This window comes from Hypanus sabinus, chromosome 1, assembly GCF_030144855.1.
Source record: "Hypanus sabinus isolate sHypSab1 chromosome 1, sHypSab1.hap1, whole genome shotgun sequence".
NCBI lineage: Eukaryota > Metazoa > Chordata > Chondrichthyes > Myliobatiformes > Dasyatidae > Hypanus > Hypanus sabinus.
Genome location: NC_082706.1, coordinates 42506907 through 42651085, shown reverse-complemented (window position 1 = coordinate 42651085; position 144179 = coordinate 42506907). Strand labels below are relative to the sequence as shown.

General features: G+C 45.5%; 4 protein-coding genes across 4 annotated transcripts; all 4 read right to left on the bottom strand.

Annotated features, from left to right (window-relative positions):
* Positions 1 to 42542: 42542 nt before the first annotated feature.
* On the bottom strand, positions 42543 to 79569 carry LOC132398528 (alpha-tectorin-like). The gene is made up of 21 exons (XM_059978174.1): positions 79543 to 79569; positions 78432 to 78812; positions 77326 to 77567; positions 75277 to 75545; positions 73362 to 73492; positions 71587 to 71868; positions 70876 to 71013; positions 70533 to 70692; positions 67752 to 68161; positions 66874 to 67444; positions 62611 to 62810; positions 61382 to 61762; positions 60432 to 60673; positions 58651 to 58919; positions 55186 to 55305; positions 50230 to 50414; positions 48213 to 48370; positions 46694 to 46942; positions 45415 to 45574; positions 43197 to 43290; positions 42543 to 42709 (listed from the first exon to the last, which is right to left on the bottom strand). Exons 1-21 carry the CDS (start codon positions 79567 to 79569, stop codon positions 42609 to 42611), a joined length of 4770 nt encoding a protein of 1589 aa, XP_059834157.1. The 3' UTR covers positions 42543 to 42608.
* On the bottom strand, positions 79566 to 91841 carry LOC132398483 (alpha-tectorin-like). The gene is made up of 8 exons (XM_059978044.1): positions 91826 to 91841; positions 87899 to 88029; positions 86125 to 86406; positions 85414 to 85551; positions 85071 to 85230; positions 82290 to 82699; positions 81412 to 81982; positions 79566 to 79828 (listed from the first exon to the last, which is right to left on the bottom strand). Exons 1-8 carry the CDS (start codon positions 91839 to 91841, stop codon positions 79566 to 79568), a joined length of 1971 nt encoding a protein of 656 aa, XP_059834027.1.
* Positions 91842 to 91869: 28 nt separating this feature from the next.
* Positions 91870 to 96581, bottom strand: LOC132398439 (zonadhesin-like). The gene is made up of 5 exons (XM_059977918.1): positions 96576 to 96581; positions 95242 to 95622; positions 94138 to 94379; positions 92375 to 92643; positions 91870 to 91946 (listed from the first exon to the last, which is right to left on the bottom strand). Exons 1-5 carry the CDS (start codon positions 96579 to 96581, stop codon positions 91870 to 91872), a joined length of 975 nt encoding a protein of 324 aa, XP_059833901.1.
* LOC132398390 (alpha-tectorin-like) lies at positions 96578 to 143226 on the bottom strand. The gene is made up of 19 exons (XM_059977785.1): positions 143172 to 143226; positions 133844 to 133890; positions 133135 to 133173; positions 125874 to 126004; positions 122955 to 123236; positions 122247 to 122384; positions 121904 to 122063; positions 119122 to 119531; positions 118244 to 118814; positions 114986 to 115185; positions 113652 to 114032; positions 112548 to 112789; positions 110791 to 111059; positions 106310 to 106440; positions 104536 to 104817; positions 103825 to 103962; positions 103482 to 103641; positions 100701 to 101110; positions 96578 to 96775 (listed from the first exon to the last, which is right to left on the bottom strand). Exons 2-19 carry the CDS (start codon positions 133881 to 133883, stop codon positions 96578 to 96580), a joined length of 4182 nt encoding a protein of 1393 aa, XP_059833768.1. The 5' UTR covers positions 133884 to 133890; positions 143172 to 143226.
* Positions 143227 to 144179: the final 953 nt, after the last annotated feature.

Genomic DNA, 144179 nt, shown 5'->3' with positions numbered 1-144179 from the left:
CTGAGCTAACTTCTGTAGGTATTCCAAACCTTGGGATCACTTCATTTGTCAGAAATTTTACCATTGTCTTTGCCCCTTGATCTCTTGAAGGTACCGCCTCCACCCATCTGCTGAATCGATCAATTACTACCAGCATGTATCTTTTCCCTCTCACTGTCTTTATCATGTCTACGTAATTGATCACTAGATGTTTAAATGGTCCTTCAGGTACAGGAATGTGGCCTATTGGGGTTGTAATTCCCTTTTGAACATTATTCTGTGCGCATACCTCGCACTGTGACAAGAAAAAGTCTACTGAAACCTGTAAATAAGGTGACCAAAAACCATCCTTCTTTATTTTCTTTATCACTTCCCCACTTGCACAATGGTCCATCCCATGCACTTCTGAAATCAGAATCGTCAGGAGAGGGGTGGGTGCTACCAACAAACCGTCTTCTGTGCTCCACAAGCCTTCCGAGTTCTGCTTGGCCCCCCTTTGTCTCCACATTGTCTGTTCTGCCAAAGTTGCCTTACCTTGTATTTCAATTAGGTCCTTTACGTCAGGTTCTGGAGTTAGACTTACCTGGGGGGTAATGACAGCTGATGTACACCCAGACACTTTTCTGGCTGCCTCGTCCGCAGCTTGATTTCCCTTTGTTATTACATCGTTTCCTTTTTTATGTGCCTGGCATTTTACTATAGCCAATGCTTTAGGTTTCATTATGGCTTTTATTAAGTCTAGAATTTGCTGACAAAGTTTTATGGGATCTCCGCTACTTTTTTTAAAACCTCTCTGCTTCCACCCTGCCCCGAACAAATGGCTCACTCCATGAGCATATGCCGAATCAGTATAGATGTCTACTGTCTCACCTTCCATCATTTGACATGCAGCTGTCAGGGCTTTGATTTCCACTAGTTGGGCGGAACACGGTTGGGGTCAGGACTCCTTCCTAACAATCTTATAGCTCGACTGATCCTGCTGCACAACTGAGAACCCTGCATGATTTCCATCATAGTCCCTATAACAAGAGCCATCTACGAACAGAACCTTTTTATCTGCATCCTCTAGTGGTTCTGACCGTAAATCTAATCTTAATTTGGCAAATGCCATCGTCTTCCCTACACAATCATGGGGTTCTCCTTCATAGTCTAAAGGGACACAATCGGCTATATTACTGGTAGTGCATCTCTGTATAGTTATATCTGGAAATATCAATAGCATCTGATGCGCTGCTATCCTGGCTGGCGTTAGCACAGATTTCCCTCTTTCCAACAATTCTGCTACTTTATGGTGTGTGTACAGAGTCACAGGATAGCCCAGGGTTAGAGATGACGCCTTTTCATATGCATAGTACAGCGCCGCCAATCCCTGATAACAGGGTGGGTACCCCTGAGCCACCTCATCTAGTCTCGTACTGTAGTATGCTATCGGCTGCTTTGCTTTTCCTGTGCCTGTCTCTTGTGTTAGAACTGCTGCAACATAACCCTCCTGTCGATTGGATACATACAAATAAAAAAACTTCTCGTAGTCAGGCAAAGCTAATGCTGGTGCTGACTGCAATTCCTGCTTAATAATATTGAAAGCTGTCTCCGCCTCTCCATTCCACTGTAAGCCGTTTTTTCAAATTTGTATGTCCTGCTTCTTTCATTATCTTTCTTAAAGGTGCCACAATCTCAGCATATTCTCCTATCCAATCTGAGCTGTACCCTGCCATTCCCAAAAACGTCATCATCTGCCCTACAGTCTCGGGTTTGGGGGCCTTAGTTATTGCCTCAATCTGATCTGGTGTTTCTTTCCGCGGGTAAAAATATTATGGAGTATAAAACTTGTATCATTTGCTGTGTAACTAGTCAGTTTGCTATGCATGTACTGAATTTAGTAGAATGAAATCTTAGGAATGTAGAAGACAATGGTGTGTTAATGAGAGGTAACAAAAGAAATGTAGATTAGAACATTGCTCAATTCTGAGTTTATTATTTGCTATGCATGTACCCAATTTGGTAGGAGACTGAAGTCTTAGGAATGTAGAAGACAATGGTATGACAATGAGAGGTAGCTAAGAGTTATATATTAGAACATGATTAAGCCAATTGATAGGAACAATAGGGACATGATGTACCTGTAGTACGTGTAATACGCAACAATAGATCGATTACATATGCTAATACAACTGGACAAATACTATAAAAAATGCTGTGTCCAGAAATCGGTGGGCAATCAGCGACTAGCTCAATGACTGTCTCTGCTTTGATTTGCAAATTAAAGTTTAACCCTTCTTGAAGAATCTTCTGCGTCTCCTAGTCACTTGTGAGGCACGAAAAGCCACAACATAATTGGCGACCGCGGCAGGACCGGATAGAGACCCAAGGAAAGGAAACGGCAGATTGGGAACGCTTCCCAGTCCTCCAGGGACCCCCACAAGGCTAACAGAATTAAGGGTGCACCCAAACAAAAAGTAAGTGCTTTTTGCAACAATTTGGACTAAGAATTCTGTTGGCTTTGGGGTGGTCTTGGAGTCTCAGAAGTGTGGAACCACTGCCGAAGGGTCTCTCCGGTCCAAAGAATCTGGCGGAATTGGGGGTTAACAGAGGAGGCTCAGAGGATTGATCAAGAACACTGCAGTGAAGGTAAGTACAAGTAAGTTAAGAAGTTAAGTTAAGAAACAGTCCACGTGGTGTTGGTAAATCCTCGCAAATACCGCCTTAAAAGATAAGGGTCTGAACGGGCGATGTGTTTATAGTAGAAAATCCTCGTGGATACTGCCTTAAGAGATAAGGGTCTGAACGGGCGAGGTGCAAAGAGCAAGTTCTGTGGGTACCGCTCTGAAAAGAGGTCTGCACGGGCAAAACAGAATAGACTAGGCATGGAATTAGAGTAAGTTTAGTTAAGAAAAAGTCCATGTGGTGTTATAGGAAGAAAAAGTCCACATGTTGTTAGACTAGGAAGAAAAAGTTCATGTGGTGTTAACCTAGGAAGAAAAAGTCCATGTGGTGTGTAGAATTAGAGTGAATTTAGTGTAGAAAAAGTCCACGTGGTGTTAGACTAGGCGTAGAATTAGATTAAGTAATATTATCCAGTAAACGAACTGTGAATCTCTGAAATACCTTAAAAAGAGAGAATAACATGACAGGTAAAGGAACGGCAGTAGAGATTCTGAGCAAAAAATTCCCATTAATTAATAATATCACAAAAACTGCAGAAAAATGGGAAAAAAGAACCAATAACCTGGTCACAAAGTGCCCAAGAGAAGGATTGTTTGATGTAAGTTTGTACGAAGAAACGGAGGGACTAATTAAAAATTACAAACCAAAAGATAAATCTAAGAAAAGAGAGCAAAAAAGAGAACGAGAAATGGAAGTGCTAAAACTCTTCAGAACGGAGGGAGAAAGGCTGAGGAGGACAGGTAGAATATTGATTACAAGCGAGGAAGACACTAAGGTGCTGGAGAAACAGCCTGTTAAAGAGAGAAAAGGGTACGGTGAGAAGCTGGCTTCGGCTCCGTACCCGGATGCAACAGAAACAGAAAAACCCCCTCCCTATAATGAGGAAGGAACCCCTAAGCAGTGCCCCCTGCTGACGGGAACAGTAAACATGCAGGGAGAAGTCCGAGTTTGGGATAATGAGGAGGAAAAAAAAAACAATACCAGAAGGAAAAAGCGGCGATATGGAAGGAGATACAGGCAGAAAAGATGAAAATAGAACAGGTACAGAGAGAAATGGGAGAAGGGATTGAACGGATGAAATACTTAAGAGAGGAAAAGGAGTATGAGGAGTATCGGTTATACTATAGAAATAAACAGACTAGAAAAGAAAGTGGCTCATCAGGGCAGGAAGAGATGAGGCATTCAAGAGGAAGTGGAAAAAAGACAGATGAGAGTCTTGGAAAAACACAAGAGAGAAGGGAATCAAGCACAAGTAAGGATCAGGAGTCCCTGCCACAGGTGTACAGACACGGACAGAAAGAAAGAGAAGGTGACTCATTGGAGGAGCAAGAGTTAAGTGGAGAGAGAGAAAGGATGTGAGAATTTGTAAGGAAGAGGTAGGAGGCAGAAGCCCAGAAGAGCAGAAGGAGGCAGTAGGGGAGCGACTTGCGGAAGTAGAGAGAGAGCTAGATAAGTTACTGAGAGGGGGTTGCCAGAAGAGATGCGAAAAATACTCCAGGGGCCAACCAAGTATTAAATCAAGACAAAGGAAGGACTCCACAGGGAGACCGAGGGAAGAGCAGGACCCCGGAGACATTTGTGTGGGAGGCAGTAAAGACATAACCTGAGACAGATGGGGAGTCAGGTGAGGAGGAAAGCCAGGGCAGGTGGGAGGAAGGAGGAAGAATGATGCCATTGTTAGTAAAAGGATCAGGACAAATGCAGTATATCCCTTGGGGATCCCAGGACCTAGAAGGGTTGAAAAACACTCTGCCCAATCTACATGAAGGAGCAGGGAAATGGATTAGAGCCTTTGAAGAAGAAACAGCAGGACGATTATTGGCTATGGGAGATTTGAAGGCACTGTTGATAACATTGATGGGAACCTCCAAATTTAATGAACTAATGGAAATGGCTGGCATAGTAAACTCAAAAGACCCAAGAACTGATGGAGATGGGTTTGACAGAGTGAGGCAGAGGGTATGGCAGGCCCTCAGAAAGCTTTATCCACCCAAAGTGGACCCCAAAGCCTTAAAAGGGGATCCACTGGGAGACACTGAAAACCCAGCAGCCTACATAGAAAACCAGTTAAAAAGGTGGAGACTGGAGACTGAGCAAGAGGTGGAGAATAGCTTATTTAAGACCTCACTGTTCCGACATAGTATTTTGGATGCAATGCCTCCACAAGTAAAATCCAAACTGGAGGAAGTGGTTGGGCTAACGTCAAAGACCCCACAAGAATTTAGAGACCACGTAGTCCATGCGGTTGAGAAATACCGGAAAGACAAACGAAGGTTGGCTGAGCAGCAGGAAGAGGTACAAAGAAAGTTAATACAAATGCAGCTCAAAGAACTTAAAAAGAAGGAAAAAGAGAAAAGCAAAAAGATGCAGCCAGCAACCACCAGTCCGAGTACAGCCATTGAACTGGACAAAGCACTGCTATATGGAGGGACCGATCATACTGTAAGACCAGGTCTGGAAAACCCCATGCCAATAAATGTCTTTGGGGGAGCATTCCCACAAATGCCCTATCAGGAACAGACTAAATTCAAACAGCCCAGACAGGACTGGAAGTCCCAAGGAGGGGGACAAAGGAGCTATGGGCAGAGAGGACCAGTGAGGAAACAGGAGGAAAGAGGTAGAGAGATTGTGCTGGGAATGTAATCAGCCAGGTCACATGAAAAGAGATTGTCCGTTTACACTATGGCCTGTCACAAACCAGCAGGAACCGATAAGAAGGGAACTAAAGTTTAGCCAAGGACCAGCCCCCACAGGCCCAAGTGGACCTGTGAACCCCTATGCGAGGTATTAGGGGTGCCTTGAGAACTTGAGTGGGAAGGGACATTACTCAATGATAACAAGGGAGGCAGATGAGGAACCCATTGTTCAGGTTATGTTAGAAGGACAACTGACACCAATGATGATAGATACTGGAGCCACGTACACTTGCGTACAGCCACAGTATGCCCTTCACCTTCTCATGTCAGGAAAGTTTATTAAGACGGTCGGGTTCTTGGGGAAAACACAGTTGACACAGTGCACGGCTCCGGTGTGGTTGAGAATGGGAAATAAAGGAATTGTTTTGCCGGTGCTAGTATTTAAAGGAACTCCAATTAATTTGTTAAACAGAGATGCCTTATTGAAACTGGAATTAAAATTAGGATGCACCAGAAATGGGCTGAGTGTGGAAAGAGCAGGGGCTCAATTGATAGTGCAAGAAGACAAGAAGGCTAATGTCTTTTGGATAGGAGACATCACAGATCAGATTCAGGAGAAATGGAAAATGGGCGTGCAGGCTATATTACCCAGGGCTGTAATGCCCAAATCTGGGCTACATTGTACAGTGATTTTTGACGAGACTCAGAACAGGGAGTTAGAGGAGCAATGGCACCTAGAGGCGTGTACCCAGCAGCGCCTGGAAGGCGAGGCTGTGATAATTGGAAAGCAAGGGGCAGATTTACAAGTTAAATGGAACACCTTTTTAGAAAAATGGTACAGGATACTGGAGGCTGCGCCCCACGTAACGTTATTGGTAAACATGGGATATCAATCTAAAGACTTAGGACCCTTAGTTAAGAGTGCTGAAACCATAACAGTGTGGAGGAAAATCACGCCAGAGGTGTGGATATCAGAAGACAACAATTGTATTAAAATAATGGTAAGTGTAGATATGGTAGGGACAGTGAGAGAGGTCGAAATAACTCCCCATCCACACATGCCCTTGCTGGGAAAGGAAAGAGGCCAGCAGAAAGATAAAAGGTTAGATGAGTTGCCGTCTATCTGTGGTCACACCATGACATGGACGTAGGGGAAATAAAAACAGCGAGTCCGGTGGAAATAAGGCTGCAAAGGGGAGCAATTCCACCCAGGAGACCACAATACCCTCTAAGACCAGAAGCGGAAGAGGGAATAGCATCGACAGTGCAGGGGTTGCTTGAAATAGGAGTGCTTAAAAGAACAAACAGTCCATGCAATACCCCGTTGCTGCCGGTTTTAAAAGCAGATAAATTTAAGTGGAGATTGGTGCATGATTTGTGAGCGGTAAATGATGTGGTAGAGGACTGGCCAGCGGTAGTCCCCAACCCACACACGCCTTTGACTAATGTTCCACCAGAAGCAAGTTACTTTTCAGTGATTGATTTGTGTTCGGCTTTCTTCAGCATTCCTCTAGCTAGACGATCAGTGTCAGTATTTGTTTGCATTTACTTACAGAGGTGCTCAGTATACCTATACCAGAATGCCGCAAGGATTTAAACATTCACCACACGTTTTTAATCAGGTATTGAAGGCAGACCTGGAGGGTATGCCATTGGAAAGTACATTGTTACAGTATGTGGATGACCTGTTGATTTGCTCCCACAGCAAGGAACAGTGTGAGCAGGACACTGTAACTCTGTTAGAGAAGCTGGCGCACGGAGGACATAAAGTATCCAAAAAGAAACTGCAATTTTGCACGCAGCAAGTGGAATACTTAGGCAGGGTAATATCCAAGGGAGTGAAGGCGATAGCACCAGATCAGATTGAGGCAATAACTAAGGCCCCCAAACCCCAGACTGTAGGGCAGATGATGACGTTTTTGGGAATGGCAGGGTACAGCTCAGATTGGATAGGAGAATATGCTGAGATTGTGGCACCTCTAAGAAAGATAATGAAAGAAGCAGGACATACAAATTTGAAAAAACGGCTTACAGTGGAATGGAGAGGCGGAGACAGCTTTCAATATTATTAAGCAGGAATTGCAGTCAGCACCAGCATCAGCTTTGCCTGACTACAAGAAGTTTTTTTATTTGTATGTATCCAATCGACAGGAGGGTTATGTTGCAGCAGTTCGAACACAAGAGACAGGCACAGGAAAAGCAAAGCAGCCGATAGCATACTACAGTACGAGACTAGATGAGGTGGCTCAGGGGTACCCACCCTGTTATCAGGGATTGGCGGCGCTGTACAATGCATATGAAAAGGCGTCATCTCTAACCCTGGGCTAACCTGTGACTCTGTACACACACCATAAAGTAGCAGAATTGTTGGAAAGAGGGAAATCTGTGCTAACGCCAACCAGGATAGCAGCGCATCAGATGCTATTGATATTTCCAGATATAACTATACAGAGATGCACTACCAGTAATATAGCCGATTGTGTCCCTTTAGACTATGAAGGAGAACCCCATGATTGTGTAGGGAAGACGATGGCATTTGCCAAATTAAGATTAGATTTACGGTCAGAACCACTAGAGGATGCAGATAAAAAGGTTCTGTTCATAGATGGCTCTTGTTATAGGGACTATTGTAGCGGTGTGCTACACGCAGCGCTAAAATTATGACACGGAGTCGGTAACTGCAGTTGAAGGAAAAAAACTTTATTCGAAAACTTCAGCCTCACTTTTAAGCCTCTGTCAACCGGCCCCCCATGGCGCAGAGGCGCCAAAGCTCTGTGCTCGCAAACCCCCGTAGGCTATCTAATTGTGAGTCGGTTAGGATACGCTAGGAAATGGGTCGCCACACTATGATGGAAATCATGCAGGGTTCTCAGTTGTGCAGCAGGATCAGTCGAGCTATAAGATTGTTAGGAAGGAGTCCTGTCCCCAACCGTGTTCTGCCCAACTAGTGGAAATCAAAGCCCTGACAGCTGCGTGTCAAATGATGGAAGGTGAGACAGTAGACATCTATACTGATTCGGCATATGCTCATGGAGTGAGCCATTTGTTCGGGGCAGGGTGGAAGCAGAGAGGTTTTAAAAAAAGTAGCGGAGATCCCATAAAACGTTGTCAGCAAATTCTAGACAATAAAAGCCATAATGAAACCTAAAGCATTGGCTATAGTAAAATGCCAGGCACATAAAAAAGGAAACGATGTAATAACAAAGGGAAATCAAGCTGCGGACGAGGCAGCCAGAAAAGTGACTGGGTGTACATCAGCTGTCATTGCCCCCCAGGTAAGTCCAACTCCAGAACCTGATGTATAGGACCTAATTGAAATACAAGGTAAGGCAACTTTGACAGAACAGACAATGTGGAGAAAAAGGGGGCCAAGCAGAACTTGGAAGGCTTGAGGAGCACGGAAGACGGTTTGTTGGTAGCGCTGACCCCTCTCCTGACAATTCTGATTTCAGAAGTGCATGGGATGGACCATTGTGCAAGGGGGGAAGTGATAAAGGAAATAAAGAAGGATGGCTTTTGGTCACCTTATTTCCAGGCTTCAGTGGACTTTTTCTTGTCACAGTGCGAGGTATGCGCACAGAATAATGTTCAAAAGGGAATTACAACCCCAATAGGCCACATTCCTGTACCTGAAGGACCATTTAAACATCTAGTGATCGATTACGTAGACATGATAAAGACAGTGAGAGGGAAAAGATACATGCTGGTAGTAATTGATCGATTCAGCAGATGGGTGGAGGCGGTACCTTCAAAAGATCAAGGGGCAAAGACAGTTGCAAAATTTCTGACAAATGAAGTGATCCCAAGGTTTGGAATACCTACAGAAGTTAGCTCAGGCAATTGTTCAGCTTTTATCCAGAAAGTGGTCAACCTGGTACTACAGGCGCTGAGGATAAAGCAAAGATTTGGATGTGTATACCACCCTCAGTCGCAGGGCATGGTAGAGAGAATTAATGGAACCCTGAAAGCCAAACTAAACAAAATTTGTGCAGACACTAAACTTAATTGAGTCGATGCTTTACCGTTAGCATTGATGAGTTACTGCATGCAAACTAATCGAATAACATGCCTGACACCGAATGAGATTGCTGCAGGCTGGGAAGCTACCTGTGATAGGGGTAAGCAAAAATGTTGAATGGATAAACTATATATACTATAATCAGCAGAGATTCATCAACTACACCGATGATGCACTGGAGGCCTTAGGGCAACAGCTAGATGCAACTAGCAGGATGGTGTGGCAAAACAGACACGTACTGGATTGATTGGCTTTTGGCAGAAAAAGGGTGTATGTGTGTGTAATGTTTGGAGAACAACGCTGCACTTTAATACTGAACAATACTAGCCCAGAAGGATCATTTACTAAAGCAATGAATAAATTAAAGAATCAGCGGACGGAGGTCAAACAGAATGCAGGATTTGAACATCAGTTTTTTGATTGGTTAGAAAGTAGACTCGGAGGGTGGGGAGCATGGCTGACTAAAATAGCAATAACTGTCAGTATTGTATTGTTGAGCTGTGCGCTTGTGCTGTGCTGTTTTCTTCCTTGTCACAAATCTCTTGTAGTGCGTGCCGCAATCAAACAATTTCTGATGCTTGTGGCAATTACTGAAGCAAGCTTAGTGGAGAAAGAAACACCGAAAATGTATCGTTACAACCCAGCTCAGTGGCCCAAGGTAGCAGGGAGGGAATACTTTGAGGTCTTGGCGCAGAAAATTATAGTTTACCCGAGATTTGGGAATAAATGCTTGAGTTTATTGAGGCTTTTGTGCGTGGACTCTTAGTCTTCTTTCTCTGTGTAAGTCCCTCTGGGTCTCAAAGGGGGTATATTGAAGTATTGGAATATAAAAATATTATGGAGTATAAAACTTGTATCATTTGCTGTGTAACTAGTCAGTTTGCTATGCATGTACTCATTTTAGTAGAATGAAATCTTAGGAATGTAGAAGACAATGGTATGTTAATGAGAGGTAGCTAAGAGATGTAGATTAGAACATGATTAAGCCAATTGATAGGAACAATAGGGTCATGATATACGTGTAGTACGTGTAATACGCAACTATAGATTGATTACATATGCTAATACAACTGGACAAATACTATAAAAATGCTGTGTCCAGAGATCGGTGGGCAATCAGCGACTAGCTCAATGACTGTCTCAACTTTGATTTGCAAACTAAAGTTTAACCCTTCTTGAAGAATCTTCTGCATCTCCTAGTCATTTGTGAGGCACGAAAAACCACGACAGATACAGTACACAAACCACCACATCTGGCACCAACAATCATTCCACAGTGACAGTCACCCAGAATCGCATTTCTTCCCCATTTTCTTGTTTGGCCTGAAGAAGAAGTGTACCTCTTGATGATGTCTTCATGTTTTCACACACTGAGTTGCTTCCTAATGATTGGCTGATTATATATTTGCATTAATGAGCAAGTGTACTTGTGTAGCTGATAAAGTCGGCATTGAGTGATGTGAACTTAACAAGAGGATCAAATTGATTATTGATTGTTTTGGGTCCTGTAATCTTCAAGGTAAGTGTAACGTTCTCCTTCGGGTGTAACGAACGCCGAATTTAACGTCCGGATAAACCACAGCCAATGAAAACCAGATCGCAGTAAGATTAACCATTTACTGTTCACTCTTCACATTAACATATGGTGAAAACTGTTGATAAAACAATACAAGATTGATACAGTATTTGTTCCTTCCTTAATATCACATTTCAAGTGTAAATACTTGCAAAGGTGACTATAACTACATTACACTAAGGTGCAGTATACAGGGAGAGTTTACCTGCTCCATTGACAACTTTAAATACACTTCCATGCAAACTATCCGCGACTCTTTAACTAACGAAAGCATAAACATTATCTACCGTCGTTACTTCTAACAGGATCGGCATTTACATCTTAGTTCAATATATCGATTATCTATTAACTTACAGCGTTGCTCTCACTGTGATTTCTCATGCCTGCAAACAACTTCTGCTCCGGTGAGCCTCGTGGAAAGCCCCCACTCTCGCGCTAATTTCAAACCGGTATTTTCCCACAAGACGCGGCGAAACCGGATGTGACGTCATGCCGATATATTTTACATGCAATGAATACACTTTAAACACTTCTAATTCTAACTAGAAAATACTATTGAATGAATTACTAAGCGAAAATATTATAAACTAAATAACTGTCGTAAAGACAGCACAGTAAGATATATTGAAAACAACTTGTCTCCATATTGGAAAAGGTTTTTTATTGTCACATGCGCAGAGCGCACTGTTTATACCATTCAAATCATTCCACAGTGCTTTGGGGTAGAGCAAGTTAAAACAATAACAATGCAGTATAAAGTGTAACAGCGACAGTGAATGTGGCCTCTTGACCCAACAGCTCTGAAGTACTATCCATAAATTATCAAAGGCCAACCAACAACCAGCGTGCAAAAAAACTATGCAGATATAAATAATACTGATTGCATGAGTTGTAAAGAGTCCTTGAAAGTGAGTTCATCGGTTGTGGGATCAGTACAGAAAAGTGGTGAGTGAAGTTATCCGGGGCTGGTTCAGGAGCCTGATTGTTGGAGGGCAACAACTGTTCCACAACAGGAAGTGTGGGATCTAAGGCTTCTGTACCTCTTGTCGGACGATAGTAGTGAGAAGGTGCCATAGTCTGAATAGTGTGACTCTTTGATGGTGAATGCAGCTTTCTTGTAGCGACTCTCCTTATTGATGTGTTCAATGGTGGGGAGGACTTTGCCTATAATGGACTTGACCGTATTGCCCTGTTCTATAGACATTTCCATTTTTGGCGGCTTCCATACCAGGTCATGATGCAAGCAGTTAAGATACTCTGCAGTCTGTATGTAAAGATTGTCTAAGTTATTGGTGACATGTTGAAAATACAAACGCTTCTCAGAAAATAGAGGTAATTTTGTGTCTTCTTTGTGCTGACATTTACTAGTCCCAGCACAGATCCTCTGATATGCTAATTGCAAGGGATTTAAAAGTATTCCCCTATTAAGTTGGGCTAACGGATTCCCTGCTTTTTTCTCCTGTAGTTGGTATTGCCTCTTTGATTTTGCAGCTATTGAGTGAGAGATAGTTGTAGACTTTTTAGAAGGGGATTGAGTCTCTTCCACACCACGACCATTTCCCAATTCCCAAAATGCGAGGTGTTACTTTATGGACATTTATAAAATCATAAGGGATGTAGATGAGAGGTGGATGCTCACAGTCCCATGGAAAGGAAGTCAAAAACCAAAGGGCATAATTTTAAGGTGAAATCAGAGAAAAAGGAGGGGCAATGTTTTTTTTTACCAAAAGAGCTGCCAGAGAAAGTAGTTTAAGCTGATAGAATGATTTGGACAGGTACATAAATAGGAAATATTTAGAGGGATATAAGACAAACACAGGTAAATGGGATTAGTTTGGATCGGAATCTTGGTCAGCATAGACCAGTTGTGCCAGAGGGCCTTTTTCTGTACTTTGTGACTCTGCCATTGTTGGGGAGTGATGTGGCTCCACATTGCCCTCTGGTGGCGGTGTGGATTGCGGCTCCTGGTTCCAATTCACCACTCCCTGGCTGAATTAGTATAACCTTGCTTTTCAGAATCAAAATCAGGCTTATTAGCACTGACATTTGTATGAGATTTGTTTTGTGGCAGCAGTACGCTGCAAGACATAAAAGTGCGCAAGTTACAAAATAATTAAGTAATACAAAATATGAATAATTCTGGGCTCTTGGGTTCATGGTCCATTCAAATGTCTGATGGCAGAAGGGAAGAGGCTGTTCCTGAATTATTGAGTGTGGGTCTACAGGCTTTTATATTTCCTTGCTGAAGATAGTAAAGAGAAGGGTGCATGTCCGGGATGGAGAGAGTCCACAGTGATGGATGTTGACTTCGGGAGTCACCATATCTTGAAGATATCCTCGATAGTGAGGAGGGCTCTGCTACTTCTGCACTCTCTCCAAAGCCTTCCTGTAATGGCATGACTGGAACTAAATGCAATACTCCAGATGTGGCTTGACCAGAGTCTTATAAAGTGGTGATGTAACTTCTCGAATCTCTTGATATCATTCTGTGAGATGCCGGCTGAACTGCCCATTGCTTCAACTCCTATTCCATTTCTCCTGCTCCCTCTGCTGGTCATCTGGCCTACAGCACATGCCAGGGCAAAGAATTGCTGAGATTCCCCAGCATCTGTCTAAAGATCTGATGTGTCCCAATTATAAATAACCATTCCCTGATCTTGTAACTGTCCACCTGACTGAGACTCTCCCACTGGGGAAAACAGCTCTTCATCTCCCCTATCCTGACCCGTTTAGGGACTGAGATCTTTCAGTAAGGTCACCAATCAGTTTCCGAAACCCCAGCCAATGTAGAATTGGAGAATTATACAGCACAGGAACAGGCCCTTCAGCCCATATCCTCCATGCTGACCAAGTTGACTTCTTGAGCTTTTCCCATTTTCTCAGTTTGCCCCATACCGTTCTAAACTTTTGCCATACATAAATCAGATCAGCTATATCTTAAACATGTAATTGTACCCTCATCTACCACTTCCTTTGACAGCTTATTCCATACACCCAATGTCCTCTGGGTGAAATTTCTGCCCCTTTAATTCTTACCTCTCCCACCTTAAATCTGTGCCCTCATGTTTTAGGGTCCACTACCCTGGGGAAAGGTCTGTGATGGTCCACCTTATGAACACCCCTCATGGCTTTCAAAACCTCTAAAGTCACCCCTCAGCCTCCTTCACTCTAAGGAAAACAGTCCCAGCTTATCCAGTCTCTCCTTATAACTCAAGCCCCCTCCCCCATTCTCAGTAACATCCTCGTGAGTCTTTCCTGCACTCTTTCCAGTTTAATAACAAACAGAATTAGCAACAGAATTAGGCCATTTGGCCAGTGGCGTCCCCTGTGCCATTCCATGTCTGATGATAGCTTCGAGCTGAAAGGTCTGAAGAATATAAGTCACCTGGACCAGTGTTCTGGAAGAGCTGGATGAAGTAGGCATTAGTGACGATCTTTCAAGAAACACTATATTCTGGAATGGTTCCGGAAAATTGGAAAATTACAAATGCCAATCCACCAATCAGCAGATGCCTGGCATAATTACCAAAGGTAGGTAATGTAGATGGTTTGGATATGGTTCAACGCAGGATAACGTAAAACCGATTAATAGACCAATGGTAGGAACATTCTTGCTGCCATAACATTACATTTGGACTGAACAAAACACTTCAGTGTTTATTGTCCAAATTCCGGAAGAGTATTCCTGTGTAACAGAAGCAGCTTCACACCTTCCAGGATCCCTAGAATTCGATTCCAATCTGGGAATGTTTGCCAGCATCCAAAGCTCCGTACATAAGCCCCTCAAAACTGGGCTGTTCCATTTCTCAATATAAACCCACAAGTCCCTCAATAAGATCCCAGCCTGTAACCCACTACCATTGATCTGTTACTATCTACATAAGCACTCACCCCACGCCTCCCCCCGAACCCACGGATTAGATCTGAACCTGTAACCAAATCCTGTGGGCTATGTTATTCTATATATAACCTCCTCACCAAAGGGGGAAATAGACTGGGAAAGTGGGTGTGAGAGCTGGGAATAAAAAGAGGGGAACAGGAGAGAGGAAGGGGAAGGAAAAGGAGAAAGTGGAAAAGGGAGGGAAAGAAAGGGGGAGCGGGGGAAGGCAAATGTGGCTTGGGAAAATATCCAGTGGATCTTGCTAGACTCAGGTTTGAGGAAAGTGTGAAACCGATTCTTGGCAAGTACCCGCGCTGGAACAGACAGAAGGGATGTTGCTCGTGACAGAAAGAGCAGGTGTGGATGGGATCCTGCTGTATATAAAAACGCTGGAGTCGAACGGAGCTGCCTGAACCTTTAAATTGGGTTGATCCGCTTGATCTCACCCATCCGCTTGATAAACCACCAAACTCTCCCGGCTGACTGCGTCATTCTGTAAACAAGCGAGGAGGATCGTTAAGTGTGACAGGTAACAAATAAACTCCCCAACGCCTCGCTCACTATCAACTCTCGACTTTCCTCCCTCCTGTAGAGAGAGGTGACTAGCTATTTGACCTGAATCCCTGCTGTCCCTCACATTCGGATCGACACTTCCTGTTTCATTCATCCTTGCATTCCCGTCAACTTCCCCCCTCACCGCCAGGGTCTACTCCTCACCTGCACACACTGGCGGTGGGGGAGGGTGTTTGATCTTACAGAGGGTGATTCCACCAGTCTTTTTTGGGGGACACAGGAGGAAACTACAGGACCCAGGAGAAACCCACTGGGTCGCATGGAGAAGATGCAATTCCCACACACATATTCAATGCCAGAGGTTGGGATCAATCCCCATCTTTCGAGGTGAGAAACAATGTCTGGCCTGAGAAAATGTGCCACTGTTCCAAACCACGATATGAGCTATTCTCCAGCGTTAATTCTATCAGTAATGTTGACCCCCTACAGTGTCCCTAATTCCAACTCCATTTTCAAAGCCACAATCTCCTTTCTACTCCCATCTCTCACTTCCTAATCCCACTACCTTCAGCCACATACTTAATTTCTAAAACCCAATGCTATACCTTCCTCAACCCAACTCCATTTCCATTACTTTTGCCAGTACCAATCCCAACATTACCCTATTCCCAACTCCAATGTCTAAACACAACTACCAATGGTCTACCCCATTCCTAACATAGAACCCATTTCATTTCCCAAACCAACAGATCTGCAAAACACAACCCATTACATTTCTGAAACCCCAACTACCAACACTATCCAATTCTTAACCTAACAGGCAGTTCCTACAGACTCTCAAAGCTACCTGGACGATTCCTCTTCCCACCCTGTCTCTTGCAAAAATGCTATCCCCTTCTCACAATTCCTCCATCTCCTCCGCATCTGCTCTCAGGATGAGGCTTTTCATTCCAGGACGAAGGAGATGTCATCCTTTTTTTAAACAAAGGGGCTTCACTTCGTCCACCATCAACTCTGCTCTCAAACGCATCTCTCCCATTTCCCGCACATCTGCCTTCACCCTATCCACTCGCCAACCCACTCGGGATAGGGTTCCCCTTGACCTCACCTACCACCCCAACAGCCTCCAGGTCCAACGTATAATTCTTCGTAACCTCGCCACCTCCAACGGGATCCCACTACAAAGCACATCTTTCCCTCACACCCTTCCTGCTTTTAACAGGTACCGTTTCCTATGCGACTCCCTTGTCCACTCGTACCCCATCCCTACCCACCGATCTCCCTCCTGGCACATATCCTTGAAAACGGAACAAGTGCTACTCCTGCCCTTACACTTCCTCCCTCACCACCATTCAGGGCCCCAGACTGTCCTTCCAGGTGAGGGGACACTTCACCTGTGAGTCGGCTAGTGTGGTGTACTGTGTCCGGTCGTCCTTTGTGGCCTTTTATATATTCGTGAGACCCGACGCAGACTGGGAGACCGTTTCGCTGAACACCTATGCTCAGTCCGCCAGAAAAAGCAGGATCTCCCAGTGGCCACACAGTTTAATTTCACGTCCCATTTCCATTCTGATATGTCTCTCCACGGCCTCCTCTACTACCAAAATGAATCCAAACTCAAGTTGGAGGAACAACATCTTATATACCGGCTGGGTAGCCTGCAACCGGATGGCATGAACATTGACTTCTCTAACTTCCGTTAATGCCCCTCCTCCCCTTCTTACCGCATCTCTGACATATTCAGTTGTTTACCTGTTCTCCATCTCCTTCTGGTGCTTCCCCCCTTCCTTTCTTTCTCCCGAGGCCTCCCGTCCCATGACCTTTTCCCTTCTCCAGCTCTGTATCACTTTCACTTTCACCAATCACCTTAGCTTCATCCCACCCCCTCTGGCCTTCTCCTATCATTTCTCATTTCCCCTCCCCCCACTGCCTTCAAATCTCTTACTATCTTTCCTTTCAGTTAGTCCTGATAAAGGGTCTCGGTGGAAACATCGACAGTGCTTCTCCTATAGATGCTGCCTGGCCTGCTGTGTCCCAACAGCATTTTGTGTGTGTTGTCGTTCCAACCCAATTCCATTTCTCAAGACCAACCCCAACCCCAACCCCAGCCAATTCACAAACCTTACCAGCACCTTGCCAGCTCCAACCCAAAGCTAAATCCCAATCCAACACCCACCATATTCCCTCCATCCAGCCCGACGGGAGGTCCTTATCTTTCTCAGTCTCCTCTCATTCCTTCCTCTGGCCGTCGACGTAACCGACTCCGTCTCGGTGTAGGGTCGGGACAGTGGCAGCCCCTCCTCCTCCTCCTCCTCTTCCTCCTCCTCTCCCCTAGGCCTCGTCGAGATCCCCAAGCGGGTGATGGGTGTGCTGCCGTCATTTAAGCCCCTTCGCCCTCCTCCTCCTCTCCCGGCCTTCTGGCGCATCACGTCATCCAAGAAGGCTTCGCCATGGCGGGAATGCGGGGAAGGGATGCGGCCGCGATACCATTCCCTCTCCAGCTCGATCAGGTCGTCTCGACGTCTGCTCCTCCTGGCATAGGGTCCTCGACATTCCGGGGAGCGGTCCCGTGGATAGCCGCGGTAACCACTGCCTGTCTCGCCGTCCGTCTCAAGTCCTCCCCGGCCTCTCTCCCTCTCCCTGTGGTAGACTCGGTCCCGGTCCCGGTAGCCACGATCTCGCCAGCCGACGTCGTCCAGGCTCTTCATGGAGCGAGCACGTTGGCGGTACCCATTTCCACTGCCCGCACTTCGCTCCACCACCGCTCACGATCCCGGCGGGGCGTCCAGCCGATTGACTGGCTTTCCTCTTCCACGTCACGGAGTGGGGGCAGCGCCCTTTGTCTCACTCGGCCCAGCTGTTCACGCAGATTGTCCCGGCCTGGGGTGGAGTCCTGGAGGGTGGAGATCTCACTCATGGCAAAGCCTGGTGGGGAAAGGGGAGGGGAGGGAGTCATGATCAGTGGTTGTATCAGGATGGTGTTGACAGAGTTTCACTCTGTGTCTGACCCCAGGATTATGTTTTGCGACAGTGTGTAGGGAATTTCACTCTGTGTCTGATCCTGGGAGTGTGTAATGAGACAGTATAGACAGAGCTTCACTCTGAGTTTGACCCCGGGGGTGTGTGATGGGACAGTGTGGTACATGGTCTCCTCCAGCTCGCGGAAGTGACAGGAGGCTGGGAGATCCGTGTGCAGACTGAAGAATTTATTACAAGGCACCACTCTATGCAGCAGCCTCCACCACGGATCGCCAAGGTGCATGGGAAGAACTCCCTCGTAAAGGGACTTCCATTGGGAACGTCCTCAACTCCAGGTGGAAAGACCGGCCGTCATGGCGTGTCAGGACGGTGGACAAGGGCTAGGAAGTGGACGGTGTGGAGCTGCAGCCCATACAGATACCTCCTACTTCCATTCCTGAATGGGATTGTGGGTGTCGATGAGAGACGACTCAAGTTGTGTGGACTCTGCTCTCGGATAAGATCGCGGGGACTGGCCCCAACAAACAGCTAAGTCTGAGTCGTTCCACACCCCTGAGCCGCACCGACATCCACTGAGGTAGGGCGAAGCCAGAGAAGGGGATTCCCGGCCTGAGGAATCCATGTACCAGACTCTCAGTTGTTCCTAATAGAAGCCTGGCAGACTCCACAAAGCAGCACGGCTGACGCCCACCGGTGCCAACCGCATCTCATCATGAAGTCACCAGCCCTTCCGGAGGAAGAATGTCGCCGACACGTGCCACCTGGGAGAGTGCTCGGCGTACAGGAATCTCTGCAGGTTCCTGAGGTGGAGAGCCGCCAGTCACGGACGTACACGTTAGCGACTGGACGCCCTCTCCCACTGGGAGATTCAAGACCGCTGCGGAAACCCAGTGTTTCCTGTTACCCCAGAAGAAGTCCACTAACTTAGTCTGCATTCTCGTGACAAATGGGGCAGGAGGGGCTAAGTTGTCCATCCGGTACCACAACATGGAGGCCACCAGCTGTTTTTGACCACCACCATACCTCGATATGAAAGCATCCTGAGAAGGTCCTGACCAGTTCGCTGGCTTGGTCTTCCCACAAAGATTGATCCTGGGAGTGTGTGATGGGACGGTGTGGATGGAGCCTCACTCTGTGTCTGACCCCGGGAGTGTGTGATGGGACAGTGTGGAGGGAGCCTCACTCTGTGTCTGACCCTGGGAGTGTGTGATTGGACAGTGTGGAGGGAGCCTCACTCTGTGTCTGACCCTGGGAGTGTGTGATTGGACAGTGTGGAGGGAGCCTCACTCTGTGTCTGACCCTGGGAGTGTGTGATTGGACAGTGTGGAGGGAGCCTCACTCTGTGTCTGACCCTGGGAGTGTGTGATTGGACAGTGTGGAGGGAGCCTCACTCTGTGTCTGACCCTGGGAGTGTGTGATTGGACAGTGTGGAGGGAGCCTCACTCTGTGTCTGACCCTGGGAGTGTGTGATGGGACGGTGTGGGGGGAGCCTCACTCTGTGTCTGACCCCGGGAGTGTGTGATGAGACGGTGTGGAGGGGGGAGCTTCACTCTGTGTCTGACCCCGGGAGTGTGTGATGGGACGGTGTGGAGGGAGATTCACTCTGTGTCTGACCCCGGGAGTGTGTGATGGGACGGTGTGGAGGGAGATTCACCCTGTGTCTGACCCCCGGAGTTTGTGATGGGACGGTGTGGAGGGAGATTCACTCTGTGTCTGACCCCGGGAGTGTGTGATGGGACGGTGTGGAGGGAGCCTCACTCTGTCTGACCCCGGGAGTGTGTGATGGGACGGTGTGGAGGGAGCTTCACTCTGTCTGACCCCGGGAGTGTGTGATGGGACAGTGTGGAGGGAGATTCACTCTGTCTGACCCCGGGAGTGTGTGATGGGACGGTGTGGTGGGAGCCTCACTCTGTCTGACCCCGGGAGTGTGTGATGGGACGGTGTGGAGGGAGATTCACTCTGTGTCTGACCCCGGGAGTGTGTGATGGGACGGTGTGGAGGGAGATTCACTCTGTGTCTGACCCCGGGAGTGTGTGATGGGACGGTGTGGAGGGAGATTCACTCTGTGTCTGACCCCGGGAGTGTGTGATAGGGCGGTGTGGAGGGAGCTTCACTCTGTCTGACCACGGGAGTGTGTGATGGGACGGTGTGGAGGGAGCCTCACTCTGTCTGACCCCGGGAGTGTGTGATAGGACGGTGTGGAGGGAGCTTCACTCTGTGTCTGACCTCGGGAGTGTGTGATGGGACAGTGTGGTGGGAGCCTCACTTTGTCTGACCCCGGGAGTGTGTGATGGGACAGTGTGGAGGGAGCCTCACTCTGTGTCCGACCTCGGGAGTGTGTGATGGGACAGTGTGGTGGGAGCCTCACTTTGTCTGACCCCGGGAGTGTGTGATGGGACGGTGTGGAGGGAGCTTCACTCTGTGTCTGACCCCGGGAGTGTGTGATGGGACGGTGTGGAGGGAGCTTCACTCTGTGTCTGACCCCGGGAGTGTGTGATGGGACGGTGTGGAGGGAGCTTCACTCTGTGTCTGACCCCGGGAGTGTGTGATGGGACGGTGTGGAGGGAACCTCACTCTGTCTGACCTCGGGAGTGTGTGATGGGACGGTGTGGAGGGAGCCTTTCTCTGTCTGACCTCGGGCGTGTGTGATGAGACGGTGTGGAGGGAGCTCACTCTTTATTTGTTCATCTCCGCTGCTCTTCCTCTGTAACTGTGGCACTATATTCTGCATTCTGTTTTCCTCAATGTAATTCCCTATGTCATGATCTGTATGAACGGAATGCAAATGAAAAACTTTTCACTACAGCTCAGCACAATAAAACAGATCATGTGAAGAATGTTGTCCGAGGTCAGACAGGATGTACATCAACAGGGGGATTGGGCCAGGAAATGGCAGATAGAAATTCACTCAGACAAGTGTGTGGTGTTGTAACGTGAGAAGTTAAATCAGAGCAGAATGTACACAGTGAACGGCAGGCCCTGGAGACTGGTGTAGAATGGAGACGTCGTGGTGCAGGTACAGAGTTTCCTGAGAGTGGTACCACCGGTCGACAGGGTGGTGAAGAATCTGTCTGGGATATTAGTCCTCGCTGGTCAGGGCAATGAGTAGAAGAGCTGGGATGTCACGTTAGTGCTGCACCAGATATTGGTGAGACCGCACTTGCGGTATTGTGTGCAGTTCTGGTCACCCAGCTACAGGAAGGATGTCGTTAAGCTGGAGAGGGTGCAGGAAAGATTCACCAGGATGTTACCAGGACTGGAGGGCTTGAAATATCAGGAGAGGCTGGACAGGCTGGGACAGTTATCCCTAGAGTGAAGGAGGCTGGGGACTGACCTCATAGGAGTTAATAAAACCATTGGGGCATAAGTAAGGCAGATGGTCACAGCCTTTATCCCTCAAGGTAGGGGAGTGTAAAACTAGTGGGCACCGGATTAAGGTGAGAGGGGGGACATTTAATAGGGACCTGACGGGCAAAATTTTCTACAAATAGGGTGCAGGGTGTTTGCAGACATATAAAATAAAGGGGTCCTGGGGTTCCCTATGAGATGTTGCATGGGTACAGAGGGAGTGTGAGACAGAGAGATTTGCTCCACTCCGTGGGGTATATGGCCTCTTTCTGCGTCTGTATAAGGTAACAAGTCCCACAACCAGTATTCCATTCCACAAGGTCCAACAAGCAGGACTGGAGAAATTGAGTCAGGACTCGAGACTCTGATTGCAGGGAGAAACTGGGGCTTTGTTCCCTGGAGTACAGGCGATGGAGGGGCGTTCTAACAGAAGAGTATCAAACCATGAAAGTCACAGTTAAGGTAGAAGTACAGACTTCTCCCCAGGGTTAGGGTGTCTAAAGCTACAGGGCTCAGAGAGAAAATGAGTGGGGAAAGATTTAAACTGAGTGTGATGAGTGCCTATAATAAGCTCACAAAGATGTGGGTAGAGTTGGAGTCAGAATCAGGCTGATATCACTGGCAAGCGTCATAAAATTTGTCATTTTCTGGCAACAAAGAGATAAAGAGAACTACAAGGTACAAAACCACATCTAAATACTGCGCAAGAGGAACAGCGAGGCAGTGTTCGTGGGTTCAAAGGACACATTACATAGAGGGCAAAACGTGACGGGAAGATAGAAGGAGGGTGCGGCTGTTGGAGACATCAGCCCACATCCAGCTCCCAGACAAACACTCACTGTTCTCATACTTGCTGCTGGGATCTCCGGGGGAGCGAGGATCGATGTGTGCCAGCTCCTTCTCCACCTAGTAGAGCAGCCGCATGTCGTCACTCTGTTGTTTGGCCTGGATCCTATAACCACTGCGGACTGGGGGTTGGGGGGAGGGAGGCAGATGTCAGGATGATTCCATGGGAGGAGGGTGGCGAAACAGCGGAAGGAGAGACGGACGAAGGTTGGGAGAGAGAACAAGCAAGGGACACGAATGGGAGGTGCAGTGGGTTAGGAAGGAGGGACATGGGATGTGGACAAGTGACGGTGAAGGATGGGAGAAGGTGGAGCGAGGATTTAAGAATGGAGAGTGGAGGGAGGAAAGCGGGGATGGAGGGGAGAGAGAAGTGGGGTGGTTAGTGAGAGCAGGGAGGGTGTTAGAGAGGAGGGAGGGGTTAGCGTGGAGGGTGGGGGCAGAGACCCAGATCTCAACACCTGGCTGGTGTTGTTTTGTATCTGTTCTCACTACTTCCGTGATCAGACTCTCTCTCTCTCTCACATACACTCTCTTGGGGAGCAAGTTCAGAAGGGAATAGGTGCATCATGCAGCTGTGATGGAGGGGGGAGACTATGGAATCTTCCTGTGCAGTAGCCAACTCTTCCGATGAATCTATGCCGGGGTTTTGGGAATGCCCTGCTGCCCCTCCCTTGAGCTGGGTCAGACAGAGGAATCTCTCTCGCTTGGGGAAGTATCTCACAGCTGTGCTTGTGTTGTGTTCAGCTCAGAACTGAGAAACAGGGAAATGGCCACGGTGGTTTCAGTGAGGCGATCAGCCGTGGGGTACAGACTTCATTGTGCTTTGGGGAAGTTTGCGTACGTGCTGAACAGGACGGGTGATCAGAATGGGAGCACAGCAGTAGGACCAGAGTGAAGATATTCGTCCCATTGATCTTGCTCTACCATTTGATCATAGCTGATTTATCATCCCTCTCAGCCCTGTTCTCCTGCCTCCTCCCCACACCCCCTCTAATCTTGGACGCCTTGACCTCCCATGTTGACTAACCATGTCGGCGCAGGTTTCTACTTTGTGGGAAAGAAAGACGGTTCACTGCTCCCCTGCATTGACTACCGAGGCCTAAATAGCATAACCATTAAGAACAAGTATCCACTGCACCTTATCAACTCTGCTTTCGATCCACTTCACGGAGCCACCACCTTCTCCAAGTTGAACCAACGAAGTGCCTACCACCTGGTCAGAATAAGGAAGGGAGATGACTGGAAAACAGCGTTTAACACCCCTCTTGGTCAGTTCGAATACCTGGTCATGCCATTCGGTCTCACCAATGCCACCGCCATCTTCCAAGCCCCGAGAAACGATGTCCGTAGAAACTTTATTAACCGTTTTGTGTTTGTTTATCTGGATGACATCTTAATCTTCTCCAGCAGTCTTCAGGAAAACCCACCATGTCCGTCAGGTTCTGCAGAGGCTTTAGGAGAACAAACTTCGTTCAAGCTGAGAAGTGCGAGTTTCATGTCCCCTCAGTCGGCTTCTTCGGGTACATCATCGAGAGTGGGCGAGTGAGAGCGGATCCCCAGGAGATCTGGGCCGTAGCGGAGTGGCCAACATCCACGACAGACAAGCGACTCCAGCGATTTCTGGGGTTTGCAAATTTTTATCGTCGTGTCATACGGGTTACAGTCGGATGGCAGCGCCCCTTAATCTTCTCCCCTCACCTACGATCGCTTTTCACTGGGACCCCGAGGCGAACTCTCCATTCCCGGAGCTGAAGAGGCATTTCACTTTCGCTCCCATCCTGGTCCAGCCAGACCTCTCTCGTCAATTCATTGTGGAGGTCGAGGCCTCCGACTCCGCGGTGAGAGCGGTCCTCTTCCAACGTTCCGGCCCTGACCGAAAACTTCGTCCCGGTGCCTTTTTTACTCTCCGGCTGTCCCCCGCCAAACGAAATTATGACGTAGGGAACCGGGAGTTACTGGCGGTCAAACTTGCGTTGGAGGAGTGGTGGCACTGGCTGGAGGGAGCAGAACATCCTTTAATCGTCTGGACCGATCACAAGAAACGCGCATACATCAAAACAGCCAAACACCCGAATTCCCGACAAGCCCATTGGGCATTATGTTTTGGCCTGTTCAGTTTCACACTCACCTGTCGTCCGGGATCCAAGAACGGGAAGCCCGATGCTCTCTCCCGTCAAAACGTTTCCGTGGAGGATCTTTCCAACCCCGAGACCATCCTTCCACCATCTTGTGTCGTGGCTGCCTTCACCTGGGAGATCGAGTCCACGGTAAAAGAGGCCAGCGGACTCAACCAGACCCAGGCATCCCACCCTCCAATCGCCTGTTTGTGCTCGATTCTTTTCAGTCTCGGGTTCTGCAGTGGGGCAACCTTCTCGTTTCGCCATCCATCCCGGAATCGATCGGACTCTGTCCCTTCTGAACAGACATTTCCGGTGGCCCTACATGAACGCTTACTCCCGTTCCTTCGTCTCTACCTATTCTGTTTGTGCTGACGGAAAAGCCTCCCACCGACCAACTGCTGAATTGCTTCGTCCCCTATCTGTCCCCAGCCGCCCTTGGTCACACACTGCGCTGGACTTCGTCACGGGACTACCCCCTTCACAAGGGAAAACCGCCGTATTCCCCGTGGTGGACCGCTTCTCCAAAGCCATGCACTCCGTAACATTTCCCAAACTCCTTACATCACGTGGAACAGCCGAACTTCTGGTCCATCACGTCTTCCACCTTCACGAGATTCCCTCGGACATTATTTCTGACCGGGGTCCCCAATTCGTTTCTCAAGTCTGGAGATCCATTTGTCAAGCCCTTGTAGCCTCAGTAACTCTGTCGTCCCTCTTTAATGTGCAGACAAACGGTCAAACGGAACGAAGAAACCAGGATTGGGAAGCAGTACTGCGTTGTATAACCGCCAACATCCCGTCTTCCTGGAGCATCCATCTCGCTTGGGTCGACAACGCCCACAACTCCCTGGTCAGCACCATCACTGGAATGTCTCCCTTCAAAGGTTCTCTCGGAGACCAATCCCCTCTGTTCTCCGCTCTTGAAGATGACATTGCTGCGCCTTCTGTTCAGGTCCATCTCCGCATCTCCGGTCCATTGCCGGTTTCGCAAGATCTGGAAAGACACACGCGCGGCCCTGCTCTGCTCAACCGACGGCAACCAGAGGACGCCGATCACCATCGGATTCTGTCACCTGATTATTGGCCTAGGCCGAAGGTTTGGCTCTCTTCTAAAGACATCCCCCTCAAGAATGAACCCAAAAATCTCGCCCCTCGCTACCTGTGACCATTCGAGATTGACAGTGTCATCAACCCCTCGGTGTTCAGACTCAAACTGCCCGGATCCATGCACATTCATCCTACATTCCACGTCTGCAAATTGAAACCGGTATCTGTCAGCCCTTTGTGCCCTCCTGCCGATCCCCCTCCACCTGCCGGGATCATTGACAACCACCCAGCATACACTGTCCGGCGAATGCTGGATATGCGCCGCCGAGGCAGCGGCCTCCAAAACTTGATCGATTGGGAGGGATAAAAGTCTGGACAAGCCTGGAGGCTCCGGTTGAGGGGAGATATTGTCACTGTCCTGGTTGTTTATTCACTTGTTCTCTCTAATTTCCTTTGATTGTGCCACGGTTCCGACCGTTGATTTCCCAATTACCTCGAATTTCCTTTGATGACCGCACCTGCAGTCAGGACCTGCAGTATTCGAACCCCGGCGTTACAAACCTTAGTTGTCTGATCATTGTTTTTGCCTTTGTGGTGATTAACGTTTCTCGACCGCTTCGGACCGTGTGTTCTAAGTTCTGTTCTAGTTTCAAGGATTACCTATGAACGCTCCGTGTCAGGATCCCTCCTGCTTGTTGTTCAACGCTCACGTCCGCGTAAGAATTATAACTCAATCTCCCGGACTGCGTCCTGCACTTCGGTTCGCTTCAGTCGCTCATTGCAACACAAGTACATCTATTCCTAGTTTAAGCCCCCAGTTCCTTCCCAATGCCCTCACAATTCCCATCCCTCAATTAAATACCTTCACATACCGTTTGCTCCTATCTTTGTCTAAGGGTATGTATGGGAAGGGTTGCGATCACCATCCTCAAAATGCTCACCGACTGAGTAATCTGATACGTGACCTGGTAAATTGACTAGCACCAGATCCAGTATGGTCTCTCCTCACTAGTTAGCCTGTCCACATTTTGATTCCAGAATCATTCCTGGACACACCTAACAGATTCTGTCCATCTAAACCTTTTGCAAAAGGAGTGCAAGTCGGTATTCAGGAAGCTGAAATCACGCATGACAACAACTCTATTATTTTCCCACCTTCCCATAATCTGCCTCCCAATGTTCCTCAGTGTCTCTGTTGCTATTGACTTAAATAGGAACCTGAGGCGCAACATTTTCACCAAGAGGTAGGTCTATGGGATGCGCTGCCAGAGAAAAGAGGTTGAGACAGATACATTAACACCATGTAAAGGACAGTGTGCCAGGGACATGGATTGTGAACCTGTAGCTGAATGTAAGTCAGGAACGGCAAATGGGACGAAATTAGATGAGGATCTACGCTCAGTGACCACTTTATTAGATACATCTACTCGTTCATGCAAATACCTAATCTTCTAACGGTGTGACAGCAACTCAATGCATAAAAGCGTGCAGACAAGACCAAGAGGTTCAGTTGTTGTTCAGACCAAACCTCAGAATGGGGAAGAAATGTGATCTAAGTGACTTTGACTATGGAACAATTGTTGGTGCCAGACAGGGTGATTTGATCATCTCAGAAACTGCTGACCTCCCAGGATTTTCACGCACAACAGTCTCCAGAGTTTACGGTGTATTTTGTAAAACGAAATATCCAATGAGCGCAACTTCTGTGGGTGTAAATGCCATGTAAGTGGGAGAATTCATTGGAGAATGTCCAGACTGGTTTAGAGTGACAGTAAGTTTTTTAGAAATCACATATGTGCAGAAGAGCATCTCTGAATGCACACCTTATCGAACCTGAAACGGGTGGGCTACAGTAGGAGAAGATCACACGATGTTCCACTCTTAAATTGGCCATTAATATTTCTTGGTGGTTGCTGATGGAGTAACAGGAATCTGCCGTTGCTCCAACTCTAATTACTTTACTAATTCCAACCTGTCTTTAAACTTCTTTTTTAAGTGTGATATCTTTTCCATTACGGGTACAAGGTGTGGCAGAGGTTCTAAAAAGGATGATCCCTCGGCTTCTTTGGATTCTATTATGGATTTGCTGCAAAGTCATGCATAAGAAGCCTCTGTGAAGTTTCAACAATTTAGCTCTGAATTTAAACCAATAGACGGTAAAATCGATTCTATTCAACAAGCTCTTAATGAACACGATAAATTTATAAAACATTATGAAGCAATTTTGTCGTCTCTGGAAACGGAAGTGGATAAATTGCGAAAGCTTTGTGAAAAGCAATCGAAGTCCAACGAAAAGTTAAGACAGAAGATTATCAACATTGAAAATAGAAGTGGAAGGGACAGCCTACGGGTTCTGGGTCTCGAAGAATTCACCGCAAGTAATCATCCTATGGAATTCTTTGCAAACTTGCTGCAAGAATTATTTCCGGAAGTTTTGGCGTCTTTGCCTATGATTGATCGAGTCCACAGGTCTCCCGTCTTTAGACGTACTAACAGGGATAGACCAAGATCAGTAATATTCTGTTTTCATGAATTTTAAACAAAGGAACTGTTAATACACGAATCTCGTCGAAGAGACATGATTTACTATAATGGTTGCAAGATTAGAATTGCTGAAGATTACTCGCCTAAAGTTATAAAGGAGCGTGCTAAGTTATGTCCAAGTTTCTTGTCAAGAGTTTCAAGTGACATACGCAAACGTGATAATCTACGGGTTTTTTTTTTTTGCCGTTGGGACGGACTTTCTTTTCATTCTTCTTTTCAAGCCAAAACTAGAGGAGTTTCGATTCTTATAGATAATACACTTTCGGAATCTCCACCTTGTAGCACATGGAGTAGGTCGCATTCCTAGCGGTTCTCTCTCTTATAATATATTTTATATCCCACTAACAGAGCCCTTTTAGTTTTGATGATTTACTACTTCTACTGAAGGAATTATTATTTCCACTGAAGGATTTACGACTTAATTACAATGGCCGAAAAAAGACGTTCTGGTATTGAACTGAGAAGCGGAAAGACTTTCCCTGAAAAGGAGCAATGGGAACAAACCAAGAAAACGGAGGAACCTGGTACACTAACGGGAATATTTTCTTCAATACAAGACATGAAGTCGGAATTCGGATTGCTTAATATTAAAATTGATAAGCTGGCCGGTTCAAACGGGAAGCTCGAAAAGGCTATTTCTACGATTCAAGACTGTCTGAAAAACTTGGACTCTCAACTTCATACACTTCAGCAGACTACAAGCCGAATCGAGAGTGAACATGATCTATTCAAACAAACTATTAAAGATCAAGGAATGAAGATATCTTCAATGGAAAAGAAAATCAATGAAATTACCCCGGAACTATCTAAAACGAAGAAAAGAATGGTTGATTTAGATAGTAGAGGGCGTCGGACGAATCTGCGTATCCTGGGATTGCCTGAAAATATTGAAGCTAGCGATCTGTTAAAATTCTTTTCAGATATGCTGTACTCACTTTTCAATGAGACCCTCGAAACTAGCCCCTTAATTGACAGAGCTCACAGAATTCCATTTTCTCGGCGTTCAGCCGAATGACGTCCTCGAGCAGTCGTACTTTCTTTGCATTATTATACGTCTAAAGAAGCTATTATTCGAGAAGCCAGAAAGAAACGGAAATTATTCTTCAATTCAACACAAGTTCGTATAGTCGAAGATTATCCAACCGAGATCTTTGCCGAAAGGAAGAAATATCGAGAAATCATGAGTGAAATGTATAAATTAGATTTAAATCCCTCCCTTCCCTTTCCAGCAAAGCTGATAAATTTTCCTGAAAAATCTCAATCATTGAGAATCTACTCTCCTCAGGAGGGATGGGAGTATATTAAAAACCTTAAAGTTAAGCCTACTGAATAAAATATTAAAGTTACTCCGATTGCTTAATAGGCAATTTTGAAGTATCTGCTGTATGAGTTGTTTATGGAGCTTTTGAGATAAGTACACGTTATACCTTTTCATTCTCTGGTATGGGACGTGGTCGATTTATTTTTTTTTAATCTTATTAACAATTAGTACATATATAACTGTCTTGTAAGGAACCTTTACAATATTGTACTTTAGTGGTCCGTGTAGGACCTGTTGTGTATTGATCTTTTATTTCTTTAATTTGCTTCAATACTTATAGTTTTATGTCTGTTATATATACACTTACTCATTTACTTTTCTTTTTCTAGAGAAAGAATATTGTTCGTAACATCATTTGCTCGGATTTATTTCCTCTTTTGAATATATGTTTAAGCTACTTTGGCTGATTCTAAGATGGCCGTTGTTGATTATGTTTTTATTAATGTTAGACATAACATTAGGTTATTAGGCAGCATGCGACCTTCATTGGTTCCTTCATTTCTATCTATTGGGTGGGGGCAGGGGGAGGGGGTCTATTAGAGTAGGTTCTTTTCTTGATTGGGCCGTCCTTTTGATGGTTTTCTCTTTCGTAAATATCACTCCTTCTGATTGTACCCGCGCCTTTTGGTTTACTCTGCACTCGTAACATTTCTTTTCTATATTAAACTCAATTTTAAACATGGGTGTTAATAAAATCAATATAATATCTTGGAATTGGAACGGTATCAATCATCCAATTAAGTGTAAAAAGATTTTTAAGAAATTAAAAACACTTAATGATGATATTATTTTTGCGCAAAAAAATCATATATGAAAACAGGATGAGGACAGTTTTTTCCGCTTCTGGAAAGGTTCTTTATCTCACTCGCTGTTGGATAGTAAAACAAGAGGCGTTTCTATATTTCTTAGTCCCAAAATCCCTTTTGTACACCTTAATACTACTACTGCTTCGATTAGAAGATATTTAATTGTTACAGGTTTATTATGCGAGCAAAATAACAAAAAGATTGATTAAGAAGGGGAAGATAGATTATGAAAGTAAATTGGCGAAAAACATAAAAGCAGATAGTAACAGTTTTTACAGTTACATGAAAAGAAAAAGGGTGGCTAAAGTAAATGTTGGTCCCCTGGAAGATGAGACCGGGAAATTATTGGTAGGGGACATGGAGATGGCGGAAACGCTGAACAAATATTTTGTATCAGTTTTTGCAGTAGAGGACACTCAAAATATCCCAACACTGGATAAACAGGGGGCTCTAGGGGGAGAGAAGCTAACTACGATTCAAATCACCAAGGAAATGTTACTTGATAAATTAATGGGACTGAAGGTGGATAAATCCCCGGGACTGGACGGCTGGCATCCTAGGGTCTTAAGGGAAGTGGTGGTCGGGATCGTGGATGCATTAGTGATAATTTTTCAAAACTCGCTGGACTCAGCAATGGTTCTGGCAGATTGGAAAAATGCTAATGTAACTCCTTTATTTAAAAAAAGGGCAATAGACAGAAGGCTGGGAATTATAGGCCAGTTAGCCTAACATCTGTGGTTGGCAAAATGTTGGAATCGATAATTAAGGAAACAGTAACAGGGCATTTGGATGAACATAGCTTAAAAGGACAAAGTCAGCATGGCTTTACAAAAGGGAAGTCATGTTTGACAAATTTGTTGGAGTTCTTTGAGGACATAACATATAGGGTAGATAAAGGGGAACCAGTGGATGTGGTGTATTTGGACTTCCAAAAGGCATTTGACAAGGTTCCACACCAAAGATTATTACTTAAAGTAAAAAATCATGGGATTGGGGCTAATATTCTAGCGTGGGTGGAGGATTGGCTTTCTAACAGAAGACAGAGAGTTGGGATAAATGGTTTACTCTCAGACTGGCAGTTGGTGACTAGTGGTGTTCCGCAGGGGTCGGTGTTGGGACCCCAACTCTTTACAATTTATATTCATGAACTAGAGAAAGGGACTAAGTGCAACGTATCGAAGTTTGCTGATGACACAAAGATGGGAGGGAGTGTAATGAGTGCGGAGGGCATTGAAACCCTGCAGGGGGACATAGATAGGCTGAGTGATTGGGCAGACATTTGGCAGATGAAATATAATACTGACAAGCGTGAGGTCTTGCACTTTGGCAGGAAAAATAATGGAGCAAGTTATTATCTAAATGGAGAGAAACTGGAAAGTGCTTCTGTGCAAAGGGATCTGGGGGTCCTGGTGCAGGAAACACAAAAAGTTAGTATGCAAGTGCAGCAGGTGGTCAAGAAGGCCAATGGAATGCTGGCTTTTATTGCTGGGGGGGGGGTAGAGTATAAGAACAGGGAGGTCTTACTGCAGTTATACCGGGTATTGGGGAGACCACACCTGGAGTACTGCGTACATTTCTGGTGTCCATATTTAAGAAAGGACATATTGGCTCTCGAGGCAGTGCAGAGAAGGTTCACTAGGTTAATTCCGGGGATGGGTGGGTTGATGTATGATGAGAGGTTGAGTACATTGGGACTCTACTCATTGGAGTTCCGAAGAATGAGAGGCGATCTTATTGAAACATATAAGATTGTGAAGGGGCTTGATCGGGCGGATGCGGGGAGAATGTTCCCAATGATGGGTGAAACTAGGACTAGGGAGCATAATCTTAAAATAAGGGGATGCCGTTCCAGGACTGAGATGAGGAGAAATTTCTTCTCTCAGAGGGTAGTGGGGCTGTGGAATTTACTGCCCCAGAGAGCTGTGGAAGCTACCACACTCAATAACTTCAAAACGGAAATAGACATTTTCCTGGATAAAAATGGCATTAGGGGATACGGTGAGAGAGCAGGTAAGTGGACATGAGGTTAGGTTTAGATCCGCCATGTGATCTCCTGGACCAGTTTTCGATAGCTTGGATGGGTCGGAGAGGAATTTTCCAGATTTTTTCTCCTCAATTGGCAAATCTGTTTTTTTCCCCCGGGTGATCACATGCGTTTGGGCGGGATGAATAATAAAATAAAATGGGGGGCATGGTGCCTGTTGGTTGGCACTGTTGCCTTGTGGGATTCGGTGATAACGAGAGTTAAGATTGGATCAGCCATGATCTTGTTGAAAGGCGGAGCAGGCTTGAGGGGCCGATTGGCCTACTCCTGCTCCTATCTCTTATGTTCTTATGTAAAAGGTAGCTCTGGTGTGTGTATACGCACAAAATGTAGATAATTCTGATTTTTTTAAAAAACCTCTTTTCAGAGTTACCGAATCTCAATGAATATAAGCTGATACGAGTGAATCTGCAGATGCTGGAAATAAATAAAAACACAAAATGCTGGCAGATCTCAGCAGGCCAGACGGCATCTATGGGAGGAGGTAATAACGACGTTTCTGGCCGAAACCCTTCATCAAGATAACCTGATCATGGGTGGTTACTTTAATTGCTGTTTAAATCCTGCGATTGACAGCTCATCAACCAATCCGTCGCTTCCAAATAAAGCGGCAGCTTGTATTAACTCTTTTTTATTAGAATATGGCCTTGTCGATATTTGGAGATATAAACACCCCAGTGATAAAGACTTCTCTTGTTTCTCACACGTCCATTATAAATACTCTCGAATTGATTACCTTTTGATAGATACACGTCTGTTAAAATCCGTTGTTGAATTTGCGTATGACATCATTGCGCTTTCCGATCACGTGCCTTTAAAGTTAACCTTTAAGCTTTCGGATAGATTTTTGAAAATCTCACAGTGGAGATTGAACCCCGTGTGGTTTCAGGATCCAAATTTTGTTAATTTTGTTAAGGAGCAAATTTCTATTTTTTATGAATTTAATACAACTGAAGCAATGTCAAATCTAGTTATATGGGAAACCTTGAAATCTTTTCTTAGGGGACAGATAATCTCATATTCAGCAGCCTTGAGAAAGAAAACTAAAGCGGAATTGTCAGTGCTTATTAATAAAATTAAACAGATAGATAAAGCATATTCAGTTAAACCTACTGAAGACCTATATAAATAAAGGGTCGAACTTCAATCACAGTATGTTTTACTTCCGACCTTTCCCATTGAACAGTAGATTTTTAAATCTAAAAGTTTTGTTTATATACTTGGGGAAAAATCTGCTAAACTTTTAAGTTAAAGGCTGGGATGATCCGAAGATAGATTTTAAAAATTCTCTGGCCAGATAGAACAGAGACTTTAGATCTTTATGACATTAATAAGATATTTATGGACTTTTATTCTAATCTTTATGAATCTGAATTCTCTGATAGTACTATGACTATGAATAAATTCTGCCAAAGGTTAAACATACCCCAAATTTCGATTCAAGATGCTGATATGTTATATGCACCTATTAAACAAGAGGAGATAGCCAAGCTATATCCTCTATGCAATTAGGTAAAGCTCCGGGACCTGATGGTTATATGGTAGAATTTTACAACACCTTTCATGAAATGCATATACCATATCTTCATCAAAAGTTTACCGACTCTACATCCTCTGGGAACTTTCCTAAAACTTTTTATGAAGCACTAATTTCATTGATTCGAAAAAAGGAAAAGACCCACTGGAATGTGTATCCTACAGACCTATTTCTTTACTGAATGTAGATTTTAAAATTTTCTCTAAGATTCTAGCAAGTAGGCTTGAGACTATCTTGCCTAATGTTATCTCAAACGATCAAACAGGATTTATTAAAAGTAGTTACTCACATTTTAATATTCGAAGATGATCAAATATCATTTATTCCCCCTCAGCCACAGAATCGGAATGTATTGTATCTTTGGATGCAGAGAAAGCTTTTGATAGGGTAGAGTGGCCTTATCTATTTCAGGTTTTGAAGAGGTTCCATTTTGGTCCAGGATTTATTTCCTGGATTAAATTGATTTATCATGCCCTGGTAGCTGCGGTTTTAACTAATAAACAAAAGTCTCCTTACTTTAGATTATATAGAGGTACCCGTCAGGGTTGTCCCTTAGTCCTTTATTATTTAATTTGGCTTGAGAACCACTTGCTATTGCTGTTAGGGATTCTAATTCTGTGCAGGGCATTAGGAGATGGGATAAATTACATAAGGTTTCGTTATATGCGGATGATTTATTAGTTTACAGTTCAAATCCTAAGAAATCTATTCCTACTATGTTATCTATGTTTATGGAATTTGGTACTTTTTCTGGATTTAAACTTAATTTACATAAAAGTGAATAATTTCTTATTAATAATTATTTTGATGATTATTATTATCAAATACTTTTTAATATTGTCAAAAACCATTTTACTTACCTTGGTATCAAAATTACAAAAAAAATTTAAAAACCTATATAGGTATAATTTCTTCCCTTTAGTTGAATATACTCAACAGGCTCTTTCCAAATGGTCACCTATGTCGATGTCATTGATAGGTCGAATAAATGCTATAAAAATAGTTATTCTACCGAAATTTATATATATATTTCAAGCAGTTCCCTCTTTTTTTCCAAAAAAACATTTCTTTTGATAGAATAGATTCTTTGATTTTATCTTATGCTTGGAATAATAAAAGCTCTGGAGTGAATAAAATTTAATTGCAATAATCAAAGAAAGATGGAGGACTGGCTTTGCCAAACTTTACATGTTATTATTGGGCAATTAATATTCGTTATATTACATTTTGGATTTATGATATAGATGACCAAGATCGCCCTTCATGTTTACAGTTGGAGGAAAATTCAGTGATGGGGTTTTCGTTAGCTTCTTTATTCGGAGCTCCTCTTCTGTTTTCGCTCTCCAGAATACGTAGACAAGCTCTTAACCCCATTGTTAAACATACTTTAAAAATTTGGTTTCAATTTCGTAGATTTTTTGAATTAAATGGTCTTTTACTTTCTAGTAATATTTATCTAATTTCTTTTTTAAATCATCAACTTTGGATAAGGCCTTTTTAACATGGAAAATTAAGAGAATAAAAACTTCTGTAGATTTGTTTTTACAAGACTGTTTAAAGTCTTTTTCACATTTCATAGACAAATATGATATCTCTAATACACATTTTTTCAGGTATTTACAGGTTGGGAATTTTTTTACGTGATTTTTTTACCGAATTACCCGTTGGCATACTCTTTAAATTTGGCTTATGTTATTTTTCAGTTTGAACATTTTCAGAAACGATTAATAGCTATCATTTATAAACAGCTAATGAATGCTCGCATGTCGCCTAATGATAGGGTTCAACGTACCTGGGAAGTAGAACTTCAATATTCACTTTCAGATAATCAATGGAGTAAAATTTATTATTTAGTCAGTAATTCATCGATCTGCGCACTCCATATCTTAATTCAGTTTAAGATAGTACATAGAGCCCATATGTCCAAAGATAAATTGGCGCATATTTTTCTGTGACACATGTAACGCAGAAATGGCTACTCTAACTCATATGTTTTGGTCATGTGTAAGCTTAAATAATTTTTGGAGGGATGTTTTTGGAATATTATGTAAAGTTATCGATATGGATGTTCAACTTAATCCACTTACAGCAATTCTTGGGATTATTCCAGAGGAAGTATGCAAAGCGTCTGCTTCCGCCCAACATGGGATAGCTTTATCAACTTTACTGGCTGGGAGAGCTATTTTGTTACATTGGAAAGAATCTTATCTGACTAATGTTTTTTATTGGCTCTCCTCCATTATGTCATGTCTAAACTTGGAGAAAATTAGAAGCTGGATGTTTGATGCATCCTTTAATTTTGAACAAGTCTGGCGACCCTTTATTCAAAATTTTCACATGATTTAATTTATTTACATTTATTTATTTTTCTTTATTCTCTTTGGGGAAAATCCTTATCCATGAAGGTTCGGAGACTGGAAGGATGTGTTTTTTTTCCCTCTCTTTGTTTTCTAATTCTATCCTCAATTGGACTTCACAATCTTTCGTTTTCTTTTCTTTTTTTTCTCTTTCTCTTTTTTTTTGTTTCAGTTTAGTTCGTGGGGGTTTTTTTCCGTATCAATAAAATTTCCAACTTTTATTATGACTGTTATGAGGAGTTGTAGTTTTTGGACCATTGTATATGTAACAGCATAATATTTTACTTATTTGATTTTGATATTATATACTTTTTAGTTTTACTATTGCTGTTTATATGTCTTTTATATTATCTACTTGTTAAACTCCTCTTCCGATTTGTATATTCTTTATTTGGAAATCAATAAAAAAATTGAAAATGAAAAAATACACTTTCCTTTGTTCAACATAAAGTAGTGTCTGATATTAATGGACGTTTTGTTATTGTTACAGGAAAACTAGGTATTAAATTAATAGTGCTTTCCAATGTGTATGCCTGAAATGTAGATGATCCAGGATTCTTTGAGCGCTTTTTTCAGTTTTTACCAGATATGAATCTTTATTCTCTAGTGATGGGAGGAGATTTTAACTGTTGGCTAGATCCAATTTTGGACCGATCATCTTCTAAAACAGCGGCTCTTAAAAAATCAGCTTTGTTTATTCAATCCTTTTTCTTGAAATGTGGCATTGTTGATATTTGGCGTTTCTTACATCCTTTAGATAGGGAGTACTCGTTTTTCCCCATGTTCATCATATATATTCCAGGTCTGATTATTTTAATATTGACAGTCAAATGATTTTATCAGTTCGTTCCTGTGAATATAAAGAGATTGCTGTTTCAGATCATGCTCCTGCATTTCTATCTTTAAATCTCCATGTTCTTCCTCAAGCAAACAAATTTTGGCGTTTAATTAAACTTTGTTATCTGAATAGGTGTTTCTAAAATTTCTAGAGAGGCATATTATTTTGTTTCTTGAAGAGAATAAAAAGGAAGAGACTACTAATCTTATTGTATGGGATACTTTCAAGGCCTATATTAGAGGACAACTTATTTCTTCTACTGCTAGTGTTAAGAATAAAGCTAATGAAGTTAATAAAGAAAGATTTGCATTAGCCTATCAATTGAAACAATTAGATCAAAAATATACTATAGCTCCAGATCCTGTTTTATATAAAAGACGTGTTAAAGTTAAAACTAAATATGACCTTCTGTTGACATACTCGATTAAAAATCAACTTCTTAAAGATAAAACTCAATTTTTTCAGGCAAAGCATTGGCCAACCAATTAAAAACCTCTGTAGTTAAACGACAAATTAAAGAAATTTGCAGAACTAATGGTGATAGGACAATCGATCACTTTAAAGTAAATGATAGCTTCAGCGTTCTATTCTAAACTTCATAGTTCTGATTCCCCTAAAGATAATACTGTATTGAGTATTTTTCAAGATCAATTAGATATCCCTGAACTTTCTGCAGATAATTGTAAACAGATGGATCAACCCATTTCATATGAGGAAATTGCCTAGGCTATAAGTTCATTCGGAGAAGGCTCCGGGTCCAGATGGATTTTCTGGAGAATTTTATAAGGTTTTTTCTCATTAATTATACTGCAGTTACACTTAGTCTTTTTGGATTCTTTCAAATTGGGTAGCTTGCTTCAACCTTTCTATGATGCCCCATTTCGCTTATCCTAAAGAAGAACAAGGACCCAACTGAATTCTCTTCATATAGGCCAATTTCATTACTCAGTGTTGATACTAAAATCCTTTCTAAAGTTCTGCCTCGTAGGACTGAAAATATTTTACCTTCTGTTAGTTCCGATGAGCAGACTGGATTTTAAAAAACGGACATTCCCATTTTAATATACGCCATGTATTAAATGTTATTTACTCTCCCTCCCAGGAGATATCGGAATGTGTGATATCTTTAGATGCTGAGAAGGCCTTCAATTGGGTTGAATGGAATTATTTATTTAAAACCTTAGAAAAAATTAATTTTGGACCAGATTTTATTCAATGGATTAAATTACTTTATCTATTTCCTTTGGCACAGGTTCTTGCTAATTTTCAAAATTCCAAACCATTTAAATTTCATCGCTGAACTAGACAAGGCTGTCCACTGAGCTCTTTGCGGTTTGGTTCAGCTTTAGGACCCCTTGCCATTGCTTTTCGAAAATCTAATGATATCTCTGGTATTTTAATGAGAGGTAATACTCACCAAATCTCGCTTTATGCTGATGCTATATTGCTTTTCATCTTTAATTTGAGACCTCGTTACCTTGCATACTTTCTTTACTCTCTCGTTTTAGCCAGTTTTCAGGATATAAATTGAACCTGCATAATAGTGAATTATTTCCTTTAACTGATTTGCTATCAGTTAATACTAATCTTCCTTTTAAAGTTGTAAGGAATCAATTTACTTATCTCGGTGTAACCCTCACTAAGAATTAGAAACACCTATTTAAAGAACACTTCCTTACTTTATTGAATCATGTTAAAATGATATATTAAATTGGTCACCTCTATCAATATCGTTGATTGGACGAAAGAATTCTATTAAAATGAATATTCCACCTAAATTTGTATATCTTTTCAGGCCTTACACGTTTTTATTCCTAAATACTTTTTTGACTATCTTGATCCTATTTTATCCTCCTATATATGGAAAAATTAACTTCCTATTTTAAATAAAGTTCATCTTCCAAAATCTAAAAAGTCTGGAGGTTTAGCCTTACCCAATTTTAGATTTTATTACTGGACAGTTAATTTACGATATCTTACGTTTTGGCTATATTATATCAATTGTGTAGACTGTCTAGTATGGGTCTCTTCAGAACAGTGGTCCCCAACCACTGGGCCGCGGACTGGTGCCAGGCCGCTACTGGGCCACGAGGAAATGATGTGATTTCACGATATGAAACGATATGCGTCAGCTGCACCTTTTCTTGTTCCCTGTCACACCCATTGTTGAACTTGAACGCCTGCGAGCTCATTACGCACGCAAGATCATCAGTCGGTCATTAACCTTCAACTATTCAATGGGTAAAAAACAAACGTCGCTTAAGAGCTTCTTTGGAAGAGGTGGTAGGGACACAAAAGACCTAACCATGATGATAAGGCAGAGACAGCTGAGGCCGCGACTGAGAAGAAAGTTTCCTTCAACAGAAGGTACGATGATTCATACATAAAATCTGGGTTTAATGCGACCGGGGACTCGCACACTCCAAGACCCCTGTGTGTGATCTATGGAGGCAAGCTATCTGATGAGGCAATAAAGCCTTCAAAACTGCTTCGGATTCTTGTGTCCAAGCACCCTGCACTTAAAGACAAACCCGTTGAGTATTTTGAGTGGAAAAACGTGAGCAAGCGGGACAGAAGCCAGTGCTGAGAGCCACCACCACAAATACTGCTGCTCTGAGAGCATCCTACTTAGTGGCTAGACGAATTGCTAAGCTAATAAGCCTTTCACTGTTGGTGAAGAATTGATTCTGCCTGCTGCCAGGGACATGTGCTGTAAACTGTTGGGAGAAGCTTCAGCTAACAAGATGGCACAGGTTTCTCTTTCAGCTCCCACAGTTTCAAGGAGAATCGATGACATAGCGGAGGACATCGAAGCACAGCTGCTGGGACGGCTTAACGAGTCACAATGTGACGAGGAGTGGATAGCAAAACTCGCTGATCTGTGTGACATCTTCAACCTGCTTAATGAACTCAATTTGTCAGTTTAGGGGAGAATGACAATTGTCTTCAAGTTGACAGATAAAGTGTCTGCCTTCAAACCCAAACCGGATCTGTGGGGACGGGGCGAGTGGACCGGGGTATATTTCATATGTTCCCAACATTAGCCGGGATTTTGGGAGAGAGTAAGGCTGTACCGTCCTTCTCACTGCTGGTGCGCGATCACCTTATCTTCGCTGTCGACAGAATTTAAGCATTACTTCCATCCATACCGCAAATGACCCAAGACGTGCAAAGGAATGGCTCCGTGGTCTATTTGTGAATGTCCCTGGTGAATCATCCATGTCAGCGCGGGAAGAAGGTCAACTCTTCGAGCTTTCAAATGACGGTGAGCTGAAAATTATGTTTGACATAACATCTCTGCCGGCATTCTGGATCAAAGTCAGGGCTGAATATCCTGAAATAGCCAGGAAAGCACTGAAACCGTTGCTTCCATTTCCAACATCACATCCCTGCGAAGCGGGGTTTTCTGCACTGAATGCAATGAAAACTAAATTGCAGAATAGACTGGACATAAGGAACCCCCTTTGAGGATCGCTGTCTCCCATCACCCCTCGATGGGACCGTCTTGTTGCAGGGAAACAAGCCCAGGGCTCCCACTGATTCCGCGATGATGGCGTGTTGCCAGGAATTTTTATGTTCATACGACGAAAATATGCGCTGTGTATTTAATGTCCAAACTTTAATTAAAATGCTATGATGCTGTTGAATTATAAGTGACGTATAATTGACTTATAACTACATTCATCAGAGGAAAACATGCGCTGTGTGTTTAATATTAAATTCGATGGATAATCCCCTTTAGGAACGAAATTGAGTGTATTAGCCACTTGTAAGTGACTTATCACCAATATCCCGGTTGTGATTATCATCGCCCACCTCCCCCCAATCCCATGTCGGCCGGTTCGCAAGAATATTGTCAATATTAAACTGGACCGTGGTGCAAAAAAGTTTGGGGACTCCTGCTTTAGTAGTTAACTCTGTTAATAATTTTTCTATTATTTCTCTTCTTGGATTATCACTTCCTTTATTTGTAAGTAAACTAACTGATAATTTAATAGTTAAACATACTTTGAGTATCTGGATACAATTTAGAAAATTCTTTGGTTTGCTGATATTTTCCCTTTCAACTCCCATTTATTCTCATTTTTTTAAACCCTCCATGACTGATTTAGTTTTTAAAGAATGGGACAGCTTGGGCATTAAATCTTTTTGGGATCTGTTTGTTGGAAGAAACCTTTTCTCACTTGAGCAATTGTCAGTTAAAATAAATCTTACCCAAAACTTACTTTTTTAGATATTTACAAATCAGAGACTTTTAAGGATCTCAATCATGCACATTTCCTATAAGCTCAGATAAGAACTTACTTGACGTAACTTTTTTAGTTTGACAGCTTTTCATAATGGTTCAATAGCTAATATTTATGGTACGTTACTGGAGTCGAGAATGTTCCTTTAGACAAAATTAAGAATCTCTGGGAACGAGATTTACAGACATCAATACCTGGGGAAACTTGGAACGAAATTCTTAAACTGATGAATACTTCATCGCTATGTGCTCGTCATTCCCTCAGACAATTTAAGGTGTACATAGAGCTCATATGATTAAGGACAAGCTATCTCGTTTTTATTCAGATATATCTCCCTACTGAGACAGATGTAATAATGGAGAAGTTTCATCAGTTCATATGTTTTGGACTTCTCCGAAACTTGTAAAGTATCAGAACGAAGTTTTTCAAAATTTTCCTTACGTCTTGAAGTCAATTTTAAGCCTAACCCTCTGACGGCCCGATTCGGTATTGTTGCAAGACAAGATATTAAGCTGAAGGCATTGAATTTACATATTTTGGCCTTTAACTCTCTTACAGCTGGGAGGGTGCTTTTGTTTAAATGGAAAGATGTTTTTCCTCCTACTCAGGGTCAATGGTTATGCGACATTATGTCATGTTTCGATTTAGAGAAGATTTGTTGTTCAATTTCTGAATCTCGTCAGGTCTTTCAAACTTTGTGGGAAACTTCTGAATTATTTTCAAAACCTTTAGATGTTGGCTATTATTAATTGTTATATTATGAGAAGGGATTTTCTTTTCGCCTTAATAAACAGCTTCGGTCTTGGTAGGGGTTAGATTCTTGTTTTTTTTTGGGGGGGGTAATGTATTAGTTTCAATATAACTATTGATTAACTTACATGCATACGGGGTAATGAGATTGTTATTATGAACAGATATAATGTAATTGGTAGTTTTCTTGTCTTTTTTGACCTTTTGTATATACTTGCTTGTATTCTGTATTCTTCTATGTAGAAACTAATAAAAAATATTAGAAAGAAAGTGGCCACTGAGTCAAAGTCACCATAGACCAGCAATTCACAGTGGCCTGTTTCCATGCTGTATGAGTCTTTGACACTGAAATATCCATACATGGAAAATTAACATTCAACAAAATAATTTGCTTTGATGAGTATAGTTTATTCAGAAAGGAGCATCAGGGACGGAAAAGCTCACGACACCGAAACCACACACAAGACCCTATCAATAGGGGAGAGAATGCAAAAGGAACTGATTGTTTTATTGATCGAGGTTGACTTAACATTGGATTGCAAAACTGAAAATGGGCGCTCAAATTCGTAGAACATGTTGAAGGAACAGGCAGGCGAGGAAAAGGAAGCCAGACTTCAGTGGAGAGCCTGAGTTTGCATCATTGTTATCGACCATTAAATCTGTCAAAGAAAAGTGACAGTGTTAGGGTCTTCATACAGGGAAAGGAACCCTCTCATAGAATGGGGTACAGTGCTAGAGACACTGTCTCACAGACTCCAGAGTCCTAGGTTCAATCCTTACCTTTGCGTGTGTGCGTGTGCATGTTGGTAAGTATATGTGTGCGGGAGCCACACCCATCCCCAGTGAGAATCAGTGTGTGTGTGTGTGTGTGTGTGTGTGTGTGTGTGTGTGTGTGTGTGTGTGTGTGTGAGAGACAAAGAGCAAGACGAGGGGGGAAGGGAGTGGCAGGAAGGGAAGGGGAGAATGGGAGGGCGAGGAGGGGATGGGGTGAATTGAAGCTATTGGTGATGTTCACCCTTAGGACTTCAAATAAGACACCCATCGATGTACCTTTCAACAAAGTGCTTAAGGTAGAACAAGAGTTGCACATACAATGAATACAGCGGATTCAAAAGTCCCGATGGCTTTGTTCTGTTTTTGATGTACCTGTATTACTTATCCTTGTGAGTGGGCCAATGGTGAAAATTTCTGCTTGGTTCGTCCCTCCACTATTCCTAGTGGCTCTCCGGCGTGGACAATTCTGAAATATACACAAGAGGTTTTGCTGTTTGTAATCATGCAGACCAGAGGGACCTAGAGGAACAAATGCAGTCCTTCCTAAAAGTGTGACACAGATGGAAAGGTTGATGACGATGGCAGGATATCGTATTATTGGTGTACAAGACATTAGCGAGACTGCACAGAATATTTTGTCACACTGTAAAAGGAAGGGTGTCATTAAGCTGAAGAGGATGTAGCAAGGATTCAGCAGGATGTGACAAGAGCAGAAGGGCTTGAGTTATGAGAGGCTGGGCAGGCTGGGACTGTTTTCTCTGGAGCGAAAGAAGCTAAGGAGTGTCATTACAAAGATTCATAGAATTAAAGAGGACGTACAGGAGCCAGAAAACCCACACTCAGTATTTCAGAGCAGCTTTACGCTCTCTGCCATCAGATTACTGACTGCCCCAGTCACATTATTTATTTTTTTAATTGTGACTCATAGACATATTTTATGCCATGCACTGTACTGCTGCCACAGAAGAACAAATTTCACATCAAACGCAAAGGGGCATTTTTAATAATGTGGATCCATGTTCACAGATCCCTCACAGAGACCACACAACTTGATATGGTGGTTAAAGAGACGTATGGTGCCTTTTGCCTTTATTAGGCAGGGGATTGAGTTCAAGATCAATAAAGAAATTTTGCAGCTCTTTAAACTCTGGTTAGACAACACTTGTGGTATTATGTTGAAGTTTGCTGGCTTCATTATAGAAAGAATGTGGACGCATTAGAGAGGGTGCAGAGGAGATTTACCAGGATGGTACCTGGATTAGAGATCTTGCCGAATGAGGAAAGATTAAGTAAGTTGGGGATTTTCTCTTTAGAGTGAAGGGGGATAAGAGGTGAGTTGATGGAGGTGTACAAGATGACGAGAGGCATAGATGGAGTGGAATGGCAACACTTTTTTCCTGGAGCAGCCATGGCTAATTCGTTACGGCATAGTTTAAAAGCATCTGGAAGGAAGTATAGAGTAGAGTAGTAATGGAATGAGTGTGGCACGCTCAGCCAGATGTGATGGTAGAGGCACCGCATAATAATGACGTGAGGTACATGGATGGAAGAGAAATAGGTGGCTATGTGGGACTGAATGATTAGATTGATCTTGGAGAATGTCGGCACAACATTGTGAGCTGAAGGGTCTTAATGTACGAAGAAAGTTTAATGTCTTTGCTCCTGTTCTTGGTGGAGATCAGCGGGATGTTGGGAGTGGAGTGGAACCTCACTGAAGCACACAGGATACTGAATGGCATGGGTAGAATGGTCATGGGGAGAATGTTTCCCTCAATAGGAGAGTCTTGCGTCTGAAGGAACCGACTCAGAATAAAGTGATCTCCCTTCAGAACAGAGACAAATCCAATTTCTTTAGCTAGTGAGTATCGAATCTATGGAATTCATAGCCACAGACAGCTAGGGAGGCTAATTCACTGGGTATATTTAAGGTGGGGGTTGATAGGCTCATAATCAGTAAGGGCATCAAGGGGAGAAGGCAGAAGAATGGGTTTGAGAAAATCTAGCCATGATTGAATGAGGAGGAAAATCTGATGCTGCCTGATCGGCTGAGTTTCTCCAGCGTTCTGTGTGTGTTACCCTGCATTTCCAGCATTTACAGTCAATAACCTTGACGATGGGTTTGGAGGCTAGTGCGACTCTTTGATCTGGAGAGGTCTGCTGGCTGGAGCCAGGTTATTATGCTTTGGCTATTCGTACCGTCATGCATCCCAAACAGGTCAAAGTATAGAGGTCAGACTGTGTGGTCTACCAGTCCTCCAGCTTCAGCAGTTCAGATCAGGGCTAACAACCTTGACTGGTCAAACAATATTGTTGCCGAAACAGCAACGAAGAATCCTACATCTGAGTGTGATGAGAACCCTGAGAAATAGCTACTGGCATGATAAAGGAAGCCTTGAACACCACTAAGACCAAGAATAAAAAATGGTCAAGGGTAAACAGAGATGAAAGACTTCGTTGCACCTGTAAGCATCAATTGCATAGCAGACAGTACGTAAACAGATTTGATGGGTATAACAGCCTACTTCTGCTCCTGTATCTGATGGTTTTATTAATATGTCTGCGTAGTGACAAGGATGGGATGTGAGCTTACCAGGGAGCACTGGGTCGTTTGGAAATTGCACAGCTGAATTTGACAATGCACGTAGACATCATTCACATCGCCCTGAAACTTAAAAGCTGAGAATTTGAATCGGCAGATGTGGGAGACGCCGCTTTCTTCGATCACCACCTCACTGACAGAATTCGGGCACCTGCGTAAAAATAAATAATAAAATATAGGACACTGGGAATGCTGCACCCACTCAGATTGGCAAAGCTAACTCCTTTTCTCATACAAAATGTGCAGGAACTCAGCATCCATGGAAAGCAGTAGACAGTCGACGTTTCAGGCCAAGGCCCTTCATCAGTACAGGGAAGGAAGAGGGTAGAAACCAGAAGAAGGCGGGGGAACAGAAGGAGTACAAACTAGAAGGTGGTAAGTGCTCCTCCCCTGGGCAGCGATTTAGTGTTACAGAGGTTGGTCTGGAAGTGTGGTCTGTATCGCAGCTTTATTCGGCATTCTGTTATTTTCACCCTCTACTCTGATGCACTGATGTGAAATGGTCTGTATGGATGGCGTGCAAAACAAAATTTTCACAGTAGCACAGCCAATGTGACAACAATAAACTAATTTTCCAATTAAACTTGAAAGTTAAACTTAAAGGAAAGCTGATCTCGAACTCCCAACTCTCGAACTGCACTCTGATTTCTGAATGATCTCTGGAGTCATAGAGCGCTACGGCACAAAGGCCCTTTGACCCAGCTAGCCGTGGCGACCATCTTCTGCCTTGTCCATTGATTCTGTACACAGACGATTTCGCTCTCTACCACGTACCTATCGAAATTTATCTTAGAACCCACATCCACCACTTCTGTTGGTAGCTCAATGCACATTTTCACCACCCTCTGAGTGAAGATAGTCCACACCTTATTCTTGGTACCAAAGTGCATCACAACACCACCATGGGTGGCCTTAAGCCCAGCTGCGAAAGGAGGAGGGTTGGAATCCCACACTGTAAAAACCCTGAGCCCCAGAAACGCCAACAGAAGCTCCAAAGCCCTCACTCCTGTGAGAGGAAAGATCTTTGCCCGTCAGATGTATGAAATCAGGTTGTGAAAGTGGAAGCCATAGGGCCGATCAAACTTCTAACGGCCCAGGACAGAGGAACCTGGTGAGCTGTTGCTGCCATCCTATGCCCCAGTGGTGATGACGGGCTTAAGAAGAAAAAATAGTGCAAAAGACCACATTTCCCTCCACTGTATTCCATCTGTCAATACCTTCCCCATTCTCCCAACCAATACAACACTCCCTTCCTCCGTGACGTACTTACTGATTGGTTACAAGTCCCCATTTAACCTGTGATGACGGGTCACTTATGGGAGTGGACCAACAGTTCTCCAGTGTCGCTACAAACTGGTCAGCGTCAAGGTCCTGGACGTGAATCCCGATGTAAACCATACTCCCGACTTCGAGGAAGATGGGTGTCTCGGTGTAGGCCTGGCTGTACTGGGCATCGCGGTACATGATCATTGTCGCTTCCAAGCGCTCGATGCCAGTAGGCAATGCGATGTTTACAACGCTGCTTAATGAAAGGAAGACTTGCTTGAAATCACAGAACATACGGCAGTACAACAATGATGTAACTGCAACAAAGAACCACTGTAACATTTGAGAAGTCGGTTATCTGGAACATCTATCTTGCCTCACCCTTCATATGGCATTGAACATAGAACAGTACAGCGCAGGAAATGGTCCTTTGGCCCACAATGTTAAGCCAAACCAATTAAAATAATAAATAAATGTCCAACTAAACTCATCTCTTCTTCCTACGTCATGTCCATATTCTTCCAACCCATGAATTTTCGTGTATCTATCTAAGGGCTTCTTAAATGCCTCTCGCCTATCTGCCTGCACCACCAACCCTGGCAGCACATTCCAGGCATGCACCACTCTCTGCGTAAAAAGATTGCTCTCACATCTCCTTTCTCTGGTATCACACATTTTGACCCTGGAGAGAAAGATACACCGGAACTTTAATCATCTTAAGGACTTCTGTCAAACAGTTCTAGACTCAGCCAGCTCCTCTCCCCACCACATTTCTCGTCTATTTTTACACAATTTGTTTTGTTCGTATAATTTATGTTTTTTCTCACTGCACTGTTTCCACAAAACAACAGATTGAGTCAGCTGAGTCAGTGTGATAATAAATCTGACTCTCGTTCTGGAGAAATACCGCACAACAGTTTTAATGGCATACTTCGTTATTCCGGGGCTGGTAAAAAAAAACTGAGCCCATATATTGTTGGGACGTGGGAGCTAATGGGGTCAAGAGATGCTTTCTGATGTTAATTAAGACCGGCGCCCGTTCCATTGGCACCCTAGTCACCAGCCCCCTGAACAATCCTTCCCTCCACCTCTGGCACTGGGCGTATTCGACAGAATGCACCATGGTTACTCACCCTTGGCTACTCTAACAGCCCTTTCTGAAAACTCCTCCCAGCTCTCCCTGCTCAGTAAGGAAGAGCAGTGGGGATGGGGGTGGCAGGGGAACAGCACCTCCCACAGGATTCCACATACCCCTTCCCTTTCTGACTCGGATATCTATCAGCCATTCATTCAGTTCTGTTGGATCAGGACCTCGGGGTCCCTTCTTACCACAAACACCACCATGGGACTATATTCCCCACACAGACTGAACCAAACAGGTGGTTCACTCACACCTTGTCAAGGGAGGTAGTCAGGGATGATGTAAAAAAAAATGGCCCTGTCAATGAAACCCAACATCTGTTGAAAATTAATAAAAATGTAAGTTATTGACAATGATACACCAGATGATATATAGTCCTTACCTCATCACAACTTTCCCCAAAGGCATGGACACATTAATTGTCAACGGGGCTGTGCAGGAGAATTCTATCGATAGTGTCCGGTTCCTTATAATAATTCCATTTTCTGCACCATTATATCCATGGACGGTGTTGGAATGTATAAAGTGTGTTCTATTTGCCTAGTTGTTAGAAAACATCATATTATTGAGTCACAGAGCATGGAAGTGAGCCCTTCGGCCCAACTCATCCATGCTTGAGTGCCCATATTAACTTTGTCCCTTTCCTCACAGATGCTGCCTGACCTGCTGAGTGTTTCAAGATTCAAGATTGTTTATTGTCATTCTGCAGTACATAGGCGTAAAGGAGAGTGAAATGACTGTTACTCTCGATTCAATGCAGCTAACTGACATGCACACACAGAATAAGCTTGAAGACACAAAAATATAAGTATAAATCACTCTCATAAAACACAATGTACTCATCTGCTTGTGCGTCCGATAAGATAAGGATTTCTCTTTAGAACAGAGATGAGGAGGAATTCATTTTGCCAAAGGGTGGTGAATCCATGAAACTTATTGTCAGTGATAGCTGTGGGACCAAGTTATGTAGTGTATTTTAAGTGGACGTTGATAGATTCCTGATTAGAAAGGGCATGGGTTATGGTGAGAAAGCAAGAGAATGGGGTTGAGAGGGATAATAAATCAGCTATGATGGAATGGCGGAGCAGACTCGATGGTTCGAGTGTCCTGACCATCCTCCTATATCCTGTGGTCTTATATACTGTACATAGACCGATTGTACGTACATAAAGTGGATGTAGTGGTGGGGTAGGTTAATCAGTGTTGATCAGCCTGACTTCTGGGGAAGGCAGGTCACTTTGTTCTCAGTCTAGCGGTCCTGAAGTGGACGCTACGGCACCTCCTCCTTAATAGGAGTGGGATAAGCAGTTCCTAAACATCTCTGGAACTGCACACTGCAGCATACTCTGAAATCATTGTCATTGAATTGCACAGCACAGATTCAACCCACTGCGTCTATGTCAACCGTGATTCCTCACTATACCAATCATGCTTTAATCTCATACCTCTCAATGTCCGGCTGATGAAAATACGTCCCCATATGACACATAAATACTTGTACTGCTCCTGCCTCCACCGCCTCCTCTAGCAGCTCATTCCACAGTCATGAAGGCGGCACACCCGCCCTTCCACTCCATTAGGAGTTTTGCATACTGTTCTTACGGGTAAGATCATTACAAGGTAAAACAATAAATAAGGCTTTGGACTAGCGATGCGAAGTTCGACCCATAGCCTAGGCAGCACATGTGTCCTTGAGCAAGGCACTTAACCCCATACTGCTCCGGCACGTTTATAGCCCAGTGGCGGCGGTTTGTGCAGTATCAATAACATACTGCTGAATTGTAAGGCTGAGAGTCCGCTAAGAGTCCAATTCGTTGTATCCTATAACAGCAGGATGGAAGCTGTGCACTCAGGGTGCCCAATGGGACAGTGGAGGAGAGGGAATGGGAGGGAATGTCCGTGACCGGGGGGGGGGGGCGGCGGAGTTTGTTGTGAAGTGGTCTTTGGTTATGCTGGGTGCTTTGCCAAGGCAGTGGGAATCCTGGACAGAGTGAAGCTGATTTTTGTGAGTTGTGTCCATGATTCTTTGAAAGTTTCTTGCGGTTATGGTCAGTGCAATTGCCTTCGCCAGCCATAATGCATTCAGATACGATGCTTGCATGGGGCGTCGATAAATGTGGATGTAAGTTATCGCGGACATGCCAGATTTATTTTTGTGAAGTCAAACTGCGGAAGGACTAGCATATACAAGCAAAGGATGTACGGCTTAGACTTTATAAGGTGCCGGTCAGACTGCATTTGGAAGTTAGTGCATTGATAAAAAATGCCAGATCTCTCCAGCCTGGTTCTGGCATCATTTGGCAGTAGCGGATGCTATGGACGGGCATGCTGGTGTGGGAGTGGCAAGTGGAATTGAAACGATGGCCACCAGGATCAATATATAATTGATACACAATTACCTTGAGCTTCGAGCCGCAGGATCTTTGATGGCTGTTGAAAGTGAACATAGTCCTCCCGTGGCTGAGCTGGGCCTTGCAGCTGGGATCATTCAGGTGAAAAGATTGAGCCGCCCATCCATCGCTGAATAAAAGGCAGCGTGCGAATGAGATGCTGCTGTTGTAACCACTGCATGTCAGCTTGTAGTCTGCAAAGGAAAACCATCTGCGTCAGTAACTGAGGATTGACCTGGTCAGTTTGTTGGGTAGTGAACATCACCAATAGCCTGTCCAGGTACAACCAGTCATACACCATGGACAATAAAGCTCACCAACCTTCCCGTCCTTGAAAGGTGTAAAGAAATTTGACATGCCCCATTAAACCTCTCACATGTTTACCGATGCGGGTTCTTAATAATGGATATCACCTTCCTGAGGCATCACCTCTCAAAGATGTTCTTGATGTTATCACTGCAACATGAATGGATGCATCACGGCTTGTACCACAATTGCTCTTCCCATAACCACAAGATTCCTCCATGCAGGACTCTGTCTACAGTTTTCGCTGCCTCGGTAAAGCAACTAGCATAATCCAAGACTTCCCCCCCACCACCACCCTGGAAATTCTCTCTTCTTCCTCCTCCCTTCAGCCAGAAGACACAAAAACCTGAAAGTACAAACCATCAACTCAAGGACACCTTCTGCCCCGCTGTTACTAGACCATTGAATTGTTCACTAGTTGCACTCTTGATTTTGCAGCCTACCTTATTGTGACCTTGCACATTACTGTTTACCTGAACTGCACGTTTTCTGTAGCTGTTACAACTTATTCTGCATTTTTATTGTTTGACTTTCCCACTGTGTAATGAATCGATCGGTATCAATGTCTCTTGGGCATGGCATTGATGAGAACAAGGTTGGTGTTATACTGAGTGGTGAAGAGACTGGTCCAGATGGGGTAATCGATCTTATATATAGTTAGAATATAGAATAAAGACCATAAGACACAGAGCCTAGAACTAGAATATAGAACATTAACCTTGAAACAGAACAGCATAGAAACAGGGCCTTCAAGCCTCATGTCTGTATCCAACATAAATCCGTTCTGCCTGCAGCACATTCCAGGCTCCCACCATGCTCTGTGTGGAAAGCTTACCCCGCACATCAACTCTGAACTTAAATGTATTCCCTCTAGTGTTGGACATTTCAACCCTGGTATTAAGATTGCAGCTGACTTCTCAATATATGCCTCTCATAATTTTATAAAACACTATCAGGTCTCCCCTCAGCCTCCACTGCTCCTGTTCACTCTTGCTTTATATATAGTGCAAACCCTCTAATCCAGCCAGCATCCCCTCCAAAGCCTCCACATTCTCCCTCCAGTGGGGCGAGCAGAACCGCACACGACACTTCAAGTGTGGCTGAACCTAAGTTTTATACAGCTGCAATGTGCCAGGTTCTCACTCGTGTGTTCTTCCCCAACCGATGAAGGCAAGCATGCCATTTGCTTTCTTCACCGACTGATCTTCTTATGTTGCCACTTACAAGGACTTGAATCCCACCGTCCTTTGTGTATATGGGCCGTCCTAAGAAACAGGACGTCCGAAGGGCCCTGCCAGTAACTGTCTGCATTTCCCTTACACGTGCAATACCTCACACTTGCCTGGATTAATCTCAGCCCAGATCTGTGACTAATCTATATCCTGCCACATCTTTTGGAAAACCTCTTCACTGTTCACAACAGGACAATTGTAATGTCACCCGTAAATAAACTAACCAACCCACCTACAGAGAAAAACTTTATTTTACATGCCACCCATAAAGGACATTTCATTGGAGCATCTGCATCCACATATCATCTTCCGCAATGTCCCCCATTTCCAAAGGGATCCTATCACTAACCACCTCGCCATCTCTCCCACTTCCCACAGGAATTGCTCCCTCTGCGATTCTCATGTCCATTCAGCCCCGCCCACCAATCTCCCTCTGGGCACTTATCTCTGCAAGCAGCCCAAGTGCTACACCTGCCCATTCACCTCCTCCCTCACCTACGTTCAGGGCCCCAAACAGTCCATCCAGCTGAGGCGACACTTCACCCGGGAGTCTGCTGGGGTCGTCTATTGTGTCCGGTGTTCTGATGTGATTCTACATTGGTGTCACCTGTTGGAAACCGGGGGACCACTTCGTTGAACACCAACTCCAAAAGTCAAAAGCGGAACATCCCAGTGGCCGATCATTTTAATTCTGATTCCCATTCTCAATCCGACATGGACTCCACGGCCTCTTCTTTAGCCAAGATGAGGTCACCCTCAGGATGGAGGGGCTACAGCCTCCAACCTGATCTCATTAATATCGAATTTTTGCTCGTCTTCTATTCCCCACTCTAGCCTTTTACCTCTTTGTATCTCTATCACATTTCCCTGGGTCCCATCCTCCTTCCCTTTCTCCTACGGTCCATTCTCCTTGCCTATCAGATTCCTTCCTCTCCAGCTCTTTGTCTTTCCTACCCGTCTGGCTTCATTCACCTATCAGCTTTTGTGTCCTCCTTCCACTCCCCCCACCTTGTGTCTTCCCCCTTCCTTTTCAGATCTGAAGAAGGGCCTCGGCCCAAAACATTAACTGTTGATACAATTCCACAGCTGCTGCCTGGCCTGCTGAGTTCCTCCAGCATTTTGTGCGTGTTGCTTTGGATTTCCAGTGCCTTCAGACTTTCTTGAGTTCATTATTTCATTGCAATGCTGCGTTGAGGAGTACAAAGGAAAAGCATAGGAAACTGTGACAATTACAGAGAAAGTGTAATGCACGCAGACAATAAGGTGTAAAGTTATGATGAAGCTGGATGCAAGGTTAACAGGCCATCTTGTCAAACTGGAATACTATTAAATAGACTTTTAATAGCAGGGTAGAAGCTGCATTGAGCCTTCCCAATGGGGGTGGGGGGGGGTAAAGAAAGAGTGTCCATGGTAGGTGAGGTATTTAATTATGTTGGCTGACTTACTGAACAGGTGAGAAGTGCAGGGTCCATGGAGGGGAGACCGGTTTCTGTGATGTACTGAGCTGTGTCCGAAGCTCTGTGCAGTTTCTTGCCGTCTCGGGCAGGGCAGTTACTGTCAAGCCGTGATGCATCCAGATAGGATCTTTCTCAATGGTTCATCGATAAGAATCATTGATAGCCAATGGGGACATGCTGGATTTCTTGTGTGGAAGTCTGAGCTATTGATGTGTAAGGGATAGTATATTGACAGGCTGCATCACGGCCTGGTATGGAAACAACAATGCCCTTGAGCGTCTCAATCATTAGGCTCTTGAAGCCAAGAGGATAACTTCACTCATCTTCACTTGCCTCATCATTGAAACATACCAACAACCAATGGACCCACTAACCAGGATTCTGCATCTCATGTTCTTGGTACGGATGTATTTATTTATCTACTCATTTATCTATCTATCAATTAATCTATTTGTTTGCTTATTCACTCATTCATCCATCAATTAATCTATTTATTGAATGATTGATTGATTGATAAGTGTTGTCTTTTGCACAATGATTGAATGCCCAAATTGGTGGGATCTTTCAATTATTCTGTTATATCTGACATTCTATTATGGATTTATTGAGTCCACAAAAATGAATCTCGAGCTTATATATGTTGACATATATGTACTTTGATAATAATTTTACTTTGATCTTTGAAACCAGAGTATGACTAGAGTACAAAATCAAAGATGTACTGCTGAGAATTTACAAGGCACGGGCTTGACCATATTTGGAATATTTTGAGCAATTCTGGGCACAAATCTAAGGAAGAATGCACCGACATTGGAGAGGGTCTAGAAGAGGCCCACAAGGAGGATCACCGAAAGAAAAGCTTAATGTATGAGGAGCGTTTGATGTCTTCGGGCGTGTACTTGTTGGAGTGCAGAAGGATGGGGGAAGGGGGTGTATCTTATTGAGAATGCCTGATAGTGGAAGTCCTGGATAGCATGGATGGTGAGGTGATTTTTCCATCTCTGTGAGGATGGACATCAGAGTCTTTAGAACTAAGATGAGGTGAAATTTCTTCAGCCAGAAGGTGGTGAATTGGCCCAATTTGTTTCAAATTTGGGTGCAATTAAGGTACATATTTTTTAGATTCTTAATCGGTAGGGGGTCTTGAGAGTTATATAGGGAAGGAGGGAGAGTGAAGTTGATAGTCAGACTCGATGAGCTAAATGGTTTAATTCTTCTCCTCTACCTCATGTTGGACCTGTGCATGCACTTTGCTCTTTACACTAAAATGGGCTTTATTTCTTGTTCTAATGGTGTCCTTTCTTCTAAAAATATAGTTTAATTTATGCTGAGCTTGTATTTTTGTCTGAACGCCGCTTTGAATGTCTTTAATTTCAATCTAGCTTGTGGTTATACGATGCTAATTGTCTATGATGATGTTACAAGCCTTTCAATGCACACGTGCATGACAATACACTGCACTTTGACAGCCTGATATCGCAGAGAGTTACAGGTTCAGCAACCTCCGTCACTATTGAGGACATCTTCAAGAGGCTGTGTTTCAAGAAGGTGGCACCCATCATCGAGCACCCTCACCCTCTGGAACATGCTGTCTTGTTATTATCATCAGGGAGGAAGCACAAGATCCTAAAGACTCACTCTCAATAATTCAGGTGCAGCTTTTTCCCCTCCGCCATTAGATTCCCGAACAGTCCGTGAATACTACGGTATCTTGTTATTTCTTTTTTGCTACTTGCAACAATGTTATGCTTTGCACGGTACTATTGCTGCAAAACAACAAATTTCACGGGATAGGAATGTCAATGATAACGCGATTCTGATTCTCGCTACTCCTACAGTAACGTTTCCCCTATCGGCCCCCGTTATCCCTGCAGTGTTTGCTGTAATAAATAAATATAATTGTAAGTTTATCAGCCGTTCAAAAGCAAACAAAACTACCGTAATTCAGAAAGAAGAGCTTGCTCTATTACCATAAGCGTGGTGACTGGCGAGATTAGTTGTCGTATTACAGAAGCAGCCGTAATTGCCTCCTCGCTCTCCACACCACTCTTCCGCTGTGCATTCCTGATCTCCGCATGGATTGGTTATCGCTGAGGAAAACACCAGGGCGTTAGTTCACCGAGAGAATCAAACCTCGATGTATACACACACACACACACACACACACACACACACACACACACACACACACACACACACACACACACACACACACACACACACTCACACACACACACACACACACACACACACACACACACTCTCTCACACACACACACACACTCTCTCACACACACACACACACACACACACACACACACACACACACACACACACACACACACACACACACACTCACTCACTCAATGTTGACAGAAACCAGGTTAAATTTTCTACCCCCGCCGTGGACCATGGAATGATACACAAAGTTATATAGAACTTTAAATAATGTTGCGTAGAGTCAGAGAGACCGCGGAGTACATTACCCCAAGAGCGGCTTCACAGGTATTCAAGGTTAGACCACACTTGGAGAACTGCGTTCAGATTAGAGAACATGTCTTATGAGGAAAGGTAAATCAAACTAGCCTTTTCTCTTTGATATAGAGGAGAATGTGAGGTGATGCAATCGGGGTGTCTAAGAGGCATAGATAGAATGGACAGCCAGGGATATTTTCCAGAGTGGAACTGGCTAATACCAAGAGGGCATTTCTTTTAAGGCAAGTGAAGGAAAGTTTAGAGATGGCAGAAGGGTGGGCTTTTACACCAGGAGTGGTAAATGCGTGAAATACACTACTGGAGTGTATTAGAGGCAGATACAGTAAGGACACTTAATGGCCTCTTAGGTAGGAATATGAATGAAAAGAAAAATGGAGGACTATGTGGGAGCGAATGGTTATACCGTCAGTGCGGTACGTTAAAAAGTTGACACATCATTGTCTTATGAGGAAAGATTGAGAGAGCTGGGGCTTTACTTTTTGAAGTGAAGGGGGATGAGAGGCAACTTTATAGAGGTATACAAGATGAGAAGAGGCATCGATAGAGTAGAGAGCCAGAGACTTTTTTTCCAATACGAGGGGGCAAAATTTTAAGGTGTCTGCAGGAACGTATTGGTGGTGCGGGGAAGATGTCAGAGGTAATTCAAACGTAAGTTGTTTTATGCAGAGACTAGTGTGTGTGTGTGGAATACACAGCCAGGATGATGGTAGCAGATGCAAGTACTCTGGAGATATTTAAGAGACTCGTAGATAGGAGATGAATGATAGAAATGGAGGGCTATATCGGAGGGAAGTGTTAGACGATTCTTCGTGTAGCTTAAAAGGCCAGCACGCACGATGGGCCAAAGGGCCTGAACTGCGCTGTTTATTCCGAGGTGTGTAGGGGAATGAAGGGTGGCTTTTTGTGGGTAACAAAACCATGAGGGGGATAGACAGGGTGAGGGCATTGTCTTTTCCCCTCTTCCAGGGAATTCGAGAACTAGAGGGCGGAGGTTCAAGGCGGGATGGGGAAGATTTAATATGACCATTTTACTCAAAGGGTGGTTTATATGAGAAGTGAGCTGCCACTGAAAGTAATGAGGGCAGGTACAATAACAACTTTAAAAAGACTTTTGGAAAGGTGAACGGATCGGAAAAATTTCGAGGGACCAAGTGCAGGAAAATGGAATTAGCTTGGACTGGACACCGTGGTTTGCATGGATAGGTTAGGCTGAAAGGCCTGCTTCCACTAACTCGATGAGAAACTTAATGAGTGGAGCTTGTGTAGCCAACAGAGGCTGGGTCTGTCCTTCCTGGATCAGACCTAGTAACCTTCTCTCCAGAGCAGAGATGTCTAAAGGTTTAGTGAAAGCACAGGTGGGTTCAGAGGAATAGGTTTTTATAATCCCTCCCTTCCCAGAGGGTGTTTGGAATCTGGGAAACCCTGCCCGAGCACCAATGCTTCCCAGGACCCTGTCGTTCACTATTCTGAGTAAACTCTTCACCATCCTCTGACCTGCATGAGAACAGAAGAAAATCTGGCCGAATGGTGCCACGACGACAATCTCTCACTCAATGTCTGCAAAACCAAAGAACTAATTATCGAGAATATGCGGAAGAAGTCAGAGGCCCAGGAAGCAGTCCTTATTAGGGATCAGAGGTGGAGAGGGTCAGTAACTGTTTGGCATTATCATTTCAGGTATCTGTCCTGGAACTACCACATAAATGCCATCAAAAAGACACGACAACGTCTCTGTTATTTTAGATTCAGCTTGTTATCTAAAACTTACACAAACTTCCATAGGTACTCAGTGGACAGTATCCAGACTGGCTGCATCACAGCCTGGTTATGCCCAATATCACACACCAATGCCCAAGATCAGAAAAAATACACTAATTTTGTTCATTTACAAATCAATCAAAAGCACTCATACTCTGGATAAATTCCTCCATTGATAACTATTACGAAGTAGTCCACAACTTTGTAGTGCTGTACTAGAATTGGCAGAGTTATAATTTGCTCCACATTTCACTTAAAAGCATAATATGTTATTCAGTTAAATGGCAGTTTATTTTGGATACCATTTTAATTATTTCCATGAAACTTCAGCTAAGAGGGACAGATGCTTAATTAAGCTAAAATATACTGGTCCTATTGTGTCTCAATTAACTAGAATCCATCGATTTTTAGCATTCGTCATTTATCATTTGATCTTTTTTTGTATTTGCACAGATATGTCATCTTTTGCACGTTGATTCTTTGTCAGCTTTTATCCATGTATAACTTTTCATAAATTCCATTGTATTTCTTTTTATGTAGATGTTTGCAAGAAATTGAATCTCATGTGGTATATACATACTTATATATTATAACTTCTGCTAATTCTTCCAGAGTCCTTAAATGCATCCCACCGGGACCAGTGGGCATGTCTACCAGTTTCTTGATCACTGCACTCTTAAGTGTCAATGACTGCATCGAGGCTCTCCCTTCCCATTTCAGCCATAACATCTGTCTTTGGCATGTTAGACGTGTCTTTGTGAAACCCAACAGAAAATAGTCACTAAAGGCCTCAGATATATCCATATAACCTATTATTAATAACCCTTTATCATCTTACAAGTTCCCACGTTCACTTAAGCCACAGTTACCGTTTTATATCAATACCAAAACTTGTACTGTCCATTCTTTCTATTTTATGTTAGTTTACTTACATAATCATCCTTCCATTTCTTTGTTGATTTCTTTGTGGCTCTTCCCTTCTTTTTGAAGTATTCCTAATAATTCAGTTTCCCACTAACTTGCTCAAGAATTAAAGTCACCCTGACCAAAATAAAATTGAAAAGAATTCCTCCCCAGGCCGCTTGCACCTGGAGTTATGCCCTCTCGTACCACACCCCTCTTTCATGTAGCAAGAGACTTTCTTTTTCTAGAACATAGGAATGAACGAAAATAGTTCTTACGGCAAATTCTAGGATTGCGCCAGGCGGGAACATGCACTCGCTCGAGGATGCATCCTTTCTCGTAAGTGGTGATGGCTCTGCAAAGCCGTTTATCATTTGAGCCATGGAGGCACAGGTCGTACACACAGGACCTGTAATAGTTCTCAGGGTCCAGACGACGGTGACAAACAGCGAAGGGTCCCGCGATGTCGAGGATGATGGAGCACTGGGACTCAAAAGAGGGAGACTGGGGGCACCGAGGTTCCGTCACATTGGTGTTATCTTCACATCTAAAGGAGAACAAACTTCAGTGTATGGCAAGCCAGTTAGGGTAGGGGGCCATTTTGTCTGCGTGATACCCGTTCACCCGTGAAGGAGTATGTGTGAATGAGGGGTACCCCAAGTGCGCGTAAACGATTGACAGAAAGAGAAAGAGAGACTGAAATAAAGAGACCGTGAGAGAGAGGGACAGAGAGAGATAGAGAGATAGAGAAAGAGACAGAAAGGTAGAGAGACAGAGACACAGAGACACAGAGAGAGAGAGAGAGAGAGAGAGAGAGAGAGAGAGAGAGAGAGAGAGAGAGAGAGAGAGAGAGAGAGAGAGAGAGAGAGAGAGTTGTCCTCTCCAGTGGTGGGTGAAAGGAGCTGTTTCTGTGCTGTACAACATGATGCCTCCGACACTCAGTGATCCTAATCCCATTTCCTTCTCCTTCACATTCTCATCCACTCTCTCCCCCCGACTCCACCTTTCGAGATTCTCCCCTTGCCCAGTTACCAGGTGGAAATTTAGAGTCATTGGTTAGCCCACTGACACCGGATCTCCGGTTTGGGGAACAGAACCGCCTTCTCCTTGGAAGCAGTTCAGTAGCTGCACAGGTTGCTAGGGTGGTAAAGAATGCAGACAACAGGCCTGCCTTTATTAGTCATTGTATGTAGGTATAAAACTCTGGTCGAGAGAATCGCATTCAGTTCTAGTCACCAAATTACAGGAAGGATTTTGGGGCGTCGAAGTGGGTGCAGAAGAAGTTCCCCAGGGTGCTATTTGTATCAAAGCGAATGAGCTATAAGGGAAATTTGAACTAACCTTGATTGTTTTCTCTGTAGTGGCCGAGGCTGTGGGAGAGCGGATAGAAGTTTATGAGATTACGGGAGAGATAGAAAGAGTAAACAAGTGAAAGGGTTTCCTACAGTCTAGAAATATCTAATATCAGCAGGCATTTAAGGCGAGAGGAAGAATGTTCAAAGGTGGTGTGCGGGGCAAAGTACACTGCACTCATCCTTCTCCTTACATAATGTCCATATCCTTGTATATTCATGTCTGTCTCTTTCTCAGAGCCTCTTAAATGCACCTATCGCATCAGCCTTCACCAAGGGGACTGAGGAGTGACCTTATAGAGGTTTATAAAACCATGAGAGGTATAGATAACGTGGATGGTCACAATTTCCCGCTGGGTCGGGGATTCTAAAACCAGGGGGCGCGGTTTAAGATGGGAAGGGTTAGATTTAAACGTACAAGTTTTCCACGGAAGATGACTGGAAGGAGCTGGTGCAGGAAGTGGTGGACCCAGGTACAACAAAGACCTTCCAAAGATATTTGGACAAATACTTGGATAGGAAAAGTTCAGAATGATTGATCGCGGTGTAGGTTAATAGGTTGACTCAACGCTATGGGCTGAAAGGCCTATCCTGGTTCTACCGTTCTGTGTTCTAAGATACTTTCCCTAAGCAAATGGGACTGTATAGACAAGTGTTCTGCAGGCCATTCCCACCTCTGAGAGCTGTCGCTGATTCCCTAGGGGTACCTGGGCTCGCTGCCGTTTCTAGAAGGCTCCAGATCGTCATCAGAAGGATCGTCATTCCAGTTGCCACACATCCCACGCAGGAGGCCGGCGTAGGACGGACCAACCCTCACAAAGATGGTCCCCTCCCCGTCGAAACGCACTTCCAGCTGGGACGCTGTGACTGCTATGACATCATCACCCACACTGGATATGCCGGCGACGTCGGGGATGGTGAACGGGAGAGGGATTAGTGTCCCATTTATCTGAGCGGAAAAGCAAGATGACAAGTTAGTTTGGTTGACAACTTGATACCATTCTGCCATCCTCTACACCATCTCAGCACTCACGCCAGAGGTCAGACAAAGAGTGAACTCCCTCCACACCATCCCATCACACAATCCTGGGCTCAGACACAGAATGAAGCATCCTCCAGAAGACACTATCGCACACTCTTGGGAACCGATACAGAGTGAAGCTCCTTCCTCACAATTCCATAACTTTCTAGTTTATTGAAGGATGCTCAAGCCCATGTGTACACAGGTACAAAGACAAACTAGCTGGCTCAGCATCAAAGGTACCGAGCATCGGAGACACAACATTCACAAGCACTGTAGTGTGAAGGTCAGCGCAGCACTTTACACTGCCAGCCTGACTGATCGTGGTACAATTCACGCGCTTGCAGCGCATGGGTTTCCTCGTGATGCTCCGGTTTCCTCCCGCATTAACCGAAGTGTTGGGAAGTAGTTGTCATCCTATGGTGACACCAGAAGTTTGGCAACACTTGCGGGCTGCATTACGCTGCACAATGCTCTACGCAATAACTGCTACAGTCCGTGACACTCAGTATTCTGGTCTATGCTACTGATTCCTCCCCTCTCCACACAATACGTCCTACTGTATGCTACTCACTAAACTCACTACGCCACTCGCCACGCTGCTTGATTCTTCGTGGTTCATCCCTCGCGACTCACCGTCGGCGGCCTTCCCCTCTCAAGTACGAAGTCGGCGCCCACCAGCTGGACCCTGACACGGGTGACCCCCTCTGCCTCCTCGCCCTCCTGCCACTTCTCCGCTGTCACTCGGAACCATGGGGCAGAGGCATTGCAGCACACCTCGGCCAGCGTATGGGTGCAGTGACCCCGGAGGCGGGCCGGTCGGCCGTCGAAGCTGAGGAGGTGGGCCCCTCCACCTGTGACGGTGCAGAGGGCCTGGGCGGTGAAGCAGCCCCTCCTGCCCCCGCGGATGGTGCACACCTCCCCGGCCCCACAGCCCAAGGGGACGCAGTGGACTCTTCTTTTCTGGGAGCACTGGCACACCTCTGCACACTCTGGAGACACCCTTCGCTCTCCCAACTGCAAATACACAGAACAACATTAGTTCCTGGCAGAAGGACAGCCACTGCAGTGAGAGCGTGAGACGCAGAGATAACGCATGTGCTTGTGTATGTTAGAGACAGTGTGTGCGAAACACAATGTGTGCATGTGGGTGTGAGAGAGCAAACTGCATACGTGTACAGCAACTCACACAAAATGCTGGAGAAACTCCGCAGGCCAGACAGCATCCATGGAAAAGAGTAAAAGAGTTGACGTTTTGGGCCGAGACCCCCGCCGGCTGTTTACTCTTTTCCACAGATATTGCTTGGCCTGCTGAGTTCCACCAGCATTTTGTGTGTTGTTTCGGATCTACCGGCAAATTTTCGAGAGTTTGCATACGTGTATGTGTGGATGAAATAGGAAATGTATGTGTACTTTAGCTACAGTGCATGAGATACGGCTACAGGTTCAGTACGCCAGAGAGAGAGTGAGAGAGAGCGCGCGCCCGTGGCACAGAGCGAGCGAGAGAGACACAGAGCGCCACACAGAGCCAGAGAGAAAGAGGAACAGAGCGAGGAAGGATCCCGAGAGTGGAGGAGTGGAGAGCGAGCGCGCCACGCGGAGCGAGCGAGAAGGGGGGAGCGCGCGCCACGCGGAGCGAGCGAGAGGGGGGAGCGCGCGCCTCGCGGAGCGAGCGAGAGGGGGGAGCGCGCGCCACGCGGAGCGAGCGAGAGAGGGAGAGACGCATAGCCAGTGTGAGCGAGAGAGCACGAATGAGTATGTGAATGTGTGCGGAAAAACTCGCAGCCTCGGGCCACCGTGGTTCACGGGCCCAGTTGTGCGTAAGACCGCGACGAGACTGAGCTCTGCTTGACTCCCTCTCTTGCCTTCATGTAGACACCGTGATGTAAACAGCCGCAGCGATCCCGGGGGACGCATTCGCTCCCGTCGCGGAAGTATCCCGGATCACAGAAACACCCTTCCGAGCACGACTCGTTGCAGTGTAAAGTGGAGGAATTGAAGACACAATCCCGGTCGCACACATTCCCACACGCCTCATAGTGACTGTTGGCCGGACACCGGATGCCTGGAAGACAGAATGACAGAATAAACCTCGCCAACGCTCTGAGCGATGCTCTCAAACCCTCTCTACATCGACTCTGTACATTTTGCTGCCTCGGTGAATCCAAGAAAGCTTGCCGTGCCCCTGATTCCCCGGGAAGCTAAACAAATTCAGCGTGTTCCCGGTGCCCCTCACTGAATTATTACCACTGTCCATAGAAAGTTCCCAGCGTGAGGCGGGGTCTATGATAATATTGGCTGCTTTTCCAAGGGGCGAGGTAAACACGTGCACTGAAAAACTGACTTGCAGTAACATCGCAGACTCACATCAGCAACACTTCAACAAAATTCAACAGAAAAACACATATTCGACAAGAAAGAACACGATTAGAAGAACAAAAGTCCATTGTAGTGCAAAGTTGTTATACTGAGGCAGTGATTAGGGGTGTGCCGGTTGGTTCAGGAACCGAATGGTTGAAGGGAAGTAGCTGTTCCTGAATCTGGTGGTGTGGGACTTCAGGCCTCTATACCCACCGCCCATTGGTAGTTGAGAGAAGATGGCGTGGCCCGAATGGTGGGGATCTTTGACGATGGATGTTGCCTTCTTGAGGCAGCAACTCCTGCAGATACTACCAATGGTGTGGAGGGATGCGCCTGTGTTGCATTGAGCTGAATCCACTACTTTACAGCTTCGGACGTTCTTGCGCATTCGATTTGCCGTATCAGACCGTGGTGAAACCAGTCAGGACATCTGCAGAGGTTTTGGAATATCCGCTGACATTCTTAAGCACCGAGATAGTAAAGACGCCTGCGCGCCTTCGTGGTGTTCGGCCCAGGAAAGGTCACCCGATAGCTGAACCGTACAGGTATTCAAAGCTTCTCCAGCACTGAACCCTCAATGCAGACTGACGCATCACAGAAGATAGAAGGAGCGGTAGGCGGTCGCCAGTAAGTTCGTCAAGCGCAGCAGCTGTCGTATAGGGGTGTGGGACGGAAGCGGAGCCTTTGTAAAAATTTAACCGCATTTATCTTCTTTAACCACACTCATGCCGCAGACCGCTGTACCCGACAGCCGTGAAGCCACACAGAAACACGCCCATTTAAACTCGACCAGTTTGCCCGGATTTGGTCCGAATCCCTCCAAACCTCTCCCGGCCGTGTACCTGTCCACTCCGTCAGCTCGTTTCGTCACCTACCGCACTAACACAGCAGAGAAACAGTCTCTTTGGTCCGACAAGGTTGAACTGTAAATCTCAGCAGCCATTGGTCTGGAAGCTAGAAGGCGTTCGGAAAAGTCATTGCTGTGTCGCCAACAAATTTGGAAAATTTCTACATATGTACAGTAAAGGGCATTCTGACAGTTGCATAATGAGCTCGCGTAGTGGCCTAAATGCAAGAGGCTTCAGAGGGTTGTAGATTCAGACAGCTCCATCCCGGGCACAAGCCTCGGCCGCATCAAGGATATCTTCAAGAGGCGGTGCCTCACGGCATCTCTCACTAAGGTCCCTTGCCATCCGGTTTATGTCCTCTTCGCATTACTACTATGAGGGGTGGAGTTAGTGAGCAAGAAGATCCACAGGCAATGTTACAAGAGCAGCTTCTTCCCCTCCGCCATCAGATTTTTGAATGGCCCATGAACACTACTTTGCCATGCTTCCTTTGCATTGTTTATTTATTATTGTAACAGAGTAAATAGTTACTCCTTCAGGAAACTGAGGGGAAATCTTATGGCACTGCACAAGCTCATGAGGGGTTTAGATGAAGAGACTGCTCTGTCTGTTTCTTCCTGGGTAGGGTATCGAAAGCCAGAGAGCACACGATTAAAGTGAGAGGGAAAAGGATTAAGGGTCGGGTTTTTCCCACACAAAGGGAGGTATGTGCATAGAACGCGACGCCAGAGGAAATGGTAGAGGTTTGTACAATTATAATCTTTCCCAGGTTTGTGGATTTAAAAAAAAAAAATGCTTGGCGCTATATGGGTCAAAGGCGGGCAAATGGGAATGGCTCAGATGGATATAGTGTTAAAGAATGTTCTCAATCTTCTAAATTCCAACAGATACAATCCCCCAAAATTCGAACAATGTAATGTAGTGTATAGGGCTTTTAAGCTGGCATTTAATAAGGTACCCCATGCAAGGCTTATTGAGAAAGTAAGGAAGCATGGGATCCATGGTGTACTTGCTTTGTGGATCCAGAACTGACTTACACACAGAAGGCAAATGTGTTTGTAGACGAGTCATATTCTGCATGGAGGTTGGTGATCAGTGGTGTGCCTCCGGGATCTGTTCTGGGACCACTGTTGTTTGTGATTTTTATAAATGAGCTGGATGGGGAAGTGGGGGGGGGGAATAGATGAGTACATTTTCTGATGACACAAAGGTTGGGGGTGTTGTGGATAGTGTGGAGAGCTGTCAGAGGTTACAGCAGGACATTCATAGGATACAAACCTGGGCTGAGAAGTGTCAGTTAGAATTCAACCCAGATACGTGTGAGGTGGTCCATCTTGGTAGGTCAAATATGAATATAGTAGATTATGGCAAGACACTTGACAGTGTGGAGGATCAGAGGGATCTTGGGGTCCGAGTCCATAGGACAATCAAAGCTGTGGCGCATGTTGACTGTGCCGTTAAGAAGGCATACGTTCTATTGGCCTTCAACAACCGTGGGATTGAGTTCAAGTGCTGAGAGGTAATGTTACAGCTATATAGGACCCTGCTCAGAACCCACTTGGACTGCTGTGCTCAGTTCTGGTCACCTCATTGCAGGAAGGATGTGGAAACTATCGTAAGGGTGCAGAGGAGATTTACAAGGCTGTTGCCTGGATGGGAGAGCATGCCTTATGAGAATAGGTTGGGACAACTTGTCCTTTTCTCCTTGCAACGATGGAGGATGAGATGACCTGATAGAGGTTTATAAGATCATGAGAGGCAATGTTCATTTTGATAGTGAGAGGCTGAAGCCCAGGGCTGAAATGGCTAACACGAGAGGATACAGTTTTTAAAAGCTTGGAAGTAGGTACAGATGAGATGTCACGGGAAAGTTGTCGCTTATTTTAAAAAAGCGCAGGGAGTGGTGAGTGCGTGTAACGGGCTGCCCGTGATGGTGGTGGAGGTGGACACAAAGGGTCTTTTAAGAGCCTCCTGAAAAGGTAATGCACGTTAGAAAAATAGAGTGTTATGGGTAACCGGAGATAATTTCTAAAGTAAGTACATGTTCTGCACAGCATTGTGGGCCGAAGAGCCTGTATTGCGCTGTAGGTTTCCCATGCTTCTAACAAACCCTCGCGAGACATCCCACTCATTCCAGTGATTAGTTCGCTGTCACACCAGAGATCTCAGGGGATTCAGGGAGAGCTGGAAAATTAGATGCAGAATTGCTCAGTGGTTTGATGCAGAGGGTGTTGGTTCTTTCTTGGATTGGAAGCCGGGGACTGCTGGTGTTCAGAGCTCTGTGCTGTGACTCTCGACTTCAAAGTTTGTCACTCTGATCTACATCAATGATTTGTAGAAGGCATAGTTCTCATGCGGGGATTTACAAGATTGGAGACGTAGGTGGGCTGAGAAATAGAAAGTGAAGTTTAATACGGATAAGTATGAGGTTCTGTGTTTTGGGAAGACAAAGGAGGTCACTGTTTTCACAGTAAACGTTAAAGTGCTGGAGAGCGTTGTAGAATGCAAGAACCTGCAAGTACAGGTTCCCTAAAAATTGTGAGACGGGCAGACAGAGCAGCGAAGAGGGCGGTTTGCACGCTGTCTTCATCAGCCAGATCACTGAGCAGAGGAGTTGAGATGGGAGATTTTGTTGCGGCCATATTAGAAATGATGTACTCACCCTGCTGTAGGAAAGATGTTATTAATATGCAAAGGGAGCAGATGAGATTTACGAGGATGTTGCCGGGACTCGAAGACCTGAGATATGGGGAGAGGTTGGGCAGGTTGGGACTTTATTCACTGGATCATAGAAAGTGAAGAATACTCATAAATGGGCCATAGATAAAGTATAAGTATTCCCCACCCCCGGTGCTGGGGAATCAAGCTAGAGGGCTTCCGTGCTGTGATACCGTGATATTTCCGACAGGCGGACCCTACCGCAGAACGTCTCGGTCCTCCAGGGCTCTGGCCTCATCCCAGCAGAGCGGCACGCCTCGGCATAGCTGGAGAGAGCCTGGCAGAGGCTGGCCTCCAGGCCGCCGGTGGCGCACAGGTCATAGACGCAGCTCTGCTCGAAATCCTGAGGGTCGATAGCGGCATGGCAATGTCGGAAGGGGCCGTTCTGGGCTCGGAGGAGGCCGCAGGAGGACGGCAACGAGTAGCGCTCCGCCTCGGTGCAGTCTCCGCACCCATCTGTGCAGGTGTCCCCGCATAGGTCACCTCCGCCATCGCCATCCGCCCTCCAACTGGCCCCGAATATCCCCGGCGAGGTCGTAAGGTTCCCGCTGCGCGTGCGCAAGTCGTCGGAGGGGTCCCCGTTCATATTCCCGCACATCCCACAGACGGCTCCGTGATAGGTTCCTGGCAGGGTGATCGAGGCGTGGTGGGAGCCATCGTAGGTCACGGACAGTCCGAAGTCCGCTGTCGCCCTCATAGTGAACCCGGCGGTCCGGACTTGGAGTCGGCCATCCTCGAGGAAGACCGGGACGGAACTCCGGGTCCCGTTCACCTGTAAGACAATCGTCAGGACTGTATCAGTTCCACGACAAATCACACAGCTCCGCATTAGTCCCATAACTCATCCCACTGCCTCATTCCCTCCCACATCACTGTCAGTCCCCAAACTAAACCCATGACCCGCGCTCTCCCAACTGCCTTATCATTCAGCCCTGAAACGAATCGCAGTGCCCCACATCGAACCACAAACATTCAATCCCAATCACTCTCCGCCCAGAGAGCGTCCGGCATCAGGAGGAATTCCAACTATTTCGAGCTAAAATTAATGAACTGAAACAGTTATTCTCCCGCCGATTTACCAGGACGTAGTTGGTAGTCCCCTTGAGCATAATAACTTCAGTTCCGTAGACCAGGAGACGGACAAGTCTCACGAACGATACGGCCACGCTCCCGCGGTTCTCGTTCGCTCCCTCCACCCTGTAGTAGGTCAAGTCAGACAGTCCATCACACAGCTCGGACAGGACATAGGTGCACGTCCCCTGGAAGTGGATGACCCTCTGGTCGAAGGTGTAATAGTGGGGGTCTCCGTAAACGTCGCAGGTCTTCATCGAGACTGGGCGGCAGGCGTGGAACGGTGGAGCAGGAACGCAGATCTCTGCCGCGCCGCACGGTTCAGAAACACACGTTAACAACCCTTCCGAGGAACATTTACATTTGGTTTGGCAGCTTCCATTGACCCACACTGTCTCGTTTTCCCGAACGTACATTCCTGCGGAAATATTTAATGCGTTACACACTTACTCCGGAGCAACCTCTCAGGTTAACAGGAATCAGAATCCGGTTTATTATCATTGACATATGACACGGAATTTGTTTCTTTGATTTCTGAATGCTTCGTGAACCCATGAACACTAGCGCGCTATTTCTCTTTTGCACTATTTAATTTCTCTAATGGTGTCTTTAGCTATCCAGCTATCTATCCATCCATCTATCTAATTTATCTATTTATCTACAGTAAGTACTTTGTCCATATTTATTCATTATCTTACTTAGTTGTTTATTGTAACGTATAGTACTCTTAAGTATTGCGCTGGACGGCTGCAACAGAACAAGAACTTTCACAACGTATGTCAGTGATTAAAAGAACAACCTGATTTTGATTCTAATTATTTTGCAGGAGGGCTACCTTACAATCTCCTCCCTTTCAGAATTGAAGGCAGCAGAGACCGGGGAACAGGAGAGGAGATGAACCTCGGGGCAGATCAACCTTTGTCATATTGAACGGCAGAACAGCGAACCGCTTCTACTGCTGTTGTCTTGCGTTCTGTACTTTACCCTGCAACATTTTGATTCCTGCCACCGATTGATTTTCAGTCCAATTCTACACTTTCCCTTCGTTCTTGTATCTAGAGTTATGGAACTAAGAAAAACACAACACGGAAATAGGCCCTTCCGCTTATCTTAACCATGCCGAACCATTTAACCTGTCCCCTCGCATCAACCCGCACCGGCACCATAGCCCTCCAAACTCCTACATCCAGACTTCGCAAATTCACTTGCACCGTTTGCGCTGGCAGCTCTTTACCTTCTGGCTGAAGAAGTTTCCTCCCATGTTCCCCTTAAACTTTTCACCTTTCTCCCTTAGCCCATGACCTCTGGTTGCAGTCCCACACAAGCTCAGTGGGAAAAAAGCCTGCTTGCATTCACCGTATTTATACCCCGCATATTTTGTATACCTCTATCAAATCTCCCCTCAATCTTCTACGTTCCAAGGTACAGCATAATGTCCAAACCTATACAATCTTTCCTTATAATTCAGGTCCACCAGACCCAGTAACATCCTTGGAAATCTTCCCTCTACTCTTTCATCCTTTCCTGTAGGTAGGTGGCCAAAACTACACACAATACTCCAAAATAGGCATCAGTGTTGTCTTATACAACTTAACCATAATATCCCATCTCCTGTACTCAATGCATTGATTTATGAAGGCAAATGTGCCTCTTAACGATACTATTTGTCTGTGGTGCTACTTTCAACGATCTAAGCTTTCTAAGCTTCTCCTCAATGTTATAAGTGAACGCACACCTACGACTTCCACTGGCAGCTTATTCCACACTCACACCACCCTCTTAGTGAAGAGGTTCTCCTTTAGAATCCCCTTACCCTTAAGTATTTTACTTTAATGGGTAACGTCTAGTTCTACATGCACTCACCCTATCTATAACCCTCAAACTTTACACACATCTATACAAACTCCCCACCTCCCTCCCCAACCCCCTCCCATTCTTCTGCACTGTAGCGAATAAGGTCGGAACCTGCTCAACCTGTCTGAATAACTCCAATCCTCAAGTCTTGGCAATATCCTTGTAAATTTTCTCAGACCTCTTTCAGGTTTATTTCAATTTACTTGCAGAACAAGGTCCCCAGACCCACTTGCCAGCGTTTGACACACATTCTTCAACACCTTTCCGATCCATGTATCTGTCCAAGTGTCTTTTTGCACTGCTGTCAACGTACCTGCCTTATCAAATTCCTCTGGCAGCTAGTTTCACATACGGACAACCCCCTAAGTGAAAGATGCCCTCACTTTCCTGTTATTTTTCTCCCCTCTAACGATAAATCTGTGCTCTCTAGTTCTTGTGTCTCCATTCCTGTTTATTCACCATATTTATAAACTCGTGGTTTATACGCCTCTAAATCACTTCCCAGTGTCCTACATTCCAAGGAATAAAGTCCTAGGTTGTCAAACCTGTTCCGAAATCTCAGTCCCTCAGGTGTTGACAATATCAATCTTTTCTGCGCTCTTCCCAGTTTATTAAGTATTATTACGATCTATGTTCGTCATGAATTTAACATCACTGTAAGATGGCCCCTTAGTCTCAATCGCTATCAGATTAATATCAACTTCAGCGTAATTAAGTAGATATAATCAGTTCAGAGTCTAACTGTGATCACAAGAGCTAGAAGTGGAACTTAAGTGCAGATTATATTCTCCTCAAACCAGAGATCAGGCGCTTGGGGCTCGGGGGTTAGAGGGGAAGACAGAGATAGGACAAATTGGAAGTGTGTGGGAGAGGAAGAGAGCTATCCTATTGAAAAACAGTGGTTTAATTCGCTAATATAATTTAATATTCCTTACCATTATATATACAACCCTCGAGTGCTTTGAATGTATCCGCCCTGAAGACCCATCGACCAGGTTCGTCCACGTTGCTGGTTGTCTCGATATCGATTATCTCTGGCGTGTGGGACCCAGGAATCGAGAAAAAGTTCAGGGAGTCCCCGCTGTTGAAGCCAGCCTATTTGGGGATAAGGTGGGTGGGGTGTAGTGGGAGGTGGGGAAGGGAAAGAAGGGAGGAGAATGAGTTGTGAGGGACAATAGAGCAGCTACGGTGGAATGGCGGAGCTTACTCAATGAGCCTAATGGCCCAATTCTGCTCCAAAGTCTTACTGTCCCGCTTTCCTATTCTGAACACGTATACCTGTGCTGGGGTCCCGCCAAGTCTGGTCGACGCGTTGCCGCCGCTCGCTGCTCCGGTGGTCCATTCAATATTCCCGTAGTTAAAGATGATAAATGATTGTAAGCCATCGGTAATCAGGACCGCCTGGAAACTGTTCACCTACAATGTAAAAACAGTCACTGTGACGCAAAGTGTGAAAGGGTGCCGAGGATTCGATATTACATACAAGAGAAAATCTGCAGATGCTGGAAATCCAAACAGCGCACACAAAATGCTGGAGGAATTCAGCAAGCCAGGCAGGATCTATGGAAAAGAGTAACAAGTCGACGTTTGCTGATGTCCTGATGAAGGGTCTTGGCAAGAAACGTCCCGAAAATCTTTTCCACCGATGCTGCCCGGCCTGCTGAGTTCCGTCGATAGTATTACATTGACGTATTGTCACTAAGAAACAGTTTTAGTTCACAGCTTTTTAATCTAATGCGGTAGTATAACACCAAGGTTAAGTCAGTGAGGGCGGGAAACGGGGTCGGGTGGGATTCACAGGAACGGGAATTGGAGTCTCCCTGTGTCGAGAAGGAGTGAGAAACAAGGTCTCAGTTGGTTAAAGGGGGCGAGGAACATCAAATAATAAACTGCCTGACGAACAATTGAGTTCTCAAATGGTACGGTACCGGATTATTGGAAATGGATCTCGGAAACCATAATAGATATTCGAATGGATGGAATGAATACCTTGGAGGACTGGGAGCCATAATAAGCAACGTTATCCCAAGTAGCCACAAACACCCAGCGAGCTTGAAATTCGATTCCGGGTGAGTACTTGCGGACGTCCGCCGTGGCCCGTTGCAGTAACGCTTCCTCGGTACTCTCGCGGTAGTAGACGTTGCCACCCAGCCTATTGTCCACATCTGCCCAGAACGGGGCAATGAAGGCGCGCCCGTCCGGTAGTGGGAATGCAGTAGATGTGTACTGGCTCACAGGCACGACAAAGGAGATGACACCGTTGTTGTTGACCTGTGGGGTTCAGCTTTGTTAGCGTTAATCGGTACAGCACACCCCACGCCTTACCAGCGAGGGTAAGAACAGCGCCAGCGTCAACAGTTCCTTCAATTCCACGCAAAAGCAGATATTCCTCGACATACTAAGATCCTCCAGATTGTTTGTTGCTCCAGCTTCTACCCCCATATTCTCTCTCCTGTGTCTTTTCAGAGTCACTACATAACAGAATCGAGCTATTCCATGCATCAACCCTCCTCCGCCATCCCATCGGGGCTGATTTATTATCCCTCTCAACCCCATCCACTGATCAAGAACTTATCAGCTTTCGTTTTAAATACACTCAAATGACTTGGCATGCTCAGCTGCTCTTGGTACGATTTCCATTGATTCACTGAGCTCTAGCTTAAATAAAAAAACCAATCTATGCTTTAAATGGACGTCCCTCAATTCTAATGCAGTGTGCTCTGTTGTTAGGTTCTCCCCATTATAGGAAACAGCCTCTCTACATTCCACTCTATTTAGGCCTTTCACTATTCGATAGGTTTCAATGAGACCCCCTCTCATTTTTCTAAACTTCAGCGAGTACAGGCCCAGAGCCATCACACTTTCCTCATAGTTTAACCCCTTCACACCCAGAATCATTCTCTTGAACCTCCTCGGGCTCTCTCCAATACCAGCATATTTTTTCTTAGATAATGGGCCAAAAGCTGCTCATGATACTCCGTGCAGTCTGAAATATGCCTTTTCAAGCGTCAGAATTAAACACTTGCTCTTATATTCTAGTCCTCTTGAAATGAATGCTAATATTGCATTTGCCTTAATTTATAAGTTAACACTGACTCAATTTATAAGTTAACCTTTAGGGAATCCTGCACATTGACTCCCAGGCGTGTTTGCAGTTCTGATATCTGATTCTTTTTGCCCCAATTAGAAAATAGTCTATGTTTTACTGCTATATTAGTTACAATTATGCAACTACCTTTTCTTTGTCCATTCTCTGATACTATTTAAATCCTTCTGCAGACTCCCTGCTTTCTCAACACGACCTAACCTTATATCCTCATCACTTTTAGCTACAAAGACATCAATTCCATTATCCAAATCATTGACAGGTATCACGAAAAGAAGCAATCCCAACTCCAACCCTGTGGCTGTGTTGAACTAATCAAATAGGTAACAATGCCTAACTGAAGTAATCCTGCCTGCCAAGACAATCCCCATATCTTTCTATTCTCTGCACATTTGTAGACCACCTATCTCGGAGCCGCTTAAATGCCTTGGCATATTTGCCTCCACCACCATTCCTGGCAACACACTCCATCCACCCTCTAAACTGTTTGTAAAAGATTTGCCGCCACATCTGCCATGAAAGTACCCCTTCTCACTTCAGAAAGAAGCCCTCCAGTTTTGAACATGTCTACCCTGGGGAAGAGACACCGGCTGGTCGACTCTATCTATTCCTCACCAGGACGAAGCCACCTCATCCCAAAACCCACCAGTGCACTTACATACAAGGAGTTGTAGGATCTTTCAAAGAATGGGAACCATGTTGAGATGAATATGTTTGGGGAGCTTCCATCATCGCTGACCGGATTGGTGATATCGCCACTACTGGTACCAAATGGGTAGAACAAATCGCCTGTAAAATCACAGCAACTTTGAGTTCACAATTACAGAAATAGGCAGCATTAAAATTATTCTTGAATATGACATAAGAAGCAGCCAGTGCAATCAAAGACCCCAGCCAACCCTCCACCCCCCCCCCCACCCCCCAGATTTCTCTTTTCTCGTCACTCCCATTGGGAAGAAGACACCTGAAATCCTGCAAACATGTACCACAAGCTCAACTACAGCTTCTACTCCGCTGTTATGGAAGTATTACATGGTTCCTCAGTACAATGAAAGGGACCTGAGCACCAATGCTTCCCAGGACCCTGTCGTTCACTGTTCTGAGTAAACTCTTCACCATCCTCTGACCGGCATGAGAACAGAAGAAAATCTGGCCGAATGGTGCCACGACGACAATCTCTCACTCAATGTCTGCAAAACCAAAGAGCTGATTATCGAGAATATGCGGAAGAAGTCTGAGGCCAACGAAACAGTCCTCATTAGGGATCAGAGGCGGAGAGGGTCAGTAACTGTTTGGCATTATCATTTCAGGTATCTGTCCTGGAACCACCATATCAATGACATCAAAAAGACACGACAACGTCTCTGTTGTTTGAGAAGTTTGTGTAGATTCAGCTGGTTATCTAAAACCTTCACAAACTTCCATAGGTATTCAGTGGACAGTATCCAGACTGGCTGCATCACAGCCTGGTACAGAAACACTAATGTCCAAGATCAGAAAAATACACTAATTTTGTTCATTTACAAATCAATCAACAGCACTCATACTCTGGATGAATTCCTCCATTGATAACTATTAGGAAGTAGTACACAATTTCATAGTGCTGTAGAAGTATTGGCCGAGTTCTAATTTGCTCCATATTTCACTGAAATACATAATAGGTTATTCAGTTAAATCGTAGTTTATCTTTTGATACCATTTTAATTATTTCCATGTAACTTCAGCTAAGAGGGACAGGTGTTTAATTAAGCTAAAATGTACTGGTCCTGTTGTGTCTCAATTAAATAGAATCCATCGATTTTTATCATTTGTCAGTTATCTGACTTTTTTTTTGTATTAGCACAGATATGTCATCTTTTGCACGTTGATTCCTTGTCAGACTTTATTTATGTATAACTTTTCATGAATTCCACTGTATTTCTTTTTATGTAAATGCTTGCAAGAAATTGAATCTCATGTGGTATATACATACTTATATATTATAACTTCTGCTAATTCTTCCAGAGTCCTTAAATGCATCCCACCGGGACCAGTGGGCATGTCTACCAGTTTCTTGATCACTGCACTCTTAAGTGTCAATGACTGCATCGAGGTTCTCCCTTCCCATTGCTGCCATAACATCTGTCTTTGGCATGTTAGACGTGTCTTTGTGAAACCCAACAGAAAATAGTCACTAAAGGCCTCAGTGATATCCACATAACCTATTATTAATAACCCCTTCTCATCTTACAAGTTCCCACGTTCACTTAAGCCACAGTTACTATTCTATATCAATACCAAAACTTGTACTGTCCATTCTTTCTATTTTATGTTAGTTTACTTACATAATCATCCTGCCATTTCTTTGTTGATTTCTTTGTGGCTCTTCCCTTCTTTTTGAAGTCTTCCTAATCTTTCAGTTTCCCACTAACGTGCTCTAGAATTAAGGTCACCCTGACCAAAATAAAATTGAAAAGAATTCCTCCCCAGGCCGCTTGCACCTGGAGTTATGCCCTCTCGTACCACACCCCTCTTTCATGTAGCAAGAGACTTTCTTTTTCTAGAACATAGGAATGAACGAAAATAGCTCTTACGGCAAATTCTGGGACTGCGCCAGGCGGGAACATGCACTCCCTCGAGGATGCATCCTTTCTCGTAAGAGGTGATGGCTCTGCAAAGCCGTGCACCACTTGAGCCATGGAGGCACAGGTCGTACACACAGGACCTGTAATAGTTCTCAGGGTCCAGACGACGGTGACAAACAGCGAAGGGTCCCGCGATGTCGAGGATGATGGAGCACTGGGACTCAAAAGAGGGAGACTGGGGGCACCGAGGTTCCGTCACGTTGGTGTTATCTTCACATCTACAGGAGAACAAACTTCAGTGTATGGCAAGCCAGTTATGGTAGGCGGCCATTTTGTCTGTGTGAGACCCGTTCACCCGTGAAGGAGTATAGGTGACGGAGCGGTACCCCTTGCGTGTGAGCGATTGACAGAAAGAGACAGAGAGACAGAAATAAAGAGACAAAGTGAGAGACAGAAATAAAGAGACCGCGAGAGAGAGGGGGACAGAGAGAGAGAGATAGAGACAGAGAGACAGAAAGATACAGACACAGAGAGAGAGAGGGAGAGAGAGAGAGAGAGAGAGAGAGAGAGGGAGAGAGAGAGAGAGAGTGAGGGAGAGAGAGAGGGAGAGAGAGAGAGAGAGAGAGCGAGAGAGGGAGAGTGAGAGAGAGAGAGAGAGGGAGAGAGAGAGAGAGAGAGAGAGGGAGAGAGAGAGAGAGAGAGGGGGAGAGAGAGAGAGAGAGAGAGAGAGAGAGAGAGCGAGAGAGAGAGAGAGAGAGAGAGAGAGAGAGAGAGCGAGAGAGAGAGAGAGAGAGAGAGAGAGAGAGAGAGAGAGAGAGAGAGAGAGAGAGAGAGAGAGAGAGAGAGAGAGAGAGAGAGAGAGAGAGAGAGAGTTGTCCTCTCCAGTGGTGGGTGAAAGGAGCTGTTTCTGTGCTGTACAACATGATGCCTCCGACACTCAGTGATCCTAATCCCATTTCCTACTCTTTCACTTTCTCATCCACTCTCTCCCCCCGATCCCACCTTTCGAGATTCTCCCCTTGCCCAGTCACCAGGTGGAAATTTACAGTCATTGGTTAGCCCACTGACACCGGATCTCTGGTTTGTGGAACAGAACCGCCTTCTCCATGGAAGCAGTTCAGTAGCGGCACAGTTTGATAGGGTGGTAAAGAATGCAGACAACAGGCCTGCCTTTATTAGTCATCGTGTGTAGGTATAAAACTCTGGTCGAGAGAATCGCATTCAGTTCTGGTCACCAAATTACAGGAAGGATTTTGAGGCGTCGAAGAGGGTGCAGAAGAAGTTCCCCAGGATGCTATTTGTATCAAAGGGAATGAACTATAAGGGGAATTTGAACCTTGGTTGTTTTCTCTGTAGTGGCCGAGGCTGGGGGAGAACGGATAGAAGTTTACGAGATTACGGGAGAGATAGAAAGAGTAAACAAGTGGAACGGTTTCCTATAATCTAGAAATATCTAATATCAGAGGGCATGTGCTTAAGGCGAGAGGAAGAATGTTCAAAGGTGGTGTGCGGGGCAAATTAAATTGTACTCAGCCTTCTCCTTACACAGTGTCCATATCCCTGTATATTCTTGTCTGCCTCTTTCTAAGAGACTCTTGAATGCACCTATCGCATCAGCCTTCACCATGGGGGCTGAGGTGTGAACTTATAGAGGTTTATAAAACCATGAGAGGTATAGATAACGTAAATGGTCACAATTTCCCGCTGGGTCAGGGATTCTAAAGCCAGGGGGCGCGGTTTAAGATGGGAAGGGATAGATTTAAATGTACAAGTTTTCCACGGACGATGAATGGAAGGAGTTGGTGCAGGAAGTGGTAGACCCAGGTACAACAAAGACCTTCCAAAGATATTTGGACAAATACATGGATAGGAAAAGTTCAGAAGGAATGTTCGCGGTGTAGGTTAATAGGTTGACTCAACGCTGTGGGCTGAAAGGCCTATCCTGGTTCTACTGCTCCATGTTCTAAGATACTTTCCCTAAGCAAATCGGACTGTATAGACAAGTGTTCTGCAGGCCATTCCCACCTCTGAGAGCTGTCGGTGATTCCCTAGAGGTACCTGGGCTCGCTGCCGTTTCTGGAAGGCTCCAGATCGTCATCAGAAGGATCGTCATTCCAGTTGCCACACATCCCACGCAGGAAGCCGGCGTAGGACGGCCCCACCCTCACAAAGATGTTCCCCTCCCCGTCGAAACGCACTTCCAGCTGGGACGCTGTGACAGCTATGACATCATCACCCACACTGGATAGGTTGGCGACGGAGGGGATGATGAAAGGAGGAGAGATGAGTGTTTCATTCATCTGAGCGGAAAAGCAAGTTGAGAAGTTAGTTTGTTTGTCCACTTGATACCATTCTGTCTTCCTCCACACCATCTCATCACTCACGCCTGAGGTCAGACACAGAGTGAAACTCCCTCCGCACCATCCCATCATACACTCGATGGGGTCAGACCAAGAGAGAAGCTCTCTCCACACCGTCCCATCAGTCATGCCCGAGGTCAGACACAGTAACGTTCCCTCCAAACCGTCCCATCACACAATCCTGGGCTCAGACACAGAGTGAAGCATCCTCCACAAGACACTATCGCTCACGCTCGAGGTCAGACACAGAGTAAAGCTTCCTCTACACTGTCCCATCGCACACTCTTGCGATCAGATACAGAGTGAGGCTCCTTCCTCACAATCCCATAAATTTCGAGTTTATTGTCGGATGCTCAAGCCCATGTGTACACATGTGCAAAAAGAAACTATCTGACTCAGCATCACAGGCACTGAGCATCGGAGGCACAACATTCACAAGCACTGTAGTGTAAAGCTCAGCGCAGCACTTTACACTGCCAGCCTGACTGATCGTGGTTCAATTCACGCGCTTGCAGCGCATGGGCTTCCTCGTGATGCTCCGGTTTCCTCCCGGATTAACCGAAGTGTTGGGAAGTAGTTGCCATCCTATGGTGACACCAGAAGTTTGGCAACACATGCGGGCTGCATTACGCTGCACAATACTCTACGCAATAACTGCTACAGTCCGTGACACTCAGTATTCTGGTCTATGCTACTGATTCCTCCCCTCTCCACACAATACGTCCTACTGTATGCTACTCACTAAACTCACTACGCCACTCGCCACGCTGCTTGATTCTTCGTGGTTCATCCCTCGCGACTCACCGTCGGCTGCCTTCCCCTCTCAAGTACGAAGTCGGCGCCCACCAGCTGGACCCTGACACGGGTGACCCCCTCTGCCTTCTCGCCCTCCTGCCACTTCTCCGCTGTCACTCGGAACCAGGGGGCAGAGGCATTGTAGCAGACCTCGGCCAGCGTGTGGGTGCAGTGCCCGCGGAGGCGGGCCGGTCGGCCGTCGAAGCTGAGGAGGTGGGCCCCTCCGCCTGTGACGGTGCAGAGGGCCTGGGCGGTGAAGCAGCCTCTCCTGCCCCCGCGGATGGTGCACACCTCCCCGGCCTTACAGCCCAAGGGGACGCAGTGGACTCTTCTTTCCTGGGAGCACTGGCACACCTCTGCACACTCTGGAGACACCCTTCGCTCTCCCAACTGCAAATACACAGAACAACATTAGTTCCTGGCAGAAGGACAGCCACTGCAGTGAGAGCGTGAGACGCAGAGATAACGCATGTGCTTGTGTGTGTTAGAGACAGTGTGTGCGAAACACAATGTGTGCATGTGGGTGTGAGAGAGCAAACTGCATACGTGTACAGCAACTCACACAAACTGCTGGAGAAACTCCGCAGGCCAGACAGCATCCATGGAAAAGAGTAAAAGAGTTGACGTTTTGGACCGAGACCCCCGTCGGCTGTTTACTCTTTTCCATGGATATTGCTTGGCCTGCTGAGTTCCACCAGCATTTTGTGTGTTGTTTCGGATTTCCCGGCAAATTTTCGAGAGTTTGCATACGTGTATGTGTGGATGAAATAGGAAATGTATGTGTACTTTAGCTACAGTGCATGAGATACGGCTACAGGTTCAGTACGCCAGAGAGAGAGTGAGAGAGAGCGCGCGCCCGTGGCACAGAGCGAGCGACAGAGACACAGAGCGCCACACGGAGCCAGAGAGAAAGAGGAACAGAGCGAGGAAGGATCCCGAGAGTGGAGGAGTGGAGAGCGAGCGCGCCACACGGAGCGAGCGAGAAAGGGAGGAGTGCGCGCCACGCGGAGCGAGCGAGAGGGGGGAGCGCGCGCCACGCGGAGCGAGCGAGAGAGGGAGAGACGCATAGCCAGTGTGAGCGAGAGAGCACGAAAGAGTATGTAAATGTGTGCGGAAAAACTCGCAGCCTCGGGCCACCGTGGTTCATCGGCCCAGTTGTGCGTAGGACCGCGACGAGACTGAGCTCTGCTTGACTCCCTCTCTTGCCTTCATGTAGACACCGTGATGTAAACAGCCGCAGCGATCCCGGGGGACGCATTCGCTCCCGTCGCGGAAGTATCCCGGATCACAGAAACACCCTTCCGAGCACGACTCGTTGCAGTGTAAAGTGGAGGAATTGAAGACACAATCCCGGTCGCACACATTCCCACACGCCTCATAGTGACTGTTGGCCGGACACCGGATGCCTGGAAGACAGAATGACAGTATAAACCTCGCCAACGATCTGAGCGAAGCTCTCAAACCCTCTCTACATGGACTCTGTACATTTTGCTGCCTCGGTGAATCCAAGAAAGCTTGCCGTGCCCCTGATTCCCCGGGAAGCTAAACAAATTCAGCGTGTTCCCGGTGCCCCTCACTGAATTATTACCACTGTCCATAGAAAGTTCCCAGCGTGAGGCGGGGTCTGATAATATTGGCTGCTTTGCAGGAAGGATGTGGAAACTATCGTAAGGGTGCAGAAGAGATTTACAAGGCTGTTGCCTGGATGGGAGAGCATGCCTTATGAGAATAGGTTGGGACAACTTGTCCTTTTCTCCTTGCAACGATGGAGGATGAGATGACCTGATAGAGGTTTATAAGATCATGAGAGGCAATGTTCATTTTGATAGTGAGAGGCTGAAGCCCAGGGCTGAAATGGCTAACACGAGAGGATACAGTTTTAAAAAGCTTGGAAGTAGGTACAGATGAGATGTCAGGGGAAAGTTGTCGCTTAATTTATAAAAGCGCAAGGGAGTGGTGAGTGCGTGTAACGGGCTGCCCGTGATGGTGTTGGAGGTGGACACAAAGGGTCTTTTAAGAGCCTCCTGAAAAGGTAATGCACGTTAGAGTGTTATGGGTAACCGGAGATAATTTCTAAAATAAGTACATGTTCTGCACAGCATTGTGGGCCGAAGAGCCTGTATTGCGCTGTAGGTTTCCCATGCTTCTAACAAACCCTCGCGAGACATCCCACTCATTCCAGTGATTAGTTCGCTGTCACACCAGAGATCTCAGGGGATTCAGGGAGAGCTGGAAAATTAGATGCAGAATTGCTCAGTGGTTTGATGCAGAGGGTGTTGGTTCTTTCTTGGATTGGAAGCCGGGGACTGGTGGTGTTCAGAGATCTGTGCTGTGACTCTCGACTTCAAAGTTTGTCACTGATCTACATCAATGATTTGTAGAAGGTATAGTTCTAACGCGAGGATTTACAAGATTGGAGACGTAGGTGGGCTGAGAAATAGAAAGTGAAGTTTAATACGGATAAGTATGAGGTCTGCGTTTTGGGAAGACAAAGGAGGTCACTGTTTTCACAGTAAACGTTAAAGTGCTGGAGAGCGTTGTAGAATGCAAGAACCTGCAAGTACAGGTTCCCTAAAAATTGTGAGACGGGCAGACAGAGCAGCGAAGAGGGCGGTTGGCACGCTGCCTTCATCAGCCAGATCACTGAGCAGAGGAGTTGAGATGGGAGATTTTGTTGCGGCCATATTAGAAATGATGTACTCACCCTGCTGTAGGAAAGATGTCATTAATATGCAAAGGGAGCAGATGAGATTTAGGAGGATATTGCCGGGACTCGAATACCTGAGATATGGGGAGAGGTTGGGCAGGTTGGGACTTTATTCACTGGATCATAGAAAGTGAAGAATACTCATAAATGGGCCATAGATAAAGTATAAGCGTGCAGTTCCACCCACACCACCCCCCCCCCCCCCAACCCCCGGTGCTGGGGAATCAAGCTAGAGGGCTTCCGTGCTGTGATACCGTGATATTTCCGACAGGCGGACCCTACCGCAGAACGTCTCGGTCCTCCAGGGCTCTGGCCTCATCCCAGCAGAGCGGCACGCCTCGGCATAGCTGGAGAGAGCCTGGCAGAGGCTGGCCTCCAGGCCGCCGGTGGCGCACAGGTCATAGACGCAGCTCTGCTCGAAATCCTGAGGGTCGATAGCGGCATGGCAATGTCGGAAGTGGCCGTTCTGGGCTCGGAGGAGGCCGCAGGAGGACGGCAAAGAGTAGCGCTCCGCCTCGGTGCAGTCTCCGCACCCATCTGTGCAGGAGTCCCGGCATACGTCCCCTCCGCCATCGCCGTCCGCCCTCCAACTGGCCCCGAATATCCCCGGCGAGGTCGTAAGGTTCCCGCTGCGCGTGCGCAAGTCGTCGGTGGGGTCCCCGTTCATATTCCCGCACATCCCACAGACGGCTCCGTGATAGGTTCCTGGCAGGGTGATCGAGGCGTGGTGGGAGCCATCGTAGGTGACGGTCAGTCCGAAGTCCGCTGTCGCCCTCATAGTGAACCCGGCGGTCCGGACTTGGAGTCGGCCATCCTCGAGGAAGACCGGGACGGAACTCCGGGTCCCGTTCACCTGTAAGACAATCGTCAGGACTGTATCAGTTCCACGACAAATCACACAGCTCCGCATTAGTCCCATAACTCATCCCACTGCCTCATTCCCTCCCACTTCACTGTCAGTCCCCAAACTAAACCCATGACCCGCGCTCTCCCAACTGCCTTATCATTCAGCCCTGAAACGAATCGCACTGCCCCACATCGAACCACAAACATTCAATCCCAATCACTCTCCGCCCAGAGAACGTCCGGCATCAGGAGGAATTCCAACTATTTCGAGCTAAAATTAATGAACTGAAACAGTTATTCTCCCGCCGATTTACCAGGACGTAGTTGGTAGTCCCCTTGAGCATAATAACTTCAGTTCCGTAGACCAGGAGACGGACAAGTCTCACGAACGATACGGCCACGCTCCCGCGGTTCTCGTTCGCTCCCTCCACCCTGTAGTAGGTCAAGTCAGACAGTCCATCACACAGCTCGGACAGGACATAGGTGCACGTCCCCTGGAAGTGGATGACCCTCTGGTCGAAGGTGTAATAGTGGGGGTCTCCGTAAACGTCGCAGGTCTTCATCGAGACTGGGCGGCAGGCGTGGAACGGTGGAGCAGGAACGCAGATCTCTGCCGCGCCGCACGGTTCAGAAACACACGTTAACAACCCTTCCGAGGAACATTTACATTTGGTTTGGCAGCTTCCATTGACCCACACTGTCTCGTTTTCCCGAATGTACATTCCTGCGGAAATATTTAATGCGTTACACACTTACTCCGGAGCAACCTCTCAGGTTAACAGGAATCAGAATCCGGTTTATTATCATTGACATATGACACGGAATTTGTTTCTTTGATTTCTGAATGCTTCGTGAACCCATGAACACTAGCGCGCTATTTCTCTTTTGCACTATTTAATTTCTCTAATGGTGTCTTTAGCTATCCAGCTATCTATCCATCCATCTATCTAATTTATCTATTTATCTACAGTAAGTACTTTGTCCATATTTATTCATTATCTTACTTAGTTGTTTATTGTAACGTATAGTACTCTTAAGTATTGCGCTGGACGGCTGCAACAGAACAAGAACTTTCACAACGTATGTCAGTGATTAAAAGAACAACCTGATTTTGATTCTAATTATTTTGCAGGAGGGCTACCTTACAATCTCCTCCCTTTCAGAATTGAAGGCAGCAGAGACCGGGGAACAGGAGAGGAGATGAACCTCGGGGCAGATCAACCTTTGTCATATTGAACGGCAGAACAGCGAACCGCTTCTACTGCTGTTGTCTTGCGTTCTGTACTTTACCCTGCAACATTTTGATTCCTGCCACCGATTGATTTTCAGTCCAATTCTACACTTTCCCTTCGTTCTTGTATCTAGAGTTATGGAACTAAGAAAAACACAACACGGAAATAGGCCCTTCCGCTTATCTTAACCATGCCGAACCATTTAACCTGTCCCCTCGCATCAACCCGCACCGGCACCATAGCCCTCCAAACTCCTACATCCAGACTTCGCAAATTCACTTGCACCGTTTGCGCTGGCAGCTCTTTACCTTCTGGCTGAAGAAGTTTCCTCCCATGTTCCCCTTAAACTTTTCACCTTTCTCCCTTAGCCCATGACCTCTGGTTGCAGTCCCACACAAGCTCAGTGGGAAAAAAGCCTGCTTGCATTCACCGTATTTATACCCCGCATATTTTGTATACCTCTATCAAATCTCCCCTCAATCTTCTACGTTCCAAGGTACAGCATAATGTCCAAACCTATACAATCTTTCCTTATAATTCAGGTCCACCAGACCCAGTAACATCCTTGGAAATCTTCCCTCTACTCTTTCATCCTTTCCTGTAGGTAGGTGGCCAAAACTACACACAATACTCCAAAATAGGCATCAGTGTTGTCTTATACAACTTAACCATAATATCCCATCTCCTGTACTCAATGCATTGATTTATGAAGGCAAATGTGCCTCTTAACGATACTATTTGTCTGTGGTGCTACTTTCAACGATCTAAGCTTTCTAAGCTTCTCCTCAATGTTATAAGTGAACGCACACCTACGACTTCCACTGGCAGCTTATTCCACACTCACACCACCCTCTTAGTGAAGAGGTTCTCCTTTAGAATCCCCTTACCCTTAAGTATTTTACTTTAATGGGTAACGTCTAGTTCTACATGCACTCACCCTATCTATAACCCTCAAACTTTACACACATCTATACAAACTCCCCACCTCCCTCCCCAACCCCCTCCCATTCTTCTGCACTGTAGCGAATAAGGTCGGAACCTGCTCAACCTGTCTGAATAACTCCAATCCTCAAGTCTTGGCAATATCCTTGTAAATTTTCTCAGACCTCTTTCAGGTTTATTTCAATTTACTTGCAGAACAAGGTCCCCAGACCCACTTGCCAGCGTTTGACACACATTCTTCAACACCTTTCCGATCCATGTATCTGTCCAAGTGTCTTTTTGCACTGCTGTCAACGTACCTGCCTTATCAAATTCCTCTGGCAGCTAGTTTCACATACGGACAACCCCCTAAGTGAAAGATGCCCTCACTTTCCTGTTATTTTTCTCCCCTCTAACGATAAATCTGTGCTCTCTAGTTCTTGTGTCTCCATTCCTGTTTATTCACCATATTTATAAACTCGTGGTTTATACGCCTCTAAATCACTTCCCAGTGTCCTACATTCCAAGGAATAAAGTCCTAGGTTGTCAAACCTGTTCCGAAATCTCAGTCCCTCAGGTGTTGACAATATCAATCTTTTCTGCGCTCTTCCCAGTTTATTAAGTATTATTACGATCTATGTTCGTCATGAATTTAACATCACTGTAAGATGGCCCCTTAGTCTCAATCGCTATCAGATTAATATCAACTTCAGCGTAATTAAGTAGATATAATCAGTTCAGAGTCTAACTGTGATCACAAGAGCTAGAAGTGGAACTTAAGTGCAGATTATATTCTCCTCAAACCAGAGATCAGGCGCTTGGGGCTCGGGGGTTAGAGGGGAAGACAGAGATAGGACAAATTGGAAGTGTGTGGGAGAGGAAGAGAGCTATCCTATTGAAAAACAGTGGTTTAATTCGCTAATATAATTTAATATTCCTTACCATTATATATACAACCCTCGAGTGCTTTGAATGTATCCGCCCTGAAGACCCATCGACCAGGTTCGTCCACGTTGCTGGTTGTCTCGATATCGATTATCTCTGGCGTGTGGGACCCAGGAATCGAGAAAAAGTTCAGGGAGTCCCCGCTGTTGAAGCCAGCCTATTTGGGGATAAGGTGGGTGGGGTGTAGTGGGAGGTGGGGAAGGGAAAGAAGGGAGGAGAATGAGTTGTGAGGGACAATAGAGCAGCTACGGTGGAATGGCGGAGCTTACTCAATGAGCCTAATGGCCCAATTCTGCTCCAAAGTCTTACTGTCCCGCTTTCCTATTCTGAACACGTATACCTGTGCTGGGGTCCCGCCAAGTCTGGTCGACGCGTTGCCGCCGCTCGCTGCTCCGGTGGTCCATTCAATATTCCCGTAGTTAAAGATGATAAATGATTGTAAGCCATCGGTAATCAGGACCGCCTGGAAACTGTTCACCTACAATGTAAAAACAGTCACTGTGACGCAAAGTGTGAAAGGGTGCCGAGGATTCGATATTACATACAAGAGAAAATCTGCAGATGCTGGAAATCCAAACAGCGCACACAAAATGCTGGAGGAATTCAGCAAGCCAGGCAGGATCTATGGAAAAGAGTAACAAGTCGACGTTTGCTGATGTCCTGATGAAGGGTCTTGGCAAGAAACGTCCCGAAAATCTTTTCCACCGATGCTGCCCGGCCTGCTGAGTTCCGTCGATAGTATTACATTGACGTATTGTCACTAAGAAACAGTTTTAGTTCACAGCTTTTTAATCTAATGCGGTAGTATAACACCAAGGTTAAGTCAGTGAGGGCGGGAAACGGGGTCGGGTGGGATTCACAGGAACGGGAATTGGAGTCTCCCTGTGTCGAGAAGGAGTGAGAAACAAGGTCTCAGTTGGTTAAAGGGGGCGAGGAACATCAAATAATAAACTGCCTGACGAACAATTGAGTTCTCAAATGGTACGGTACCGGATTATTGGAAATGGATCTCGGAAACCATAATAGATATTCGAATGGATGGAATGAATACCTTGGAGGACTGGGAGCCATAATAAGCAACGTTATCCCAAGTAGCCACAAACACCCAGCGAGCTTGAAATTCGATTCCGGGTGAGTACTTGCGGACGTCCGCCGTGGCCCGTTGCAGTAACGCTTCCTCGGTACTCTCGCGGTAGTAGACGTTGCCACCCAGCCTATTGTCCACATCTGCCCAGAACGGGGCAATGAAGGCGCGCCCGTCCGGTAGTGGGAATGCAGTAGATGTGTACTGGCTCACAGGCACGACAAAGGAGATGACACCGTTGTTGTTGACCTGTGGGGTTCAGCTTTGTTAGCGTTAATCGGTACAGCACACCCCACGCCTTACCAGCGAGGGTAAGAACAGCGCCAGCGTCAACAGTTCCTTCAATTCCACGCAAAAGCAGATATTCCTCGACATACTAAGATCCTCCAGATTGTTTGTTGCTCCAGCTTCTACCCCCATATTCTCTCTCCTGTGTCTTTTCAGAGTCACTACATAACAGAATCGAGCTATTCCATGCATCAACCCTCCTCCGCCATCCCATCGGGGCTGATTTATTATCCCTCTCAACCCCATCCACTGATCAAGAACTTATCAGCTTTCGTTTTAAATACACTCAAATGACTTGGCATGCTCAGCTGCTCTTGGTACGATTTCCATTGATTCACTGAGCTCTAGCTTAAATAAAAAACCAATCTATGCTTTAAATGGACGTCCCTCAATTCTAATGCAGTGTGCTCTGTTGTTAGGTTCTCCCCATTATAGGAAACAGCCTCTCTACATTCCACTCTATTTAGGCCTTTCACTATTCGATAGGTTTCAATGAGACCCCCTCTCATTTTTCTAAACTTCAGCGAGTACAGGCCCAGAGCCATCACACTTTCCTCATAGTTTAACCCCTTCACACCCAGAATCATTCTCTTGAACCTCCTCGGGCTCTCTCCAATACCAGCATATTTTTTCTTAGATAATGGGCCAAAAGCTGCTCATGATACTCCGTGCAGTCTGAAATATGCCTTTTCAAGCGTCAGAATTAAACACTTGCTCTTATATTTTAGTCCTCTTGAAATGAATGCTAATATTGCATTTGCCTTAATTTATAAGTTAACACTGACTCAATTTATAAGTTAACCTTTAGGGAATCCTGCACATTGACTCCCAGGCGTGTTTGCAGTTCTGATATGTGATTCATTTTGCCCCATTTAGAAAATAGTCTAAGTTTTACTGCTATATTAGTTACAATATTGCAACTACCTTTTCTTTGTCCATTCTCTGATACTATTTAAATCCTTCTGCAGACTCCCTGCTTTCTCAACACGACCTAACCTTATATCCTCATCACTTTTAGCTACAAAGACATCAATTCCATTATCCAAATCATTGACAGGTATCACGAAAAGAAGCAATCCCAACTCCAACCCTGTGGCTGTGTTGAACTAATCAAATAGGTAACAATGCCTAACTGAAGTAATCCTGCCTGCCAAGACAATCCCCATATCTTTCTATTCTCTGCACATTTGTAGACCACCTATCTCGGAGCCGCTTAAATGCCTTGGCATATTTGCCTCCACCACCATTCCTGGCAACACACTCCATCCACCCTCTAAACTGTTTGTAAAAGATTTGCCGCCACATCTGCCATGAAAGTACCCCTTCTCACTTCAGAAAGAAGCCCTCCAGTTTTGAACATGTCTACCCTGGGGAAGAGACACCGGCTGGTCGACTCTATCTATTCCTCACCAGGACGAAGCCACCTCATCCCAAAACCCACCAGTGCACTTACATACAAGGAGTTGTAGGATCTTTCAAAGAATGGGAACCATGTTGAGATGAATATGTTTGGGGAGCTTCCATCATCGCTGACCGGATTGGTGATATCGCCACTACTGGTACCAAATGGGTAGAACAATTCGCCTGTAAAATCACAGCAACTTTGAGTTCACAATTACAGAAATAGGCAGCATTAAAATTATTCTTGAATATGACATAAGAAGCAGCCAGTGCAATCAAAGGCCCCAGCCAACCCCCCCCCCACCCCCCAGATGTTCTCTTTTCTCGTCACTCCCATTGGGAAGAAGACACCTGAAATCCTGCAAACATGTACCACAAGCTCAACTACAGCTTCTACTCCGCTGTTATGGAGGTATTACATGGTTCCTCAGTACAATGAAAGGGACTCTTAGCCTCACAATCTCTTCTCCTCATGGTCCTTGCACCTTATTGTCTGCACTGTGCTTTCTCTGTATCTGTTACACTTTGTTCTGCTTTCAGTAACCACTTTACTTCGTTCTCCCTCAAGGCACTGTTTAATGATCTGATCTGTGTGGACTTTATGCAAGATTCATCTCGAGACATGTGACAAGAATATTCCAATTCAAGTTCGCCTGTTAGCTGATACCATATACTCACACTCTCTCTGAGAAAAACATCCCTTTAAATCTCACCCTCTCTTTTTCAACTTATGCCCTGTAGTTTTCAACTCCTCTACCTTGAGGTAAACAACTGTGAGTCCTATCTATAAACACTGTGAAGTGTATTGGTTAACTAATGTCACATGTAACCTGATATAATGAAAAACTTTATTTTGCATGCCATCCATACAGATCATTTCATTGCAATGATGCATTGAGGAAAGAACGAATTAAGTGTTACATTTACGAAGAAACTGAAGTGCTGGTGGACAATAAGATGCAAGATCATAACCAGATAGATTGTGAGCTTAAGTGTCCATCTTATCATACTCGCGAACCATTTTATAGTCTGATCACCATGGGGTAGAAGCTATCCCTGAGCCTGGTGGTACATGTTTTCAGACTTTTGTGTCTTCGGCCCATTGGGAGAGGGGAGAAGAAGGAATGTCGAGGATGGCTGGTGGCTTTGTGGAACAAGGAACAATGCATCACAACAAAGGGCCTTCAGCCCTTGACGTTGTGTGACCCGCATAAACGCATTTCACAGTCAATCAATCCCTTCCCTCTTATCCAGTCCACAACCCTACAGTTTTCTATCATTCATGTGCCTGTCTAAGATTTAGTTAAATATCCCCAATTACCTGCCTCTATCACCACACCAGGCAGTGCATTCCACACAGCCACTACTTTGTGTAAAATATCTACCACTGATATCCTGCCAAACTTTATTAGACTGACCTTCAACATTTATAAGAAACTTTACCCCGTACATCCTCACTTAGGTATTGACCACTGCTGACCTGCGGGAATTCATGTTGGCTTTTCCTTCTATCTATGCCTCTCATAATTTTATACACCTCTGCCAAGTTGCCCCTTAACCTTTGTCACTCCATAAAGAAAAGTCCCATCTTGTTCAATGCCAGGCACAGAAAATGTGGAGGAACTCAACAGGCCAGACGGCATCTATGGAGAACAGTCACCAGACGACGTTTTGGGCAGAGACCCTTCAACAGGACTGGAAAAAGAGACAGGAAGTCAGAAATAGGAGTTTACGAAGGGGGTGGGGAGTACAAGCTGGTAGGTGACAGTGAAACCAATAGATGGAGAGGGGTGAAGTAACATGGATTGACATGTTGGAATGTGAATGGGAAGAAGAATTGAAATGGTTGGCTGCCAGGCTATCCTGCTTATTCTGATGGATGGAGTGTATGAGTGTGGATGAAGTGATCTCCCAATCTGTGTCAGGTCTTTCCGATATAGAAGAGGCCACACTGGATGCACCAGATAAAGTAGATCACCCTAGCAGACTCACAAGTGAAGTGTCGTCTCACCTGGAAGGACTGTTTCGGGCACTGAATGGTAGTGAGGGAGGTGGTGTAGGACTAGGTGTGGCACTTGTACATTTGCAAGGATAAATTTCAGGAGGGAGATCGATGGGAGGAAATGTGGACAACGGAGTCATGTAGTAACACAGAACGTGCAGGGGGAGGGAAAGTTATGCTGACGGTGGGACCCCGTTGAAGATAGTGGAAGTTACAAAGAATTACGTGACGCATGCGGAGGCTGGTGGGGTGGTAGGTGAGGACAAGATCCCTTTCACTGGTGTGGTGGTGGGAGAATAGGGTGAGGGCAGACATGCGTGAAATGGAAGAGAGGCCGGTGAGGGCAGACATGCACAAAATGGAAGAGAGGCGGGTGAGGACAGCATTGGTGGTGGAGGAAAGAAACTCTTAGATAGGCAGATGAATGATAGAAACTGGAGGGCTATATCGGAGGTGTGTTGGGGAATGATGGGTGGCTTTTTGTGCGTAACAAAACCATGAGGGGGATAGACAGGGTGAGGGCATTGTCTTTTCCCTTCTTTCGGGGAATTCGAGAACTTCAGGGCAGAGGTTCAAGGTGGGATGGGAAAGATTTAATACGACCATTTTACTCAAAGGGTGGTTTATATGAGAAATGAGCTGCCACTGAAAGTGATGAGGGAAGGTACAAAAACAACTTTTAAAAGACATTTGGAAAGGTGAACGGATCGGAAAGGTTTTGGGGAATTTAGACCAAGTGCAGGAAAATGGAACTACCTTGGACTGGACACCGTGGTGTGCATGGATTGGTTGGGCTGAAGGGCCTGCTTCCACTAACTCGATTAGAAACTTAATCAGTGGAGCTTCTTCAGCCAATACAGGCTGGGTCTGTCCTTCCTGGATCAGACGTAGTAACCTTCTCTCCAGAGCAGAGAAATCTAAAATTTTAGGGAAATAATAGGTAGGTTCAGAGGAATGTGTTTTTTTTATAATCCCTCCCTTCCCAGAATGTGTTTGGGATCTGGGAAACCCTGCCTGAGCACCAATGCTTCCCAGGACCCTGTCGTTCACTGTTCTGAGTAAACTCTTCACCATCCTCTGACCGGCATGAGAACAGAAGAAAATCTGGCCGAATGGTGCCACGACGACAATCTCTCACTCAATGTCTGCAAAACCAAAGAGCTGATTATCGAGAATATGCGGAAGAAGTCTGAGGCCAAGGAAGCAGTCCTCATTAGGGATCAGAGGTGGAGAGGGTCAGTAACTGTTTGGCATTATCATTTCAGGTATCTGTCCTGGAACCACCATATCAATGACATCAAAAAGACACGACAACGTCTCTGTTGTTTGAGAAGTTTGTGTAGATTCAGCTGGTTATCTAAAACCTTCACAAACTTCCATAGGTATTCAGTGGACAGTATCCAGACTGGCTGCATCACAGCCTGGTACAGAAACACTAATGTCCAAGATCAGAAAAATACACTAATTTTGTTCATTTACAAATCAATCAACAGCACTCATACTCTGGATGAATTCCTCCATTGAAAACTATTAGGAAGTAGTACACAATTTCATAGTGCTGTAGAAGTATTGGCCGAGTTCTAATTTGCTCCATATTTCACTGAAATACATAATAGGTTATTCAGTTAAATCGTAGATTATCTTTTGACACCATTTTAATTATTTCCATGTAACTTCAGCTAAGAGGGACAGGTGTTTAATTAAGCTAAAATGTACTGGTCCTGTTGTGTCTCAATTAAATAGAATCCATCGATTTTTATCATTTGTCAGTTATCTGACTTTTTTTGTATTAGCACAGATATGTCATCTTTTGCACGTTGATTCCTTGTCAGACTTTATTTATGTATAACTTTTCATGAATTCCACTGTATTTCTTTTTATGTAAATGCTTGCAAGAAATTGAATCTCATGTGGTATATACATACTTATATATTATGACTTCTGCTAATTCTTCCAGAGTCCTTAAATGCATCCCACCGGGACCAGTGGGCATGTCTACCAGTTTCTTGATCACTGCACTCTTAAGTGTCAATGACTGCATCGAGGTTCTCCCTTCCCATTGCTGCCATAACATCTGTCTTTGGCATGTTAGACGTGTCTTTGTGAAACCCAACAGAAAATAGTCACTAAAGGCCTCAGTGATATCCACATAACCTATTATTAATAACCCCTTCTCATCTTACAAGTTCCCACGTTCACTTAAGCCACAGTTACTATTTTATATCAATACCAAAACTTGTACTGTCCATTCTTTCTATTTTATGTTAGTTTACTTACATAATCATCCTGCCATTTCTTTGTTGATTTCTTTGTGGCTCTTCCCTTCTTTTTGAAGTCTTCCTAATCTTTCAGTTTCCCACTAACGTGCTCTAGAATTAAGGTCACCCTGACCAAAATAAAATTGAAAAGAATTCCTCCCCAGGCCGCTTGCACCTGGAGTTATGCCCTCTCGTACCACACCCCTCTTTCATGTAGCAAGAGACTTTCTTTTTCTAGAACATAGGAATGAACGAAAATAGTTCTTACGGCAAATTCTGGGACTGCGCCAGGCGGGAACATGCACTCCCTCGAGGATGCATCCTTTCTCGTAAGAGGTGATGGCTCTGCAAAGCCGTGCACCACTTGAGCCATGGAGGCACAGGTCGTACACACAGGACCTGTAATAGTTCTCAGGGTCCAGACGACGGTGACAAACAGCGAAGGGTCCCGCGATGTCGAGGATGATGGAGCACTGGGACTCAAAAGAGGGAGACTGGGGGCACCGAGGTTCCGTCACGTTGGTGTTATCTTCACATCTACAGGAGAACAAACTTCAGTGTATGGCAAGCCAGTTATGGTAGGCGGCCATTTTGTCTGCGTGAGACCCGTTCACCCGTGAAGGAGTATAGGTGACGGAGCGGTACCCCTTGTGCGTGTGAGCGATTGACAGAAAGAGACAGAGAGACAGAAATAAAGAGACAGAGTGAGAGACAGAAATAAAGGGACCGCGAGAGAGAGAGAGGGACAGAGAGAGACAGAGAGACAGAAAGATACAGAGACAGAGAGAGAGAGGGAGAGAGAGAGAGAGAGAGAGAGAGAGAGAGAGAGAGAGAGAGAGAGAGAGTTGTCCTCTCCAGTGGTGGGTGAAAGGAGCTGTTTCTGTGCTGTACAACATGATGCCTCCGACACTCAGTGATCCTAATCCCATTTCCTTCTCTTTCACTTTCTCATCCACTCTCGCCCCCCCGATCCCACCTTTCGAGATTCTCCCCTTGCCCAGTCACCAGGTGGAAATTTACAGTCATTGGTTAGCCCACTGACACCGGATCTCTGGTTTGTGGAACAGAACCGCCTTCTCCATGGAAGCAGTTCAGTAGCGGCACAGTTTGATAGGGTGGTAAAGAATGCAGACAACAGGCCTGCCTTTATTAGTCATCGTGTGTAGGTATAAAACATGGTCGAGAGAATCGCATTCAGTTCTGGTCACCAAATTACAGGAAGGGTTTTGAGGCGTCGAAGAGGGTGCAGAAGAAGTTCCCCAGGATGCTATTTGTATCAAAGGGAATGAACTATAAGGGGAATTTGAACCTTGGTTGTTTTCTCTGTAGTGGCCGAGGCTGGGGGAGAACGGATAGAAGTTTATGAGATTACGGGAGAGATAGAAAGAGTAAACAAGTGGAATGGTTTCCTACAATCTAGAAATATCTAATATCAGAGGGCATGCGCTTAAGGCGAGAGGAAGAATGTTCAAAGGTGGTGTGCGGGGCAAATTAAATTGTACTCAGCCTTCTCCTTACACAGTGTCCATATCCCTGTATATTCTTGTCTGCCTCTTTCTAAGAGCCTCTTGAATGCACCTATCGCATCAGCCTTCACCATGGGGGCTGAGGGGTGACCTTATAGAGGTTTATAAAACCAAGAGAGGTATAGATAACGTGGATGGTCACAATTTCCCGCTGGGTCAGGGATTCTAAAGCCAGGGGGCGCGGTTTAAGATGGGAAGGGATAGATTTAAACGTACAAGATTTCCACGGACGATGAATGGAAGGAGTTGGTGCAGGAAGTGGTAGACCCAGGTACAACAAAGACCTTCCAAAGATATTTGGACAAATACATGGATAGGAAATGTTCAGAAGGAATGTTCGCGGTGTAGGTTAATAGGTTGACTCAACGCTGTGGGCTGAAAGGCCTATCCTGGTTCTACTGCTCCATGTTCTAAGATACTTTCCCTAAGCAAATCGGACTGTATAGACAAGTGTTCTGCAGGCCATCCCCACCTCTGAGAGCTGTCGGTGATTCCCTAGAGGTACCTGGGCTCGCTGCCGTTTCTGGAAGGCTCCAGATCGTCATCAGAAGGATCGTCATTCCAGTTGCCACACATCCCACGCAGGAAGCCGGCGTAGGACGGCCCCACCCTCACAAAGATGTTCCCCTCCCCGTCGAAACGCACTTCCAGCTGGGACGCTGTGACAGCTATGACATCATCACCCACACTGGATAGGTTGGCGACGGAGGGGATGATGAAAGGAAGAGAGATGAGTGTTTCATTCATCTGAGCGGAAAAGCAAGTTGAGAAGTTAGTTTGTTTGTCCACTTGATACCATTCTGTCTTCCTCCACACCATCTCATCACTCACGCCTGAGGTCAGACACAGAGTGAAACTCCCTCCGCACCATCCCATCATACACTCGATGGGGTCAAACCAAGAGAGAAGCTCTCTCCACACCGTCCCATCAGTCATGCCCGAGGTCAGACACAGTAACGTTCCCTCCAAACCGTCCCATCACACAATCCTGGGCTCAGACACAGAGTGAAGCATCCTCCACAAGACACTATCGCTCACGCTCGAGGTCAGACACAGAGTAAAGCTTCCTCTACACTGTCCCATCGCACACTCTTGCGATCAGATACAGAGTGAGGCTCCTTCCTCACAAACCCATAAATTTCGAGTTTATTGTCGGATGCTCAAGCCCATGTGTACACATGTGCAAAGAGAAACTATCTGGCTCAGCATCACAGGCACTGAGCATCGGAGGCACAACATTCACAAGCACTGTAGTGTAAAGCTCAGCGCAGCACTTTACACTGCCAGCCTGACTGATCGTGGTTCAATTCACGCGCTTGCAGTGCATGGGCTTCCTCGTGATGCTCCGGTTTCCTCCCGCATTAACCAGTGATGCTAAGTAGTTGCCATCCTATGTTGACACCAGAAGTTTGGCAACACATGCGGGCTGCATTACGCTGTACAATATTCTACGCAATAACTGCTACAGTCCGTGACACTCAGTATTCTGGTCTATGCTACTGATTCCTCCCCTCTCCACACAATACGTCCTACTGTATGCTACTCACTAAACTCACTACGCCACTCGCCACGCTGCTTGATTCTTCGTGGTTCATCCCTCGCGACTTACCGTCGGCTGCCTTCCCCTCTCAAGTACGAAGTCGGCGCCCACCAGCTGGACCCTGACACGAGTGATCCCCTCTGCCTTCTCGCCCTCCTGCCACTTCTCCGCGGTCACTCGGAACCAGGGGGCAGAGGCATTGCAGCACACCTCGGCCAGCGTGTGGGTGCAGTGACCCCGGAGGCGGGCCGGTCGGCCGTCGAAGCTGAGGAGGTGGGCCCCTCCGCCTGTGACGGTGCAGAGGGCCTGGGCGGTGAAGCAGCCCCTCCTGCCCCCGCGGATGGTGCACACCTCCCCGGCCCCACAGCCCAAGGGGACGCAGTGGACTCTTCTTTCCTGGGAGCACTGGCACACCTCTGCACACTCTGGAGACACCCTTCGCTCTCCCAACTGCAAGTAGACAGAACAACATTAGTTCCTGGCAGAAGGACAGCCACTGCAGTGAGAGCGTGAGACGCAGAGATAACGCATGTGCTTGTGTATGTTAGAGACAGTGTGTGCGAAACACAATGTGTGCATGTGGGTGTGAGAGAGCAAACTGCATACGTGTACAGCAACTCACACAAACTGCTGGAGAAACTCCGCAGGCCAGACAGCATCCATGGAAAAGAGTAAAAGAGTTGACGTTTTGGGCCGAGACCCCCGCCGGCTGTTTACTCTTTTCCATGGATATTGCTTGGCCTGCTGAGTTCCACCAGCATTTTGTGTGTTGTTTCGGATTTCCCGGCAAATTTTCGAGAGTTTGCATACGTGTATGTGTGGATGAAATAGGAAATGTATGTGTACTTTAGCTACAGTGCATGAGATAGAGCTACAGGTTCAGAACGCCAGAGAGAGAGTGAGAGTGAGCGCGCGCCCGTGACACAGAGCGAGCGAGAGAGACACAGAGCGCCACACAGAGCCAGAGAGAAAGAGGAACAGAGCGAGGAGGGATCCCGAGAGTGGAGGAGTGGAGAGCGGCGCCACGCGTAGCGAGCGAGAAGGGGAGGAGTGCGCGCCACACGGAGCGAGCGAGAAGGGGAGGAGTGCGCGCCACGCGGAGCGAGCGAGAAGGGGAGGAGTGCGCGCCACACGGAGCGAGCGAGAAGGGGAGGAGTGCGCGCCACGCGGAGCGAGCGAGAGAGGGGGGAGCGCGCGCCACGCGGAGCGAGCGAGAGGGGGGAGCGCGCGCCACGCGGAGCGAGCGAGAGAGGGAGAGACGCATAGCCAGTGTGAGCGAGAGAGCACGAATGAATATGTAAATGTGTGCGGAAAAACTCGCAGCCTCGGGCCACCGTGGTTCATGGGCCCAGTTGTGCGTAAGACCGCGACGAGACTGAGCTCTGCTTGACTCCCTCTCTTGCCTTCATGTAGACACCGTGATGTAAACAGCCGCAGCGATCCCGGGGGACGCATTCGCTCCCGTCGCGGAAGTATCCCGGATCACAGAAACACCCTTCCGAGCACGACTCGTTGCAGTGTAAAGTGGAGGAATTGAAGACACAATCCCGGTCGCACACATTCCCACACGCCTCATAGTGACTGTTGGCCGGACACCGGATGCCTGGAAGACAGAATGACAGAATAAACCTCGCCAACGCTCTGAGCGATGCTCTCAAACCCTCTCTACATCGACTCTGTACATTTTGCTGCCTCGGTGAATCCAAGAAAGCTTGCCGTGCCCCTGATTCCCCGGGAAGCTAAACAAATTCAGCGTGTTCCCGGTGCCCCTCACTGAATTATTACCACTGTCCATAGAAAGTTCCCAGCGTGAGGCGGGGTCTATGATAATATTGGCTGCTTTTCCAAGGGGCGAGGTAAACACGTGCACTGAAAAACTGACTTGCAGTAACATCGCAGACTCACATCAGCAACACTTCAACAAAATTGACAGTTGCATAATGAGCTCGCGTAGTGGCCTAAATGCAAGAGGCTTCAGAGGGTTGTAGATTCAGACAGCTCCATCCCGGGCACAAGCCTCGGCCGCATCAAGGATATCTTGCCTCACGGCATCTCTCACTAAGGCCCCTTGCCATCCGGTTTATGTCCTCTTCGCATTACTACTATGAGGGGTGGAGTTAGTGAGCAAGAAGGTCCACAGGCAATGTTACAGGAGCAGCTTCTTCCCCTCCGCCATCAGATTTTTCAATGGCCCATGAACACTACTTTGTCATGCTTCCTTTGCATTGTTTATTTATTATTGTAACAGAGTAAATAGTTACTCCTTCAGGAAACTGAGGGGAAATCTTATGGCGCTGCATAAGATCATGATGGTTTTAGATGAAGAGACTGCTCTGTCTGTTTCTTCCTGGGTAGGGTATCGAAAGCCAGAGAGCACACGATTAAAGTGAGAGGGAAAACGATTAAGGGTCGGGTTTTACCCACACAAAGGGAGGTATGTGCATAGCCAGAGGAAATGGTAGAGGTTTGTACAATTATAATCTTTCCCAGGTTTGTGGATTTAAAAAAAAAATGCTTGGCGCTATATGGGTCAAAGGCGGGCAAATGGGAATGGCTTAGATGGATATAGTGTTGAAGAATGTTCTCAATTTTCTAAATTCCAACTGATACAATCCCACAAAATTCGAACAATGTAATGTAGTGTATAGGGCTTTTAAGCGGGAATTTAATAAGGTACCCCATGCAAGGCTTATTGAGAAAGTAAGGAAGCATGGGATCCATGGTGTATTTGCTTTGTGGATCCAGAACTGACTTACACACAGAAGGCAAAAGGTGTTTGTAGACGAGTCATATTCTGCATGGAGGTTGGTGATCAGTGGTGTGCCTCCGGGATCTGTTCTGGGACCACTGCTGTTTGTGATTTTCATAAATGAGCTGGATGGGGAAGTGGGAGGGGAATAGATGAGTACATTTTCTGATGACACAAAGGTTGGGGGTGTTGTGGATAGTGTGGAGAGCTGTCAGAGGTTACAGCAGGACATTCATAGGATACAAACCTGGGCTGAGAAGTGTCAGTTAGAATTCAACCCAGATACGTGTGAGGTGGTACATTTTGGTAGGTCAAATATGAATATAGTAGATTATGGCAAGACACTTGACAGTGTGGAGGATCAGAGGGATCTTGGGGTCCGAGTCCATAGGACAATCAAAGCTGTGGCGCATGTTGACTGTGCCGTTAAGAAGGCATACGTTCTATTGGCCTTCAACAACCGTGGGATTGAGTTCAAGTGCTGAGAGGTAATGTTACAGCTATATAGGACCCTGCTCAGAACCCACTTGGACTGCTGTGCTCAGTTCTGGTCACCTCACTGCAGGAAGGATGTGGATACTATCGTAAGGGTGCAGAAGAGATTTACAAGGCTGTTGCCTGGATGGGAGAGCATGCCTTATGAGAATAGGTTGGGACAACTTGTCCTTTTCTCCTTGCAACGATGGAGGATGAGATGACCTGATAGAGGTTTATAAGATCATGAGAGGCAATGTTCATTTTGATAGTGAGAGGCTGAAGCCCAGGGCTGAAATGGCTAACACGAGAGGATACAGTTTTAAAAAGCTTGGAAGTAGGTACAGATGAGATGTCAGGGGAAAGTTGTCGCTTAATTTATAAAAGCGCAAGGGAGTGGTGAGTGCGTGTAACGGGCTGCCCGTGATGGTGGTGGAGGTGGACACGAAGGGTCTTTTAAGAGCCTCCTGAAAAGGTAATGCACGTTAGAAAAATAGAGTGTTATGGGTAACCGGAGATAATTTCTAAAGTAAGTACATGTTCTGCACAGCATTGTGGGCCGAAGAGCCTGTATTGCGCTGTAGGTTTCCCATGCTTCTAACAAACCCTCGCGAGACATCCCACTCATTCCAGTGATTAGTTCGCTGTCACACCAGAGATCTCAGGGGATTCAGGGAGAGCTGGAAAATTAGATGCAGAATTGCTCAGTGGTTTGATGCAGAGGGTGTTGGTTCTTTCTTGGATTGGAAGCCGGGGACTGGTGGTGTTCAGAGATCTGTGCTGTGACTCTCGACTTCAAAGTTTGTCACTCTGATCTACATCAATGATTTGTAGAAGGCATAGTTCTAATGCGAGGATTTACAAGATTGGAGACGTAGGTGGGCTGAGAAATAGAAAGTGAAGTTTAATACGGATAAGTATGAGGTCTGCGTTTTGGGAAGACAAAGGAGGTCACTGTTTTCACAGTAAACGTTAAAGTGCTGGAGAGCGTTGTAGAATGCAAGAACCTGCAAGTACAGGTTCCCTAAAAATTGTGAGACGGGCAGACAGAGCAGCGAAGAGGGCGGTTGGCACGCTGCCTTCATCAGCCAGATCACTGAGCAGAGGAGTTGAGATGGGAGATTTTGTTGCGGCCATATTAGAAATGATGTACTCACCCTGCTGTAGGAAAGATGTCATTAATATGCAAAGGGAGCAGATGAGATTTACGAGGATGTTGCCGGGACTCGAAGACCTGAGATATGGGGAGAGGTTGGGCAGGTTGGGACTTTATTCACTGGATCATAGAAACTGAGGAATACTCATAAATGGGGCATAGATAAAGTATAAGCGTGCGGTTCCACCCACACCACCCCACCCCCCACCCCCGGTGCTGGGGAATCAAGCTAGAGGGCTTCCGTGCTGTGATACCGTGATATTTCCGACAGGCGGACCCTACCGCAGAATGTCTCGGTCCTCCAGGGCTCTGGCCTCATCCCAGCAGAGCGGCACGCCTCGGCATAGCTGGAGAGAGCCTGGCAGAGGCTGGCCTCCAGGCCGCCGGTGGCGCACAGGTCATAGACGCAGCTCTGCTCGAAATCCTGAGGGTCGATAGCGGCATGGCAATGTCGGAAGGGGCCGTTCTGGGCTCGGAGGAGGCCGCAGGAGGACGGCAACGAGTAGCGTTCCGCCTCGGTGCAGACTCCGCACCCATCTGTGCAGGAGTCCCGGCATACGTCCCCTCCGCCATCGCCGTCCACCCTCCAACTGGCCCCGAATATCCCCGGCGAGGTCGTAAGGTTCCCGCTGCGCGTGCGCAAGTCGTCGGTGGGGTCCCCGTTCATATTCCCGCACATCCCACAGACGGCTCCGTGATAGGTTCCTGGCAGGGTGATCGAGGCGTGGTGGGAGCCATCGTAGGTGACGGTCAGTCCGAAGTCCGCTGTCGCCCTCATAGTGAACCCGGCGGTCCGGACTTGGAGTCGGCCATCCTCGAGGAAGACCGGGACGGAACTCCGGGTCCCGTTCACCTGTCAGGACTGTATCAGTTCCACGACAAATCACACAGCTCCGCATTAGTCCCATAACTCATCCCACTGCCTCATTCCCTCCCACTTCACTGTCAGTCCCCAAACTAAACCCATGACCCGCGCTCTCCCAACTGCCTTATCATTCAGCCCTGAAACGAATCGCACTGCCCCACATCGAACCACAAACATTCAATCCCAATCACTCTCCGCCCAGAGAACGTCCGGCATCAGGAGGAATTCCAACTATTTCGAGCTAAAATTAATGAACTGAAACAGTTATTCTCCCGCCGATTTACCAGGACGTAGTTGGTAGTCCCCTTGAGCATAATAACTTCAGTTCCGTAGACCAGGAGACGGACAAGTCTCACGAACGATACGGCCACGCTCCCGCGGTTCTCGTTCGCTCCCTCCACCCTGTAGTAGGTCAAGTCAGACAGTCCATCACACAGCTCGGACAGGACATAGGTGCACGTCCCCTGGAAGTGGATGACCCTCTGGTCGAAGGTGTAATAGTGGGGGTCTCCGTAAACGTCGCAGGTCTTCATCGAGACTGGGCGGCAGGCGTGGAACGGTGGAGCAGGAACGCAGATCTCTGCCGCGCCGCACGGTTCAGAAACACACGTTAACAACCCTTCCGAGGAACATTTACATTTGGTTTGGCAGCTTCCATTGACCCACACTGTCTCGTTTTCCCGAACGTACATTCCTGCGGAAATATTTAATGCGTTACACACTTACTCCGGAGCAACCTCTCAGGTTAACAGGAATCAGAATCCGGTTTATTATCATTGACATATGACACGGAATTTGTTTCTTTGATTTCTGAATGCTTCGTGAACCCATGAACACTAGCGCGCTATTTCTCTTTTGCACTATTTAATTTCTCTAATGGTGTCTTTAGCTATCCAGCTATCTATCCATCCATCTATCTAATTTATCTATTTATCTACAGTAAGTACTTTGTCCATATTTATTCATTATCTTACTTAGTTGTTTATTGTAACGTATAGTACTCTTAAGTATTGCGCTGGACGGCTGCAACAGAACAAGAACTTTCACAACGTATGTCAGTGATTAAAAGAACAACCTGATTTTGATTCTAATTATTTTGCAGGAGGGCTACCTTACAATCTCCTCCCTTTCAGAATTGAAGGCAGCAGAGACCGGGGAACAGGAGAGGAGATGAACCTCGGGGCAGATCAACCTTTGTCATATTGAACGGCAGAACAGCGAACCGCTTCTACTGCTGTTGTCTTGCGTTCTGTACTTTACCCTGCAACATTTTGATTCCTGCCACCGATTGATTTTCAGTCCAATTCTACACTTTCCCTTCGTTCTTGTATCTAGAGTTATGGAACTAAGAAAAACACAACACGGAAATAGGCCCTTCCGCTTATCTTAACCATGCCGAACCATTTAACCTGTCCCCTCGCATCAACCCGCACCGGCACCATAGCCCTCCAAACTCCTACATCCAGACTTCGCAAATTCACTTGCACCGTTTGCGCTGGCAGCTCTTTACCTTCTGGCTGAAGAAGTTTCCTCCCATGTTCCCCTTAAACTTTTCACCTTTCTCCCTTAGCCCATGACCTCTGGTTGCAGTCCCACACAAGCTCAGTGGGAAAAAAGCCTGCTTGCATTCACCGTATTTATACCCCGCATATTTTGTATACCTCTATCAAATCTCCCCTCAATCTTCTACGTTCCAAGGTACAGCATAATGTCCAAACCTATACAATCTTTCCTTATAATTCAGGTCCACCAGACCCAGTAACATCCTTGGAAATCTTCCCTCTACTCTTTCATCCTTTCCTGTAGGTAGGTGGCCAAAACTACACACAATACTCCAAAATAGGCATCAGTGTTGTCTTATACAACTTAACCATAATATCCCATCTCCTGTACTCAATGCATTGATTTATGAAGGCAAATGTGCCTCTTAACGATACTATTTGTCTGTGGTGCTACTTTCAACGATCTAAGCTTTCTAAGCTTCTCCTCAATGTTATAAGTGAACGCACACCTACGACTTCCACTGGCAGCTTATTCCACACTCACACCACCCTCTTAGTGAAGAGGTTCTCCTTTAGAATCCCCTTACCCTTAAGTATTTTACTTTAATGGGTAACGTCTAGTTCTACATGCACTCACCCTATCTATAACCCTCAAACTTTACACACATCTATACAAACTCCCCACCTCCCTCCCCAACCCCCTCCCATTCTTCTGCACTGTAGCGAATAAGGTCGGAACCTGCTCAACCTGTCTGAATAACTCCAATCCTCAAGTCTTGGCAATATCCTTGTAAATTTTCTCAGACCTCTTTCAGGTTTATTTCAATTTACTTGCAGAACAAGGTCCCCAGACCCACTTGCCAGCGTTTGACACACATTCTTCAACACCTTTCCGATCCATGTATCTGTCCAAGTGTCTTTTTGCACTGCTGTCAACGTACCTGCCTTATCAAATTCCTCTGGCAGCTAGTTTCACATATGGACAACCCCCTAAGTGAAAGATGCCCTCACTTTCCTGTTATTTTTCTCCCCTCTAACGATAAATCTGTGCTCTCTAGTTCTTGTGTCTCCATTCCTGTTTATTCACCATATTTATAAACTCGTGGTTTATACGCCTCTAAATCACTTCCCAGTGTCCTACATTCCAAGGAATAAAGTCCTAGGTTGTCAAACCTGTTCCGAAATCTCAGTCCCTCAGGTGTTGACAATATCAATCTTTTCTGCGCTCTTCCCAGTTTATTAAGTATTATTACGATCTATGTTCGTCATGAATTTAACATCACTGTAAGATGGCCCCTTAGTCTCAATCGCTATCAGATTAATAGCAACTTCAGCGTAATTAAGTAGATATAATCAGTTCAGAGTCTAACTGTGATCACAAGAGCTAGAAGTGGAACTTAAGTGCAGATTATATTCTCCTCAAACCAGAGATCAGGCGCTTGGGGCTCGGGGGTTAGAGGGGAAGACAGAGATAGGACAAATTGGAAGTGTGTGGGAGAGGAAGAGAGCTATCCTATTGAAAAACAGTGGTTTAATTCGCTAATATAATTTAATATTCCTTACCATTATATATACAACCCTCGAGTGCTTTGAATGTATCCGCCCTGAAGACCCATCGACCAGGTTCGTCCACGTTGCTGGTTGTCTCGATATCGATTATCTCTGGCGTGTGGGACCCAGGAATCGAGAAAAAGTTCAGGGAGTCCCCGCTGTTGAAGCCAGCCTATTTGGGGATAAGGTGGGTGGGGTGTAGTGGGAGGTGGGGAAGGGAAAGAAGGGAGGAGAATGAGTTGTGAGGGACAATAGAGCAGCTACGGTGGAATGGCGGAGCTTACTCAATGAGCCTAATGGCCCAATTCTGCTCCAAAGTCTTACTGTCCCGCTTTCCTATTCTGAACACGTATACCTGTGCTGGGGTCCCGCCAAGTCTGGTCGACGCGTTGCCGCCGCTCGCTGCTCCGGTGGTCCATTCAATATTCCCGTAGTTAAAGATGATAAATGATTGTAAGCCATCGGTAATCAGGACCGCCTGGAAACTGTTCACCTACAATGTAAAAACAGTCACTGTGACGCAAAGTGTGAAAGGGTGCCGAGGATTCGATATTACATACAAGAGAAAATCTGCAGATGCTGGAAATCCAAACAGCGCACACAAAATGCTGGAGGAATTCAGCAAGCCAGGCAGGATCTATGGAAAAGAGTAACAAGTCGACGTTTGCTGATGTCCTGATGAAGGGTCTTGGCAAGAAACGTCCCGAAAATCTTTTCCACCGATGCTGCCCGGCCTGCTGAGTTCCGTCGATAGTATTACATTGACGTATTGTCACTAAGAAACAGTTTTAGTTCACAGCTTTTTAATCTAATGCGGTAGTATAACACCAAGGTTAAGTCAGTGAGGGCGGGAAACGGGGTCGGGTGGGATTCACAGGAACGGGAATTGGAGTCTCCCTGTGTCGAGAAGGAGTGAGAAACAAGGTCTCAGTTGGTTAAAGGGGGCGAGGAACATCAAATAATAAACTGCCTGACGAACAATTGAGTTCTCAAATGGTACGGTACCGGATTATTGGAAATGGATCTCGGAAACCATAATAGATATTCGAATGGATGGAATGAATACCTTGGAGGACTGGGAGCCATAATAAGCAACGTTATCCCAAGTAGCCACAAACACCCAGCGAGCTTGAAATTCGATTCCGGGTGAGTACTTGCGGACGTCCGCCGTGGCCCGTTGCAGTAACGCTTCCTCGGTACTCTCGCGGTAGTAGACGTTGCCACCCAGCCTATTGTCCACATCTGCCCAGAACGGGGCAATGAAGGCGCGCCCGTCCGGTAGTGGGAATGCAGTAGATGTGTACTGGCTCACAGGCACGACAAAGGAGATGACACCGTTGTTGTTGACCTGTGGGGTTCAGCTTTGTTAGCGTTAATCGGTACAGCACACCCCACGCCTTACCAGCGAGGGTAAGAACAGCGCCAGCGTCAACAGTTCCTTCAATTCCACGCAAAAGCAGATATTCCTCGACATACTAAGATCCTCCAGATTGTTTGTTGCTCCAGCTTCTACCCCCATATTCTCTCTCCTGTGTCTTTTCAGAGTCACTACATAACAGAATCGAGCTATTCCATGCATCAACCCTCCTCCGCCATCCCATCGGGGCTGATTTATTATCCCTCTCAACCCCATCCACTGATCAAGAACTTATCAGCTTTCGTTTTAAATACACTCAAATGACTTGGCATGCTCAGCTGCTCTTGGTACGATTTCCATTGATTCACTGAGCTCTAGCTTAAATAAAAAACCAATCTATGCTTTAAATGGACGTCCCTCAATTCTAATGCAGTGTGCTCTGTTGTTAGGTTCTCCCCATTATAGGAAACAGCCTCTCTACATTCCACTCTATTTAGGCCTTTCACTATTCGATAGGTTTCAATGAGACCCCCTCTCATTTTTCTAAACTTCAGCGAGTACAGGCCCAGAGCCATCACACTTTCCTCATAGTTTAACCCCTTCACACCCAGAATCATTCTCTTGAACCTCCTCGGGCTCTCTCCAATACCAGCATATTTTTTCTTAGATAATGGGCCAAAAGCTGCTCATGATACTCCGTGCAGTCTGAAATATGCCTTTTCAAGCGTCAGAATTAAACACTTGCTCTTATATTCTAGTCCTCTTGAAATGAATGCTAATATTGCATTTGCCTTAATTTATAAGTTAACACTGACTCAATTTATAAGTTAACCTTTAGGGAATCCTGCACATTGACTCCCAGGCGTGTTTGCAGTTCTGATATCTGATTCATTTTGCCCCATTTAGAAAATAGTCTAAGTTTTACTGCTATATTAGTTACAATATTGCAACTACCTTTTCTTTGTCCATTCTCTGATACTATTTAAATCCTTCTGCAGACTCCCTGCTTTCTCAACACGACCTAACCTTATATCCTCATCACTTTTAGCTACAAAGACATCAATTCCATTATCCAAATCATTGACAGGTATCACGAAAAGAAGCAATCCCAACTCCAACCCTGTGGCTGTGTTGAACTAATCAAATAGGTAACAATGCCTAACTGAAGTAATCCTGCCTGCCAAGACAATCCCCATATCTTTCTATTCTCTGCACATTTGTAGACCACCTATCTCGGAGCCGCTTAAATGCCTTGGCATATTTGCCTCCACCACCATTCCTGGCAACACACTCCATCCACCCTCTAAACTGTTTGTAAAAGATTTGCCGCCACATCTGCCATGAAAGTACCCCTTCTCACTTCAGAAACAGGCCCTCCAGTTTTGAACATGTCTACCCTGGGGAAGAGACACCGGCTGGTCGACTCTATCTATTCCTCACCAGGACGAAGCCACCTCATCCCAAAACCCACCAGTGCACTTACATACAAGGAGTTGTAGGATCTTTCAAAGAATGGGAACCATGTTGAGATGGATATGTTTGGGGAGCTTCCATCATCGCTGACCGGATTGGTGATATCGCCACTACTGGTACCAAATGGGTAGAACAATTCGCCTGTAAAATCACAGCAACTTTGAGTTCACAATTACAGAAATAGGCAGCATTAAAATTATTCTTGAATATGACATAAGAAGCAGCCAGTGCAATCAAAGACCCCAGCCAACCCCCCCCCCCCCCGACCCCCCAGATGTTCTCTTTTCTCGTCACTCCCATTGGGAAGAAGACACCTGAAATCCTGCAAACATGTGCCACAAGCTCAACTACAGCTTCTACTCCGCTGTTATGGAGGTATTACATGGTTCCTCAGTACAATGAAAGGGACTCTTAGCCTCACAATCTCTTCTCCTCATGGTCCTTGCACCTTATTGTCTGCACTGTGCTTTCTCTGTATCTGTTACACTTTGTTCTGCTTTCAGTAACCACTTTACTTCGTTCTCCCTCAAGGCACTGTTTAATGATCTGATCTGTGTGGACTTTATGCAAGATTCATCTCGAGACATGTGACAAGAATATTCCAATTCAAGTTCGCCTGTTAGCTGATACCATATACTCACACTCTCTCTGAGAAAAACATCCCTTTAAATCTCACCCTCTCTTTTTCAACTTATGCCCTGTAGTTTTCAACTCCTCTACCTTGAGGTAAACAACTGTGAGTCCTATCTATAAACACTGTGAAGTGTATTGGTTAACTAATGTCACATGTAACCTGATATAATGAAAAACTTTATTTTGCATGCCATCCATACAGATCATTTCATTGCAATGATGCATTGAGGAAAGAACGAATTAAGTGTTACATTTACGAAGAAACTGAAGTGCTGGTGGACAATAAGATGCAAGATCATAACCAGATAGATTGTGAGCTTAAGTGTCCATCTTATCATACTCGCGAACCATTTTATAGTCTGATCACCATGGGGTAGAAGCTATCCCTGAGCCTGGTGGTACATGTTTTCAGACTTTTGTGTCTTCGGCCCATTGGGAGAGGGGAGAAGAAGGAATGTCGAGGATGGCTGGTGGCTTTGTGGAACAAGGAACAATGCATCACAACAAAGGGCCTTCAGCCCTTGACGTTGTGTGACCCGCATAAACGCATTTCACAGTCAATCAATCCCTTCCCTCTTATCCAGTCCACAACCCTACAGTTTTCTATCATTCATGTGCCTGTCTAAGATTTAGTTAAATATCCCCAATTACCTGCCTCTATCACCACACCAGGCAGTGCATTCCACACAGCCACTACTTTGTGTAAAATATCTACCACTGATATCCTGCCAAACTTTATTAGACTGACCTTCAACATTTATAAGAAACTTTACCCCGTACATCCTCACTTAGGTATTGACCACTGCTGACCTGCGGGAATTCATGTTGGCTTTTCCTTCTATCTATGCCTCTCATAATTTTATACACCTCTGCCAAGTTGCCCCTTAACCTTTGTCACTCCATAAAGAAAAGTCCCATCTTGTTCAATGCCAGGCACAGAAAATGTGGAGGAACTCAACAGGCCAGACGGCATCTATGGAGAACAGTCACCAGACGACGTTTTGGGCAGAGACCCTTCAACAGGACTGGAAAAAGAGACAGGAAGTCAGAAATAGGAGTTTACGAAGGGGGTGGGGAGTACAAGCTGGTAGGTGACAGTGAAACCAATAGATGGAGAGGGGTGAAGTAACATGGATTGACATGTTGGAATGTGAATGGGAAGAAGAATTGAAATGGTTGGCTGCCAGGCTATCCTGCTTATTCTGATGGATGGAGTGTATGAGTGTGGATGAAGTGATCTCCCAATCTGTGTCAGGTCTTTCCGATATAGAAGAGGCCACACTGGATGCACCAGATAAAGTAGATCACCCTAGCAGACTCACAAGTGAAGTGTCGTCTCACCTGGAAGGACTGTTTCGGGCACTGAATGGTAGTGAGGGAGGTGGTGTAGGACTAGGTGTGGCACTTGTACATTTGCAAGGATAAATTTCAGGAGGGAGATCGATGGGAGGAAATGTGGACAACGGAGTCATGTAGTAACACAGAACGTGCAGGGGGAGGGAAAGTTATGCTGACGGTGGGACCCCGTTGAAGATAGTGGAAGTTACAAAGAATTACGTGACGCATGCGGAGGCTGGTGGGGTGGTAGGTGAGGACAAGATCCCTTTCACTGGTGTGGTGGTGGGAGAATAGGGTGAGGGCAGACATGCGTGAAATGGAAGAGAGGCCGGTGAGGGCAGACATGCACAAAATGGAAGAGAGGCGGGTGAGGACAGCATTGGTGGTGGAGGAAAGAAACTCTTAGATAGGCAGATGAATGATAGAAACTGGAGGGCTATATCGGAGGTGTGTTGGGGAATGATGGGTGGCTTTTTGTGCGTAACAAAACCATGAGGGGGATAGACAGGGTGAGGGCATTGTCTTTTCCCTTCTTTCGGGGAATTCGAGAACTTCATGGCAGAGGTTCAAGGTGGGATGGGAAAGATTTAATACGACCATTTTACTCAAAGGGTGGTTTATATGAGAAATGAGCTGCCACTGAAAGTGATGAGGGAAGGTACAAAAACAACTTTTAAAAGACATTTGGAAAGGTGAACGGATCGGAAAGGTTTTGGGGAATTTAGACCAAGTGCAGGAAAATGGAACTACCTTGGACTGGACACCGTGGTGTGCATGGATTGGTTGGGCTGAAGGGCCTGCTTCCACTAACTCGATTAGAAACTTAATCAGTGGAGCTTCTTCAGCCAATACAGGCTGGGTCTGTCCTTCCTGGATCAGACGTAGTAACCTTCTCTCCAGAGCAGAGAAATCTAAAATTTTAGGGAAATAATAGGTAGGTTCAGAGGAATGTGTTTTTTTTATAATCCCTCCCTTCCCAGAATGTGTTTGGGATCTGGGAAACCCTGCCTGAGCACCAATGCTTCCCAGGACCCTGTCGTTCACTGTTCTGAGTAAACTCTTCACCATCCTCTGACCGGCATGAGAACAGAAGAAAATCTGGCCGAATGGTGCCACGACGACAATCTCTCACTCAATGTCTGCAAAACCAAAGAGCTGATTATCGAGAATATGCGGAAGAAGTCTGAGGCCAAGGAAGCAGTCCTCATTAGGGATCAGAGGTGGAGAGGGTCAGTAACTGTTTGGCATTATCATTTCAGGTATCTGTCCTGGAACCACCATATCAATGACATCAAAAAGACACGACAACGTCTCTGTTGTTTGAGAAGTTTGTGTAGATTCAGCTGGTTATCTAAAACCTTCACAAACTTCCATAGGTATTCAGTGGACAGTATCCAGACTGGCTGCATCACAGCCTGGTACAGAAACACTAATGTCCAAGATCAGAAAAATACACTAATTTTGTTCATTTACAAATCAATCAACAGCACTCATACTCTGGATGAATTCCTCCATTGAAAACTATTAGGAAGTAGTACACAATTTCATAGTGCTGTAGAAGTATTGGCCGAGTTCTAATTTGCTCCATATTTCACTGAAATACATAATAGGTTATTCAGTTAAATCGTAGATTATCTTTTGACACCATTTTAATTATTTCCATGTAACTTCAGCTAAGAGGGACAGGTGCTTAATTAAGCTAAAATGTACTGGTCCTGTTGTGTCTCAATTAAATAGAATCCATCGATTTTTATCATTTGTCAGTTATCTGACTTTTTTTGTATTAGCACAGATATGTCATCTTTTGCACGTTGATTCCTTGTCAGACTTTATTTATGTATAACTTTTCATGAATTCCACTGTATTTCTTTTTATGTAAATGCTTGCAAGAAATTGAATCTCATGTGGTATATACATACTTATATATTATAACTTCTGCTAATTCTTCCAGAGTCCTTAAATGCATCCCACCGGGACCAGTGGGCATGTCTACCAGTTTCTTGATCACTGCACTCTTAAGTGTCAATGACTGCATCGAGGTTCTCCCTTCCCATTGCTGCCATAACATCTGTCTTTGGCATGTTAGACGTGTCTTTGTGAAACCCAACAGAAAATAGTCACTAAAGGCCTCAGTGATATCCACATAACCTATTATTAATAACCCCTTCTCATCTTACAAGTTCCCACGTTCACTTAAGCCACAGTTACTGTTTTATATCAATACCAAAACTTGTACTGTCCATTCTTTCTATTTTATGTTAGTTTACTTACATAATCATCCTGCCATTTCTTTGTTGATTTCTTTGTGGCTCTTCCCTTCTTTTTGAAGTCTTCCTAATCTTTCAGTTTCCCACTAACGTGCTCTAGAATTAAGGTCACCCTGACCAAAATAAAATTGAAAAGAATTCCTCCCCAGGCCGCTTGCACCTGGAGTTATGCCCTCTCGTACCACACCCCTCTTTCATGTAGCAAGAGACTTTCTTTTTCTAGAACATAGGAATGAACGAAAATAGTTCTTACGGCAAATTCTGGGACTGCGCCAGGCGGGAACATGCACTCCCTCGAGGATGCATCCTTTCTCGTAAGAGGTGATGGCTCTGCAAAGCCGTGCACCACTTGAGCCATGGAGGCACAGGTCGTACACACAGGACCTGTAATAGTTCTCAGGGTCCAGACGACAGTGACAAACAGCGAAGGGTCCCGCGATGTCGAGGATGATGGAGCACTGGGACTCAAAAGAGGGAGACTGGGGGCACCGAGGTTCCGTCACGTTGGTGTTATCTTCACATCTACAGGAGAACAAACTTCAGTGTATGGCAAGCCAGTTATGGTAGGCGGCCATTTTGTCTGCGTGAGACCCGTTCACCCGTGAAGGAGTATAGGTGACGGAGCGGTACCCCTTGTGCGTGTGAGCGATTGACAGAAAGAGACAGAGAGACAGAAATAAAGAGACAGAGTGAGAGACAGAAATAAAGGGACCGCGAGAGAGAGAGAGGGACAGAGAGAGACAGAGAGACAGAAAGATACAGAGACAGAGAGAGAGAGGGAGAGAGAGAGAGAGAGAGAGAGAGAGAGAGAGAGAGAGAGAGAGTTGTCCTCTCCAGTGGTGGGTGAAAGGAGCTGTTTCTGTGCTGTACAACATGATGCCTCCGACACTCAGTGATCCTAATCCCATTTCCTTCTCTTTCACTTTCTCATCCACTCTCGCCCCCCCGATCCCACCTTTCGAGATTCTCCCCTTGCCCAGTCACCAGGTGGAAATTTACAGTCATTGGTTAGCCCACTGACACCGGATCTCTGGTTTGTGGAACAGAACCGCCTTCTCCATGGAAGCAGTTCAGTAGCGGCACAGTTTGATAGGGTGGTAAAGAATGCAGACAACAGGCCTGCCTTTATTAGTCATCGTGTGTAGGTATAAAACATGGTCGAGAGAATCGCATTCAGTTCTGGTCACCAAATTACAGGAAGGGTTTTGAGGCGTCGAAGAGGGTGCAGAAGAAGTTCCCCAGGATGCTATTTGTATCAAAGGGAATGAACTATAAGGGGAATTTGAACCTTGGTTGTTTTCTCTGTAATGGCCGAGGCTGGGGGAGAACGGATAGAAGTTTATGAGATTACGGGAGAGATAGAAAGAGTAAACAAGTGGAATGGTTTCCTACAATCTAGAAATATCTAATATCAGAGGGCATGCGCTTAAGGCGAGAGGAAGAATGTTCAAAGGTGGTGTGCGGGGCAAATTAAATTGTACTCAGCCTTCTCCTTACACAGTGTCCATATCCCTGTATATTCTTGTCTGCCTCTTTCTAAGAGCCTCTTGAATGCACCTATCGCATCAGCCTTCACCATGGGGGCTGAGGGGTGACCTTATAGAGGTTTATAAAACCAAGAGAGGTATAGATAACGTGGATGGTCACAATTTCCCGCTGGGTCGGGGATTCTAAAGCCAGGGGGCGCGGTTTAAGATGGGAAGGGATAGATTTAAACGTACAAGATTTCCACGGACGATGAATGGAAGGAGTTGGTGCAGGAAGTGGTAGACCCAGGTACAACAAAGACCTTCCAAAGATATTTGGACAAATACATGGATAGGAAAAGTTCAGAAGGAATGTTCGCGGTGTAGGTTAATAGGTTGACTCAACGCTGTGGGCTGAAAGGCCTATCCTGGTTCTACTGCTCCATGTTCTAAGATACTTTCCCTAAGCAAATCGGACTGTATAGACAAGTGTTCTGCAGGCCATCCCCACCTCTGAGAGCTGTCGGTGATTCCCTAGAGGTACCTGGGCTCGCTGCCGTTTCTGGAAGGCTCCAGATCGTCATCAGAAGGATCGTCATTCCAGTTGCCACACATCCCACGCAGGAAGCCGGCGTAGGACGGCCCCACCCTCACAAAGATGTTCCCCTCCCCGTCGAAACGCACTTCCAGCTGGGACGCTGTGACAGCTATGACATCATCACCCACACTGGATAGGTTGGCGACGGAGGGGATGATGAAAGGAAGAGAGATGAGTGTTTCATTCATCTGAGCGGAAAAGCAAGTTGAGAAGTTAGTTTGTTTGTCCACTTGATACCATTCTGTCTTCCTCCACACCATCTCATCACTCACGCCTGAGGTCAGACACAGAGTGAAACTCCCTCCGCACCATCCCATCATACACTCGATGGGGTCAGACCAAGAGAGAAGCTCTCTCCACACCGTCCCATCAGTCATGCCCGAGGTCAGACACAGTAACGTTCCCTCCAAACCGTCCCATCACACAATCCTGGGCTCAGACACAGAGTGAAGCATCCTCCACAAGACACTATCGCTCACGCTCGAGGTCAGACACAGAGTAAAGCTTCCTCTACACTGTCCCATCGCACACTCTTGCGATCAGATACAGAGTGAGGCTCCTTCCTCACAAACCCATAAATTTCGAGTTTATTGTCGGATGCTCAAGCCCATGTGTACACATGTGCAAAAAGAAACTATCTGGCTCAGCATCACAGGCACTGAGCATCGGAGGCACAACATTCACAAGCACTGTAGTGTAAAGCTCAGCGCAGCACTTTACACTGCCAGCCTGACTGATCGTGGTTCAATTCACGCGCTTGCAGTGCATGGGCTTCCTCGTGATGCTCCGGTTTCCTCCCGCATTAACCAGTGATGCTAAGTAGTTGCCATCCTATGTTGACACCAGAAGTTTGGCAACACATGCGGGCTGCATTACGCTGTACAATATTCTACGCAATAACTGCTACAGTCCGTGACACTCAGTATTCTGGTCTATGCTACTGATTCCTCCCCTCTCCACACAATACGTCCTACTGTATGCTACTCACTAAACTCACTACGCCACTCGCCACGCTGCTTGATTCTTCGTGGTTCATCCCTCGCGACTTACCGTCGGAGGCCTTCCCCTCTCAAGTACGAAGTCGGCGCCCACCAGCTGGACCCTGACACGAGTGATCCCCTCTGCCTTCTCGCCCTCCTGCCACTTCTCCGCGGTCACTCGGAACCAGGGGGCAGAGGCATTGCAGCACACCTCGGCCAGCGTGTGGGTGCAGTGACCCCGGAGGCGGGCCGGTCGGCCGTCGAAGCTGAGGAGTTGGGCCCCTCCGCCTGTGACGGTGCAGAGGGCCTGGGCGGTGAAGCAGCCCCTCCTGCCCCCGCGGATGGTGCACACCTCCCCGGCCTTACAGCCCAAGGGGACGCAGTGGACTCTTCTTCCCTGGGAGCACTGGCACACCTCTGCACACTCTGGAGACACCCTTCGCTCTCCCAACTGCAAATACACAGAACAACATTAGTTCCTGGCAGAAGGACAGCCACTGCAGTGAGAGCGTGAGACGCAGAGATAACGCATGTGCTTGTGTGTGTTAGAGACAGTGTGTGCGAAACACAATGTGTGCATGTGGGTGTGAGAGAGCAAACTGCATACGTGTACAGCAACTCACACAAACTGCTGGAGAAACTCCGCAGGCCAGACAGCATCCATGGAAAAGAGTAAAAGAGTTGACGTTTTGGGCCGAGACCCCCGCCGGCTGTTTACTCTTTTCCATGGATATTGCTTGGCCTGCTGAGTTCCACCAGCATTTTGTGTGTTGTTTCGGATTTCCCGGCAAATTTTCGAGAGTTTGCATACGTGTATGTGTGGATGAAATAGGAAATGTATGTGTACTTTAGCTACAGTGCATGAGATAGAGCTACAGGTTCAGAACGCCAGAGAGAGAGTGAGAGTGAGCGCGCGCCCGTGACACAGAGCGAGCGAGAGAGACACAGAGCGCCACACAGAGCCAGAGAGAAAGAGGAACAGAGCGAGGAGGGATCCCGAGAGTGGAGGAGTGGAGAGCGGCGCCACGCGTAGCGAGCGAGAAGGGGAGGAGTGCGCGCCACACGGAGCGAGCGAGAAGGGGAGGAGTGCGCGCCACGCGGAGCGAGCGAGAAGGGGAGGAGTGCGCGCCACACGGAGCGAGCGAGAAGGGGAGGAGTGCGCGCCACGCGGAGCGAGCGAGAGAGGGGGGAGCGCGCGCCACGCGGAGCGAGCGAGAGGGGGGAGCGCGCGCCACGCGGAGCGAGCGAGAGAGGGAGAGACGCATAGCCAGTGTGAGCGAGAGAGCACGAATGAATATGTAAATGTGTGCGGAAAAACTCGCAGCCTCGGGCCACCGTGGTTCATGGGCCCAGTTGTGCGTAAGACCGCGACGAGACTGAGCTCTGCTTGACTCCCTCTCTTGCCTTCATGTAGACACCGTGATGTAAACAGCCGCAGCGATCCCGGGGGACGCATTCGCTCCCGTCGCGGAAGTATCCCGGATCACAGAAACACCCTTCCGAGCACGACTCGTTGCAGTGTAAAGTGGAGGAATTGAAGACACAATCCCGGTCGCACACATTCCCACACGCCTCATAGTGACTGTTGGCCGGACACCGGATGCCTGGAAGACAGAATGACAGAATAAACCTCGCCAACGCTCTGAGCGATGCTCTCAAACCCTCTCTACATCGACTCTGTACATTTTGCTGCCTCGGTGAATCCAAGAAAGCTTGCCGTGCCCCTGATTCCCCGGGAAGCTAAACAAATTCAGCGTGTTCCCGGTGCCCCTCACTGAATTATTACCACTGTCCATAGAAAGTTCCCAGCGTGAGGCGGGGTCTATGATAATATTGGCTGCTTTTCCAAGGGGCGAGGTAAACACGTGCACTGAAAAACTGACTTGCAGTAACATCGCAGACTCACATCAGCAACACTTCAACAAAATTGACAGTTGCATAATGAGCTCGCGTAGTGGCCTAAATGCAAGAGGCTTCAGAGGGTTGTAGATTCAGACAGCTCCATCCCGGGCACAAGCCTCGGCCGCATCAAGGATATCTTGCCTCACGGCATCTCTCACTAAGGCCCCTTGCCATCCGGTTTATGTCCTCTTCGCATTACTACTATGAGGGGTGGAGTTAGTGAGCAAGAAGGTCCACAGGCAATGTTACAGGAGCAGCTTCTTCCCCTCCGCCATCAGATTTTTCAATGGCCCATGAACACTACTTTGCCATGCTTCCTTTGCATTGTTTATTTATTATTGTAACAGAGTAAATAGTTACTCCTTCAGGAAACTGAGGGGAAATCTTATGGCGCTGCATAAGATCATGATGGTTTTAGATGAAGAGACTGCTCTGTCTGTTTCTTCCTGGGTAGGGTATCGAAAGCCAGAGAGCACACGATTAAAGTGAGAGGGAAAACGATTAAGGGTCGGGTTTTACCCACACAAAGGGAGGTATGTGCATAGCCAGAGGAAATGGTAGAGGTTTGTACAATTATAATCTTTCCCAGGTTTGTGGATTTAAAAAAAAAATGCTTGGCGCTATATGGGTCAAAGGCGGGCAAATGGGAATGGCTTAGATGGATATAGTGTTGAAGAATGTTCTCAATTTTCTAAATTCCAACTGATACAATCCCACAAAATTCGAACAATGTAATGTAGTGTATAGGGCTTTTAAGCGGGAATTTAATAAGGTACCCCATGCAAGGCTTATTGAGAAAGTAAGGAGGCATGGGATCCATGGTGTATTTGCTTTGTGGATCCAGAACTGACTTACACACAGAAGGCAAAAGGTGTTTGTAGACGAGTCATATTCTGCATGGAGGTTGGTGATCAGTGGTGTGCCTCCGGGATCTGTTCTGGGACCACTGCTGTTTGTGATTTTCATAAATGAGCTGGATGGGGAAGTGGGAGGGGAATAGATGAGTACATTTTCTGATGACACAAAGGTTGGGGGTGTTGTGGATAGTGTGGAGAGCTGTCAGAGGTTACAGCAGGACATTCATAGGATACAAACCTGGGCTGAGAAGTGTCAGTTAGAATTCAACCCAGATACGTGTGAGGTGGTACATTTTGGTAGGTCAAATATGAATATAGTAGATTATGGCAAGACACTTGACAGTGTGGAGGATCAGAGGGATCTTGGGGTCCGAGTCCATAGGACAATCAAAGCTGTGGCGCATGTTGACTGTGCCGTTAAGAAGGCATACGTTCTATTGGCCTTCAACAACCGTGGGATTGAGTTCAAGTGCTGAGAGGTAATGTTACAGCTATATAGGACCCTGCTCAGAACCCACTTGGACTGCTGTGCTCAGTTCTGGTCACCTCACTGCAGGAAGGATGTGGAAACTATCGTAAGGGTGCAGAAGAGATTTACAAGGCTGTTGCCTGGATGGGAGAGCATGCCTTATGAGAATAGGTTGGGACAACTTGTCCTTTTCTCCTTGCAACGATGGAGGATGAGATGACCTGATAGAGGTTTATAAGATCATGAGAGGCAATGTTCATTTTGATAGTGAGAGGCTGAAGCCCAGGGCTGAAATGGCTAACACGAGAGGATACAGTTTTAAAAAGCTTGGAAGTAGGTACAGATGAGATGTCAGGGGAAAGTTGTCGCTTAATTTATAAAAGCGCAAGGGAGTGGTGAGTGCGTGTAACGGGCTGCCCGTGATGGTGGTGGAGGTGGACACGAAGGGTCTTTTAAGAGCCTCCTGAAAAGGTAATGCACGTTAGAAAAATAGAGTGTTATGGGTAACCGGAGAAAATTTCTAAAATAAGTACATGTTCTGCACAGCATTGTGGGCCGAAGAGCCTGTATTGCGCTGTAGGTTTCCCATGCTTCTAACAAACCCTCGCGAGACATCCCACTCGTTCCAGTGATTAGTTCGCTGTCACACCAGAGATCTCAGGGGATTCAGGGAGAGCTGGAAAATTAGATGCAGAATTGCTCAGTGGTTTGATGCAGAGGGTGTTGGTTCTTTCTTGGATTGGAAGCCGGGGACTGGTGGTGTTCAGAGATCTGTGCTGTGACTCTCGACTTCAAAGTTTGTCACTCTGATCTACATCAATGATTTGTAGAAGGCATAGTTCTAATGCGAGGATTTACAAGATTGGAGACGTAGGTGGGCTGAGAAATAGAAAGTGAAGTTTAATACGGATAAGTATGAGGTCTGCGTTTTGGGAAGACAAAGGAGGTCACTGTTTTCACAGTAAACGTTAAAGTGCTGGAGAGCGTTGTAGAATGCAAGAACCTGCAAGTACAGGTTCCCTAAAAATTGTGAGACGGGCAGACAGAGCAGCGAAGAGGGCGGTTGGCACGCTGCCTTCATCAGCCAGATCACTGAGCAGAGGAGTTGAGATGGGAGATTTTGTTGCGGCCATATTAGAAATGATGTACTCACCCTGCTGTAGGAAAGATGTCATTAATATGCAAAGGGAGCAGATGAGATTTACGAGGATGTTGCCGGGACTCGAAGACCTGAGATATGGGGAGAGGTTGGGCAGGTTGGGACTTTATTCACTGGATCATAGAAACTGAGGAATACTCATAAATGGGGCATAGATAAAGTATAAGCGTGCAGTTCCACCCACACCACCCCACCCCCCACCCCCGGTGCTGGGGAATCAAGCTAGAGGGCTTCCGTGCTGTGATACCGTGATATTTCCGACAGGCGGACCCTACCGCAGAATGTCTCGGTCCTCCAGGGCTCTGGCCTCATCCCAGCAGAGCGGCACGCCTCGGCATAGCTGGAGAGAGCCTGGCAGAGGCTGGCCTCCAGGCCGCCGGTGGCGCACAGGTCATAGACGCAGCTCTGCTCGAAATCCTGAGGGTCGATAGCGGCATGGCAATGTCGGAAGGGGCCGTTCTGGGCTCGGAGGAGGCCGCAGGAGGACGGCAACGAGTAGCGTTCCGCCTCGGTGCAGACTCCGCACCCATCTGTGCAGGAGTCCCGGCATACGTCCCCTCCGCCATCGCCGTCCACCCTCCAACTGGCCCCGAATATCCCCGGCGAGGTCGTAAGGTTCCCGCTGCGCGTGCGCAAGTCGTCGGAGGGGTCCCCGTTCATATTCCCGCACATCCCACAGACGGCTCCGTGATAGGATCCTGGCAGGGTGATCGAGGCGTGGTGGGAGCCATCGTAGGTCACGGTCAGTCCGAAGTCCGCTGTCGCCCTCATAGTGAACCCGGCGGTCCGGACTTGGAGTCGGCCATCCTCGAGGAAGACCGGGACGGAACTCCGGGTCCCGTTCACCTGCAAGACAATCGTCAGGACTGTATCAGTTCCACGACAAATCACACAGCCCCGCATTAGTCCCATAACTCATCCCACTGCCTCATTCCCTCCCACTTCACTGTCAGTCCCCAAACTAAACCCATGACCCGCGCTCTCCCAACTGCCTTATCATTCAGCCCTGAAACGAATCGCACTGCCCCACATCGAACCACAAACATTCAATCCCAATCACTCTCCGCCAAGAGAGCGTCCGGCATCAGGAGGAATTCCAACTATTTCGAGCTAAAATTAATGAACTGAAATAGTTATTCTCCCGCCGATTTACCAGGACGTAGTTGGTAGTCCCCTTGAGCATAATAACTTCAGTTCCGTAGACCAGGAGACGGACGAGTCTCACGAACGATACGGCCACGCTCCCGCGGTTCTCGTTCGCTCCCTCCACCCTGTAGTAGGTCAAGTCTGACAGTCCATCACACAGCTCGGACAGGACATAGGTGCACGTCCCCTGGAAGTGGATGACCCTCTGGTCGAAGGTGTAATAGTGGGGGTCTCCGTAAACGTCGCAGGTCTTCATCGAGACTGGGCGGCAGGCGTGGAACGGTGGAGCAGGAACGCAGATCTCTGCCGCGCCGCACGGTTCAGAAACACACGTTAACAACCCTTCCGAGGAACATTTACATTTGGTTTGGCAGCTTCCATTGACCCATACTGTCTGGTTTTCCCGAATGTACATTCCTGCGGAAATATTTAATGCGTTACACACTTACTCCGGAGCAACCTCTCAGGTTAACAGGAATCAGAATCCGGTTTATTATCATTGACATATGACACGGAATTTGTTGCTTTGATTTCTGAATGCTTCGTGAACCCATGAACACTAGCGCGCTATTTCTCTTTTGCACTATTTAATTTCTCTAATGGTGTCTTTAGCTATCCAGCTATCTATCCATCCATCTATCTAATTTATCTATTTATCTACAGTATGAACTTTGTCCATATTTATTCATTATCTTACTTAGTTGTTTATTGTAACGTATAGTACTCTTAAGTATTGCGCTGGACGGCTGCAACAGAACAAGAACTTTCACAACGTATGTCAGTGATTAAAAAAACAACCTGATTTTGATTCTAATTATTTTGCAGGAGGGCTACCTTACAATCTCCTCCCTTTCAGAATTGAAGGCAGCAGAGACCGGGGAACAGGAGAGGAGATGAACCTCGGGGCAGATCAACCTTTGTCATATTGAACGGCAGAACAGCGAACCGCTTCTACTGCTGTTGTCTTGCGTTCTGTACTTTACCCTCCAACATTTTGATTCCTGCCACCGATTGGTTTTCAGTCCAATTCTACACTTTCCCTTCGTTCTTGTATCTAGAGTTATGGAACTATAGAAAAACACAACACGGAAATAGGCCCTTCCGCTTATCTTAACCATGCCGAACCATTTAACCTGTCCCCTCGCATCAACCCGCACCGGCACCATAGCCCTCCAAACTCCTACATCCAGACTTCGCAAATTCACATGCACCGTTTGCGCTGGCAGCTCTTTACCTTCTGGCTGAAGAAGTTTCCTCCCATGTTCCCCTTAAACTTTTCACCTTTCTCCCTTAGCCCATGACCTCTGGTTGCAGTCCCACACAAGCTCAGTGGGAAAAAAGCCTGCTTGCATTCACCGTATTTATCCCCCGCATATTTTGTATACCTCTATCAAATCTCCCCACAATCTTCTACGTTCCAAGGTACAGCATAATGTCCAAACCTATACAATCTTTCCTTACAATTCAGGTCCACCAGACCCAGTAACATCCTTGGAAATCTTCCCTCTACTCTTTCATCCTTTCCTGTAGGTAGGTGGCCAAAACTACACACAATACTCCAAAATAGGCATCAGTGTTGTCTTATACAACTTAACCATAATATCCCATCTCCTGTACTCAATGCATTGATTTATGAAGGCAAATGTGCCTCTTAACGATACTATTTGTCTGTGGTGCTACTTTCAACGATCTAAGCTTTCTAAGCTTCTCCTCAATGTTATAAGTGAACGCACACCTACGACTTCCACTGGCAGCTTATTCCACACTCACACCACCCCCTTAGTGAAGAGGTTCTCCTTTAGAATCCCCTTACCCTTAAGTATTTTACATTAATGGGTAACATCTAGTTCTGCATGCACTCACCCTATCTATAACCCTCAAACTTTACACACATCTATACAAACTCCCCACCTCCCTCTCCAACCCCCTCCCATTCTTCTGCACTGTAGCGAATAAGGTCGGAACCTGCTCAACCTGTCTGAATAACTCCAATCCTCAAGTCTTGGCAATATCCTTGTAAATTTTCTCAGACCTCTTTCAGGTTTATTTCAATTTACTTGCAGAACAAGGTCCCCAGACCCACTTGCCAGCGTTTGACCCACATTCTTCAATACCTTTCCGTTCCATGTATCTGTCCAAGTGTCTTTTTGCACTGCTGTCCACGAACCTGCCTTATCAAATTCCTCTGGCAGCTAGTTGCACATATGGACAACCCCCTAAGTGAAAGATGCCCTCAATTTCCTGTTATTTTTCTCCCCTCTAACGATAAATCTGTGCTCTCTAGTTCTTGTGTCTCCATTCCAGTTTATTCACCATATTTATAAACTCGTGGTTTATACGCCTCTAAATCACTTCCCAGTGTCCTACATTCCAAGGAATAAAGTCCTAGGTTGTCAAACCTGTTCCGAAATCTCAGTCCCTCAGGTGTTGACAATATCAATCTTTTCTGCGCTCTTCCCAGTTTATTAAGTATTATTACGATCTATGTTCGTCATGAGTTTAACATCACTGTAAGATCGCCCCTTAGTCTCAATCGCTATCAGATTAATATCAACTTCAGCGTAATTAAGTAGATATAATCAGTTCAGAGTCTAACTGTGATCACAAGAGCTAGAAGTGGAACTTAAGTGCAGATTATATTCTCCTCAAACTAGAAATCAGGCGCTTGGGGCTCGGGGGTTAGAGGGGAAGACAGAGATAGGACAGAGTGGAAGTGTGTGGGAGAGGAAGAGAGCTATCCTATTGAAAAACAGTGGTTTAATTCGCTAATTTAATTTAATATTCCTTACCATTATCTATACAACCCTCGAGTGCTTTGAATGTATCCGCCCTGAAGACCCATCGACCAGGTTCGTCCACGTTGCTGGTTGTCTCGATATCGATTATCTCTGGCGTGTGGGACCCAGGAATCGAGAAAAAGTTCAGGGAGTCCCCGCTGTTGAAGCCAGCCTATTTGGGGATAAGGTGGGTGGGGTGTAGTGGCAGGTGGGGAAGGGAAAGAAGGGAGGAGAATGAGTTGTGAGGGACAATAGAGCAGCTACGGTGGAATGGCGGAGCTTACTCAATGAGCCTAATGGCCCAATTCTGCTCCAAAGTCTTACTGTCCCGCTTTCCTATTCTGAACACGTATACCTGTGCTGGGGTCCCGCCAAGTCCGGTCGACGCGTTGCCGCCACTCGCTGTTCCGGTAGTCCATTCAATATTCCCGTAGTTAAAGATGATAAATGATTGTAAGCCATCGGTAATCAGGACCGCCTGGAAACTGTTCACCTACAATGTAAAAACAGTCACTGTGACGCAAAGTGTGAAAGGGCGCCGAGGATTCGATATTACATACAAGAGAAAATCTGCAGATGCTGGAAATCCAAACAGCGCACACAAAATGCTGGAGGAATTCAGCAAGCCAGGCAGGATCTATGGAAAAGAGTAACAGGTCGACGTTTGCTGATGTCCTGATGAAGGGTCTTGGCAAGAACCGTCCCGAAAATCTTTTCCACCGATGCTGCCCGGCCTGCTGAGTTCCGTCGATATTACATTGACGTATTGTCACTAAGAAACAGTTTTAGTTCACAGCTTTTTAATCTAATGCGGTAGTATAACACCAAGGTTAAATCAGTGAGGGCGGGAAACGGGGTCGGGTGGGATTCACAGGAACGGGAATTGGAGTCTCCCTGTGTCGAGAAGGAGTGAGAAACCAGGTCTCAGTTGGTTAAAGGGGGCGAGGAGCATCAAATAATAAACTGCCTGACGAACAATTGAGTTCTCAAATGGTACGGTACCGGATTATTGGAAATGGATCTCGGAAACCATAATAGATATTCGAATGGATGGAATGAATACCTTGGAGGACTGGGAGCCATAATAAGTAACGTTATCCCAAGTAGCCACAAACACCCAGCGAGCTTGAAATTCGATTCCGGGTGAGTACTTGCGGACGTCCGCCGTGGCCCGTTGCAGTAACGCTTCCTCGGTACTCTCGCGGTAGTAGACGTTGCCACCCAGCCTATTGTCCACATCTGCCCAGAACGGGGCAATGAAGGCGCGCCCGTCCGGTAGTGGGAATGCAGTGGATGTGTACTGGCTCACAGGCACGACAAAGGAGATGACACCGTTGTTGTTGACCTGTGGGGTTCAGCATTGTTAGCGTTAATCGGTACAGCACACCCCACGCCTTACCAGCGAGGGTAAGAACAGCGCCAGCGTCAACAGTTCCTTCAATTCCACGCAAAAGCAGATATTCCTCGACATACTAAGATCCTCCAGATTGTTTGTTGCTCCAGCTTCTACCCCCATATTCTCTCTCCTGTGTCTTTTCAGAGTCACTACATAACAGAATCGAGCTATTCGATGCATCAACCCTCCTCCGCCATCCCATCGGGGCTGATTTATTATCCCTCTCAACCCCATCCACTGATCAAGAACTTAATCAGCTTTCGCTTTAAATACACTCAAATGACTTGGCATGCTCAGCGGCTCTTGGCACGATTTCCATTGATTCACAGAACTCTAGCTTAAATAAAAAAACAATCTATGCTTTAAATGGACGTCCCTCAATTCTAATGCAGTGTGCTCTGTTGTTAGGTTCTCCCCATTATAGGAAACAGCCTCGCTACATTCCACTCTATTTCGGCCTTTCACTATTCAATAGGTTTCAATGAGACCCCCTCTCATTTTTCTAAACTTCAGCGAGTACAGGCCCAGAGCCATCAGACTTTCCTCATACTTTAACCCCTTCACACCCAGCATCATTCTCTTGAACCTCCTCGGGGTCTCTCCAATATTAGCATATTTTTTCTTAGATAATGGGCCAAAAGCTGCTCATGATACTCCGTGCAGTCTGAAATATGCCTTTTCAAGCGTCAGAATTAAACACTTGCTTTTATATTCTAGTCCTCTTGAAATGAATGCTAATATTGCATTTGCCTTAATTTATAAGTTAACACTGACTCAATTTATAAGTTAACCTTTAGGGAATCCTGCACAAGGACTCCTAGGCGTGTTTGCAGTTCTGATATCTGATTCTTTTTGCCCCATTTAGAAAATAGTCTAAGTTTTACTGCTATATTAGTTACAATATTGCAACTACCTTTTCTTTGTCCATTCTCTGATACTATTTAAATCCTTCTGCAGACTCCCTGCTTTCTCAACACGACCTAACCTTATATCCTCATCACTTTTAGCTACAAAGCCATCAATTCCATTATCCAAATCATTGACAGGTATCACGAAAAGAAGCATTCCCAACTCCAACCCTGTGGCTGTGTTGAACTAATCAAATAGGTAACAATGCCTATCTGAAGTAATCCTGGCTGCCAAGACAATCCCCATATCTTTCTATTCTCTGCACATTTGTAGACCACCTATCTCGGAGCCGCTTAAATGCCTTGGCATATTTGCCTCCACCACCATTCCTGGCAACACACTCCATCCACCCTCTAATCTGTTTGTAAAAGATTTGCCGCCACATCTGCCAGGAAAGTACCCCTTCTCACTTCAGAAACAAGCCCTCCAGTTTTGAACATGTCTACCCTGGGGAAGAGACACCAGCTGGTCGACTCTATCTATTCCTCACCAGGACGAAGCCACCTCATCCCAAAACCCACCAGTGCACTTACTTTTCTTTTCTTTCTAAATCTTTTTATTATTAGTAGTAATATGGACAGAATACAGATGATATATTGATAAAGAAATTACCAACATACACATTCCATTACATATGAAAAAAAAACATACATAATAGTTACAATATAAATGAGTTTACCAAGACATAAGCCATAAGATATATGTATGGACATAGTAAATCTAAATATTTCATAATATATAATATAAAAAAAAACAGAAAAAAGAAAGAAAAAAAACAAACAAAATTTATGTAATGCGGAACTAGCTAATCTAATCTAATAACTATAACTAATAAGTAATATAAAAGAAAAAAAACAAAAGAGAAGGAAAAAAAACGGGCTGTTTATAATTTCTCACAAAAATAAGTATTCATCAATGCCGTCACTTCCGGTCCTCTCAAAATACATAAGCTTATATTTTATACTTTATACATTATACTTTATAATATAATTATGAAGATACGTTCAGAGCCTCTTTATAAGACTAAACAGGATTGGGAAAGAGAGCTTAGTTTTAGTATTTCTAGTGAGAATTGGGATAGAATTCTTCAATTAGTTAATACATCATCGTTATGTGCCAAACATTCACTAATACAATTTAAGGTCGTACATAGGGCCCATATGTCCAAGGATAAATTAGCTCATTTTTACTCTCATATAAGTCCTATTTGTGATAGATGTCATTCTGAAATTGCGTCTTTAACTCACATGTTTTGGTCGTGTTCATTTTTGGAGAAATATTGGAAAGATATTTTTGATATTATTTCTACGGTTTTGAATATTGATTTACAACCTCATCCTATTACCGCAATATTTGGTTTACCAATGTTAGATTCACTGCATTTATCTTCTTCAGCCCGTCGAATGATTGCATTTCTAACTCTGATGGCTAGAAGATCTATATTGTTGAATTGGAAAGAAATTGATCCTCCCACTGTACTTAATTGGTTCTCTCAAACTATGTTATGTTTAAATTTAGAAAAAATTAGAAGTGGTACTTTTGAGACTTCTATTAAATTTGAAAAGTTATGGAGACCATTTATTCAACATTTTCATATGATGTAATATGACCCTGTGCCAAGTTCATTTGATTTCCCAGCTTTCGGCTTATGTATTTTGAGAGCACCAGTGCACTTACATACAAGGAGTTGTAGGATCTTTCAAAGAATGGGAACCATGTTGAGATGGATATGTTTGGGGAGCTTCCATCATCGCTGACCAGATTGGTAATATCGCCACTACTGGTACCAAATGGGTAGAACAAATCGCCTGTAAAATCACAGCAACATTGAGTTCACAATTACAGAAATAGGCAGCATTAAAATTATTCTTGAATATGACATAAGAAGCAGCCAGTGTAATCAAATACCCCAGCCAACCCTCCCCCCCACACCCCAGATGTTCTCTTTTCTCGTCACTCCCATTGGGAAGAAGACACCTGAAATCCTGCAAACATGTACCACAAGCTCAACTACAGCTTCTACTCCGCTGTTATGGAAGTATTACATGGTTCCTCAGTACAATGAAAGGAACTCTTAGCCTCACAATCTCTTCTCCTCATGGTCCTTGCACCTTATTGTCTGCACTGTGCTTTCTCTGTATCTGTTACACTTTGTTCTGCTTTCAGTAACCACTTTACTTCGTTCTCCCTCAAGGCACTGTTTAATGATCTGATCTGTGTGGACTTTATGCAAGATTCATCTCGAGACATGTGACAAGAATATTCCAATTCAAGTTCGCCTGTTAGCTGATACCATATACTCACACTCTCTCTGAGAAAAACATCCCTTTAAATCTCACCCTCTCTTTTTCAACTTATGCCCTGTAGTTTTCAACTCCTCTACCTTGAGGTAAACAACTGTGAGTCCTATCTATAAACACTGTGAAGTGTATTGGTTAACTAATGTCACATGTAACCTGATATAATGAAAAATTTCATTTTGCATGCCATCCATACAGATCATTTCATTGCAATGATGCATTGAGGAAAGAACAAATTAAGTGTTACATTTACGAAGAAACTGAAGTGCTGGTGGGCAATAAGATGCAAGATCATAATTTTATACACCTCTGCCAAGTTGCCCCTTAACCTTTGTCACTCCATAAAGAAAAGTCCCATCTTGTTCAATGCCAGGCACAGAAAATGTGGAGGAACTCAACAGGCCAGACGGCATCTATGGAGAACAGTAACCAGTCGACATTTTGGGCACAGACCCTTCAACAGGACTGGAAAAAGAGACAGGAAGTCAGAAATAGTTTACGAAGGGAGTGGGGAGTACAAGGTGGTAGGTGATAGTGAAACCAATAGATGGAGAGGGGTGAAGTAACATGGATTGACATGTTGGAATGTGAATGGGAAGAAGAATTGAAATGGGTGGCTACCAGGCTATCCTGCTTATTCTGATGGATGGAGTGTATGAGTGTGGATGAAGTGATCTCCCAATCTGTGTCAGGTCTTTCCGATATAGAAGAGGCCACACTGGATGCACCAGATAAAGTAGATCACCCTAGCAGACTCACAAGTGAAGTGTCGTCTCACCTGGAAGGACTGTTTCAGGCACTGAATGGTAGTGAGGGAGGTGGTGTAGGACTAGGTGTGGCACTTGTACATTTGCAAGGATAAATTTCAGGAGGGAGATCGATGGGAGGGAATGTGGACAAGGGAGTCATGTAGTAACACAGAACGTGCAGGGGGAGGGAAAGTTGTGCTGACGGTGCGACCCCGTTGAAGATAGTGGAAGTTACAAAGAATTACGTGACGCATGCGGAGGCTGGTGGGGTGGTAGGTGAGGACAAGGTCCCTTTCACTGGTGTGGTGGTGGGACAATAGGGTGAGGGCAGACATGCGTGAAATGGAAGAGAGGCCGGTGAGGGCAGACATGCACAAAATGGAAGAGAGACGGGTGAGGACAGCATTGGTAGTGGAGGAAAGAGACTCTTAGATAGACAGATGAATGATAGAAAATGGAGGGCTATATCGGAGGGAAGTGATAGATGATTCTTCGTGTAGCTTATAAGGCCAGCACGCAGCATGGGCCAAAGGGCCTGAACTGAGCTGTTTATTCCGAGGTGTGTTGGGGAATGAAGGGTGGCTTTTTGTGCGTAACAAAGCCATGAGGGGGATAGACAGGGTGAGGGCATTGTCTTTTCCCTTCTTTCGGGGAATTCCAAGAACTTCAGGGCAGAGGTTCAAGGTGGGATGGGAAAGATTTAATACGACCATTTTACTCAAAGGGTGGTTTATATGTGAAGTGAGCAGCCACTGAAAGTGATGAGGGCAGGTACAATAACAACTTTTAAAAGACATTTGGAAAGGTGAACGGATCGGAAAGGTTTTGGGGGATTTAGACCAAGTGCAGGAAAATGGAACTAGCTTGGACTGGACACCGTGGTTTGCATGGACTGGTTGGGCTGAAAGGCCTGCTTCCACTAACTCGATGAGCAGAGACGTCTAAAGGTTTAGGGAGAGCATAGGTGGTTTCAGAGGAATGGTTTTTTATAATCCCAGACGTTGTTCGGGATCTGGGAAACCCTGCCTGAGCTCCAGAGCTTCCCAGGACCCAGTCCTTCACTGTTCAGAGTGAACTCTGACCTACATGAGAACAGAAGGAAATCTGGCCGAATGGTGCCAATCTCTCACTCAATGTCTGCAAAACCAAAGAGCTGATTATCGAGAATATTCGGAAGAAGTCTGAGGCCAAGGAAGCAGTCCTCATTAGGGGATCAGAGGTTGAGAGGGTCAGTAACTGTTTGGCATTATCATTTCAGGTATCTGTCCTGGAACCACCACATAAATGCCATCAAAAAGATACGACAACGTCTCTGTCCTTTTAGAAGTTTGTGTAGATTCAGCTTGTTATCTAAAACTTTCACAAACTTCCATAGGTACTCAGTGGACAGTATCCAGACTGGCTGCATCACAGCCTGGTACAGAAACACCAATGTCCAAGATCAGAAAAATACACTAATTTTGTTCATTTACAAATCACTCAAAAGCACTCATACTCTGGATGAATTCCTCCATTAGGAAGTGTACACAACTTTATAGTGCTGCAGTAGTATTGGTAGAGTTCTAATTTGCTCCATATTTCACTGAAATACATAATAAGTTATTCAGTTAAATGGTAGTTTATCTTTTGATACCATTTTAATTACTTCCATGAAACTTCAGCTAAGAGGGACAGATGCTTAATTAAGCTAAAATGTACTGGTCCTGTTGTGTCTCAATTAACTAGAATCCATCGATTTTTATCAATTGTCATTTATCATTTTTTTGTATTTGCACAGATATGTCATCTTTTGCACGTTGATTCTTTGTCAGCCTTTATTTTTGTATAACTTTTCATAAATTCCATTGTATTTCTTTGTATGTAAATTCTTGCTAGAAATTGAATCTCATGTGGTATATACATACTTATATATTATAACTTCTGCTAATTCTTCCAGTGTCCTTAAATGCATCCCACCGGGACCAGCGGGCATGTCTACCAGTTTCTTGATCACTGCACTCTTAAGTGTCAATGACTGCATCGAGGTTCTCCCTTCCCATTGCTGCCATAACATCTGTCTTTGGCATGTTAGACGTGTCTTTGTGAAACCCAACAGAAAATAGTCACTAAAGGCCTCAGATATATCCATAAAACCTATTATTAATAACCCTTTATCATCTTACAAGTTCACATGTTCCCTTAAGCCACAGTTACCGTTTTATATCAATACCAAAACTTGTACTGTCCATTCTTTCTATTTTATGTTAGTTTACTTACATAATCATCCTTCCATTTCTTTATTGATTTCTTTGTGGCTCTTCCCTTCTTTTTGAAGTCTTCCTAATCCTTCAGTTTCCCACTAACGTGCTCTAGAATTAAGGTCACCCTGACCAAAATAAAATTGAAAAGAATTCCTCCCCAGGCCGCTTGCACCTGGAGTTATGCCCTCTCGTACCACACCCCTCTTTCATGTAGCAAGAGGCTTTCTTTTACTAGAACATAGGAATGAATGAAAATAGTTCTTACGGCAAATTCTGGGATTGCGACAGGCGGGAACATGCACTCCTTCGAGGATGCATCCTTTCTTTCAAAGACTCTTTCTTTCAAGAAGGAGGACATTTCATTAGTTCTGGAATGAAAAGCCTCTTACTGAGAGCAGATGCGGCGGAGACAGAGGAAGACAAATGACAGGGTGGGAAGAGGCATAGTCCAGGTGGTTGTGAGAGTGTATAAACGATATCAATAGATAGACTGTCTCCAGAGATTGAGAAAGGGGAGGGAGATGTCGAAAATGGACCAGGTAAGTTTGACGGCGGCGTTGAAGTTAATGAAGTCGACGGACTGAGCATTGATGCAGGAGGCAGCATCAATGCAGTTGTCGATGTAGTGTAGGAAGAGTTAGGGAGTGATACTGGTGTAGGCTTGGAATATGGATGGTTCCACCCATCTTGTTCAATGCTTCTTTACTGAGGCAGTGCGATCATCACTCCTCATCTTCCTTTCCTCCAAGGAAAACAATCCCAGCCTATCTATCCTCGCCTTATACTCAAGCCCTCCAGTACCGTACATCCTCCCTGCAGATGGGCGACCAGAATCTAACACAATGCTCCGTGCAGTCTCGCTGATGTCTTGTACAACTGTAACATAACGTTCCAGTCCTGTTCTTATCACTCGGATCAGAATACCAAACTCCCTGTCCACCTGTATCACCACTTTCAGGGAATCTATCTCTCTTTCTTTGATTCTATCTTGCATTAAATTCATATCTGCCTAGAAGTGTCAACACGCTTTTCCTGCATAGCGAGTGGCTCTTTGGCCCATCAAATCTGTGCTGACCATTTCAGTCAAGCATACTTTGAAAGAGTCAGGAAGTTATGTTACAGCCTTATAAAACTCTAGTCACAATCGGGGTATTGAATTTAGTTACGGTCGCCCATAAACAGGAAAGATGTGGAGGTTTCGGACAGAGTGCAAAAGAGGTTCACTAGGATGCTGCCTGGTTTAGAGGGCAGTCGCTATAAGTAGAGGTTGGACATACATGTGTTGTTTCCTCTGGAGTGGCAAGGGCTGAGGGGAGATCTGATAGAGGTTTTTAAGATTATGAAAGGCACAGATAGAGTAGAGAGGTGGCATCTATTACTGGAGAACATGTGTTGAAGTTGGGGGGGGGGAGTTCAAAGGAGATGTGCGGGACAAGTTTTCTTACACAGTGTGTGGTGGATGCCTGTATGTGCTCCCTGAGGTGATGGTGGAGGCAGATATGATAGAGGCATTTAAGAGACTCTTAGCTAAGCAAATGAATGTACAGGGAATGGAGGGATATGGACATTGTGTAGACAGAAGGGATTAGTTTAGTTAGTTTGGCAGAACATTGTGGGCTGAAGAGCTATAATGTTTTATGTTTTATGTACAGTTATCATGTGGAGTGATTTTGTGTGCTTTTAACTTGTGCCATGGTAATTCATGGTTAGCCCGATGCAATGACAGCTCAGGGTGTCAGAGTTCAGAGTTCAATAACGGCATTTTCTTTAAGGAGTTTCTACGTTCTCCCTGTTTATGTGTAGGATTCCTCCAGGTGCTCCAGTGTTGTCCCACAGTCCAAAAAAAAGTGCCGGTTAGTAAGTTAATTAGTCATTAACCTACTAATCAGTAAATTCTCCCATGATTAGGCTAGGTTTGATGTTTGGCTGGAAGGGCCAGTTCTTCGCTTTATAGCTAAGTAAATAAATAAATAGTATTATTTACTTACGGAAACCTGTACAACTCTTTGTAACATCTTGTAGAGGAGTACAGTATATAATATGGGCAAACACGGTTATTGTGTTTACTGCAAATAAGATTATAATTGTTGTTGCTGGTTTGTCTGGTTGGTATGGTTTTAGATGGTATTCACAAAGTTGAGATCAAGGAGTTAGCTAGAATCAATTCTTCTTGGGTTTGATGTGGGGAAATTACCGCTCGTGTCAGCAGAAGCCAAGCATGAAAGGGAAATAACCTGGAATGGCAATTCAAACACTCAGCAGTGCCTAAGTCAAGGACACAGTAAAGTTTATTTTCAGGTGCACAAGTCCACATGTTCACTGGTGCAAAGTAAAACTTGCTCACAACAGCATCACACGCGCAGAGCAATAGACGAGCAACATTCACAGGAAAAACATGAATTTATACATAAACACAATTTTGCAAAAAAAAACAGAAAACTAAAATAAGAATCTTAAAATAAGTATAAAATGCTACTCCTGTTGCTGTACTGAGGCAGTGATTAGGGTTGTTCCGGTTCGTTCAAGAAGCAAAAGGCTGACGGGAAGTAGCTGTTCCTTAATCTGGTGGTGCATGGGCTTCAAGCTCATGTACCTGCAGAGAAAAGTGGACTCAGCTCAATATATCAGGGGCACATTTCACTGCGCCATCAGTTGAATCCATCAGTTGCTGCATTAAGAATGCAACAAAATGAATCAGCTATCATAGACTGAAGCAAATTCGTTGGGCGGAATTGCCTACTTCTGCTGCTATGTTTTATTAATATCCATCATTAAGTATCCTCACCATCTGGTCTAGGCCATGCCATCTTCTTGCAGCTTCCACTGGCAGGAAGTACAGAAGCCTGAAGTCCCACACCACCAAGTTCAGGAACAGTTACTTCCCTTCAACCAACCATTCTGTTCTTGAACCATCCGGCACACCCCGATCACTACCTCAGTATAGCAACACTAGAACCATAAAGGGCTTTGTTGTTTTGTTCCGATTCATTTCTTTCTTGCAACACTTGTGCATAATTTATGTTTAATTTCTCTTTCTTCTTGTGAATGTTGTGTCTCTGATGCTCTGTGTCTGTGTTGCTGCTACAAGTACGTTTATTATTGCACCTGTGCACACATGGACTTGTTCATCTTACAATAAGCTCTAATTTAACTTTAAAAGTTCAAAGAAATTTTATTATCAAAGTGCATTTGCTTTACCATATAGTGTATAACCGTGAGATTCAATAAATCTAATAACAATAACAGAATCAATGAAGGAACGCACCCAATATGGGTAGGCAATCAATATGCAAAAGATAACAAACTGCACATATGAAATAGGAAAAACACAATAATATTAATAATAAATAAATAAGCAATAAGTATCGAGTAAATGCTGTGAAGGGTCCTGGACAGTGAGTCCATCGGTTATGGGAACAGTTCCGTGATGCTTTAAAATGTCAACGTTCATCCTTCCCAGAGATACACAATACTCAGCTGGGCCTGAGGCCGGTGGTGAAGATGTCCGAGGACGGACAGGTCGATGTGAGATGGAGCACGGAGCTGAAAAGGTGTATAACGGAGAACTCGGGACAGCCGCTGCGCTCAGAGCGTAGGCACCCAACAAACCTCGTAAAGGAAGACACGATAATACTTTGCAATGACTTACCCAAGGAGAACACCGTGAAAGCTACCTCCGATAGGAAAACTGTGGGGGAGATGGAAACGCGCATTAGACAGATGCGAAAACTTTACCTCAGATCCAATGAAATTGTTTCTAAGTAGGAAGTGTCATAGAGTTGTATAGAACGATAACAAACCCCTCAGACAACCATCAGACTCACAATGTCGTCAATCCCATTTCATTCTCCTTGAATTCCCACCGACCCGTAGGAGGGGGTGCTGGGTGCAGGAAATTCACAGTAGCAGATTAAACTACTCGTCTATTCTCCGTAGGTGGGCGGAAACAGCAGCCCCGAGAAGAATCCTTGAGATCTCTCCCTCTTCTTCTACCTCCCTTCTTCCACTCCCATACTCCCATTCCCACTCCCACTCCCTCCCCCTTCCCCCGCCCTCATCCCATCCCTCCCCCTCCCTCTTGGCCTCTCCCTTCTTCTCCTTCCTTCCCCCTTCCAGCTCTCTCTCTCTCTCTCTCTCTCTCTCTCTCTCTCTCTCTCTCTCTCTCTCTCTCTCTCTCTCTCTCTCTCTCTCTCTCTCTCTCTCTCTCTCTCTCTCTCTCTCTCTCTCTCTCACACACACACACAACTATCTAAATCTTGGAGCTAATAGAAAAGATATCCAAGTTCACTTAATGTTTAGTAACAGTTGCCTACACAGTAATATTATATTTGTCAAATCTTGATGTTCCAAACACTCACGGTAACATATCAGCAACAGTCTTGCTGATTGGATTCCCATGGTAAAGCTAAACAAGGAAAATAGATCAGGGATATATTAACTATCACTAAAACTCCACAGTAATGCATAAATCTTTTGCAGAAATCAATAGATGGCAGGTCTTTATTAAAGGAGCAAATAATAACATTCTTTAAACATCACAAGTGAAGGCCGATGAGATATTCCATGGGATGAGCTTTTGTCATGACTTTGACTGGGGTTGGTTTGGCTCTGATACAGGGTTGTGGGAGGATTTGGCCAATGGGATCAGTTGAGGGATTGACACAGGGCTCGGGGACTGATACTGCCCACTTTGCTCTAGCAGTAAGGCTGAAAAGCCTGTTTCTGTGTAGTGTGACACACCCTGCCCTGTTCTTTGAATATCTGCAATGTTTCAGTGTTGTCACTCCCTATTCTTCTGAACTCTGAACTCCAAAACAATTTCATTTGCCCCTGGAGCTAGGACTACCCTTTTATTCTATAAATTATAATGTTTTTCTAGACTGCAGTCAGCATCATATTATTTGCTAAATAAGAGTAATAGTACTATGCTCCAGCTGTGACCTTAGTAAATAGTACTATGTGACCTTAGTAAATGTTACACAGCTATAACATTGCCATGGTGATTTCATGAGTAAAAGGGGGAATAGTAGAAGAGAGCAATTCATTAGGAGATTGTTAACCCAATCTTAAACTGGGACAGGACTGAGATCCAATTATGGCAACGGTATTCTGGGATTACATGGAGTAATCTGATGCTAAAAATACAGATGCTTGTATATAATTATACCTGAATTATATTACTTGGTAGAACAAAGAACAGTACAGAACAGGTGCATGCCCTTCAGCCCATGTGTGTGCTGATCATGGGGCTGTTATGAATTAAATCCCATCTGCCCACATGTGATCCATTTCCTTCCATTCTATTCACATTCATCTGTCTGCCTAACAACCTCTGAAATGCCTCTGATTTATTTGAATTGGTAAATTGGTTTGTTATTTGGTAAATTTCTTCCACCGTCATCTCTGCCAAAGGCACCCACCACTCTCTGTGTAAGAAACATGCCCCATACATTTCCTTTGAATTTCCCCCTTATCACCTCAGATGTATGCTCTCTACTATTAAACAATCTGACCTCGGGGAAAAAAGATACAGCTGGCTATTCTGTCTCTACTTCTCATCAACTTACACAGCTTTGAAGCTTTGGACACTAACTCATTTAAAAAAAATACAGTATTTCTGTTCTTAAACATGTTTTAATAATCTGTTCAATATACGTAATTGATTTACATGTTTTTTTTCTCTCTCTCTGCTATATTATGTATTGCATTGAACTGCTAGGTTAACAAATTTCACGACACATGCCAGTGATAATAAACCTGATACTGATTCTGATTCTGAAGTTCGATCACATCTCCACTCAACCTCTGCTATTCAAGGATAACAACCCTGCATGTCCAAGCTCTCCTAATTGCTCATACCCTTTAATCCAGGCATCATATCGCTGAACCTCTCCTGGACCTTCTCCAAAGTCTCCATATCCTTCCTGTAATAGGGGGCCCCGAACTGCAGACAGTATAATGTATGATGTGTTGGCTTTCATCAGTTGGGGGATTGAATTCATCGTCCATGAAGTAATGTTGCAGCTTTATTATCTTGTTAGACCACACTTGGAGTACTGTGTTCACTTCCAGCTGCCACATTATAGGAAGGCTTTGAACGCCTTAGAGAGGTTGCAGGGGAGATTTGCCAGATGCTGCCTGACTCTGAGAGCATGCCTAATGAGGAAAGATTGAGTGAGCTAGGGCTTTTCTCTTTGGAGTGAAGGAGGAGGAGAGGTGATGTGATAATGCCTATACGATGATAAGACGCATGGATAGAGTGGACAGCCAGCACTCTCTTTGTAATAAAAAAACTCGTTCCATGCATCTCATATGAACCTACCCCCTTCCCCTCACCTTAAACTCAAAGCAGAAATGGCTAATACTTGGTGATGTTAGTTTCAGGTGACTGGAGGAAAGTGCAGGGGGAAAGTCAGAGCTGGATTTTCTTTTACACAGAGAGTGGTGGGTAATGGAACACATTCCCGGGGAATAGTGGTAAAGGCAGACACATTGGGGACATTGAAGAAACTCTTAGAAAGGCAAGAAAGAAAGAAAAATGGAGGGTTATGTGGGAGAGAAAGGTTAGAACACTGTGGGCCAAAGGGCCTGTACTCTGTTCTCTGTTCTAATACTCCAGGAACGGTCCAAATGGAATTTTCTACAGCTGCAATTTGACTTACTGAGTATGTACCCAACCCTCCAACCTATGAAAGCAAGCTTCTTTATCAACATTTCAAATTGTGTGGCCACTTTCAAGGAGCTGTGGACCTGGGCCCAATCTCTCACGGTCAATTGTGTGTCAACTGGAACTCAACCTCGTCTGCTGCCAGTAAAACAATCCAGCAGCTTCTTCTTGAAATCTTGGTGATGCTGGCGATAATTTTGTCCAGGAAAATATTTGGAATAAAAGAATGAGGCACAAATCTTATTGTTGTGGCTATTTTATTCAATGTTCATCGAAGTAGTGGTCACCAGTGCCACTTTCAACAGTGACTACTGCAAAGAGAAAGCAGGCAAGCATGAATGAAAAGTAAGGCCAGTAACAAAGAAACTGGCGATTGCCTCCACATCCTCAGGAGGATAAAAAAAGGGCACGTCCCCCTCAGATGGAGACCATGTGTCACAAAGGTTCACCAAAACATTTACTTCCGCAGGATTTTAAAGAAATTGGCCAGGTCCTCTTTGAAGCTTACCACGATTATCAATACACCATAGATGGCATTCTGTCCAGATATATTACGACTTCCTACGGCAACTGCTCTGTTCGAGTCCGCAAGAAATTGCAGAGAGTTGTGGGCACAACTCAGCACATCACAGAAACCAGACTCACCTCCATGGGCTGTCTACTCTTCCCACTGCCTCAATGAAGCAGACAGGATAATCGCAGACCCAACCCACCCTGGACATTCTCTCTTCTCTGCTCTCCCATCGGGCAGAAGATACCAAAGTCTGAAAGTCCATATTATCAGGTTCAATGGCAGCTTCTATCCTGCTGTTATCAGACAGTTGAATGAACCTCCTGACTGATAAAATTACACTCTTGACCTCACAATTTACCTTGTTATGATCTTTCACCTTACTGTTTACCAACACTGCACTTTCTTTCTAACTGGTATACTTTATTCTGCATCCTGTTATTGTTTTACCTTGTTCTACTTCGATGCATTATGTAATGATTTTCTTTGTACATTTGGTACATAAAGGTACCTTTAGTAATAAACCGATTCCAATTCCAATTAATAGACAGGCCAGGTGTCCTCTCAGCCTCCTCTGCTCCAGAGAAAACAGCCCGTTTTTTGTCCACCCTCTTCTTATAGCTCATACCTTCTAATCCAGGCAGCATCCTGGTGAACACCTTCTGCACCCTGTCCAAAGCTTCCACACCCTTCCTGTAATGGGGTGACCAAAACTGCACAACATACTCCAAGTGTGTCCTTAACCAAGGTTTTCTACAGCTTCAGTGTGACTTCCTGACTCTTCTATACCCGATACCACAACCAATGAGAAGCCTTGTATCTAATTATCTAAGTTTAGAGAAGCCTCCTATATGCCTTCTTTACCAGACTGTCTACTTGAAACGTGGTACACATGACAATAATAAACCAGTACCAATCCATTGCAAACTAGTTCCAGCAGCTTAGGTAAGGAAGCCTTCTCTCATAGGAATTGTCTGTGAACAATAGAAAGGCTTGGCCAATACTGCCTTGACATGTCAAGCTTGCAGATAAAGAAATCTTAAAATCTACAGAATAAGTACAGAGAAACAGTTAGTTTTATTGGCAGGTAATCAAACATAAAGTAGATGACACTGCACCTTCCCCGTTTATCTGTAGCTATTGGAATTTATTCTTCTATTATTTTACTGACGCAGCCACACCAGCAGTCTGCAAGATTAGGAGCTTGCGGAGTTTTCGAATATCTCCAAAGCCCAGTAATTACTACAGAAGTATGGCACAGACCATTCAGACTGGTTACATCGCCACAGAGTATGGAGGCTCCAATTTATAGGATCGCAAATGGCTGTGGAAGTTGACATCTGAAACAGGCACAGCACTTCCCACAATTGAGGACATCCTCAATAGGCAGTACCTCACTAAGAACTCTCAACATCTGAGTCATGCCCCGTTCACCTTAGTAACATCAGGGAGGAGTACAGGAGCCTGTAGACAAACACTCAAAGATTCCAGATCAGCTTCATTCCCTCCACTATTGGATTTCTGAATGATGCGTGAAACCATGAACACTGTCTCACTAGTCACTTTTGCACTATTTATTTTTGTAGCTTATAGTTTTTTATGCCTTGCACTGTACTGCTGCTGCAAAACACAAAATTTCATGACATGTATTAGTGATAATAAACCTGATTCTGATTCTGACAATTTTTTCACTGTACTTACCGAGGTACTTGTGACAATAACATACCAATTCCTATTCCAGTTTAACATGACAAGAAAAGTACGATATAAATAGCAATTAAAACCTTATTGCAATAAAGGCAAGTAGTGAGAACTGTAGTAACTGATTGGTACAATAGCGTGGAGCTCAACAGTTGGCTTATCACCAGTGCTCTTCCCCAGTAGCAACAGGTTCAACGTTCAAGGTACAAAGAAGTTGTAGAATACACCTTCTGGTGCTACTTGGATTCAGGGTCATAGGATGTTTCGGGTCTTTAATTATGAGACAGCCTCACCTGGGCCATCCAGCCAGGGGTGATCAGCCCCCGACTTGTGTCCAATTGGCACACTAATCCACCGATCCCCCTCCGGACCCAAAGCCACCGCAAGGCCTTTTCAGCAGCCTCCAGAATATTCTTGGTGGCGCTTCTGAACTGCAGTCATTTAACTCCAAAGAGTTTAAGAGACTGCTATAACGAATGGCCAGCAAAATAAATTTTATTATGAAAGTACACATACATCACTGATTAACCATGAAATTAATTTTCTCGTGGGCATACTCAACAAATATATAGAATAGTAACTCTAACAGAATCAATGAAAGACCACCCAACTAGAGCATTCAATCAAAGTGCAGAAGACAACAAACTGCAAATGCAAAAAGGAGAAAAAATAATATAAATGAATAAGCAAGAAATATTGAAACTATTCCAGAACAGTGCCTGCATGGCCAAGGAGCCAGAGAAGTAATTATTGAGAGTGAGGATTGGTTCCACCAGGAGGAGGAGAGAAGTGGTGGAGGGGAACTCGGTTTGGTTTGTTGTCCAGAAAGAAACAGAGGGCTTTTAGGACATCCTGATGGGTGATGCATGTGTATAGGGACTGGACATGCAGAGTTAAAATGAGAATCAGTGTCAGGGAAATTAAGGTATTTGTAAAGGCCAAGAGTGTGTGAAGTATCTCACATGTAGGTAGAAAGAGACTGAACCAGGGTTGATAAAACAGAGTTGAGGTATGCAGACACGAGTTCGATGGAGCAGGAGCAGGCAGAAACAATGGGTTTACCTGAACAAACAGGTTCAGGCTACTTGAGAGGTAGAAACGGGAGGTGCAGGTATGAAGTTGTTGGTAGTGGTTGAGAGGTCCCCAGAGTCAGTAAGCTCAGTGATGGTACAGGAGACAACGGCCAGGTGCTTCTTAGTGGGACCTACTAAATCTTTCCCTTCTCATCTTGAACTGTGCCCTCCGGTTTTTGATTCCCCGACACTGGGAAAAGGACTGTGTAGAATCTCCCTATGTCAGCCCTGCATAATTTTCTACATCTCTATCCAATCACCTCTCAATGTCCCATGCTCTGAAGGGTAAAGTCTGAGCCTATCCATACTTTCTCGATAACTCAGCTCCTATTGTCCTGGCGACATCCCTGAGAACCTTCTCAGCATTCTTTCCAGTTTAATAACATATGTTATGAGCGATGAACTGATCTGATGGACAATGGGGTGCAGTTACCCATCCCCCCCTGAGAATCATGAACCATTACTGTTGCTATGCTGCTCATGAGAGAGAGAGATGAAAAACCATGCAAGAACATCTGCTACAATTAAGAGAGGGGAGAGAAACTTGGTGATTTACGGTATTATGACTTCAGCAAGGGTTATTTGTCTTCTACCATTTTGCTCATTAACATTCCTCAGTGGACTGCAGGAGTGGGCTGGTTTGATGGACGCAGTCATTCAAAATTGATGGATAGCTGAGACCCCGTGAGTAGGGATAAAAGACAGGTCTGGAGAGACTCCCTTCAGACACACCAGTGGACACTGATTGAGTGTTGGAACCCACAGGAAAGTTGGGGGATTCGGAGACCGAACCAGGAGATCGGTAAGTTAAACTCACAGTGTTATAGCAGGGCCGGTGGGGACTTGTGCGTATGTCCACTCATGCCAGAGTGACGAGCTCACCACAGAAGAACGGTCTAGCTGAATGACAGAGGGGTCATAGCTGAATGGCTATGAATTGTCAATCCGACACGACGGATTAAGAAAGGAGTAAAAGGTTTGCCTACTGCAACAGTTGCTGTTACACCTCGCTCTCTCTCTCTCTCTCTCTCTCTCTCTCTCTCTCTCTCTCTCTCTCTCTCTCTCTCTCTCTCTCCGATTACAACACAACAACCATATCTACCTCAGCACGCATGAATTGAATTGAACTTTATACTTTTTATGACAATTCATTTACACCTAGACATCGATAGAGCTTGTTTATTATTGCTTATTATTATTCCTACACTTTTAGGTTTATTATTGCTGACTTGTGTAATCTATATATTTGCATTATTGGTATTGATTTGCTTATTTTACTAATAAACACTTTTGAATATAGTACCACCAGACTCCAACGGATTCTCCTTTCTCTGCTGGTCAGACACCCAGTTACGGGGTATGTAACAAATTGGGGCCTCGTCTTCTGGGATTTGATTACCAAATTGGGGGTGGGGGGGCAAAAATCGGGACAAAAGTCCCTTATCTGATCTGGTTGCGTGGATAACGAGACGGGAAACCAGCAGAGATGGAAATAGACAAATTTTTTAAAGATCCGACTTCGGGGGCATTGGAGAATGACAGGAAGGCGGAATTGGTGAGTGTTGCGAAATGATTAAATCTCTCGGCGGTGAAATCGTCGATGAGAAAGTTGGATATACAGAGAGTAATATCTATGCATTATGTATCCGAGGGTGTGTTCACATCGGATGTATTGGACCTGTTCCCTGATAGGAAACCAGCCGAGGGGGAGGTTCAGTTAGAGATGGAAAAATTAAGGTTGGTTGAGGAGAAAGAGAAAAGGCAGCTCCGGATAAAGGAGATGGAGGCTGAAAGGAGGAGAGAGGAGGCTGAAAGGGAGAAGGAAGAGGCTGCAAGGCAGAAGGAGGAAGCTGATAAGTAGAGGGAGGAAAGGGAGAAAGAGGAGCAGCATGAGCTGGAAATAGAGAAATTAAAGGTACAGCAGGTAAGAGACCGGGCAGCAGACCCAAATGAGGGGTTCAAGATTGGTCGGGAGATTCAGTTGGTACCTCCATTCGAGGAGATGGATGTCGATAAGTTCTTCCTCCATTTTGATAAAGTGGCTGTGAATCAGAACTGGCCTAAGGGGAAATGGGCTGTTCTGTTGTAGAGCGTACTTAGGGGGAAGGCTCAGCAAATGTAACCGGCATTGTCCATGGAGGAGTCTAGGAATTATGAGGAAGTAAAAAGGGCTGTACTGAGGAGTTAGGAGTTGGTGCCAGAGGCATACCGGCAGAAGTTCCGGAACTTGAGAAAGCCATGGAACCACACATATTTAGAGTTTGTCCGTGAGCTGCAAATGTATTGTGAACGTTGGTGTGCCTCAAAAGGGGTTGTTGGAGATTATGATAAACTATTACAGTTAATGCTGATAGAGCAGTTCAAAGGTTGTATCCCTGAGAGTATGAAGATGTACTTGGATGAGAAGGAGATGGAGGCTCTGTCTGCGACTACCAAGTTAGCAGACGAGAACGCCTTAACCCACAAGTCAAAGTTTTCCTCAAACAAGAACTACCAGAGAGGCAGTAGGGACGGTAGAGAAAGCCCACCGGCTAAGGCAGAGAATAAGCCGGGAGCTAGTGGAAAAGGTGAGGAGGAGGAAAAGCAGGCTGGCAGGAAGGTTCCTCGTTTTACCTGTTATAATTGTGGGAAAGCTGGTCATAGAGCATCTAAGTGCTTTGCTCCGAAGAAGGAGACAGGAAAAGGGAAAATAGCAGTCCCTACCGGTTGCATTGAGTCGGTCAGCAGATCGATGAGGAAGGCAAAGATAGAAAGAGCACAAGAGGGGCGTGAGAAGTTTATCTCGGAAGGGCCAGTGTCTGTGAAGGAAGGAGAAACCCCAGTTCCAGTGCGGATAGGGACACTGGGGCTGATCAGTCATTGATTCTCAGGAAGGTGCTGGATTTTGGTCCGGAGACTGAGACTGGAGAGGTTGTGTTAATGGGTATCGGAAAAGGGACAGAGGCCGTACCTTTGCACAGGATGTTTCTGAAATGTGACCTGGTATCTGGACCAGTCGAAATAGGTCGAAACTACCGATGGAGGGCGTGGACGTCCTACTTGGTAACACGATCTGGCAGGTGGTGACGTGTATTCAGCAGTGAAACTAACAAGTAAGCCTGTAAGCGCTGAGGACCCGCCCATAAATTCCAAGATTTATCCCGCATGCGCATTCACTCGCAGCATGTCGAGAAAGGCGGCTGAGAAAGGAGCCAGTTTAAATGAGTCCAGCGTTGATTTAGCGGAGACGTTTTTACCGACTCTGTACCAAGAGGGGTTAGAGGGTGGTAAAGCGGAGAATAGTGAGGTTAAAGGGAGTAAAGGAGAGGAGCTAGATCTATCATTAGCAAGGTGGGACTTTATAAAGGAACAGAGTCGTGATGAGGAGCTTGTGGTGTTGAAAGAATCAGCTCTTTCTGAAGTAGAGATTGATAAAGAACCAGAGGGATACTATCTGAAGGAGGGAGTGTTAATGAGGAAGTGGAGGCCGACCACGGTGCCAGTGGATGAGGACTGGGCGGTGGTACACCAGGTGGTAGTTCTGAAGGTTTATCGGGATGAGGTTTTGAACTTGGCTCACAAGGGACCTCGAGGTAGACATTTGGGAGTAAGGAAGACAGTAGAGAGGGTTATGAAAGATTTTTATTGGCCAAGTATGAGGAAAGATATTGCTGACTATTGAAAAAGGTGCCATACTTGTCAGGTGGTAGGAAAGACAAATCAGGTTATCCCTAAGGCACCCCTCAGACCCATACCTGCCTTTGGGGAGCCTTTGTCCTGAATCCTCGTGGATTTTGTGGGTCCCCTGCCTAGAACTGCGAGTGGGCGGCAGTATGTCATGATCATGATGTGTGCTGCTACTCGATTCCCAGAGGCTGTGCCCCTGGGAAACATTAGGACTCCTGCGGTAGTAAAGGCACTCATTAAATTTTTCACCACGGTAGGGTTACCTGGACAGATACAGTCAGATCAGGGGAGTACCTTCACGTCCCGTGCATTTCAGCAAATGTTGACACGGATGGGAGTTAAACAAATTCTAGCCTCTGCATACCACCCGGAATCTCAAAGAGCGTTGGAAGGATTCCACGCGACTTTAAAGACCACGATTAAAACCTACTGTCAGGAAAACGCTCGAGACTGGGATGATGCATTACCACTTCTGTTATTTGCAGTGAGGGACAAGGTTCAGGAATCTCTGGGGTTCAGTCCGTTTGAGCTCGTTTTTAGTCACAGGCCCAGAGGACCCCTAACCTTACTCAAAGAAAAATGGTCTGGTCTAAATGTGCAAGTCAATATGATTGACGATGTTTTGAGGTTCCGTGAGAGGCTCTATAAGGTTTGCGAGTTAGCAAAGCAAAATCTTAAAGACTCCCAGACTGAAATGAAACAATGGTATGATAAACGAACCCGAGAACAAAAATTTCAAGTGGGCGATAAGGTTTTGGTCCAGTTCCCTGTAGTTACCAACCCCCTACAGGCGAGATTTCAAGGGCCGTACAAGGTGATCAAGAAAACAGACTCTCTGAATTATGTGATCGAAACACCTGATAGACTAAAGCCGAGCCAGTTGGTTCATGTTAACACGCTCAAAGGCCTTTTCCTATGCTACATTTTTTATGTTCGAGATGATCGAAGTTGTACCTAACCAATTTAAATCACAGACATCTCAAACTATTCTTCCGCAACAGCTCTTTAATCTATTTATTTCCGTCCTTTGGCCAAAATTTATCTCCCCTCTCGCCCCGTCCACTGACAAAGTGGAG

Coding starts and splice junctions, on each gene's coding strand:
- LOC132398528 (XM_059978174.1), bottom strand. CDS start 79,569: ATGAACCACGGTGGCCCGAGGCTGCGA. Junction 68,162..70,532: donor CGAGGGTTGTATATATAATG/GTAAGGAATATT, acceptor ATATTTCCGCAG/GAATGTACGTTCGGGAAAAC. Junction 67,445..67,751: donor GGACTACCAACTACGTCCTG/GTAAATCGGCGG, acceptor ATTGTCTTACAG/GTGAACGGGACCCGGAGTTC.
- LOC132398483 (XM_059978044.1), bottom strand. Junction 86,407..87,898: donor GATCCTACAACTCCTTGTAT/GTAAGTGCACTG, acceptor TGAACCCCACAG/GTCAACAACAACGGTGTCAT. Junction 81,983..82,289: donor GGACTACCAACTACGTCCTG/GTAAATCGGCGG, acceptor ATTGTCTTACAG/GTGAACGGGACCCGGAGTTC.
- LOC132398439 (XM_059977918.1), bottom strand. Junction 94,380..95,241: donor AGAGGGGAAGGCAGCCGACG/GTAAGTCGCGAG, acceptor TTTTCCGCTCAG/ATGAATGAAACACTCATCTC. Junction 92,644..94,137: donor AGAAACGGCAGCGAGCCCAG/GTACCTCTAGGG, acceptor GTTCTCCTGTAG/ATGTGAAGATAACACCAACG.
- LOC132398390 (XM_059977785.1), bottom strand. CDS start 133,883: ATGGGAATCCAATCAGCAAGACTGTTGCTGATATGTTACC. Junction 106,441..110,790: donor GCGCAGTCCCAGAATTTGCC/GTAAGAACTATT, acceptor GTGATTTTACAG/GCGAATTGTTCTACCCATTT. Junction 101,111..103,481: donor CGAGGGTTGTATATATAATG/GTAAGGAATATT, acceptor ATATTTCCGCAG/GAATGTACGTTCGGGAAAAC.